Genomic DNA, 144,179 nt, shown 5'->3' on the forward strand with positions numbered 1-144,179 from the left:
TACATGAATGTTCTAATTACAATCATTGGTAAGGGTAACTCCTAAGTGTTTATGCTGGTTAGTGATTTGGATGGGGTAAATTTTGTCAAATGTGAAAGACGGAAAAATGGAAGTTGTCTATTTGAGATAAGTTGATTATTTTCTAATTAGTTCACTCAGTCATTTCGGATTTAATAAATAAATAAATAAATAAATAAGTCCAGGTATTAAGTTAGCTTCCCTTGACCTGTCTCTATTCTATAGATGTTAGTGTCCTTAAAAATGGCTATATTCAGTATCTTTCCAACCTTTTTGTATAGACTAGATGCAACAAAAATGGGACTGATTTATGTCCATAAGCTATATTTTCATTTATTTTGAGGTGTCAAATCTCTGGAGATATTCAATATGATCTGTACCTTTATCGGCATTTGGTTTTACCACGGCTTTATATTCGAATCTATAAGTCCGTGAAAATGTCATTGGTTTTATTCTTACCAATCTAGTTCGGTTCATCAGCTTGGACTTACTTGTGTGTATTAAAATTCAACTGCGCATGCTTCGTAACGAGCAATGTTTGACTTCCTGTTGACATTCGATACAAAATTCCTCATCGAAATAAGTTATAAGCGTAAGTATTGCATCGAACTGATCAATTTTCCTGGTAAAATATAGGTCTTTACTGTTCAATCAATTCGTTACTTAAGGTTGCAGAAATCAAGTGGCCTGAGAGCGAGTGAATCAACAAAAATCTGTAGGCAAACCTCAAGAGCTAACGTGAATGTACTTGCTCTGTTGTGTGGGAAATTGAAATTACCGCGGTTGATCATGATGATATTTTGTTTTATAGGCCTAACCGTTTTTGAACAATATGTTGTTATCCCATTATGTTTGAGATTAAACTGCATAATTCGCAAATGATTATTTGCATTTTTCAAACATATGTTTACTGTTAATATCACTATTAGTCGATTGCGATCGGCTGCTTGAATTGATTAACAGGGATCATTTTGCTAGCCTTGTACAGTATAGCAGGACTACTACAAGTGTACAACACAAGCTTAACTGTAAATCTATATAGATCACATTTACATTTACTTCCTCAAACAATTATATCTATTGGTTAAGTGCGAATGAAACTCTCAGTCAAAATGTATAAGTTTTAAAGTATCAGCCATATAACCTGAGGCCAGAGGGAATAACTAAAATGAACAAATGTATCATTTTATTATTCCTAGTATCATTCTCATGACGAAAACCTTACCTTATGAAGTAATAATATATGTGTTAGGGTATAGATGCACATTGAGACTATTTTTGAAGACTGAGTGCACGTGGATATTAGCTGCGATTACGTACATGTAGCTCTGGACGACGGCCGATAATTTCTGACAGATGGTCGTCGTCAGTGCTACGATTGCCTTCCATTGACGATAGTATTGCAAAACAATGAACCTCGAAAATGCCCTGCCAGAGAGCAGTGTAAGGCAGGGTATGAATATTCATTCTAAGTGGATATGTGAAACCTAATAGTTATTGTGGCAATATATTAATTAACATTTGACACATTGTACCAGAATTGACTTTGTTGATATAAATACATGTATGATATCTTATTGAAACCAGATGGCACTACCAACAATGCCTCGTTATTGGACATCCAGGAAAAACATGTATGAACAAGCAATAATTAAACAACGTAATCATCAAAATGACTTCCATGAACGATGGAGCAAGGACGCTGCTTATTGGAACAAATCAAATTTGACTACAAGCAAACAGAATTCCTGGGAATCAGAGGCATCACTGCGTGGAAGGTAACCTTACGAGAAAAAAACATGTGACCATGCAGTATTGCCAGTATATTATCAATTTCAACTGAAACTAAGTGATTTTATATTAAAGCAAAAAAGTGTACACTTAAGGCAAATGTTTGGTGAGAATTTTTTGGGCTTGCTAAATCATAAATGTTTCTGACTAATTAATTACTTGTTATGATGTCATCGGAATGTTAGTCATACATTTCTTGCCTTGTAATCCTTTAACAATGTTGGAGTTGATTTAGCATCTGACAGATTAAGGGAACTTTGTATTCAATTTAATAGAATATGGTATATTATTTTAATGATCTGAATGTCTAAAATATTAAATTGTAATATTGTATTATTATCTTTCAAAATCAGGCATATTTAATTGTTGATTTCAATATTTATTTCTATTCAATCCTTCACTATCTGAAGTCTGTAAAATTGAAGCCTCAAAGTGTTATATCAGTTCAGGTGGACAATAAGAAAATACATAGACTTTATAAGAAATATATGATATTTCATATCAAAACATTACTAAGTCTGTATGGTACATGTTGATAACTTTTTGTGTAATATCAAATTCTAGCCTAGACAAATACAAAGCAGACAACGAAAGGAACCTAAAGGCTATAAACTTACAACGCCGCCGACTATTACTTGCTGACATGTTGAAACAGGAAAGACATGAATATGAGGTAAGACTGATTTTCTAAATATCAGTGTTGTGACTTTCTTGCGAAGCATATCTTGTTTTGTAAATCATATCTAATCTAATTTTTGACACTTCATAAAGGTAAAGCTTGACCTCGTTTTGATTAACATGCAATCTTTTTTATTTAGCTGTTGCAGTGACACCTGAAGCCCTAAACAATCATTATAGAAATCATATTTATTTGTTGAATGGATGTTTACAGATATTAACTTCATAACCTTTGGGCAAATCATTTTGATTTATATTATCAAAATTAATAGTTTAATAAAACCTGAGTGAATTTGTAGCAGTTCAATTATCATTAGAAGTAGAACAGTAAATAGATTATTAAGGCTTTAACAACTATGACATGAATTCACAGGCAGAATTGAAAGGATATTCCAAGGCTAACTACACAAGACTGGAAGATATGAGAGATAGAGCAGATACCCTACGCAGCGCCAGAGAAGAGAAACGGAAAGGGGTAAGAAATGACGAATAGCAAGATGTGAATGGAACAGATGCGTGTCCACATTGATCAATTACTTGTCTATGATGAAGACACTTTGAATGATTGGCTAACTTGATAAGGATAGAAAAACTGGGCCAGTTCATCTGACCCTGTGCATGTCCTGTTATAAGTTACTGGTGATCATCTGTCCCCCCTGTCCTGTTATAAGTTACTGGTGATCATCCGACCCTGTCCTGTTATAAGTTACTGGTGATCATCTGTTCTGTTATAAGTTACTGGTGATCATCCGACCCTGTCCTGTTATAAGTTACTGGTGATCATCTGACCCTGTCCTGTTATAAGTTACTGGTGATCATCTGACCCTGTCCTGTTATAAGTCACTGGTGATCATCTGACCCTGTCCTGTTATAAGTTACTGGTGATCATCCGACCCTGTCCTGTTATAAGTTACTGGTGATCATCTGTTCTGTTATAAGTTACTGGTGATCATCCGACCCTGTCCTGTTATAAGTTACTGGTGATCATCTGACCCTGTCCTGTTATAAGTTACTGGTGATCATCTGACCCTGTCCTGTTATAAGTCACTGGTGATCATCTGACCCTGTCCTGTTATAAGTCACTGGTGATCATCCGACTCTGTCCTGTTATAAGTTACTGGTCATCATCTGACCCTGTCCTGCTATAAGTCACTTGTTGTTATCCGGGAACTATCTTGAGATGTAAAATCAAATAACATATTATCTTTAATCAAACTCTCCAGTTACAAATTTGCATCATTTCTTACAGTTGGCAGAAGAGAAACTGTATGAACACTGGAGACAGAACAACCCTGACCTTAGACGGGTAAGATTGACATTCTAGATAATATATTATATCAGGATAGATAGCATTCATTAGAAAAAAGATCCTTACATTTATCTGACAAGAAATAGCTACCTAATAAGTAATAGGTAGTCATGAAGCAACTAATATGAACTTTCATTCCACTGTCGGACCATGAGTTTTGTGATCTTTGTTCAGGTGGAGCAGGACTTGGTGAAGGAGAAAGTGGTTGGTACCTGGGCAGGGCAAGTTGATGAAACTAAAGCTGTGAGTATAATATTTTATTATAGAGAACATTTCAAAACGTAACAATAATGAAGAAAATTTCCCAAGGGAAGAGTACAAGGTTTTCATACAGATTCCCTAGTAACAGCACAGTGCCCTAATACAGATCCCTTGTAACAGCACAGTGCCCTAATACAGATCCCATGTAACAGCACAGTGCCCTAATACAGATCCCTTGTAACAGCACAGTGCCCTAATACAGATCCCATGTAACAGCACAGTGCCCTAATACAGATCCCTTGTAACAGCACAGTGCCCTAATACAGATCCCTTGTAACAGCACAGTGCCCTAATACAGATCCCTTGTAACAGCACAGTGCCCTAATACAGATCCCATGTAACAGCACAGTGCCCTAATACAGATCCCTTGTAACAGCACAGTGCCCTAATACAGATCCCATGTAACAGCACAGGGCCTTCATACAGATCCCGCGTGACAGCACATGGCCCTCATACAGATCCCTATTAACAGGACAGGGCCCTCATACAGATCCCTTGTGACAGCACAGGGCCCTCATACAGATCCCTTGTAACAGCACAGGGCACTCATACAGATCCCTTGTAACAGCACTGGGTCTTCATACAGATCTCTTGTAACAGCACTGGGCCTTCATACAGATCCCTTGTAACAGCACAGGGCCTTCATTCAGATCCCTTGTAACAGCACAGGGTACTCATACAGATCCCTTGTAACAGCACTGGGTCTTCATACAGATCTCTTGTAACAGCACTGGGCCTTCATACAGATCCCTTGTAACAGCACAGGGCCTTCATTCAGATCCCTTGTAACAGCACAGGGTACTCATACAGATCCCACGTGACAGCACAGTGCCCTAATACAGATCCCTTGTAACAGCACAGTGCCCTAATACAGATCCCATGTAACAGCACAGTGCCCTAATACAGATCCCTTGTAACAGCACAGTGCCCTAATACAGATCCCATGTAACAGCACAGGGCCTTCATACAGATCCCGCGTGACAGCACATGGCCCTCATACAGATCCCTATTAACAGGACAGGGCCCTCATACAGATCCCTTGTGACAGCACAGGGCCCTCATACAGATCCCTTGTAACAGCACAGGGCACTCATACAGATCCCTTGTAACAGCACTGGGTCTTCATACAGATCTCTTGTAACAGCACTGGGCCTTCATACAGATCCCCTGTAACAGCACAGGGCCTTCATTCAGATCCCTTGTAACAGCACAGGGTACTCATACAGATCCCTTGTAACAGCACTGGGTCTTCATACAGATCTCTTGTAACAGCACTGGGCCTTCATACAGATCCCTTGTAACAGCACAGGGCCTTCATTCAGATCCCTTGTAACAGCACAGGGTACTCATACAGATCCCACGTGACAGCACAGGTCCCTCATACAGATCCCTTCTAACAGTACTGGGCCCCTTCATACTGATCCCAAATAACAGCACAGGGCCCTCATACAGATCCCTTCTAACAGCACAGGGCACTCAATACAGATCCATTGTAACAGCACAGGGTACTCATACAGATCCCGCGTGACAGCACAGGGTACTCATACAGATCCCTTGTAACAGCACATGGCCCTAATACAGATCCCTTGTAACAGCACTGGGCCCCTTCATACTGATCCCAAATAACAGCACAGGGCACTCAATACAGATCCCGCGTGACAGCACAGGGCCCTCATACAGATCCCTTGTGACAGCACAGGGTACTTATACAGATCCCTTGTGACAGCACATGGCCCTAATACAGATCCCTTGTGACAGCACAGGGTACTTATACAGATCCCTTGTAACAGCACATGGCCCAATACAGATCCCATGTGACAGCACAGGGCCCTCATACAGATCCCATGTAACAGCACAGGGTACTTATACAGATCCCTATTAACAGGACAGGGCCCTCATACAGATCCCCCCCCCCCCCCCCCCCCCCAAGTAACAGCACAGAGCCTGCATACATATCCCTTGTAATAGCATAGGTTCCTCATACAAATTCCCAAGTAGCAACACAGGGTCCTAATACAGATCCCTTGTAATAGCACAGGGCCCTCATACGGATCTTGAGTAAGAGAACAGGGCTTTCATACAGATATTTCATAACAGCAGCAGTTCTCATAATGATTCTCAAAATCTGCATTAATATCTTAAAGAAATATTTAAAGGCCAAAATAACTGGGTTCTCAGGCCCTCCCTTGTCTGCTTTGAAGTAAAAAAAATAACCCCTAATCTTATATATTTTTAGACGTTAAATAAAAATAATCTTCATTATTCTTCCGGTAGAAGAATGCAAGGTAAAAGCATCACATCACCAACAAACCTTTCTCCGTGTAATATCCATTATATTTGACCATAAAATTAGAGCCTATGTTCATTAATGTGAAACAAAGACAAAAAACCATCATGATGACAAATCATTGTTAACAACATCTTGAAGCGGTTTGTATGGAAATGGATAATGATTGGTTTGAAAAAAAAAAAAAAAAAAAAACAAAAAAAAAAAAAAAAAAAAACATGCCCTCATCTCTTTTTCCAATTCACCAATCAAATGATAAAAAAATAACTCCCTCCATGAAGTTATCAATTCTATTTAGCCTAAAACTGTTTTTTAGTGCTTAATACTAGGTGAACTCTCACACATGTCTTCTTCCCCTTGCTACAGTAACAAGAAGAATTTCCCTGCAATGAATTCAATTGGTAGTTGGTAATGTTCAGGAAAATTATCTCATTTTCCAACAGAAAATTTCCTCTTTAAAATTCTTACTTCATTTGGTAAAGACAATATTTACCTTCAAGATTTAATGTACTCATACTGTAGTAACATGTATAATTATAAGTATATACATAATTATAGTATATACATAATTATGTATATTGTTATATCATACAATAATGTAATTTTTAATTCTCTTGCAGTCTATGAGCTGCTATTTGCTCTTACTTTGTGCCAGATATCTTCCTAGGCCATGGATAGGGTTGAACAATTCTGCCAGCTCCTTAGTCTAACTTCCCTTTTCACCATTGTTTACCAAACATTATTCGGAATGATATTACAAAATATGTAAATATATCTCTTGATTTTTCTTTCACAGAGAAAAGAACAGGAGAAGAAGGAAATAGAACGGATAGAGTTGGAAATGGAAGAAGAAAGATTGGCAGGCATAGATTCAGATAGGAGAAAGGAAGAAGAAAAATTGGACGAAGAAAAACGTTTAAAAAAAATACTCAGAGAACAGATGGAAGAATTAAAAAATAGAGAATTTGAGGTAGGACATATGATATTTTTAAAGTGCCCATGGGTCCTAACAATAACCTGCAATTTAGTATCGTATATTACATGTACTTATTATAATTTTCCTGCAAAACAAAGAAATTAAAAAAAAGAAATTCAACTGTAGCAGCTGGGATTTTGCACAAAAAAGAAGAACGACCAGTATGTATTTGGGGATCTATATGTTTGACGATTCCTGGGTATAGAGATGGGTTATATATTTTTGAAAATTTAGCCTATTGATCTCTTTGAAGTCTTCAGACAATAAGGTACTTAACCCTTTCAACCCTAAGAAACTTTAGTGGACTCTGCCATTCTTTCATAAGTTTAAGTCCTATATGGTCAGTAGGGGTGAAAGGGTTAAGTGTATTAGTGGTCATACTTCATATCTGTGACATTTTATTAAAAACAATATTTAATAGATGATTTTTAACTTTACTTACCTGTATATTTTTAAATTCTTATAACAGTAATAAGTAAATCAATTAAAGATAGATATTAAGAACATTCTGAAGAAAAAATTAAACAATATTCATAAGATTATCTAAGGTTGTACCATAAATTTTACAAAACAGGATTTCTTGCAAGGTGATCATTTTGTTAAAAGCATGTCAAAATTAATTATCCTTGCTATATAGACTAATAATTATTTGGTTTTCAGGCTGAAAGATTAAAGAATCAGGAAGAGGAATTACAACAGGAGCAGTGGCGACTAGGGAGGATTGATGAAGAGAGAAAGAGGGTAGAAATGGCTCGTCAGCAGCGGGAGCATGGGTATGTCATCTTGTTGGTATTGCACTTAAAAAATTATAATCACTTTAAAATAAGAATTCAGTTACCAATACAGTTTAAGTCAAACCACCAATCTAAAACTATTTCACACATCTGTTTTGTCCTGGGAATCATCAGTGATGTGAGGGAACAAAATGTAGGTACAAGGAAATTCAAAAATCGCAAAAATACCCCAACTATCAAAACTAATTCAGCCAGATTTTCCACCTAACCCCCTGTGGAAATGACCAGGTTGTGCAGTTATTTTGCAAAAACATGAAATATATTTTAAGTTTAAACTTGACATGCAGAAGTATAATGGCAAACCCAAGGGTCTAAATTCCACAAACAGAGATTATAAATTCTGGCTGAAAAAGTGTTTGTTTTTTTTGTGTTCTTGTTTGCATTTGTTCTAAAATAAACATTTATGATTAACAAAAAACAATTATTTATTTCAGGCGGGTGCTGCTACGACAACATAAAACTCAAATGATGCGTCGATCAAAACAAATTCAAGCGGAATTGGTATGTTCTACATGTGAAAATTAGATTTACACTTAGTCTAATTGAATAATGTTACCAATATGGTTTAATAGTTTGAGCTATTAAGATAGCTATCTGGTTGGTTAAAAATATTGCAATATTTATGCTGTTGTAAACCAAGATGCCAACATATCACATTGTTGACTGTAAATCAAACTTATAGCAAAACAAACATATATTTAACAGTTATATTGAACTATGACAGACATTATCACATGAGTAGGTTTATTACCAGACATAGACTTACACTATTGTTGGATAAATACTTTTGCTACTGAGCTACGATACAATGAAATTAGTATAAAATTTTCACTCCATATAAAGATTTAATCAGCTAAACCTTGGGATTTGCTTAGGTTCAAACTATTGCCAAACCTGCTGGAAGCATCCAAACACCAAAAAATATCAAATTTAACGATAAAATCACTTTTTTGAAAATTGTCCTTTTATTTGAAATTTTTTATATTTTTCTTTTTACTTAAGCATTGATGTCATTTTTTTTTAGTTTCATCGGGGTATGAAACTAAAAACAAATTGACATCCACGCTTGTAATTAATTTTTGAAAATGATTTACTAATTTAAAACATGTTTTATGTACAATTTTACTGGTTTTAAATGAGATTCTTTTTCTCAAATCAATACGCAACGTCAATTGTCGTATTGTGACGTCACATTTTTCGCTCCATTCTCGGAATTTCTTTCATAGAAGAATGAAAAGAATTTTTCGACCAATCACATTTGAGTATTTACCATGAAAACAAAGAAAAATTAATCATATGTATTTTGAAGTGAATAACAGATGAGAGAGGATACACATTCAGATAAATGATTCTAGTATTTTACAGTTGTCATGTAATTCTCCATTTGTAGGAACTTGATAAAAAGATCCTTGATTCACTGATAGAACAGGAACATGAGTTGGACCATATACAGACGGCAAGACGTGAGAAAGCCAAGGCAGATGCTGAATGGATGAAACAGGTTTATTGTTTACTGCTCACAAACGTCTATATAGAAAAACAAGAGATGATACTTTTAGTTTCTAATGGTTTAATGTTGTATTTGTAACATATTGAAATAAAACCTTATACTGAAAGAAACACTTCTTTTAATATGAAATTGTATACTTGTGTTCTTGCAACAATCATATTTTAAGTGCTTTTCACACTGCAAGTATTTTGCTGAATTATGATTGAGTAATTAAGTGTCTGTATATTGTTCCCTTCAGCACGTAGAGTGGATGAACCAATTTATCATTGCCTCAGCTTTGTTTGAATTTGATTATAGGTTTAAATTCTTGTGCACCAGAAGTACATTAATTTTGCAGTAGCTTTGGTTTTATTAAATATACTAACTTATCTGATGTATACACTAATACCCTGAGTCTGTGTACATATTAACACTGTACTGTTACATGTGTAGGTCATTGAAGACCAGATCAGACTAGAGAAAACCAGAGAAGCAGAGCTGGAGATGTTATACCAGTAAGTACGTCTAATGCAGCCTCCATCTTGTTAATAATTTATTCTTTCCCTGTCATTATAATACTCTAAACTAAACTTGGTCAATTTAAAAAAAAAAAAAATTTGTACAGACATGTTACTCTTTTTGTCTTGACATCATCAAACAAATTACCATATTTATTTTCAGAGATGAGGCTGCACGAATGTGGCAGAAACGGGATGCAGAATGGGAACGTGAGAAGAAAGCAAGAGAACGTCTTATGCAGGAGGTAAATCATTATAGCCAGTGACTTTATAACAATTCTGAAGCCAAAGCGATAGTGTGCTTCTTAAAGTATGACCCCCCCCCCCCCCCCCCCCCCTTAAAATTGTAAGAGGTACAGTAAACCTCCGATTAATTCGAAAACGCGGATAGTTCAAACACATTTTTTTCTAGAAAAACAATAATTTTTTAGCTAGTAATAGTTCGAACTCTGGCTGTTTATAACTGACACCATTTCGGATAGTTTGAACTTGTCAAATGAAGAACGTAAAGTAAGATATTTTCGGCAAACTCCATTGAAAGCTCGCGATGACTCGGTCCCGATGACCGGCCCAGAAAAAAATGCCAAGATTTAAATTTGATCAGCAAGTACGTTTATGTTATTAGATTGTATGCGTGATCATTAGAATGCGTCTGTGATTTAATATATGCCACATATTTTAGCGTTAATTCAGTTTTTTTACATTGCAAAATACACCACGCACGAGACAGCTGATTGCAAATTTAGGCCCTGACAATGTATAATTAACATGCAATATTTGTATTCGCGCTGTATGGCAAACTAAGAAATCGTCCATGCATTTTCACATATAACTAGTGTTAACTTTGCATTATGATTATTTAATTGTGACTGGACATCTCTTAAGTATTGCCAATCAAGGTATTACCTGAAAACCTGCGACCTCATGCTAGGTAAACAGGCCACGCGAGGTGTCGCTTGCGGTAAAGTTGAAAAGATCGGCTTCCCGATCATGCTGAGTGACGTGAAAAGTATTCATATCCAGTCAAAACAATCCACAGGTGTCCCAATTAGTGATGGATAATTTTGCAGGTATCAACTATGTTTGGTAGATAATACGACTGGGCATATTTAAAAGCAGACATGTTGATGTTCTGACTTTATTTTACCAACATGAAATATCGCCTATTTTTACAGTAGTGCTTTCGTAAACACAACAGGTTATGTAGACTGCTTTTGATGTATTAAAGAGACCATTTATTACAATAATATAGCGATAGTTTCTGATTCAGATAAAAAAATATAACCATGCAAAGATTATACTGTACAAATGTTTAACTTTTGTGTCACAAATGAAACGTATACTGTACTGTTTTGGGACCTACTGTAGCTACGCATTAACCGAGGGGCTTCGCGCAATAACCATCATAATTATCGCGAAATGAAGAACGTTTAACGATCAATTAACATTGAATTAAATAAAATACTATCATTTTACTTACTTATAAATGTGCCATTGTTCAGGCCGCCATTGTTACGTATCAGATTTACGATGGATGTGTTTGTGTCTATTGATTTTACTCTGCCGAGATTTTCGCAGATATTGACTCGAATAGTTCGAACTCGCACTTATTTTCTGAAGTATAATTTCGAATAATTTGAACAGATTCATCAATATTTATTTAATTTTGTTCGAACTAATCGGAGGTTTACCGTATATATAGCTTTACCCTGTCCATCACACAAATTCTGTTAAGAAGTTCTGCAGAGTTGGCTGTTCACTCATTAGAAACAATATTTTAATGAAAACAATTATTAATTGCTGTAGTCTAACTGGAAATTTGAATTGAATTTTCACAACTTTTGACAGACTGGTTAATGTTTGCGTTTCTCTCCATTTCTGTTATTGGGAGATAATGCATATATTTATATTTGTAAATTCATTTTGTACATCATAATGTCTCCACTTCAAATGACCTCAAGGTCAAAGGTCAATTGGGTGCAAAACATTTCAATGCCTAATATTTAAATGAAGAAGGGAAGACATGTTTTTGTTTCTAGTTTACTATTCAGGCATTCAATACACAAATGCAGTCTGGATATAATTATTGAGCCAGTTATTTAAGAAATAATTAACGATGATTCGTGTATTGTTGCAGGATATACGAGGACGAGGATATTTTGCAATTAAATTAATAACGAAGGCCGCAGGCCTGAGTTATTAATTAAAAATGCAAAATATCCGAGTCCGAGTTGTATATCCTGCAACAATACACGAGTCAAAGTTGATTATTTCTATTCTACCATGTACTGTTTAGTTCTGAGATCGACCTCTTTCTAATAGAAAAACAGCAAAGAAACCCAGAGAAAACCTTGTAATTTATTTCTTGAGTATTGCATTATTTGTTGATGAAATATACCGGCAATACAGTACTACGATCAATAGCATCTATCATATGGCATTGATTTTGAAAATTAAAAAAAAAAAGAATAAAAAAAAAGAAAAAGAAAAAAAGAAAAAGAAAAAAAGAGGGGGGCCTCCGTAGGATTCGAACTCGCGTCGTGATAAAAATGTATTGAAAGACTAACCCATTAGCCCACTCAGCTATAGTAATCTTTTATGAAACGGGTGAATTTTAGAAATATAATATTGTAACAGCCGTGACTCACGAGGATGTATTATTGGCACGAGCGTGTATTATTGGAAAATAATACATGGTTTTAAACCAATCAAAACTGGCGTTGCATAGCAAACATGGTAGAATATATAATAAGACAACCCTAGCCTGTAAGTACAATAGAACCATCCTACCTGTAGTGTGGGCACGATTGTTTATCCAGGAATGTTATGTACTATACTACCAGTACTAGTGTACCCCTGGTGCAGATGTTATTACTGGTTATGTACTAATGTGCGAGTAGTTTCTTATTAGTCCCCTGCCGTTTGAAAAACGGGGGGACTATAGGTTTACCCTCCGTCCGTCTGTCTGTCTGTCTGTCTGTCCGTCCGTCTGTCTGTCACGCAATAGTTGTCCGGACAACTCCTTCTAAAGTACTACATGTAGTTGTGCATCCCACATTTGTTTTTTCGAAAAACCAATTTTCAAAATGGCCGCCGGCTTCTCATTGGTTAAGGCTGGTCCGGACAACTCCTCCGAAAGTTCTACTCCGATTTTAACGAAACTTGGTATACATGATCAGTATAACATGTAGTTGTGCATCCACCATTTTTTTTTTCAAAAAACTAATTTTCAAAATGGCCGCCGACTTCTCATTGGTTGAGACTTGTCCGAACAACTCTTCCTAAAGTACTTCTCCGATTTTAATGAAACTTGGTATACATGATCAGTATAACATGTAGTTGTGCATCCCACATTTGTTTTTTCGAAAAACCAATTTTCAAAATGGCCGCCGGCTTCTCATTGGTTGAGGCTTGTCCGGACAACTCCTCCTAAAGCACTACTCTGATTTTAACGAAACTTGGTATACATGATCAGTATAACATGTAGTTGTGCATCCACCATTGTTTTTTTCGAAAAACTAATTTTCAAAATGGCCGCCGACTTCTCATTGGTTGAGACTTGTCCGAACAACTCTTCCTAAAGTACTTCTCCGATTTTAATGAAACTTGGTATACATGATCAGTATAACATGTAGTTGTGCATTCACCATTTTTTTTTCGAAAAACCAATTTTCAAAATGGCCGCCGACTTCTCATTGGTTGAGACTTGTCCGGACAATCCTAAAGTACTACTCCGATTTTAACGAAACTTGGTATACGTGATCAGTATAACACGTAGTTTAAAAAATGGGAAATAAATAGTTGCACCCCTGGGTCAGGCAGGGGACTTTGTATTGCAGTTGCAATACTATCCATCCTTGTTATATCTATATACACTGTATAATACAGAATTCACTGTACCTGTTTTAGGTGTTGGATGATCGACAGCAGCAGATTGTGACGCGAATCGAGGAGAATCGGGAGCAGCAAGAATTATCTCTAAAGCACAGAGAACAGTTACTACGCGAGATGGAAGTAGCCAACCAGATGACACACAGAGATAAGCAAAAAGCTGAAGCTGAGAAGGAAGCAATTAAAATGGATCTACAAGAACAGGTGAGTTATTGAATATACCTTACAATTAGTTTATCATAAAGTACCATGATTGTACTTGCTTATCTACAGTTTTGTATGATGAGGTAATTTAACTTAACAGCATTAAGACAATGCCCTAATTTATGTACTTCTTACTGTAATACCATTGTACAGATAAGTTTAGTATACTGTATATACATCATACTTGATAATTGATTATAATATCTTAATTGGTAGCATTGATTTCTCCTGACTATTTAAGTGAATGCAAAAAAATCATTGACATCTTTTTTTGTTGTGCCTTAGCCCCCATCTCACACATCCAATAAATCATTAGTTTGTAAATCTAATTTATAACCTTCTGTGTCTTTTGACAGATGTTTTCACGGAAGGAGCGTGAGGAGATGGCACGGAAACGAGAAGAGGAGGAAGCCCTTCGTGACCATGAAGAGAATGAAGAATACACAGAATTTCTGCGACAGGAGACCGAGCGGATGAGAATCAGAGGACCAACACCTAGGGTAGGACAATTGTAACAGGCTTTTTTTATCTGTTGTGCTTGTACAAGATGTGTTATGTACCTTGTACCCTACTTTGACAACCAAATACTTGTTGATGTTGAGGTTATGAGTTTACTTCTATGTAAACACTACAACTTCTATCCAGATTCTGGTTGCCCGTTTATTTATTTATCTATTTTTTTGTATTTCATTTCCGATATCTTCTATTATCATGACAGTCTGATATATTTTACTGTGTCAAAATCACAAAATAGTGACGGCAGGTTACACAATATTTTTACTAAATCACAAATCTGTTTCTTTGCAGCAACACGGAAGAAGACAGGCATGGACCTAACCACTGTGATAAATCAAGAATAGGAAACAATATAGGAACTCAGTTTTCCATGATGTTTGGAATGCTATACAGTAAAATAGATTTAGAACAAGCCTGGATACAGCAGCTTTGCTCCCTTAAATACAGCATCGCTGTAAACCTGTTTTACTGTTTGATCTCTGGCAGCACTACTCATTGTGAAGCAAATCTTGTTGAACAAGTTGAAGAACCAGTTTCTCTTTGATGAAATGATCTGACAACATTTTCTGGTATTACATGGGAGGCCATATACATTTGACTATCATTTGTATGGGTAGATCACAAGATTTTATCTACTTTCATTCATTCATCTATTGGCAAATATGGAGGTTTATTTTCAGGCGTGTTTACAGTCTACTTACACCACTGAATATTGTGTGTGTATGTTGGTGTTGTAATTTGGGATTGGCTGTCCATTATGGATTGCTTATTATCCAACACTGTCTAGAACATGATCATAACGAACGAAGAAGCTGTATCAATATTTTGTATGTTTTTATGTGATACACAATGTACATGAATTTGAATTTTAAATTCTGTCTTAGTCAGATTGTTTGACAGTTACTTGATGAAAAATGTTTGATTGAATTATTAGTGATATTTTTTTGGAAAATTGTTTACATATCAAATAATACTTGCATACATCAATAATAAATGTACTATATATATGTAACTATAGGAATTCAGTGCATAAAAAAAGTATTTCTGTTCATTTGACGGTTACAGTTTTAGTTCTTAAAGATCAAGTACAGATTGTATACCTTCAATGCTGCAACCTGTTGATCAGGTTTTCTCTCATAAGAAGTATTTCTTTATAGATTATGATTGTCCCTTTATCTATAGAAAAGTACTCTGCATTGATTATAAATACCAGACTTGTAGTATTAAATGGACATCTCCATTCTTTATTGTTAGGCTGAACAATTGGCATGTATGTCAAATACATACAATGTATATATCTGTTTCTTTGTACTTGGCGACTAATGCCATTGAAGCATGTGCCAAGGCCAATAACTCTTTTGGGTACACTACACAATTGACTATTATTAGGACAACAATGACCATCATGTCATTTCTCAGATACCATAAATTGCTCAAAACTATTTCTGTATACAATCTGTTCATTCTGTCACTATGCAAAAGTCACTCTTAAGATATAGCTAGTTTAGTGCTAGGTTGTGGCAATGTGTACCAGTAGGTTTAGAATCATGCTGATTTTTGGTTCATTAGAGATTCTGTCTGGTGTCTTTCATGATAGAAAGATATTATTTTATATTGATAAATAATATGCATATTTATTGTACATAGAAGCTAAAAGATATTATAAATAAAAGTAAATATACAAATGTCTTTTATTGTTCTGAATTCATGTTGACAAGGTCTGATACAGGTTTCAAATCTGTGGACATGTTTGTTTATGTTGACAAACCGGTTTGTCGGTTTTTAAAAAAATGTAATATTTCAGGCCTATATAACGGACCTGCAGATTCTTATGCAGGCCTTGGAAAGTCTTTGTCATAGCTTGTCCGAAAACAACAAATTATCATCAGGTCCGTCCTTATTTCATAAACAAGCAACTCTGGTCCAACCGTTTGGACCACGATAAATGAAAATGGCCCTGTTAACTAAAGTATGCAACCAAGTTTGTACTGTACATATAACACAATGTTTAACTTGGACAAACAGGTGCTGGTACCTTGCCTGTAATACCAGGTAATCATGTCTTTGCATACTAATGTATTTCATTGGTGTTTTAGTGCAGGGCATTGTGCTCTATTATTTTTTCTAGAACTACACTTGTACCCTACAAAACTTTGCCACATTTCATCAGTAATGACCGTGAGATTGGTATGATCATCTTAAGTCCAATAGGCTTTGAAGTCTTGATAATTCTACAGTAAGTCATTAGTTATTGTCATTATATGAACCTAACCAGGTACATGAATGTTGGTCTGCATGTCATGAGGGTGTTAAGTAGGCTCATTAATTACCATGCATTATCGCCTCCATACACACTATATATATATTTTTTTTGCTGATTGGCCATTAAGAATGTAATAACCAATTCGCTACACTGTATAGCTGGTAATTGATTTTACTATATTCGTGGCCATTGATGCAAAAAATTAATACCCAGCGAGTATTTATTTATGCAAATTTATAGAAGTTTTTACAGCAGAATATTTAGAGGACTGGTTGTGTAAAATTAAATACCTGCAAACTGATCCTATTGAGACAGCCACAATATGTTGGCCCCATAAAAATTTAACAACTAAACAATAACATTTGAGTGGTCGAGTTAAATTCTACTTAATAAAGGTCTCCTGATATATCTGGGTAGTACACTACCATAGTCTGGTCATGTGATTTAATGTCTTTAGGTTGTACAAACAACAAGAACACAAACACAATAAAATATAGCAGAATTTATTTGGCAGACCATTCTAACACCACTCCACCTGCCAAAATTCCATTTCATTATTTGTTACAAAAGTCACAAAGACACTTTCGCATGTCTAAAATACAGTAGTAGTTATAAATAGTAATCCCGCCACCGGGTGACGGTGGATTGTACCATCCTAGTATACTCAAGTACACAGTGTACTGTACCACGTAACAATCTCTCCATTTCCACAGCTCCTGAAAAGGCAAATCAACAAGAATCAACAAAAACATTTTGGTCACACAGACACAAGACACTAAATATCTGTACATCACACAGAGACAGCTAATGGTCTGTTTGCAGCACTAGAACATCGTGTCGAGGTCTATAGTGAGTAGTGATATATAGGTTCCTGTGTAGCATGGACAATCACAAGATACCAACAAGTAAACGACAGCAACAATATGCATGTTAAGTCGACAGAAACATTGAAAAAAAAAAGTCAAAACATTTCTTGGACCAGACAATGAAATAATTTATGGATTTTGTTTTCAACAACGATAACCAACATACTTTGCATCAACAGGTCTGTCATCAACCATATGCAAACTCTTTCTTTTTTCTTTTTTTAAAAATTGTTTTACAGGTAAAGAGAAAATCACCTGCTGATGAGAAATCAACCAGAATGACTACATACACGTATTCTGAACAAGCTTTATGCAGGATTATTACACCAAATGTTACAGTAGTTCTTAAAACCAGAGATTAAAAAAAAAAAAGAATAAAAAAAAGGAAAAAAAATGTAAGCTAAATATACATTCCTTGTATGATTGAATCTTTCTCCAATGGATGTAAACGACAAAAGTTAGAAATATTATTGGTTTTTCATACCGATATTTCGAAGTAACATATTACTTATCAAGGTGCAATGAGACACACCCTAATGATTATCAGTATAAATCTACAGCAAACTTGGATAGCTGCAACAGGGCAAGCTTCATACAGCAATATAGGAACCACAATACCATCAGGATGTCACCACCCAAAGGGAGATAATCTGACATAACGTCAGTTACAATACATACAGTACATTTAAGTACAATCCCCCTTCGTAATAAGTTATTAATGGGATATCCATTTCAATCCTGTGTAAGCTTGAATAAGAAATTATCTACACATTTCAATTTTTCACTGACAATATTTCCATACCTTAACACATCACATATTGTAGATGGCAACTTCAGCCAACTTTTTTAAAGAATGTACACAATTCATTATAACTTATTTTTTTTTTTAGATAACTCCATCTAGTAGGATTTTTCTACATTAACATAGCACTTTTTAAACCCAAGATTTACCTCGCGTATAAAAATATGTAGGTACCTTTTGCAATAAGTGTTTATTACAAGGACGCTTTAATTAACCACCCGTCAACATGCCAACACTTCACATCAGTAATGACTCTGATAAACCCAGAAAATGAGCCTCATAATGCTAGTACATCAGATTTCATTGTGTTGATTTTTGGTCAAAATAAATGAAATAATCCAAAGTTACCATGTCCATATTAACCAGAAAACCTGTGTATTTGACTCTTTTACTTCACTCCTTATTTTCCTATATAAAGTTACCTTAATGTCAAGATAAATTTCATCATACAAATGAATGTATAATCGTTTACCTACTTTTATATAGCAACTTCCAACGTAATTATCTCATATACATAAGAAACTAAAATTCATTTTGTAAATATTTGGTCAATGAGATTTAATTGACATTGACTTCAGTGGAAGATTTCTAAAATAATTTAACAACCATCATTTTAAACAAAATGATCAACATGCTTGTGACTATAAATATATATAATTCAAATAAAAATTTTAAATAAAGCAAAGAAATTTTGACATAAATACAAGTATATAGCTACATGACACGTACATGCCTAAATCTTTCAGCTGTATCATGTCCTACATTACAGAAAGTTTCTAAAATGAAAGTGACATATAAATTTCAAGACATATATGTTTAGACTGTTCTAAAGGCAAGTCAGAATGTAGTGTTTTTTTCTTAAGATAAAAGAAAAAAAAGACCATATTTGATAGGCCTTCTCGTACCTGGAGCCATCCAGATACAAACCTTAAATATTTTCTATTGGACACATTTATAATGTACCATAATATTTGTTTCCTCTTCGACATTTTTAAAGACATACATAATGTATAACGTATTTTTGTAACAGCTATAATTGGAAAGTTAATTTGGAAATTTTGAATGATTCTTGTCATGGTGGTCTACACCTCACATTCTTAACTTCTTAACAAAATATCCGGATCACAAGAAAGCTGTCTGCAACAAACTTGAGCTCTCAACACCAAAATCTCCATTCTAGGCTCCAAACTAAGTGTACTTATTTCACTTCAGCCAATTTGATTCAGTGTTAAATGAATAGGTTAGCTGGGACTATATTTGAGAGCAATGTACTCATTATATACTTGTACCCTCAATGTCACTGTTCTACTTTTGAAAAATAAATTTATTTATCCCTACTTCAATGGAATTGAATTTAATTCACAAATAATGATGCAAGTATTTGCTGCTGATTCAATCTAAATATTTTTCAATTTTTAAACACCCTTGGCCCTTTCTAAATTTAAAATATATAGACAATACTAACTTCGCATTAGCGTTAAAATAGTAGAGACTGTTATATATGTTCCTCAAAATTCCCTTTGGCAGAATATGACAAGAATATTAAAATCTGCTAAAAGAGCTCTTCTTATAATAAGTGACCAACATCCCTGGAGAACGAGAGTTACAGCCTAATCGTCTCAGCCAAATAGACACAGACAAATACTAATTATAAATGGGAGTGTGTAGAGCCTTAATTAGAGAAATAAAGGGTTATTCCAATCTCTTGACAGAATCACCAATCCGCGACAGAATCATTAGAGACTAGACTAGAAAAGTATTTCAATCGCAGACAGAATCACTGGAGCCTAGCCTAGAAAATTATCCCAGTCTTTGACAGAATTACTGGAGCTTAGTCTAGAAAATCAACCCTGTCCCTGACAGAATCAATGGAACCTAGCCTAGAAATTTAACCCAATACCAAATAGAATCAATGGAACCTAGTCTAGAAATTTAACCCAATCCCAAACAGAATCACTGGAGCCTAGTCTAGAGAAATGGTGGAAATTAACTTCAAATTACTATTCTATTCCTGACAGAATCGCACAGATAAATAAAATTTCTTCTGATACCATCCCCAGTCCTTCATAAATACACTTGTTTAATAAAGAACATGTCCATTGTCCAGATTCCTCGTCACATTTTACACATTTTCTGAACCATATTGTCAAGGTTCTCTTTCCAAGACTGTTGACCATCTCCACCCTGCTGCTGAAACTTATTGTTGAATTTCTTCCGTAAGTCTTCTCGCAGTTCTTGCCGTTTTTCTAATATTTTCTTCTTATTGGCTTTAAAGTGCTTTATTTCTTCCTCCGTTATAAAATCATCATCGTCTGAAGAACAAGGCGCCTGTAATGTACAAACAGCAAAATACAAAATATTGACGAATGGATTTTTAAAAATGAATTTCATAATTAATCAGCGATGAAAATAGAAAACCGGAACAAAGATTGAATTTACCATTGTTTGAAATTATGAATTTTGCTATTTTCTTAAGAGCCAAAAAGACTAATTAATCAGCCAATTGGCTGAATATTTTCACTTCCTACTTTTAGGATGTAAAAGACACTGAGGGCCGTATCAATGCAGTTTTGTATGGTATGACTTAACGTCCCAGTTACTGACCTCTAACATATCAAGGAGACTCAGTGTCATGTTTTGTTGGAGAGGACTGGAGTTGGCACTGCTACAACTTTCGGATGTCTGGAGAATATCACACTAGCAAAGAAAAAATGAAAATATAAAGGAAATCCAAACTTTAAAGAATTTGAAATTAAAATCAAAGTTTAACATACCAGCTTACAAATTTTGCATCAAAGTTGTATGTTCTGCTATGTATTAAACAAAAATAATCTGCATCTGAAATGAACTTAAGTATGAGCTAAATCAATATTAACTTATTTACAACATTTAAAAAAATTCTATGGTATATAGAATGTTTGTTTTGCTTACTTTGTGTTTACTTCGGTGACTGTTTTGCTTGTTGGGGGAGACCTGAGACAAACAGTTGCTACACGTATCTAACCCATCAGTGGAGGAACTACACACACTATCACCACCTGAAACACATAATAGAATACACATACCAATTAATGTCTCTGTAGGCATTAATTATACATACTAGTTAATATCTCTGTAGGCATTGATCATACATACTAGTTAATATCTCTGTAGGCATTGATCATACATACTAGTTAATATCTCTGTAGGCATTAATCATACATACTAGTTAATATCTCTGTAGGCATTAATTATACATACTAGTTAATGTCTCTGTAGGCATTAATTATACATACTAGTTAATATCTCTGTAGGCATTAATTATACATACTAGTTAATATCTCTGTAGGCATTAATTAAATACGCATACTAGTTAATGTCTCTGTAGGCATTAATTAAATACGCATACTAGTTAATATCTCTGTAGGCATTAATTAAATACGCATACTAGTTAATGTCTCTGTAGGCATTAATTATACATACTAGTTAATATCTCTGTAGGCATTAATTATACATACTAGTTAATATCTCTGTAGGCATTGATTATACATACTAGTTAATATCTCTGTAGGCATTAATTATACATACTAGTTAATATCTCTGTAGGCATTAATTATACATACTAGTTAATGTCTCTGTAGGCATTAATTATACATACTAGTTAATATCTCTGTAGGCATTAATTATACATACTAGATAATGTCTCTGTAGGCATTAATTATACATACTAGTTAATGTCTCTGTAGGCATTAATTATACATACTAGTTAATATCTCTGTAGGCATTAATTATACATACTAGTTAATGTCTCTGTAGGCATTAATTATACATACTAGTTAATATCTCTGTAGGCATTAATTATACATACTAGTTAATATCTCTGTAGGCATTAATTATACATACTAGTTAATATCTCTGTAGGCATTAATTATACATACTATATATAGCTAGTTAATATCTCTGTAGGCATTGATCATACATACTAGTTAATATCTCTGTAGGCATTGATTATACATACTAGTTAATATCTCTGTAGGCATTAAGTGTACATACTAGTTAATATCTCTGTGGGCATTAATTATACATACTAGTTAATATCTCTGTAGGCATTAATTATACATACTAGTAAATGTATCTGTAGGCATTGATTATACATACTAGTTAATATCTCTGTAGGCATTAATTATACATACTAGTTAATATCTCTGTAGGCATTAATTATACATACTAGTTAATATCTCTGTGGGCATTAATCATAAATACCAATTAATGCATCTGTAGGCATTAATCATCAATTCCAATTAATGCATCTGTAGGCATTAATCATCAATACCAATTAATGTATCTGTATGCATTGATTATACATACAAATTAACAAATTATCTGTAGGCATTACTTATACATACCAATTAATGGACAGTCATTATAATACACATATATGTATGGTTATAATTTATGCTGCACAAAGTTTTAAAACACTCTCAAAACAAGCTTACTCAGAGTATTACTGAAGTAATACATGCCCCCTACTTCAGGAATATTTATTTAGAAGATAGGATTAGGCATAACACACATTGTGAATCGTTTTTATCTCGATGTGTATCAAGCAATGCCTGTGTAAAGCATTTGTTATTTGTTTGGTAAATGGTCCTACTTACGACATGTAGACAAACTAATTATAAGAAACACATGCCAAAAGGGTCAGAATTGCTCACTTTCCTATTTACGCCCATCCTTTGCCCGAGAATTCGAAGGAGAAGGGATCGGGTTCAGACTCTCACCCTTCATTTACGTAACACCGAGCCATCTTTAATTAACAATGCTAAATTTTGTCACCCGCATTTACATGACATTGAGCCATCTTCAATTAACAATGCCCAAGTTTTGTCACCTTCCATTTATATAACATTGAGCCATCGTCAATTAATAATGCCAAATTCAGTCACCCTCCATTTATAAATCATTGAGCCATCTTCAATTTACAATGCCAAATTTTGTCAAAAACAAAACCCTTTATCTGTGAAAAGGAAGAAGGATATTAAAGATTAACTGCAGTGTAGTATTTCCCTCCCAAATTGGTCCCTGTTCCTCTGACCCCGAGCTTTAAGGCAAGTACATATAAAGTATTGAGTTTGCCTTACCCATAAATGCCCCTGACCTAAATGATTTCATTAAAATCCATTCAGCTATTCTATTAAAAAATGTTTATGGGCAGGCAACCTGACAATAATTGCTGTACCATGGGAAAGACTCATTTATCTTCTGGATTACTGAGTGGGGGCCCACGTAATACCTCGACCTCCTTATAAAGAAAATAAATCCATCAAGATATTCATGATAAGATATCTCTAACACAAGATTTTAACTTCGAAAATCATGAAGTGCAACCTTTACATTGTAACGTTTTACTTTGACTGATGACTTCTAAAATCTAATCTAGTGTAGAACTTGACAGTGTTATGTAGTTGTGTTGTATGAATATCCCGTACACAGGCTTTGCACTGAGGCACAAAGGATTAATATGTAACCCTCTTTACTATGTTCAAGGAATGAAAAATTAACCTACCATCTTGACTGCTACAGACACCATCAGAACAAAGGATATCTGAGCTGCTAGAGCTGGGAGCACTACAGTTCTCGCATCCCTCCACATCAGAAGAGTACCCAAAATCACTGTTCTGACTCTCGCTTCGTAACGGTCGATCTAAGTTCTGACCACCACGGCAGCTTTCTCTTGATGTTAATGTTGTGTTGGAGTTCTGGTCAACAAAGATGCTACACTTCTCTGCACAAGGTCCATGACCTGTTGTCCGTGGCTTCAGAGTAGCTGCTTTGTCACACTGAAAAATTTTGTATTGTTACATGTACATTAAGTGCATAATAGAATTCCAATAGATTAGGACAAAGACGAAAAGACACAACCACTATACCTGTCCTAGAAAACGATACAAACAAGACAATTTGGCGATTTAGAATACCCCACTGGATGTGAAATTATATGCCAAGAACGTACCCTAAGTATGAACTTGCAGTGACTTGTAGTGTAGGAGATTCTTTGTTGCAGGTCAAAATATAGGTGTGAGTGACCTATTTTGATACACAACACATCGCCTTACACAGGTGAACCCATGCTCCAAGTATGAATTGCCAGTAACAGAGCCTAGAAAAAATAGCTGAAGGACGACAGAACGATAAAATGCAAAATTATAGTCTTCTCCAACCCCTGGTTACCCAGGAGGGACTAAACTTGTGACACAGTTAAAAAAAAAGAAAAGGGACAATTCTGATTCTGTTCAATTTTTGGTATAAATTGCTCATCACAGGGTTTTATAATTAGCCTTTCATGTGTAGCAAATTTGCTACAACATGAGGCCATGATTGCAGTTGATCAATAACCATTTGGCTATCTACCATTTCATCAATGTAGCAAATTTGCAACATCGAAAAGCTCTGATAGAAGCTGATCAGTTACTATATGGGCTGGCTTCTATCAATTTGTTGCACAATGCAATTATATACGAGTCCAGGTGTAGTTGGAATTACCACAATACTCCTACAGAAAATGATCTTTCCTAGCATGTCTAATTTTCAGAGTCACTGGACCATAAATTCTGGATGATAATCCATAAATGAAGGGTGTGTTGGGTTGTCCACTAATTAAGTGATTTAACTTATAACAAGTTTGATTCAAGGTATCTCACATTTTTTTAGCAAAGACCTATACATGAATCTTTAAAGTGAAATGTTGATGACACCACAGTTGCGGAAACAAAGTAAGACCATACTCTTGCTTGCTATCCTGACTTTTTGACAAAGGCTAGACAAAAATCAGATTGTGAAGACATCCTTTTTGCAATATAATTTCCTAGATATCATTTGTTAACGTATTTGTCCATTCTCTATAAACATTGATACTACACTGCTATATGGCAGTGACCACCAATGTATTGTATTGTATGTTATAAATACTGATGAGCTGTAAAGCTCAACGTCAATAAATAAATTGAATTGTGCCATTGAGTTTCATAAAACATGACCTGACTGTAAACTATTTCAAAAGAGACCTACCTCACAATGAGTTTCCTCCTCTGGATCCTCTGCACAGTTCTCTTTCTCCAAGACTAGTTGGTTTGACTTGGCCTTCTTCTTTTTCCTCTTCTGTCGTTTTTGCTCCCGTTTTTGTTCTTTGGCCCTCTCTTCCTCCAAAATCTCCTCACACATAAGTTCCAGATTGGAAATTCCTTGTTTTCTTTCTAATGCCATCTGTAAATGTTATCAAATGTGTCTGTCCATCCTCGTTTGTCAACTAATACATATATATGTATACACAGCTTATAAATAATTTCATATTATTTTCCTTGCCAAATCAACAACATGTAACCATATTTCAGGAGTGTGAAAGAATCTTTAATTTCAAGCAATTAAACGTAGTTTCATATTTTTGGTTTTAAATCAATGTTTGTAATATATACCTGGGAATACACCTGTTAAATGTCAATTAAGACCTCCTAATGTCAATAAAGGCCTATGTAAGGTGTGAAAAATGACTTTAACAAGTCACCTTAAGCTCTAAAATTAAAATCCAAGATTGTTATCAGTTATCTTGGTTTGGGATCTGCTACCGAGTCTCAAAATGTAATGGGCACAACATATACAAGGGTACTTGTGAAATTTCAGAAATGTTCTTCAAACTTTGAGATATAGTGTAAAAAATACTTGTTTGGTGGTCCATGGATAAAGCTATACAGTTGTTTAATTTCTCAGTGCTAATATAAATATCATATATAGCTAATACTGATCCAGCTGAGGCCATCTTGCAGGGACCAATTTTGCAGGCATCATATTTTGCACAATAGATAAACAAATCTACATTTACAGAGGTTATAGTTGACAAAACATTTGTTTTCGTACTATATTTGGTGACTGCAAATATAACCAAAATTAATCCCATGTATTTATAACCAAGTATATAGAGTAGTCCACCATCTGATGAGGATGAGAAAGAGGGTGTCTTACCTCAAAGCTTTTCTTCAAGGCATCAACTCCGAGGTAGAACAGGATCTGCCATGTTTGTTCCTCCGCCTTCAACTTTTGCCAAATACGATGAAGACGATCATAAACATGGATTCCCAAACATGTCAGCACTTCTTCCTGTGCAATGTCCAAAGTTTTGGCATGGCGGTCTCTTCTGCTCCTGAAAGGAAAATAAAACTGTCTGTACTTTCACAATGCCACAATTTTTCTATGTCCACAATTAAATCAAAACCTTTTCAAGCAATCAAAGTAAACTTGATATCTACAGTACAGGGTAATTGAAACTGATCCCATGGAGAGACCTATTTCGGTATATTCATTTACAGACAGATATTTTTTGTAAGAGACCTGAGCACTTTTATACCATGTACTTATCATTACTCTCCTGCTATTTTTGGCCCTGCCCTGTCTGTACTAGAACACTCACCCTCCTGCTAGTTCTGGCCCTGCCCTGTCTGTACTAGAACACCCACACCCTCCTGCTAGTTCTGGCCCTGCCCTGTCTGTACTAGAACACCCACACCCTCCTGTTAGTTCTGGCCCCAAACTGTCTGTACTAGAACACTCACCCTCCTGTTAGTTCTGGCCCCAAACTGTCTGTACTAGAACACACACCTTCCTGTTAGCTCTAGCCCTAAATTGTCTGCCCTAGAGCACTTACCCTCCTGCTAGTTCTGGCTCCGCCCTGCCGATGAGGTGGGCTATAAAGTCAGTATCACACAACATATGGATATGCCTTTCATGTGGACAACAGCGGAGACCCTCATACAGTGCAGCACAGTAGCCCACCTCCTTTGTACAGTCTATATCCTCCACCAGGATATTATATGCACGTTGGACTTTGGACTTGCATTCAGAACAAAACCTAGAGGAACGACATATCAAACAAAAATATTAAAGCCAATGAATACATAAATCCTAGGGAGTAAAGTATCCTATTATATAAAGGTTGAATCTGTTATAATGAATAGGGAATTAAATAATCATGCAGTATACAAGGAATTAAACTGATATTTAAATTGATGAAGATAGCACTTTGTTTATATATAGACACTGCTTCATTGGTCTTGACAGTAGACCCTTGAGAGTATATGTTTTTGACTTCCCAAAATGAGGTTTTGAGTGGAGGGACATGTCTATACGACATGTGCCTTGACCCTTAAAATTTCTAAGAAATAGTGATTTGACTTCTGAAATCGCTAAAAATCAAGGGTTAACTGGATGCCCTGTTTGAGTTTTGATTAGTTTTGTTTTCACGATTTTCTCTTGTTGTTTTTGAGGAACCGATACTCAACTGTAGAATATTTATTTATAACTGTAGAATATGTATTTACCTGTGTTTTCTGAGGTAAGCTTCGAGGGTATCCGATAGGCTGTCTGCATCAATTAAAACTACCTCCTCTCGACACTCCTGGGCTAACAAGTCCCAGATTTCTATCCAACTCCTGGAAATTTGATAGACAGGGTCAATTTTGTCCTTAGAAAATGATGTAGATAACAGTTTTGAATTTATCTATTTTTTCTCATAAGATCATTCTTTGTTTAGAAAGAGAAAAAATAAAATAAACATGTGAATTTCTGAATAATGAGATTGTCATAATAGATACATCTCAAGTAAATTAATGGTATTTTTTTTTGTAAATCTATGCTTTTAACCCATTTCGGCACATATAAAACTAACATTCCAACCCATTACCTAACAGTTAATTCAAATTAATTCTCTGAGACATCATCTCTGATAAAAAAAACCCAATATTTCAAGAAATTATCTCTAATAATATATTAAAAGTCACTGCTAATCAGTGTAGTATATAATCATATTAAGCCTACCCTGTTGTACGAGGCTTGTGTGTGTCTAAAGAATGTAAGTTGCAACGCTTGTTCTTCTTGCTTTTTGGAATTGACTCCATGATGGAACTTAGTTTTGCTCTGAAAATGAAAAGTGAAAAAGATTGATTAATTCTACAATAATTCTACAAAGTTATATAATTAGAAACTGTAAAATCTTGAAATTAGTAATTTCTTAATGACTTGAAATCTCTATACATGTGCTTGACCTGAAATTAACTTCCTCCCCAACACCAATTAAGTTATCACCACATTTAAGGTATTATTTACTACATGTTTGCGGACATGTACAAGCAGTGATCATCTTCCTGATTTGAGAAAAGTATAATATATTAGGTATTTTAAGTTTGAACTTTTGTACTGTTTGAATATAACATGTCTGTGTACAATAACTGTAATAAACATATTTTCAAAAATGATTACGCAATGTAGCTACTATTTGTCACAGGATTAATACATTGCTAATAATGTTGATAACACATGTTACAGCTGCTGTTCACAGGTTTAACAGTCATGACCAGAAAAACAAGATGTTTATCACATCTATGTCGTCAATAAGACATTCAGTCTCCATGAAATGTTAAATATTAAATACAATGTTAAAATATGTATACACGATAGTTCACTACATTATACCTATCAAAGGATGTTAAAACTGGAGTTTTACTTGAAACCTACCTAATAAAATAATTAAAATCAATACAAAGTAATTGTTGTGAACTTTAAATACAGATTATTGGGCAGTCTGACTGAGGTTTGAGCCTCAGGAAAGTATGGTAAACTTCCTTTCAACCAAATTATAAACTGCATGACATGTTTTTGGTATATATAATGCAATCGTCAACATATATATTATTCAACAGGTGTGTATAGGGGTGTTACATCTCCAACAAAATCATACTTATGTTTGGTTGAAAAAAGATTAATATAAGCTATTGTGAAAAATAACATTGGTCACATGTAAATATTTTGTATCTATATGTGTCACCACCCCAATCAAATTTAAAAGTTTGAGCTCTTTTTCTTTCTTCTTAAATAAATAATTACTTGCATATATGCATGATCCCAAAGAAATTCTATCATAACCTGGCTCTTCATTTTGTACATGTAAATAAGTTGGATCTTCATGTAATGATTGGTTAATAATATATAGGACAGCGTTATTATTTGTTTTCATTTGTTAGAATTTAAATTAGATGTATACATTACAGTACTTTACTGTGCATTCTATTTCATGTGCTTTTGTGAGAACTGTATCTGGTCAGGTGTTATAGAATCTTGAAGCTGCTTTCTCTGCTGGACTTATTGGATTTATGGAGCTATAACACTTTCGATTTTAAGTGTCAACCTAAATATTTTGATAGAAAAATAATAATAATAGGAAAGCACCACCTACCTATGTATGTTAAATAATGCATACAAAGCACGGGGATCAAACAGGTTATCACGATTAATGGACAGCTCAGCCCGCTGTGTAACGATCAGAGGTTCTAGGGCAGGATGCTGCGAGTCTACCAACTGATGAAACATTCTTTCCACACTGAAACAGATTAAAAAATTTACAGGTACTTCTAATCTTAATGTAATCAATTAAAATACTGCTTTTTATTTTACATTATAATACATCTGATACATAATTATATAAATATACCGTAATCACTGTATATTATGATACAAAATATAAAACACATAGTGTATATAGACGTTTGTTGTATGTTCACTTTCGTTGGTTACATATTGGTGCTATATATGGAACCATAAATATACATACATACAATGAATATATTGTTGAATGAATTTAAAAGCACCAAAACCATTAAAGAAAGTACAAACAAACATTTCATGTTTGATAAACAGTATACATATATTTGCAAAGCATTTTTTTCCCTAGCAATCGATATCAATGAATGTTCTGTCCACATATATATAACCACAGTAAGTACAAAAAATTGGTATCTGCCTGAATTTTTTTCTTTAACATATAGATACATACCTCCGTCTACAACCAACACAAGGCACAAGATGAGTTAGCAAATTCATGATATTTTTGCTAGACACCATCATCTCGACAGCAATCTCGTCTTTAGACAGGGCACTGAACCGCTGGACAAACAGCTCCAATTCCTTCTGTTTGATGCCGCGGGCACTCTCACAGTCCACACACGTGTCATTGAACTGAATCACCATCTAACAGAAAGAGACTTTCAGCTATAATCTAACATATTTAAATCATCAAATATATATGCAAATCATAGGGCGAGCTGTATTTCTATGGTTCTTTAAACTTCTTAAACAACTTTCTGGTTATGAATAAATGATAAAATCCAAACATTGTCAATTTGACTAACAATAAAAAACATATATTAAGTCATAAAAAGGTGTCTGTTAATCTAATTGCACAAAAAAGTCTGAGATACATACTGGTAATATTATCATATATAATTTATAAACATATGGAATGAATCGTATATACTATTTTCCAAAGAACAAATGTTTTTTATGCTACATATATGCATCACAATGGATGTAAAGTTTTAATCATTATCTGGTATATATTATTTGCTCTAGCTAGGTGATAGGACCCCTTTTCTATCGTGCGAGGAAACAAAGGGGGGAAAAAAGAACAATTTTCTCAGACCGAAAAAAAAAGCAACCTTACTTATACATTACAACGGAACCAAAACCTGTGCCTGGTGAATACATGTATAGCTATATTTAGTCTAGAAATCAATACTGCAGTTTCAGCTTGAGTATGTAAGGTTTATATTTGGATGCCGAAGAGCTACAAGTTTCAAGGTATATGATCACCTTAATTATACCACAAAAGTGATTTAGTGTTTACACTTATATATATATATGTGGATAATTTACTGTACACAGTACTAGTGAATAAAATATTCCATAAACATATACCGGTATAATGGCCTTTGATCTATATTTTGATACTAAATGACATAGATCACTAGATCTACGTATACTCAAAATATTAATGTCACCAATTCAGTTTTATTAACATGATTGATATTTAAAATCTAAATGATACTTTTAAATGTACTCAAGTTATAAATGACATTGGGACCCAATGTCAAAAGATATTCTATACAAATAAATGATTTTCTTTTCAATATTCATTTGTTTTAGCTCATGTCATAGTCCAACATTTACATTTGCTCCGCATGTGCATTTCTCCATTGACACAATGCTAATTATAAGAGGCAGTTGCCACCATATGCCTATATCACCCAGTGCCTCAATGACAATGTAAATAGTAAAATACAAGTATTGAACAGTGGTTTTAATGTTGTTATTGTCGATATGGCAGCAAGAAAAGATGGATGGTGGGAAAATGGCATGGGAACCCGTTACATTTGCCCACCATACATCTTGCTTCCATATTGACAATAACAACATTAAAACCGCTGTTCATTGCTTAAATGTGCCTGTATAATTATATATTAATTACTCTTGCATAATTATGACATTTCATTTAGAGGATTTTCATTTAATTCAATGATTTTCATTTGTTCACAGTTGGCATGCATGGTGGGCTAGTAGTAGAATGTACATATATATATCTGAATGAAGGATTGCCAGTTTGAGTGCCAACAAGGACGCTATATGTTGTACCTTTGAACAAGAGACTTTCTATTTACTTATATAAGCTGTTAGTGCTAAATGGCAGCTCCTTCTATCCGCTCCTTAGGGTGTTGAGAAAGGCATTGCCTGATTGCTAATTATACTAAAAAAGGCCCAATATATACATTGAACCCTTGATAATCCGATTATCCGAACACCTTTGTTCCCAGCCCATACCGTCCGGATTACGAGTTTTCCAGACTGCAGAGTTTCGTCGACCATGGTCTAAAAAATTGTCATGTAAGAGTTATCTCCCTCGACTATATACAATGTGGGATGTTTAAATGACATACTTCCATTTCATAAACACGTCTAATTGTCAGTCTTTTAAAAAAATAAATATAATTATGTTTCTAATATGATTCTTGTTTTGTTTTATTTTTTAGAAACTAAAAAATAAATAATGTTTTTTAAAGAACATGTAACTGAACCCCCCCCCTTAGTTTTCAAAACTTGTGTTAATGATGTTAATTGCCGATCATAAATTTATTACATGTATTTGAGATTGATTAATTATCGTATCACGTCATACTGTATGTTAATTAGTGCATGAATTCTTGCTAACCACTTAAAGTTGCCATATGTAAAATAACTATGACTATGGCAGCAGTTGCTATGACTACGCACAGTGTAAAGCGATAGTCGGTACAGCTGTAGACACGGGTGACATGCCCCGATATTTTCCCCTCCACGCGGTAAAAAAAATCGGGAAATTTACTAATAAAAAGTATGTTCTGTTCCCAAAATGGAGTTCCGGAATCAGAATCCGAATTCCCGGACTGATGAGTACAAATAACGTTACGGACATCCGTTCCCGTGCATTTCCGTCCAGACTACAAGTTTTCTGGATTATTGCGGTTCCACTGTATATGTAATGGCGATTTGAATCAGAATTTGAACAAACCAGTAGTGTTCATGGATGGTATATCGTTGCTTAAATATATTTTGATGCAATAAAGCTGAAGGCTGAAGCAATTAATGTCTGACAGTTTGATAAAAGATTTGACTGACCGTGGGTACCCTTAAATTTGTTTATATATAAGAAAACCTAAAAAATATTGAACCATGCCAGGTAGTAGATGTATACATCTGGATATGTTCATATATATCATACACAAGGACATGTAAATATTTTTAAACTTAGATATTTCACATTATTTTTTGTCCGATTTCTTTTTCATAAAGGTCCAGAGCATATATATAAAAATTATGATGAGTCCCTATAGCTATATACTAGGAGATTTATTGAGCATTGGAAGTTTAAGATGTAATTATGTATACCCTTTTTTCCACATTTAGTAAATACCAATACTTTTGTAGGTAATATAGAAAAACAAGAAGTGACTTCAATCCCAGTGAAAATGCTTTTAGTTTTAGTGTACAGGATTTGAAATGACTAATTACTATATATAGCTAGCATACAGCTTTTAGATACTGGTCAGAATTCCAGTTTACCATAATTAGGTAATGATCATCCAGGACCTGTTTGACCTATATCATTTTGTCAGACATTCAAATATATATATATATACATTTAGTGATAAAGGACTAGTTAAGCCCCAGGATGCAAACCCTGAATATTTTCATTGCTGTTTCTTTTGCTTCAAATCCAATTTCATGAATAAAGGGTGGTAATTTTGAATCTCCGCTAGAGGGCCAGAACTGACGACTATATCCGCCAAGGGTTCGTGGAGTGTAACGTAATCAGAAGCCTTGGCTAGCGAAGATGAGGAGATTGAGAGAGACTGTGTTAAAGCGCGCTATTGACCCTGGCCATGGGTTGTGGTCTTTTGGAGTAAAGACTGTCAGAAAATGAAGTAAGAATAGTAGTAAAAAGTATTGATTCCAGCTGACAGAAAGGTTCTTTATAATCATCTCTTGAATTTAAATTTGGGCATTCACTATACCTAGAGACAATGAGAGGTTGCTAGTTCAAGCTTAACCTAATTAGCCCACAGGCCAAGGCTAGGGTCATGTGAAAAAATTGTCGTAACTGATGTTACTCCATCCTGTTAAAAACAGACATTGGAAACTGAAGATCGGACGATATGGTATGTCTAGGTACAAATAGTTCAATCACAAACATTGGGACATACATGTCAGCAGTTTGCATTCGTTTGCATTAGGTAATGGCTATACCTAGCTAGCTATAACGTTAACAAGTACATGATCTCATGAAAAAATAATTTTAAATATCCTATCATCTAAACACCACCACTTTTTTGTAAAATTCCTTCTGAACGGAATACCTTTAGGGATAATTTGTTTTAATAATGTGCATATAAAAGAAGCATATATCTACAAGTAATAGATATACCAGTAATTATATAAGAATCCCAACAGCCATGTATGGATTTAAGTAAAAATGATACAGCACGGACGGGTCCTAAATCATTAGCGATGGACAATATTTGATACCGTTATGTACTTCCATTAACAAAAACCAAATAAAATTGTAATGGTTACTAAATCATATGTGATCAGTATTTTGACAGTTGGGGAAGGTCACCAGTATTGTCAATTTTTGACCTCGTGAACTTATGACCCAGAGCATAATGTATATTAGCTGCATTACAAGTGATCGTTGTCTGTCATAACATCTTATCTTTTATCACACAGGAGAAAACATAAGAAATATATATTTCTGTTGATACCTTTAAGTCATCATCCACAGTAATGGGAAGTTGTCGACGAAGGAACTGATAGTCATCCGTTTTGCAAACAGCTACCAGCCGCGCCATAGCGAGTTTTTGATAATGTCCTTTGATTTATACGAATGTTGGGTCTTCAAACTAGCATTGGGCACTACAATGGTGCACACAGATAATCAGTTTACCGACTTTGAGTAATTTTTCCACCGATAACATTGGATCGGCAACCTGAAGTATGTAGAGCAACTTACAACATAGCCACAGCCCTACGACTTCCGTTTCAATAAAATATAGTTCACCGGTTATAATCATAATACAATGACTATGTTGCTTTTTTATATGAAACCCGATCAAATGTATAATCTCAATTCATTAATAAGGATACAAATGTTAATTTATTTCAATTGCTCTTTATTACGAACATAAAGTATTGAGGCGTGTATTAATATCTCGCGGAGGGACTATTTTTATTTTCCAACCTCGTTCCAAGGTCACTGCAGTGTCGATAAACACGCACGATACACGCTGTTCAGGCTACACAACGCATGGGAACGAGACATCAATAAAAGATATAGGCGGGGAAATTCAAATGTCGGATTGTACGAAAACTTTTTAATATAACTAGAATCTATTACAAAACCAACACATATCTTTGTTCTCCAAAATTTGGAAATACATAGCACCTCATATCTTCCTGTGGTATTCCTTTGCTCTAGGATTTCTTCTATAAATATTATAAGACTGCTTGATATCTAATAAATAAAAAAAATAAAAAACAAAAAAACAAAAAAACTCACCAACAAAGGCTAACCTTTACTATACACATAATGGCTTGTATAAGGTTTACCACCTCAATTTACATAAGATTATAGAGTAGACGAAAAAGACCCGACGATTGATATAATGTAATACATGTACATTACCTCCTACATGTAGCGTACATTAAACTTCGGTTTTATTAAGCGTTAAGGATTGATTACGGTAAATGTTGATTCTATTGAAGATTTTATATCATATAGGCACCTAATATAAAGTGAACTTTACACGTGTAGAAGGAGAGAGATGAAACAGATTGAGGCTGACGAGAAAACAATGAATGCTGATACAGTCAATAGTGAGGTTATATTAATTAATCAATACAGATGGTCTGTTGCGTGACAAATTTTGTATACGCCATTGTTACGGAAAGGACGTAAGTAATTTGTATAACGTTTGTCTAATCCATTTGCTTTTATCTGTAATAAAATTCATTTAAACTGAACATAAAATTGTTTCTTTGTTGTTAAGTCCAAGAACCAGCACTTATGTTAAAGAAACCAAGCTATTGAGGGGAGATAACTCTTACAAAGATATAACGAGCTTGAATACGTTTTAAAGTAACTTGAATACAAATATAAACAGACAAAAACCTCTATTTATAGTACCAACAAATGAAATCGACCACTTATTAACTGTATCTTTTGTTAAATTTGATAGAATTTCAATTATCCACAAAGATATGCTACGCGTAGTACAGCTAAAGGTCGATAGCACTATCCCCGATGTTTCAAAAGTGATAACTTCATGTAAAATCTAGTATATGTATCAATTATTTTACCTGATAAAGAAGAAAAGGAAACCGAATTGGCACACAGCAAGTTGGAGTCTGCAGTAGGCGACTGTTTACGTAATAGTTTCAAACCAAAGAAGATAAGGAGCTGGATTTATAATTCGTACGATGCTACATGTTACAATGAGTATAAGTACAAAAACGCCTAGCTAAAAATAAATAGATAAATAAATAAATAAAATAAATTTTTATTAAAAAAAAGAAGAATTTTCTGGCCATATAACATGACAGAATGCAATTAATGGCTCCATTTCAAAGATTTTTAAGATAGATTTACCTAGAGTTATCAGCTTTATTTAAAGGGAAAATCAAATAATCCGACATGGGGTTGTAATTTATTTCAGAAATCTTTGTGCTTTTTCAAATTTGTATATTTTCTTTTTTTTGCTGCGGTTTAGAGATCAAAACATACTGAGATTTGGAAACTTACTGATCTCAGAAGGATGACCACGACGAATATTTGTATATCCCAAATCAGAAATACCGATAGAATAAAGACTATTTTATGTAGGGCAGTTTAAAGTGATAATAATGAAATGTAGTAAGTATTAGTTATGACTTAGGAGCAAGATGACATGACATCGCCAAAATAATTTGAAGAAATTCGCAGAAGGACGGATCCAAGAGGTAAAATTCTCATGGACGAAGTAAATGCCGAAACCATTTGTCGTCTTGTTTTCCTACCACAGTAAGTAGATCCGTCGCCAAAGGTCGGGTGTCTAAATGGCCTAAGAAAAAATACAATAGCTTGTATGTGCGATTGGTAGCCTCTGCAGTTCTACGTTTACAAATAGTCATTTAATCCAAACATGTACACAGGCAAGAATAAATACGGCGCCCTTTTTGTACCAAAAAGAAAAGAAGTTTGGTTTTTGGGGAAAATGTTTCGATATCATTTCTTCTTATTTTTTGGAGAAAACTAAATATGAAAATGCTAATAATGATATGTAAGATATCATATTTGCAAAGGAAGAAGTTAAAGTTATGAATACATTAGGAACAGGAGATAAAAATGTGATAGATTTGGAGTTAAGAACAAGATCTTTTTACATTAAGAGACATTTTCTGAAAGATCAAAAATACAACTTCGTATTGCAGCCCATTCGTAATTTCGTGCCAAAACATCTTTAAACAGTATCAAATATTTAAATTGCCCAAAAATAGTAATTAGAAGTTTTCGTGCAAAGTAATATTATAATTGATTGACAATATTGCTATGTAATTTTTGAAAGAAAAACGAACATAGGTGGATAATATGTTTTGCATTGAAATATTGTAAAGTGAACTGAAATAAAATGTTTATATATTTTATCAGGTTTTAGGTTTTATAAGTACACTGGGACTGACATCAACACTAGTAACCAACTAAAGTGAAATTTCCCCTTTCAAAATGGCCAACATGTTCCCTGATAGCTACAAATAGTTCCGATTCTTCCTGACACAGGAGCTTCTCTGGATTTGGTTTGGTTGATTTAGTTTAACGTCCTATTAACAGCTAAGGTCATTTAAGGACGACCTCCCGTGCGTGCGACATGCATGAGTGGGGTGCGTATGTGTTGGGAAGCTGCGGTATGTTCGTGTTAAGTCTCCTTGTGATAGGCCGGAACTTTTGCCGATTTAAAGTGCTACCTCACTGAAGCATACTGCCGAAGACACCCAGCAGCACACCCCACCCGGTAACATTATACTGACAACGGGCAAACCAGTCGTCCCACTCCAAATATGCTGAGCGCTAAGCAGGAGTAGCAACTACCATTTTTAAGGACTCTGGTATGTCTCGGCTAGGGGACAGAACCCAAAGCCTTCCTCACAGGGGCGAACGCTCAACTAAAGGCCAAAAGTGAGGCAGTGTCAAGGGAGACGTTAGGAAGAAGAAAGTTGTTAAGAAAGAAGAGAAAAGAAAAGATCCCAAATTTAGTCGCCTCTTACGATTTCTTACGCCCTAACTGCAGGGCAGAGATTGTGATCAAGACTCTTTGGAATATGTTGAACACTGTTTCCACGATATGCCCGCCTTTTACCTAGAATAACAGCAGTGCATCATGGGATTGAGTGTAAGTACCTGTGTCAACAGAGGATGAACAATGTGAAATGATATCTAGAAACTATATTCTTGTCCAGGCTTTACAATCTGCATCATGAAGAGAGGAGGAAAATATAGAGAAGGGTAAAGGAAGACTCATTGACAGCATATGTGATATCTCCAAAAGATTATGGATGATTTCTTTTGGTCTGGAAGAGACCAACCAACCAATTGTTTTCCCATAGACTTTAGTGTTAACGTTTTGGATTATTTCATTCAAATTCTTGAATTGAATATGACGATTATGGTTTATAACAAAAGTTTAGGGTCTGATATAACACCTAATCAAAAAGAAAAGTTGGGTCCTTCAGCTCAAATTTTCTCCAGGGTAGCCATTTTGAAAATAGGTGAATTTCGCAGTAAAAATTCTCAAAAATCGTAAATGTTTACCTGTTTATTATTACGTGAACTTTTGGGAAAAAAAACAATCGGACTTACGAAATTTATATCAACATTTCTTATTGATAGTTACCTATCAGGCTACATATCTATTTTCTCACTTCATAACATACTGGCCAATCAGTAGCTGCCAGACATTTTATCCTTGGCTCAACGTTCTATACACAGGGGCTGTTTCAAAAATATATTTTTTCGATTGGTTGGTTGTTCCCTGGAAGGTAGGTGTGAAGTCAACATCTCTGTTTCATCAAGTCAATATTTCTTTTTCATCAGTGCGAATTTGAACGTTAGGATGACGATCTCTTTCTCTACGAGATACGCGAGGACCAAGGACACCACATTTTGTGATGAGAGATGAGTTGGTGTTTTGGGTGCTCGGTCAAAATGGTCGAGTTTTGATTGATTGGCGTAGGAAGACTGGTCATACAAATATTCTCTATGAGTAATAATGGGATGTTCCGCCGTATCACCATCAACACCAACATTTCAGGCTGCGACTTTCGTTTTTGAAACACTTCGCACACATGCCAATTTCTTGATCATCAATTAAGTTGACTATTCACTACCTGCTTTTAAAACACCAAGCAACCAATTGTGCTGTTCCTGGTTTATATGTCTCTCCTAAAGGCAACGTAACAACCCGCATCTCTCATTGTGAGAACGATACTGTATTTACTTGCAGAAAATGCAAAAAGTAATGTCAAAATAACAATATGCTTGGCGTATACAAGATCTACATTTGTATTTAGTTACTATAGGTCATGTAGTATATCGTGGTTAACGTCCTAAATATGATTAACAGCGATGGTCAATTCAGGACGTAGCTTATACTTGTATGCTTATTAGGGGTTGTTATAAAGTAGGGAAGACACATGTGTACATTAAGTTAAAATGTCATTTGTTCACAAAAAAATACCCCCCCCCCCCCCCCCCCCCACCCCGCACCCCCCTCAAAAAAAAAAATGCTTAAAAATATATATTAACGGCGTGCGGTATACTTACTGTTTTAAGTACTTTGAAATTTAGGTTATGGTTCAAACATTTCTTTAGTTAAAATGTTCAATGTACAGTAATTGTTTTGTGACCACCTCAGTTCTTAGTTAAGTAATTTAGTTACGTAATTATTTAATTAGGCAAAGGCATGATCGATTAATTTGGCTTAAACATACAGCCAACGGAAAAAAAAAACTTTAATGGTAAAAGCAATGTACCAGTGAGTAGTCTCTAAGCGTAAAGAAACCTGTAGGCCAAACCATATGGGAAATCAAATGCTGGAAACCCCACCTTTTAGAGCTATGTTCACCTCAAACAGCACAAGGGATTTTATGAAGGTTTTCATTGTTTCAGATAGTTTAATAGTATCTTGATAACGCTCAAAGGTTTGACGTAATAAAACAGCTGACAGGTGACCACGTTATCTACGTATACATCACATAAATATAATGCGTCAGTATTCCTAGTTACTTCTCGCCAAGTCTCGTCGGGGACGGGATCCGATTCTTTACACAGTTTGAATTCAAGCATCACCACAACCATCAGTGGAAGTATTTCATAGCTTGAATAACAAATAGACCAGAGAACAGAAACTAAACTTTTCGTACGATTTCACATTAGAACGAGGATAGCTGAAACGACCGTGTTCTATATGTGGTATGTATTTGTGGAAGGAAGGATATTGTTGAATACCATCTCACAAAATTAATGGCACATACTAAACTTCACTTCTGAGGCAGTTACGGGAAAATATTAAACTTAAGCGCCACGGAAAGCTCACTAAGGGATTTAAAAAAAAAAATCCGATGGCATTGTGAATATTATATTTGTTTTGAAAATAAAGTTTTAATATTTGTGATTATATCACCATTTGCTATCTATATCAGTTCATAGAATTTGATCATTCATGCTGTACAGCAGTCCATCTGTTCGTTGATCAGAAGGATAGACATCTTATAAATGCGTGTCACATCGTGATGCTCACTTAGTAAAGGGAGGTATTTAAGTGTTTTGGTGTGATCAATACGTTTTATAAAATAAAGCAATATTATATATTAAGTATTAACAGATTGAAACAAAACAACAATTTAATACACCATAATCACTTTTATTATGCTATTACAATACAATAATTTTGCATATATAATTATGAAGAAATTCACAAACTACACATGTATTAGATATTAAAAACATGATTATGACCTAATTTTTTAAATTTTGGATTCTTTCAATCTTTTTAATGTATTGGTGCTTTGGTCAATGAGTTTGGTTTTGCAGCATACACTACCCATAGACGTATATAAACTAATTATCTGTTTTCCATCAGATTTAAACAACTTTTAAAACAGTATTGCCAGCTATATATGGAAAGTGCATATATATGTACATAGACTTTTGATCAATGCCAGGCAACTGAGTGGCATGTAGTTTATAAAATATGCTCTTAATAATAAAATGATAGTTGTGATTGCATTATGTGTGTCGGGTATGAATGTAATTGTAATCCAGGTATACAAATGAGTTATCTCCCTTCGATTGTTTTATTTCATAATTTTCATTTCAGAATTCTACACGTGGCATATGTTTGAGGAAGGAATACTGTTATTGAATACCATCATAAGTATTAGTCATTCATAAATAATAGAATATCAGAAGAAAAGCCATCAGTATGTTCAATGGTGGTCAAAGTGGTCATTCAAACGTTTTCAAACGTTTTCCATGCCTTATTGATATTCTTCTGAAAAGAAAAAAAATGTAAGAACAGTTGAATTATCAACATATATCAGTGTCGGTGGATTATACTTCGGAATTTGTCATGTGGCATGCGTTTATAGTAATATACATATAAATACCTGCAAATTAAAGTTGAGCCAGAATATTATATGATAATGTATGCACCTGTTATACTTATTGAAGATGCTCTGTGTTTCTCTATATCGAGGACAGAATTCAAAAATACAAAAAAATAACTTTCTAAACGAGATACTTTGAAAGTCGTGAAAATTTTCTTCTTGATGTGTCTGAAGATAAAACAGTTTCTTTTGTATTAATTGATGTCAAAAATAATGTATAATTATAGTCCTGCATGGAAAAGCTATCCCATAGTTATGTTCGCATGACTTCAGCAATGGCCTGAAATTTATCAGTAAAAGGACGATTAATGACCAAGCTGACAAGTCGACTTAAAAGATTGAAATTTTCCAAAATAAACTATTACTGATTACATGAATCTCTATTAGGACTGATTGTGCCGAGTATAATTTGATATGGAGTTAGAGTGTAGATACACCCTGTTATTGAGTTAATGTGTGAAGACACCCAGGTAATGAGTTAATGTGAAAACACCCAGTTATATTGAATAAATGTGAAAACACCCAGTTATATTGAATTAATGTTTGAATATATTCCCAGTTATTAAGTTAAGATGTGAAGACACCCAGATATTGATTTTATGTGTGAAGATATCCAGTTATTGAGTTATTGTGTAAAGATAGCCAGTTATTGAGTTAATGTGTAAAGATAGCCAGTTATTGAGTTATTGTGTGAAGATACCCAGTTATTGAGTTATTGTGTGAAGATACCCAGTTATTGAGTTAATGTGTAAAGACACCCAGGTATTGAATTAATGTGTGAAGACACCCAGGTATTGAATTAATGTGAAAACACCCAATTATATTGAATTAATGTTTGAATATATTCCCAGTTATTAAGTTAAGATGTGAAGACACCCAGATATTAACTTCATGTGTAAAGATATCCAGTTATTGAGTTATTGTGTAAAGATAGCCAGTTATTGAGTTAATGTGTAAAGATAGCCAGTTATTGAGTTATTGTGTAAAGATAGCCAGTTATTGAGTTAATGTGTAAAGATAGCCAGTTATTGAGTTAATGTGTAAAGATACCCAGTTATTGAGTTATTGTGTAAAGATAGCCAGTTATTGAGTTAATGTGTAAAGATAGCAGTTATTGAGTTATTGTGTAAAGATAGCCAGTTATTGAGTTAATGTGTAAAGATAGCCAGTTATTGAGTTAATGTGTAAAGATAGCCAGTTATTGAGTTAATGTGTAAAGATAGCCAGTTATTGAGTTAATGTGTAAAGATAGCCAGTTATTGAGTTAATGTGTAAAGATAGCCAGTTATTGAGTTAATGTGTAAAGATAGCAAGTTATTGAGTTATTGTGTAAAGATAGCCAGTTATTTATTGAGTTATTGTGTAAAGATAAGCCAGTCCGACTTGTATATCCTGCAACAATACACGATTCAAAGTTGATTATTTCTATTCTACCATGTACTGTTTAGTTCTGAGATCGACCTCTTTCTAATAGAAAAACAGCAAAGAAACCCCGAGAAAACCTTGAAATGTATTTCTTGAGTATTGCATTATTTGCTGATGAAATATACAGGTAATACAGTACTACGATCAAGAGCATCTTTCATATGGCATTGATTTTGAAAATTAAAAAGAAAAAAAAAAGAATAAAAAAAAAGAAAAAAAGGGTGGCCGCCGAAGGATTCGAACTCGCGTCGTGATAAAATTCTTTGAAAGACTAGCCATTAGCCCAATCGGCTATAGTAACCCTTTATAAAACGGGTGGATATTAGATATATAAAATTGTAACAGCCGTGACTCACGACCGTGTATTATTGGCACGAGCGTGGGTTATTGCAAAATAATACATGGTTTTAAACCAATCAAAACTGGCGTTGCATAGCAAACATGGTAGAATATGTAATTATACCCAGGTATTGAGTTCATGTACATACACACTCTGTTATGGAGATATGTTGACGAATACATTCAGTCTCTTTCATCACGTGACCAATGAGAGAATAAGGCATAATATCACAACGTTAATTCTAACTCAAAACTGACCAAAACAAGGGCATAACGAAGCCGTAATTCTGAATAGATTTGATTAAACAAGTGGAAAATCAACAGGGAATACGGACATAACAACGAAACTATAGTTCTACTGTAACTCAAAATTGAATAAACGAATAAAAAAATCAATATATAGAAAAAGATTTGCATGGAGATTATTCAAAACAAGGAGAAAAAAGACCAGTCATACACATCTGTCAACTCCGGGTTAAGTCACATTTTAAAAATGTAATAGGACAGTTACACTGGAACCATTAGACATATCAACAAGTACCAAAAACGCCTGACTTCAAATCAGATAAGGAAATTGAATAGATATATTATTTTACATCAACTGCAGAGGACTTGGAGGCCAAGAAAACAAATCAAATCACATTGCCGATAATGGCAAAATACATATTGATTCGGTTCGTATAATGTTTTTCGTGGGTTTTCGACTATCCTCGGCCAAAATGTACTCCCGCTAACAATGTGTGTTGTTGTTTCCTTATTCTCATTATGTAACATGATAATACTCACGATTTGTTGAAACAAGATGGTGTAGATGATATTTTTAGTTTGATTGAGCGATAATTTGCTTACAATCTAAAGCAATATTCATGAGTTGACTTCAGGAATAACGTAGTAAATAAAGCATGTATTCATTAAAAAAAGACAAAATAAAAAAACAAAAAACAAAAAAACCGCTTTGCGTAGCGTATATTAGTTGATTCTTTTCGTAAAACTGATGATAGTTAAATTTGCTACACTAAAATCATTTTGCGGGCAAATGACAGTCAAAGTTGACAAAGTGCTCTACAATTTGGTATCTAAGCACATCTATAATACTATTATACTTTATTCTGTGTAATATATATATATATATATATTTACATATCCGATATATGCATAACTACAAATTAAAGATATTCTTCCGAAGTATATTCATGTATTATGTATTAAGCTATTCCGGGAATGCTGAATCCATCCTATTTAGAACCTCTTTTCGGCCACAATTTTGTATCTATTGGCTGTGTAACCGATAACGCCGGAAGATTCTGGCGAGTAGTCCGCGACGACACCTGGTGGCAGTTTAATGCTAAGCTGGTGCATTAAAATCGAAAATATGAGCAGGAGTTCAGGTACAGCGACAGACTCTCCGATACAAGCTCTCCTTCCGGCGGAAAACGGAAGCCAGCTCTCTGGTTTCCTCGCCAACGTGCCGTCAGAATTCAAAAACCGCTCGGGGTCAAACTTCGATGGCTCTTTCCAGTGACGAGGGTCATTATGTAATGCCCAGTGGTTTATAAAAATCATAGTACCTTCTGGTATGGTGTATCCACCTGTAATATGTTAAGCAGATAGATGTAAATGCACCTTCGTTTTATATACAATAAGATCTCGTCTTGTGTTGCAGTTACATTGAAAAACCAAAAGTAATTTATTGACTTTATTGCAGCTCTTTGACTATCCATCTTCATTTAATATGTTTGTTTGTTACAGTATGTACAGTAAATTGTAACAAACCTATACTAGAGTATTCAGTTTTCCTGCCTGCTATACTAATACCTACCAACACTGGAGTCTACCATGGCCGTATGTGGCATTCCCAGCGGTACTACGGATGCAATCCTCATCACTTCGTAAAGCGTTGCCTCGGTGTAGGGAAGGTATGGCCGATCGTCTACCTCAGGAAGGCGGTCCCGTCCTGAAAAATAAGATATAACGGAGCAGGTAAGCATCAGTGATGCCAATAATAAGGGTAAAAAGAGCTGGTAACTAGAGGGCGACTGAAGAATTAATAATAGGTCGAAATAAAGACAGGGAGTTGTAATAGCACTTTGTCATTAATAAAGCATCTATATTTTATGAATAACATTTAATGAACATTAAAAATGAACAATCAATATCGCTGATTAAAACACAAAAGGCAGTACGTTGTAGGTGTATATCACTACATATTACATAGCGAAACTACGAAACAAATGTATTTCTTTTAAAGTTTTACGCAATCCCATTTCTCTGTATTGAAGCAATTAATTATCTAATACAGTAAATGCTTATACAATTTAACATTTTCAATATTGATTCTGCAGGCCTGGCGCATCTAATCAGTATTTCAAAATGCGAACAATCTACATTGTAATTGTTAATGACTTTGGTTTCGCAACCTGTTAGAGTCTCCATACCTACCAACTACTCTGTCTAGTTCCTCCTGTACTTTCCTCTGCACGTGCTGGTTATCGGCCATGTATAGGATTACCCACTGAATTGTGAATCTGGAGGTATCAAGCCCCCCTGTCATAGTGAAACATCAAAGGTAAATATTATCATACTATATGATCAATCACGAACAAATTAACAAACATTAATCATGTGACTAGCTATTTGGAAATATTTTTTCCTTATTATATTAGAAACTGATAACGTCAAATCCAGAACCATGACCGACCACACCAGAAGAATTCCAATGATAACTGTTAACTGGTTTACAAAGGAAGTGTTCCATTTTCTGTTTGACTACACTACTTACATGGTCAATAGTCATCTTATTACAGTTGTTGCAATCTAGATAGCAAAAATAGTACCGGAAAATAAATTACCCAAGAATATATCAGAAATTGTCTGTCTGATGTGAACATTTGTAAGCTGACTCAAGACTTCGGGATCGTCTTCCTTCTCGGCCTCTTTCCTCGCCAGTATAAGACAATCAGTAAAGTCCCGGATATTACCTACAATCGACACCAAATCATTGTTAAAACCTGTAGAAGTGAAAGAGATTTCAGAACCAGCTCCTTGATATGACACATGTACCTGAGATACGGAGATGGAATGATTTCTGGCGCGTCAGCTGACTGTCAAAATTTATCAGTTTTATAGTAAATATATTATAATGGGTTGCTTGCGTTGACTTAACTTGAAATCAAACATAGTTTGTCTAATGTTTGATGGCGTAAAAATATAAATACATAATACGAAATAATGTACGTATATTAATGTTGTGCAATGTACATATATATTAGATTTTGTCATAACCAGTTGAAGTTAACAATAACCTTCATCGAAGTCCCGTTTGTGTGCTTCTAGTTCTTCGTTTACAAACTGAAGAAGCTGTCCAAATAACCACACAACTTTCTTGTATCGTTGAGTAGGCCAAACTTTCGCCAAAATGGGGTACAGGTCTTCCATTAGTCCCATTCCAAATTCTGCAGTGTACTGGTTGTCTATGTCTGCGTAATGCTTGAACTTCGGGTCATCAAATTTGTATCTAGGTATAAAGGTATATTTATATAATAGTTAATTGACGAAGTCTCCTCATTTTTAGTGAAGCGATTAAGTTGATAACTTAGTAATTCAACTAGTTATCCTGGTGCTACGTTATCCTCTGCTATACTAAGAAAGCGCTGATATCTGCTATTAATTCCTTTCTTTAAATCATCATTTAGACCATTGTAGACAACACGACAAAAGCAGAATTTACCTAGATTATTTCAGGTTATATAATATATCATCATCCCATAAAACACAAAACTGTTTGAAATTAAGGATTAATTTTCATCTTACATTTTTTGATAGCAAACACCGCACAGCATGTTAAACAGCACAAGGTCTACAAACGCATGCGGAACGAATGGTTTCCCGTTTGTTTCCTCGACCAACTTTAGAAATTGTCCCATAGAGTCCTGTACTGCCGCCTGGAGTCGAGGTCCCTTAAGGTAGTTTCTGTAAAGAATTATTTTCAAATTATGAATATTTATCCGTTACCGATACACTCTGGTAATGGCTATTTTATGAATGCATCGTCGTCTAAGAAGTCAGCGTTACTTGAACAGTTTATTCTATGCTAAATGAATAATCATTTTAAGTTTTCGTGAATTTCGCCCTAAAACAAATTGCTGTACATGCAGTACCAAGGGACAAAACTCGTAGTGGTGACTTGATTTCAGTTTGCGACACAGCATCCAAAGAACAACAATGTACTCAAAGCCATGCGTTTACGTTTTTCATATTTATTATTAGTATTATTATTCCATTCTTATTCCATTCCATCAACTCTAAATATGTCATAACAGTCAATAAATCTTAATAAATACTAACCAAAACAACAGCAAACAAACGGAATTAGTGGTACACTCCCAAGTTCAATGATATAAAAGTGGCCATAGGCATTCATATCCTGCGGTACTTCTACGACAGCTTTCAATTCAAAATTGTGTATACATGTTGACAGTCAAAATTTGAGACATGGTATCAGGGGAGGGTTATGCTTTGATAGAAATTATCTTTAATAGGTTATTGGTCATTAAAATCCAATAAGATTTGTTTAATGGAAAATGTTTCATTGCATGCGATGCAATGAAACTGGTCTTCGCGCTGCAATAAGTAATAATTGTATATCCCACCCGGGTTTACAGTAAGGATACCATTTCCCAATAGTTGCTTTGATCTATTGTAATTTGTTGTTTACATATGGACTACACTCTTTTTGTGACATAAATTAGTTATTAATGGTTTTAAATTAGTAGAATGAAGTTTAGAATTAGTGGCTAGAAGCGATAATGAGGCGTTTACAAAGCGTTTTTCCTTTGCATTACCAGGTATCCCAGTATGTCCAGGAACGAAGCAGAATATATGACAACTTGACACAAGATTATATAGTAATACAATGTATCAGCATTTCCCCTACAGTGATACTGTCCAGATTCCTTTTGCTAAGACAGAGAATCAGAATAAATACTTGCTCTTTCTACATTGTTAGATTTAAATCATTACAGACATACATAAAAACGTTTTAAAATTATTATATCAATCAATCAATCAATCAATCAATCAATCAATTCTTTTATTCCTCAATTAAATGAGATTTACAAAATAAATAAAGTATTTTAAATCTTTACAATCGTTGGTTTTCTACATTTTAGTTGATTGTCTATTATTAGTTAAATGTAGGAAGAGTTCATTTCATAGGATACTTTCATTTTTTTTTTTTTTTTTGACATTTGGTTAAAGCATTTGTATGCTCTTTCCAAAAAGTCTGCAGCGTCTTTCAAAAACAGTAGATACATTTCTTCGGATTCAAAGATGGTTTTGAAGGCATGACAGTTTGTACCGAATAGTATTCTCAGAAAATATTCATGAGATAGGTTATCAAGGTAAATACAAACTTCGGGTCCGTATGACGCAAGAACTTTTTCCATGAATCTCAATCTAAGGTGTTTCGTAGTATGACACTTTGACACAAAATGCAATATAGGATCAATATATAGATCCTCACAATTTTCACATTTCGATTCAATCCATGTTGGCGTAAAAGTTAGCATTTTGGCTGCGTAACGTATTGTCTGCGTACATGGCATATTCTATAATATGTATGGTGAACGGTATGTACAATGTACATCTTGAAAACGAATGAAATCTCCGTCGACGCATAATCTTTCTCTTAACAATTTATCTTCGATGTAATTAATTGAGCGATTTACTAGTCGTTTCCACACATTTTTGGGGGGGAAATGCGTAGATTTTACGTAGTCCAGGAGATGATCCTGTAGATCATATTCAGCCAATGTTTTAACAATATCAGGTATAAATCCAGTTTGGGAAGTTGGTTCGTCCAGGTGCTGATAAAGCCGTGACAAGAATATTTGCTTCGGTAATTTATTCGACGGAAGGGCAATTAATGTATGTAGGAACAGAAGTTTCTTTTTGTCTATCTCTGCCGCGATTCTGTAGAGTCCAAGCATTGGTTCCGCTATGTCTGATCGCGTACGTTTCCTAAAACACTGTGCTCTTTTCGCAATTTCGTGCTGAAAGACATTGAGCCGTTGAATATCTTTTTGCAAAGGGTTACTCCAGAATTGTGAACCATATAACACACTAGGGAGGATGACTTTCTTATATAAATTGGCGGTTACCGTAGGCTTCGTGGATTTACAGTCCTGTCCAAACCTTGTCATAAGATTGAATGATTTTCTTCCCTTTTCACATCCGTTCGATATTGCTGCTTCGACCTTGAGATCGTTGGTTATCAGCATTCCAACATGCTTATATGAATTTTGTATCGTTAGTTTTGTTGCGTTTAAGGTCCATTCGAAATTTGTGATATTTCGTGTTTTTCCAAATATAAGAATAGCACTTTTACTCGCGTTATATTGGAACTTCCATTCTTTCGCATAGTTTTCACATACATTTAAAAGATTTTGCAAGGAAGCTGGATTTGTAGCTAGTAAGGCGAGATCATCAGCCAGTGCTGGGTTTCCACATTTAATTTCACATATTTTCGCTCCCGAATTTGTTGCTTCTAATTCCGTTAATAAGTCATTAATATATATGAGGTACAAAAATGTTGACGTCACTCCTCCTTGTCGGATTCCGGAGCGTACCGGAAACCACCGAGATCGAGTTCCATGAGTCATTACTGCACTTGATATGTCTGTGTATGCGTTGCGGATAATTTCAAATGTATGTCCTCTGATTCCAAAATCATGAACTTTTTCCAAAAGACCCGCATGCCATACCGTATCGAACGCTTTCCGGGTGTCAAGGAATGCGGCAAAGACATTGCTGTGCTTTTCTATGTTATACTTTATACATTCCCTGAGGTTAAATGCGACTGTTTCACAGCTTAACTTTTTCTGAAACCCTTGTTGTTGAATGCACAGGTTATTTTGTGTAAGTAGTAACCGTTCTTGAAGTCGATTATGTAGTAGCTTTTCCATACCCTTATATAAGGCTGGCAGCAGCGAAATCGGTCTGTAGTTGTCAGGATTCTGTTTGGACTTGTTTCCTCCTTTAAATATAAGAATAATGATCCCGCGTTTCCAGGTTTTAGGAATTAAATGATTTTCTTGTATTGCATTGAAAAGTCGAAGCGAATATATCACTAAATCTCGTCCTCCATATCTCAAATGTTCGTTACACACGTTGTCGACGCCCGGTGCTTTATTTAGTTTTGTATCCTTAATTGCATCTCTAAGTTCACTGAAGGTGAATGGCGCGTTAAGCATATTGTATGCTTCTTTATCCAGATTGTTAGGAGAAGATGAAAGACTGATTTTGGTCCCATGATCGTAGATACCTTCAAAATAATTCGCGAACGCTTCGACTATTGTCTTTGGTGTATTATGAGATTTGTTGTTCCAATTGATGTCTTGACATCGGTCTGTTCGTGGGCATTTTCTTTGTCGAATTACTTTCCAGAATAGCCTCAGGTCACACTCCGCTGTGTTTTCTAGTTCTGTCTCGCACTCTTGTCTGTATTGTTCATAAGCTGAATCGTATGTGGATCTAAAGAGACGTTTTGCTTCTTTGTATAATTTATAAGAATGGTTATGAAAACCTCGTGGTCGACCTTCCTTAATCCATTGTCTTCTTTCCTTCAGTGCATGTTTGTGTGCTTGTCTGACATCTTGTGACCAATACGGCTTGAGATGTGGGATCCGATTTAGAGGTGGTATAGTAAAGTTGGCGGACATGATTAGTGACATAGCGAGTATTTCCGTGTATGCGTCAATATCATATTGGGTAACTAACGGCATATCTTCTAGGACTTTGAGTCGTTCACAAACTTGGAGTTGATACGCTATGAGATTGTCAACAGTAGCTCTTTTCCACGCGCGAGAGTCGTCTGGTAGCAACGGTTCAATAGAATCGGCGTGTTTAATAGGAATTGATAAGACACACATAACAGGCAAATGATCAGATGCAATTTCGGTTTCCGCAGTGGAGAATATCTCTGCCCGTTGTAGGAATGGTGATAGACATTCATCAATCATTATATAATCTAGCATGGATTGTATAGGGGTGAACGTATATCCATATCCAGTACATTTATTAGTAAGGTTGACAGGGGTCAGAGCCAAGTCCTTTACCAAAGTTTTCATTTGATTGGATTTATACTTTGAAACATAATGTTCGGGTATTTCGTTTATACGCGCATTTAAATCTCCCGCTATAATAACTTTTCCTGTCGTGGAATAAAATTCACACGTGTCCCGTAATTGTTGCAATATCGAATCGTAGAAAACCAAATCACTGTTACTTGGCATATATACGCCCACTATAGTGAGGGTATCAATTTCATCATGATTGTATATTTGGATGACGACGATGCGATCGTTGCATGCGTTATCTAGAATCTTTACACTGTGATATAATGTGTGTTTAACCAGGATAGCAACCTTCTGTTTATCTGATGTTGCAAAATCGTATATTGGCCTCGGGGCAACGTAATAATTTTCATGAAAGTCATCAAGTAGCTTTATTTTGTCGTTATCAATATTAACTTCCGTGAGGATTACGATATCACTGGATGTTAGGTTCAAGAGTTTATTTACATACAGACCAGATGTTCCAATACCTCTTACATTCCATGTAGTGATAGACACATTCATTATAAGTACAGTTAGTAAGATGAACTTACACACATTGCTAATGTTACAGTTGTTGTCGTTATACATCTTTTGTTTTATTGGAGTCAATAGATGTGTTCACTTTCTGTATCCCACCAGTCTCTCACCTCATTATCGCGGTCATTAGGGTATTCATTCCCGTGATTGTAAGAACGTTTGTGAGAAACGTCCTCCCAGTTATCAGTATAGCTTCCGACAGGCCGTCTTTGCCAAAGTTATTATAATTCTCGCCTCTTTCGTATCCTCGATGCTCATAACCGCGGTTATAAGAGCGTTGTTGATATCCGTCATCAAAACAACGATTATAATTGTCCGTTGTTTCAGAGTCATCATAACGCGAGCCGCAGTGGTACGTTTCCTTCTGGTTAACGTTGTTTCGCGAGTCAAATCTTCGACGCGACTCTCGTCAATACCTACCTGAGGGCAGACCCGGCTATTTTACGATGGAGTTTTAGAGTTGGAGTATACTGTGCCATCAGTATGTCCTTACCGCCTTCAGACAGTTGCATTCCTATATGAACGGTAAATGAACTACATTCCTTTATTGATTAACGACACCAGAAATACATTCATGGATCTATAAACGGCAATTACATAATTCTTTACGAATAACTAGCACGAGAAATCTCCTTTTCCTGGTGTCTTTCTTCTTTTAAAATCATTACTTTAATAATAAAATAAAATAAAAAAAACAGCATACAAAAATAAATGAGCATTGTAATGTTTTGTCATATGCCAAGAAAACGTAATAACTATACCATTCCGACTGATATGTTTACCTGTTATCATAAGCCACAAATACTTTTCACTGAATGATAACCTCACTAACGAAACACCCCATTAATAATGTCCATTCGTATGTAATATAATAGGAATCGACTGATTGCGAGACATACCTGAGGGAACTGGAGGTCTCCCGGCGAAGTCTGCACGCCTTTTAACCAAAGCCTCCATCACAGTCTCAATGGTGTTAAGGATAACGGTTTTTGTAGGACCTGGTAGTATAAAACACATTTCAAACAAGGACTGATAGATCAGGCAAGTCTCTTTCAGTTTTGCAGCGCACACTATTGACATACTTGTTAAGTGGCAAAGGTATAGTCAACCTCCTGATCGGTTTCTTGCTTACCTTTATGATTTTTAAGAGTGCTACTTGGATTGTTATTATCATCAATTTTAAAAAGTAAGCATCTGATTGCTGTAAAACAATTCATTTTCTCATTACCCAAATATTACATGAAAAATATCACTCCTGTAGCTGTTATATACGCATTTGTTTTTTTTGAAGACTTTTGACAGGGTACACCTCGAAAGTAATTTGAAATTGGAATTGGGTTTCAGGTTGTATCTAATATACAGTATCAATTTTTCGGCATAGCCATTTAATTTTCTTTTGGCCCCGGATATGACGCGACAGGTGGCGTTACTGGTCATGATGAATTATGTGACTGGTCAATGTAGCGGTAAATGCAAAATGCAGATAAGCAGTTAAAAACGAAACAAAGATAAGATTGTATGCGGTAAATGCAAAATGCAGATGTACGGTTAAAAACGAAACAAAGATAAGATTGAATGCAAGATGAATAAATAGATTATCTTTTTAATTGACACATTATTAAAATCATATTCCTGATTCAAATGCAGTCTTATTATTAACAAAAATGATTCAAACTGATAAAATTTTGTTATTCGTGCTAAAACGCTTTAGTTCGTTAATTTATTTCACCATCAGTTTTACATTATGATCACCAGCATTAAAACTATGCAGTTTATCTTTTATAAAGATATTTCTTGTTTAAAACTGATCTTTCAGCCTCAATCCTCGTTCACAAGTCAAAAAACAATAAGCAATAATAACCTTCTATATTTAACATACAACATTTTAATAAGTGTGAATTTTCCTTTATTTCTAATTGAGACGCCTGTATTTTATATTCCCATTGCTTAGAGGGTGTCACATAAACAAATTAGCCTAGTAACCGTTGGCAAGAATTCATTTTTTCCGAAGTATAATGATAGCGAGCACCAAGTACTCACAAAAACCGATATTAATTCACCTTTATAATTACAATTTTATAGAATAATATTTTCACACCTAGATGCGACATTTCGAGTCTAAGACAAACAAATACAGGAAAAACCCCTTCAGACATAGTATCCTATTTTCTATTAAACGTTAGGACGTGGTGTGTATTACATTTCGTTCTTATTGTTTTCCTTTCTATGTCATTGTTCTGCTTATGTAGATCTAGTCAGCAATTAGGTTGTTTGTTTACGAATTAGATACTAGTATCAACAATCAATTAAATACGACACGGAATAAAGTTACTTAAAATTAAACAATTTTAGTTTTGTTTATGTGTCGATGTTGAATTGTAAATTAGATTACAAAATTGAACCTTACTTACCAAATTGTACAGTGACTACTGGTCCGTACCTATCGGAGAGTCGTGCACAAGCCTCGTGTATTTTCGGGTCAAGCAAAACTGCAACAAAAATAACACAATGGTGCAGTATGATAGAAATACTTTAAACACTATTCAGTGATTGATTAAATTCTATGATCTCAGCCCAAAATATTCGTCTAATTCTACATAGTTTGATACAAAACATACCACAGGTTTATCAATTTGACCATATAATATATATATATATATGGGTCAAAGAAGTAATATAAACAGTATAATCCAGATAACACTGGATCCTCACATAAATGTATGGAGGATACGAATTACTTGTAATGATTATATGGGGCAAAGAAGTAATTCAAATAGTGTGGACAATGAGGCTTGTTAAATTTTCGAGGCAATCCGCCCCTTTATCAAAACACAAAAAATACAAATACAATCACATAATAATATATATAGGAAGTACTGGAAATACAATAAAATACTATAAGAATAATGTTTTAGTAACTGGAGAAACAACAATGAACCCTTCGGCAAACGTGGGCCGAAGGCGTATACTAGCGTGATTGTATCATGTTCAACCTATATATATATATATATATATCAAATTGAAAGTGCATTGGTAAGATAGAAAAAAGACGAAATCAACAGTAATTCGATATCGCTAACGTTTACATTTTTAACTAGATAACGTAACATTATCACATCATCGACAATAACAGCAGGGGAGATTATAACGCTACTGCCGGTGTAACGTTGAAAATGGACCCCCGTGGAAAATGGAACCCGGGTCCATTTTCAACGTTGAAAATGGAACCGGGATGCCGTGGAAAACGGAACCAAATATTAAATTTTCTTTACATACCCGTTGAAAATGGACCTCGTTGAATATAGAACCACATAAAAGTATTGGATCTCGGTACTAGTTTATATTGTCATGGACGTTGCGATAAGATATGCTTACATGCTACAATGTATAAACGATATTGAAGGGCAATGGTAAAATAAAATGGCCCGTGACCTTAGGTGACCTTTGATATCACATTAGGCTGTTATGAGAAGTGCATATAAAATGTATATAATTATTATGTACATTGATTAACACTTTAACTCGTGACATCTGGTGACCCAGATAATGACCATTAGCATTACTTTAAATAAGATGTCCCTATACATGTATACCATTTATCGACATTGATTGATAATTTGACCCGTGACCTTAATTGAACCTGATAATGACCTTTCGTATAACTTTACACTGTTTTAAAATATGCATATAAAATGTATACGACATTGATCGACATTAGTTAGCAATTTTACCTGTGACCTTTGGTGACCCATATAATGACCTTTGGTAAAACTTATCACTGTTCTTAGATATTCATATGGCACGTACACGATATTGATCGTCATTGATAAACAATTTAACCTTTGACCTTTGGTGACCCAGATAATGACCTTTCGTATAACTTATCACCGTTATAAGATATGCATATGAAATGTATACGACATTGGTCCACATTAATTAAGAATTTGACCTGTGACCTTTGGTGACCCATATAATGACCTTTGGTATATATTCAAACTAAATTATGATATGCATAGTGAATGTATACGATATTGATCGACATTGATTAACAATTTGATCTTTGACCTCTTGTGACCCATATAATGACCTTTGCTATAACTCATCGCTGTTATAAGATATTCATTTAACATGTACACGATATTGATCGCCATTGGTACACAATTGAACCTTTGACCTTTGGTGACCCAGATAATGACCTTTCGTATAACACATCACCGTTATAAATTATGCATATGAAATGTATACGACATTGGTCCACATAAATTAATAATTTGACCTGTGACCTTTGGTGACCCATATAATGACCTTTGGTATATATTCAAACTGAAATATAATATGTATATGGGATGTATACGATATTGATCGACATTGATTAATAATTTGACCTTTGACCCTTGGTGACCCATAAAATGATCTTTGAAATAACTTAACGCTGTTACAAGATATTCATGTAACATGAACACGATTTTGATCGACATTGATTAACAATTTGACCTGTGACCTCTTGTGACCCATATAATGACCTTTGCTATAACTCATTACTGTTATAAGATATTCATTTAACATGTTCACGATATTGATCGACATTGGTACACAATTCAACCTTTGACCTTTGGTGAGCCATATAATGACCTTTGGTATATATTCAATCTGTAATAGGTTATATATATGAAATGTATATGATATTGATCAACATTGAAACACAATTTGACCTTTGGTATAACTTATCACTGCTATATATTATTCACATAGCATGAACACGATATAGATCGACATTGATAAACATTTTGACCTATGATCTTTGGTGACCCATATAATGACCTTTTGTGTAACTTTCAACTATATACGCATATGGCATGTTCACGACGTTGGTCCATATTTTTGAAAAAAATCTGACTTGTGACCTTTGGTGTCAATTTTAATGACCTTTGGTATAAACTTCAAACTGTTATTTGATATGCATACTCTTACGTATACGATGTTAATCGACATTGACCTTTGAAGTTTGGTGACACATATAATGACATATTGTATAAATATTAACTGTCATAAGCTACATAAAACATGTATACGATATTGATCGACATAGATTTGTCCAATTATGTTTTTGGTAATTTATTAATTAACCAAGATCCACTATAACGTTTGAATATGGAACTGGTGTCACTTTGAAAATCTAATAACCGGGGTAATTTTCAGAAAATGATATGGAAATGGGTCAGTATATCGTGGGTTCCATTTTCAACGTTGAATATGGACCCGGGGTCATTTTCAGTACATAATATTGAAGTTGGTCAGTATGTCGTGGGGTCCATTTAAAACGTTGAATATGGAACCGGGGTCATTTTCAGTGAATAATATGGAAGTTGGTCAGTATGTCGTGGGGTCCATTTTCAACGTTGAATATGGAACCGGGGTAATTTTAAACTTATGATATGGAAATGGGTCAGTATATTGTGGGGTCCATTTTCAACGTTGAATATGGAACCGGGGTCATTTTCAGTAAATAATATGGAAATGGGTCAGTATATTGTGGGGTTCATTTTCAACGTTGAATATGGAACTTCGTCATTAAAAAAAAAAATATTGAAATGGGTCAGTATGTCGTGGGGTCCATATTCAACGTTGAATATGTAACCGGGGTCATTTTCAGTAAATAATATGGAAATTGGTCAGTATGTCGTGGGGTCCATTTTCAACGTTGAATATGTAACCGGGGTCATTTTCAGTAAATAATATGGAAATTGGTCAGTATGTCGTGGGGTCCATTTTCAACGTTGAATATGTAACCGGGGTCATTTTCAGTAAATAATATGGAAAATGGTCAGTATGTTGTGGGGTCCATTTTCAACGTTGAATATGGAACCGGGGTCATTTTCAGTAAATAATATGGAAATGAGTCAGTATATTGTGGGGTCCATTTTCAACGTTGAATATGGAACCGGGGTCATTTTCAGTAAATAATATGGAAATGGGTCAGTATATTGTGGGGTTCATTTTCAACGTTGAATATGGAACTTCGTCATTTGAAAAAAAATATATTGAAATGGGTCAGTATGTCGTGGGGTCCATTTTCAACGTTGAATATGTAACCGGGGTCATTTTCAGTAAATATTATGGAAATTGGTCAGTATGTCGTGGGGTCCATTTTCAACGTTGAATATGGAACCGGGGTCATTTTCAGTAAATAATATGGAAATGAGTCAGTATATTGTGGGGTCCATTTTCAACGTTGAATATGGAACCGGGGTCATTTTCAGCAAATGATATGGAAATGGGTTAGTATGTCGCTGGGTCCATTTTCAACGTTGAATATGGAACCAGGGTTACTTTTTAAAAATAATATGGAAAGGGGTCAGTATGTTGTGGGGTCCATTTTAGGACCACATATCACTCTAGACCACTTTGTGGGGGTATGGGGTATATCTATCAGAGCTCCTGCACAGTTTATTTCTATTACTTTTGACACCATGTCTCGCATGCTTTGTAGTAACCAATGACATCAGGTCTCAAATTGTGCATAATTACTGATAACCGTCGCCATATCTTCATAGATGACAATGCCAGTTCTTGAGCATTGTTGTTTCCTGATAATTATGCTACACAGTATTCGATGTTGATATGTCCCATGTTATACAATGTATATATATAATTACCTATGACATCATTTTCCATACTTAATGAATGTAACGATGACTTCATATCGTATTAACCAGATATGTATACAATGTATACTGTAGTTATCAATGACGCCACTGCTGACGCATTGTCTCATATTCTAAATCTATGATATTGCCCATTGTGTATTTCTTATGGTTTTTGGTGCTTGGACTAAAAAAAGAAGAGAAATGGTTATTTCTTATTGAGCAATAATGACAGTTTAAATGTATTTGATGCAAAAGTTTATGAAAGCTTCCGTTGCAAAGTGTATCTATAATGCACATTCATATACAGTAAACCCCCACTTACTCGAATTCGTGTGGACCTGATCGAGGTTCGGGGATACATAGTATTCGAGTAATTCGAGGTATATTTAATACGTATGAACTCTGTCGGGACGAAAGGAAATGTTCGACGAATGAGGGTATTCGAGTAAACCGGGTTCGAGTAAGTGGGGTTTTACTGTATTCAATCATTATCATATTGTTCTTGACGGCATATGGATTATCAACTTCGCTAGCCAAGGGTGTTCAATACGATACTCTCCTTTTCAGTGAAAAGGAGAGTATCGTATTGAACACCCTTGGCTAGCGAAGTTGATGGATTATCAGTCCCCACACTATTGGAACAGAGGGAGTAATTTAAAGTTCACACCTTCTAAGAGTCTTTTACCATTTACATGTACTCCGTTTGAATTAAAAGATTTTAAAGTTAACATTATTTTTTTCTGATTAGAAAAGACTTAATATAGAAAAATATAGAGTGATGTCAATGATGTGATTAAATACAATGTTTACTTTTATATAACCTGATGATAGTCTTTCTTTCTTATTTTTGTTTTGTTTTATATGCAATGTTGATTCACACCTAAACGTTTAAACCTTAATACTATCGATAGTATGTTTCAATATTTCCATTGTATTAAATGTTTTTAGCTCACCTGCCCGAAGAGAAATTGAACCACGACATACTGACCCATTTCCATATCATTTTTTTTAAATGACCCCAGTTCCATATTTAACGTTGAAAATGGACCCCAAAACATGCTGACCCATTTCCACATCATTTGCTGAAAATGACACCGGTTCCATGTTCAACGTTGAAAATGGACCTCATAACATACTGACCCATTTGCTTATTTTTTTTTTTTTTTTAAATGACCCCGGTTCCATATTCAACGTTGAAAATGGACACGACAACATACTGACCCATTTGCATATCATTTGCTGACCCCCCCCCCCCCCAAAAAAAACAACAAAACAAAACAAAACAACGAACAAACAAAAAAACGAACGCTTAATAGGAGAAATTGTTTATTCATGTCGATGAATATAATATACATGATTATCTTATTATTGTTTGAATTTATACGAAAGGTCATTATATGGGTCAACCAAGGTCAAAGGTAAATATCGATCAATATCGTATTACAGTTTGAAGATAAACCAAAGGCTATTATATAGGTTACCAAAGGTCACAGGTCACATCGTCAATCAATGTCGATCAATATCTTGTACATGTTACATATATGCATTTATCATATGACTACCGTTATATAAGGTGTCATAAACCCATCACATAAATTTTCTTTATGACACTAGTGTAATAACACCTTTCGCTACGCTGATTGGCTGGTTCCGTGAGAACTGTATTCATACGCGTGGGAACGACCTACTTCTTTTTACTACGACTCGTAAAAATGGCGACTAGTGCTTGTAAACTTTGAAAAAAAATCAACTGAACGACAAATTGGTCTATTAACATAACATATTGTACAATCAAAGATAAAATCCAAGATGTAAACATCCTAAGTTTTTTAATTATATTTATACTATAAGATGTTAAATTAGGCCTGGCAAACATCTATTTTATGACCCCTAGTAACATATTTCAACTCCGATAGAAAATTGCGGTTGCGTTGTCCGATGAGACATATCTAGTCTAGATTCTTTTCAAATAAACAAATAATAACATTATTTAATAAAATCCTCATGAAAAACGGCAATGTAGTTTGTTACAACTTGCCTTCAACGGTTACTCAGAATAACATGCTGACACTGTCGTCGACAAACACGTGTAATGTCAAAACAAACAACACTGCCAACAAATCGGCATCCAAAGTCGCTTTTCACGGCAGTCTGAACACGATGTTCAGTGGGAATATTCACGGTGGAACATTTCACATCTCCATAAACTCCCGCGAGGACGAGGATAAACACAAAGCAGTGAAAAGGCGCCGTACAATGGTTCTGTACGACAGCGACAGCGAATAGACATTTGTACAACGAAGCCTCCATTATCGCGCCAAGTGACGTCACGGCTTCGTCACATCAAAAACAGTCGCTCATGAACTTTCAAACTAAAATATTTTCCTCATTGTTTCAAACACCAAGGACAATTTATCTATTATAGATTAAATGAAAAAATGCTGAAATTTTGTTTTGAGACGTGTATTTAATAAAATGAATCCTTTTCAAGAGTCAGTTGTGTTAGAACTATTTCTTCTCTCGTCGGTATAATTGACCTACTTCGAAGGTTCGGGTGATTTGGTTGAGATGTGACGATTCAAGGCAAAAGAGAAAATCAGTTTTTGATGGGGAACGATGAAAGAAAACGTCATATGATAAAAAGAATCTGTCATTCGTTTCCCTTCATGTTAGATTTATGATACTCGTTTAGAATTTTTTTATTTTTGCTCGCCAGAGGCTCGCAAAAATAAAAAATTCAAAACTCGTATCATAAATCTAATATGAAGGGAAACTCATGACAGATCCTCTATATCTTATATGTCATAATTTATAGCAAAGGTCATTATACCGGTCACCAAAGGTCACATGTCAAATTGTTAATCAATGTTGATCAATATTGTATACATTTTGTATGCATATCCTATTACAGTTTGAAGATATACCAAAGGTTATTATATGGGTCACCAAAGGTCAAAGGTCAAATTATCAACCAATGTCGATCAATATCGTTTACATGTCATATGCATATCTGATAACAGTGATAAGTTATACCAAAGGTCATTATATGGGACACCAAAGGTCATAGGTGAAATGTTGATCAATATTTTGTACATTTTATATGCATATCCTATTACAGTTTGAAGATATACCAAAGGTCATTATATGGGTCACCAAAGGTCAAAGGTCAAGTTATCAACCAATGTCGATCGATATCGTTTACATGTCATATGCAAATCTGATAACAGTGATAAGTTATACCAAAGGTCATTATATGGGTCACCAAAGGTCACAGGTCAAATTGCCAAACTGTCGATCAATATCGTGTACGTGTTAGATGGATAATTTATCATAGTGATAAGTTATGCCAAAGGTCAAAGGTCAAATGTTTTACGAATATTGATCAATATTGTATACATTTTATATGCATATTATACAACAGTTTGAAGATATACCAAAGGTCATTATATGGGTCACCAAAGATCGAATTGTTAATCAATATCGATCAAAATTGTATGCTTGTTTAATTGTATACAGACTTGTATCTTATAACATTGCTATTATTCAGAGAAATATGTACATGTGGCTCACTTTTCAACGGGTTCCGTTTTCAACAGGCTACACGTGGAAAAGAGAGACCTGATGGGGTCCATTTTCAACAGGAGGGTCAGTTTTCCACGGCATCCCGGTTCCATTTTCAACGTTGAAAATGGAACCGGGTTCCATTTTCCACGGGGGTCCATTTTCAACGTTACACCGGCACATGCGTCTCCTACAGGTTAGTATAAATAGAAAAAAACTAGACCTTACTACATACTACTATATCATATATAGTAGGAGTAGGGCTAATATTTCCCTTTTTAATTAATACTAACCAGAAGCAGACGTTGTGCTGCTGATAAGGTACTACATCACTAAACACGTTGTAATAATCTAGTGGTCATTCAGTAATATATATACAAACGTTTATAGTGGCCGATTATCGGGAGAGCCCATGGACCTGGTGGGAGCTGGCGTTTGGTTAAGATCCAACGAGCTAGAAGTACAACAAGGCAGACGCCAAGGAGAGAAGTACGAGTGACGCTTTTGGTGATATAATTCTCCATGTCACTCAATCCAGCTGGTAGAATGGATCTCAGGAAATCCATTGTTCTGTTTATCACATGCACAGGTTCTGCGATAGACAACGTATAGCAACTGAAAATGACAGGTTGTTTGAATGGATATAATTGAAACATACATGTCCACCTGCATAACGATTCATTCACGTAGGCTTGTTTCATTTTATATATATGAAAAATATAATAAGTTGAAACCATTTTTCCTGTTTGTCGAGAAATCGGTGCCTTGATACTTAAAATAGATAGAATTTGACCGCGGGGTAATTTAGTTATATAAAGTGATCCAAAGCAATTATTTCCCAGGAGAAAGTACTTGATAAAGCGTAATCAACTAAACTGAACTCATGATATTTTTTGTCTATTTTAATAAAGAAACCTGTCTTTTCCCATCTAAGCCCGAAAAGCTATATCAAGCAAGTAAGCACCTTTGTAGCAAGCGATTTACCACGTTAGAGTGTATCCGGTCCTACAGAGCACATGCTATTGTACATTTTGTTTATTTCTTGTAATGGTGACCTCGACATTTGATATCCAAGCCTGAAAAAATACCCCAAGCAACACGCCCTTAAAGAAACTACTGCCTAATCAAAATATTGTACACAAACTAATTATTTCTGTACAGTCGCAGCTTATTAGTGATCTTGAATTTTGGCCCGGGTCTGAAAAGTTAGCATTTTCTTGGAGATATGTGTACCGATGAACCTAAAAATCTGGGGTGTCTGCTACGTGGATTGCCACGACGGGGTGTTGTAATATCTCATTTTATTATTTACCTTTAAATTCATAAGTTAATAGACTGGTTCAGCCTATCACGTGTTTTTTATTCTGTCTAATGTCACGACATTTAGGTAGGTACAAACTATTCTGGTCGGATGTCTACGATGGCCGATAGCGGCCGTACATATAATACACCTAGTTATACATAAATATGTACTAAATGATACGTTTCATTATGTACATCTAAAACTTTCAAAAAGAAAATATGTACAGAATGAAAAATGTACAGAATGAAAAATGTACAGAATGAAAAATGTACAAATAATACTTTCAAAAAGAAAATATGTACAGAATGAAAAATGTATATAATGAAAAATGTACAAAAGTTGATGTAAAATGGAAGCGAGGATCAATGAGAATCTGAGAATTTAGTGAGGATCGATAAAGATCCATTAGGATCCTAGTGAGAATCTGAGGATTTTATGAGGATCTAGAAATCCTCACCTTAAAGCTTTGTAGTCTACCTATGTATTTCACCAGTTCTGTATTTAAATGACCTGATGCTGATAGAAATAAGTATCACGTTTAGTACGCTATAAATAAGACACCTATCAAAAAATGAAATATTATGGCTCAAGCTCAAATAGATTCCGTTACAAGTAAAGAGATTTTACACAAGTCTCTGCGAATGAAATTGTCTGTCGATTGGATATTACAGAACAAGTCACCATAAAGAAAGTTAAAAGTAAACTACGTCTGTCAATCAGAGAAGGTAAGTAGACTGTGTCTATATCTGGAGACTTGTTAAAAAAACTTTTACTCCTAAACATCCCTCGATGCTTCAAGTTGTCAGCCGTTTGAACACTTTTAAAGAATGGCCACGTCATATACGACAGACTCCATATGACCTTGCACGTGACGGGTTTTTAACAATGGAATTAGTGCCCAAGTTCAGTGTTTTATGTGTGGAGTGATCCTTAAACATGGGACTATTTGGGTATCATTGAAATGGAAAACAAAACAAAAATGGCCGAAAGACTATCTTTTTGTTGATTTAACGAGAGGTCTAGATTTTTATAATTAAGATAGACGCTACACTCCCACACAATGTGAACACTACAACCTTGAAAGAGGAAAGCTACAGTAGTCTTTCAAAAGAGGTGGACATCTCTTTAAAATTTTGGAAAACTTTGGACAGAAGACAACTCAATCTACAAAGGTTATTCGAATTCAACGAACACATTGGTGCTGAAGTATATTCATAGTGGATACGGAGATAAAGAAAGAAAAAAGCCAACAGAAGTATTTTATCGAACGTATTGAAGAAAAAGCTTATTGGAGAATATTTAAAAAATTGTTGCGCCTTTCTTATGCGTATATCATTAAAGCAAAGATAAGTGAGGTTTTCGTATGTCCAGAGTGTAAAGATGGTCAAGGTAATCAGCTAGGATATGCTTGTGTGATGTACATTTTAATGAAGCTTTGGGCTTTGTTAACCAGTTGGAAGTCGAAAAAACCTGGTGTGAATTTGCCATACAATCGTGCATTCCATCTGGGTTGTTACATTATTTAATGCAAGATAAACATATTCGAGATGAAACCTATGTAAACAAATCTATTGTGAATAAAATTAAATAGAATATGTGAAAAGAAATGGTGATATCAAAACACTGTTTATCTGTTTATTTAATCGCATCACTCTTCTTGCACATGGACATTGCTACATTTCATTCAATGCAGCAACAAATGACAAGCTGTGTTGATCGGTTGATAACGTTTTTTCATTGAAATTGTATGCTTCGTCAAATCCCATATCAACTTACTTCCAGTGGATTTTCAACTGTTATGATTGTAGGACAACACTCAGTTGATCAACCAGCGCTTAAATCGTGTTATCTAAGATTGCCGACCATGCTCCGGAGCATTCCATACATTCTTTCAGGATTGTTTTATGTATATAATCAATTCTGTACATATTTTCTTTTTGAAAGTATTATTTGTACATAATTCATTCTGTACATTTTTCATTCTGTACATATTTTCTTTTTGAAAGTATTATTTGTACATAATTCATTCTGTACATTTTTCATTCTGTACATATTTTCTTTTTGAAAGTTTTAAATGTACCTAATGAAACTTGTAATTTAGTACATATTTATGCATAACTAGGTGTATTATATGTACGGCCGCTATCGGCCATCGTAGATGTCAGTGTATGGGACATACCACCTTAAAAAGCTTGCATTCAAACTATGAAGTCTCAGAGACAAGGTAGGTAGGTCAAATGTGTATGTCATGATGACCTACTTTTGGTACAAAACACACCATACAATAAAAAGGTACCTATAGGGTAGAAACATTATACACATGCGTTAAATAGCATACTTGTGTAATTCATGTATCAAGTATACGCATACAACAACGGAAGATACACGGTATATGTTGATATATGCTACAGCTAACAGGTATCATTAAACTCCAACTTAAAGCTATCAACCGTAACAGTCAGACATCCAAAAAAAAAAAAAACCCGAAAAAACAACAACGGAGATGAAAAAAACATCAATACTTTCAAATGCTCCGTGTAAAATTGATATAAAAACATTAAATAAAGAAAAAATAAATAGAGAAAGTACTGCCTAATGTATTAGTTCAATTAGTTCAACAAAAATCAAAATATTATACACAAACTAAGTATTTCTGTTCAATAGCAGTGATCTTGAATTTTGACCCGGTCAGAAAAGTAAGCATTTTCTTTATGACAGTTTTGAAACTACAAAAGATATTGTGCAGAAACAAAATAACCTATCTCATAATACGGGACCATGGTGCACGTTATGTGCTCTCTTTGTGTCTGGCTTATAATGCATCAGTTATCCCGGCTAATGATGACCTACTTTTGGTACAAAACACACCACCTTACCTAGGTAAAAAGTGGTACAAAACACACCACACACCACCTTACCTAGGTAAAAAGTGGTACAAAACACACCACCTTACCTAGGTAAAAAGTGGTACAAAACACACCATCTTACCTAGGTAAATAGTGGTACAAAACACACCATCTTACCTAGGTAAAAAGTGGTACAAAACACACCACCCTACCTAGGTAAAAAGTGGTACAAAACACACCACCTTACCTAGGTAAAAGGTGGTACAAAACACACCATCTTACATAGGTAAAAAGTGGTACAAAATACACCACCTTACCTAGGTAAAAAGTGGTACAAAATACACCACCTTACCTAGGTAAAAAGTATGTCCCAAATAAAAAGCTATGATATGGGACGATGAGACGCTAGAGTTCATAAGAACGGACACAACACAATCGGTTCCCGATGGGGACAGATAAATCAGTAAGGGGATTAATTTCCCGATTTTATTTTCTATAAAGAAGTTTAGGCTGTCAGAAATACTAAAAATTGGCGTTTTTAGAGGTGCAGGCTGATGTAGACTATGTGAAAGTTGTACCTTGAGATTTCGTTTTCAACACTTTGATTCCAAGCACTGCATTTTCTTACTTTGATTTGTCAATTTTTTTTCATTTTTAATTTACCAAATTTTTTTAGCAGTATCAGTTCTCCTTTTTCAGTTACAGTCGCCGAATTGATTTGAAAAATCTATGTAGACGAATAAAGGACCTGTATATATTTCATGACCTGACCAAATTATTTTCACATGCCAGGTTCAAGGTTATTAGGATAAATTGTACTATTTTTTAAATAACAAGAGTTATATTGAGAATCATTGATTGCCTGGTTTGAATAAGCAGGATTTAGCCACAACTGTTACAGATAGACACCCAAAAAGGAACATAGTTTTTTTTTCAAATAGCATACTTGTGTAAAATAGCATACTTGTGTAAAATAGCATACTTGTGTAAAATAGCATACTTGTGTAAAATAGCATACTTCTGTGAAATAGCATACTTGTGTAAAATAGCATACTTGTGTAAAATAGCATACTTGTGTAAAATAGCATACTTCTGTGAAATAGCATACTTCTGTGAAATAGCATACTTGTGCAAAATAGCATACTTCTGTAAAATAGCATACTTGTGTAAAATAGCAAAATAACATACTTGTGTAAAATAGCATACTTGTGTAAAATAGCATACTTGTGTAAAATAGCATACTTCTGTAAAATATCATACTTTTGTAAAATAGCATACTTCTGTAAAATAGCATACTTGTGTAATACATTTATCATGATGAGAATGTCCTGTTGAAATTTTTTTGTCAATCTAAAAAAGTGTATTAGTATAGGACTACGCATACAACAACGGGATTTACACGGTATATCTTTATATATAGATATACATCTTGGCTACAGGTAACATGTACAATTAAACTGCAACTTAAAACTGACAAACGTAACAGTCAAACACCCAAAAAGAAACCCCAATTTTAAAAAATATTGAACATTGGACATATTACGATACAGATATATTTTAGCATGAGAAAAATACTCAGTATAATTATAAGTCTTCTTAAGAATAAAAGCGAGTTTAGGAGTAGCTCTTGATGATCAATGCGTGGAAATTAAAGCATTGCCCTCTTTCAGTTTCTCAGTTTATATTATCCTTAGATGAAATATTTCATATTAATAAAAGTGACATAAAAAACAACAAATCAACAACAACGAAGATGAAAAACATAAATACTATCAAATGTTCCGTGTCTAATTATTATATACAACTTTAAATAAAACCTTGATCACTGATATGAATACTGATATGATGTTTACATACCTATTAGTTCACGCGGCCCCGTTCTGTTCCTCGCGTAGACCGTCAGGAAAACGAATTCTGGTTTGTCGTTTTATATATATGCTGTCTCGGACTATGAGTCATTCTTCAACTGATATCGTCACCTCACAACTGCACGTATGGAAGGTAGGACCGAGCGAAACCAAGTAAGGTGATACGATTATATCATTTTTTAGGTCATTCAAAAATGTAATGTCTTTAAGAGATAGAATACTAATGAGAGCCCAATCCTTTTATTCTTTATAGCAATTAACGAATTATTAGAGGAAAATTCATCAATATTATATATACCAAGTTTTTCATTAAATATGAATGCATATATTCCTTCCCTACTTCGTTTCATTGAAACAATCCCAAAGCTTTACAGAACTGCCTGGCATACGGTCATAACATACAGTAAAACTCTTTTGTCTCGAACTGTTAAAACTCGAAGACCCTGCATACCCCGAATACTCGGGATATCTGGCCATTGTTTCATGGTCCAACTAAATTCGAGATAACATAGTAAGATTGTATGTTGTTGACACAATGAAACAGATCATTCGTTAAAAATAAATAAAAAACCCCGATTGATTCGGTTTGGTTTGATACTGGTATCTTAACATCAGCTATGGTAATGATTTCATTGAATACATGTTTAGAAATATGCTTTATAGGAGGAAATACATTTTACAGCCGTACTTTATTTAATACAATAATTGGCTGACATGTGCTGTACTTGATATCAACCAATTTAGTTTTCAATGTCTGTTTAACCTTTTTATTTAATATTTCAAATGCCACGTCGATTTTATAACACTGGGTTAATAATGCCGAACAACTTGAGATTATAATGGGACGATATCATGTTATTGCACCAAAGAACCGTTTTATTTGCTTCGGACGAGAGTAAATCATCAACGTTCCTCGAGTTATGCAAAGTGACTACAAGGTATCATTACCAACGGAATAGTCCTCTACAAACTCACAAACTCAGTTGCAGATTGCAGGCGATATTAATCGCATATCATTATTTATCAAAATGCATCAGGTAGTACTTACATGAACCGATTATGGAATGAAACGCTATGAATGTTTGTTCGTGTGTGTGTTTGCACGCGTGCGTGCGCGTATGTGAGTGTGTGTCTGTGTGAGTGAGGGTGTGTGTGTGTGTGTGGGGGTGTGTGTGTGTGTGTGTGTGTGTGTGTGTGTGAGTGTGTGTGGGTGGGTGTGTGTGTGTGTGTGAGTGAGGAAGTGTGTGTGTGTGTGTGTGTGTGTGCGTATGTGTATGGATGGGATTAAAAGTACAAGAATAAGCCCAGGGATACAGGAGGGTAACCGAGGCGTATCAACATCAAACACATCTGATTTTATTATTATGTCGTCTGTTATGCTTTTCGTTGTTTTTATTGGCTTGCATCTTGGAGACCTTTGATGTAAAATTTTCCATCAGTAAGTCGACATATGTCACGGAAACAGTGATAATGGGCTACTAGTCTTGGAGTATTGAGCTAACTTGGACATGTAAACACTGCAAGAAGGGAAAACAGGGATGCTACTGACTAAAACAGAAAATTAACAATTGCAAATTAAATGCATCAAGCTTATGATACAGCTTAGTTTGAAAGCTTCTGTAGTGGCTACGTTGTAGGTAAAGATCGATGTAAGTGGCTGATATTTGATAGTCTGTAGTTGTAGCCATGACCGAGCTAGACACTGCAAATGTGGTGTTCAATGACACTTAGACTATGGTACAATATATGTCTCAAAATTGTATATATTTTAATCTTAATTTAAAAATCCGAGGGCAGCTTGACATTCGAATATTGTATATTATTTAACCCCGTTTAATCACTTTTCAGCTGAATTACTTTTGTTAAACCACATCTTTTTCACAACAAAATGTATCGTGTCAATATCTCCGTAGATTTCCCGCAACATTTATTCCACGATTGTTTTTGTGTTGGTTGTAAAATAGAATAAATACATAGCCTTAGTGTTCCCAGTACTACTATTCTACTCAATTCTAATTCAACAGAAAACCGAAAAAAAAACGTATTTGTCTTTGTTTAAATTATTTTCCCGATTCTCGATTACAGCAACATATAAAGGCTTTATAATTCAAACTTTAGTGTATTGCTTTTCTTTGTTTAATTTAATATTGTCACCATTGCATTACATTTGATTTATTTCAATTTTTATAATAAAAATCTATGATATGGTGTTTGTAGTTGTTTTTAGAAGTGTCAGCTGTGGGAAGATCCCTCAGTACTAGCATAGACATCCTCGTTATACAGATAAAATAGAGTGACATTAGCAACCGGAGATTTAGAGGACATATCTCAACACTTGTTTATTCATTCACTATCAAATCGTTATCCCTTAGGTAAATATGTTAAGGGATTAACAACAGTAGAACGCAAAACTGCATTTCAAACATGAATACCCAATTTAAAAAACAGGAGAACGAGTCATATTGTTTGCCCGACATAACGACTAGCAACGGACAATTTTAACCAAGTACTGGGTCAACATGTATTTCATAACACGATGCATTTGTTATCGAGAGGTAGGGGAAGTTCGTTCGAGCTCGACCTAGTAACCCCTCGCTCTCTATGCGTGAATGCTCCCACTAAGATACATGGATATCTCGCTAGCCTGAACAAGTTAAGTAACCTTATTTTCTGTTGTTTTCCTTAGTATGACGATGTTGGCAAAATTGGCCGATAGCGAAAATATTTATTGAAAGAAAGGCACAGTTATATAAACAGAATGAATATTATAAACAGAATGAATATTATAAACAGAATGAATATTATTAGACGTGTAAGCATGATAAATTGTTGGAAACTTAAACAGCAAAATGTTTGGTAAGTTTTCCTTTAGGAACCTCCTATTCTCTGTCACCAACAAGCGTTCTAACAAGCCCCATTTATATAAACTATGATTGTCCTTCCCCAAGGATGTTTCAGACCAAGTTATGCCGTAATCAATTCAGACAGTAAGGACCATACTCGTTTAAATACAAAATCGTAGTTAAGTTCCCCCCTTTGGGTCAATGACCCTGGGTCCCCAAGGGTCAAATAGCCTCATATCAATAAACTATTCGTGTCCTCCACAAATGATGTTTCAGGCCATATTTGGTAAGAACTCACACTCTTCTTTGCCAGTTCGGTAACGCGATGATTGGCATCTTGTTTAATATAAAACCCGAATGCAAAAATATACGAAACATTTTATGGTAATTTATAAAAAGGTATTCCCATGGTAAATTCACATTAAAATTAATTCGGTATATGTACAGGAAAAAAACAACTGATTAAAGAGTCTCACAAGATAAGATTTATTGTAATAGAAAGACATTATTCACATACATTGGTATTGTTGATCTCATCAGAAAATTAAAGTAATGCTTAATGTAGACGAAAACAAATACTGTAACCATTATCTTTCACCACATAATTTCCTTAGTATTCGTATAGGAGAAAAAACTTTTCTTTCAAACATTATAACATACTGATTTGATGTTATTAATTTCAAAGACTCTGTATTCATAAAAATATCTGCCTTAGCGTTTGATAGTGACTATTCTAGAGTGTGTACGTAGTTTATATCAAAATGTGAAATGGAAACAAAAATATCATTTTGAAATATCTTATTTTTATCTGTGCTTTTTACTGAATCTGGGACGTGATTTATGAAAACTTAAGAGTTTTTCTGGTCCATTTTAAATTAAAAAGAAAAGTATTAATTTTTTATTGTGACATACCGCTTATAAAACTATTGATATCTCACAGTTTGATTGACGTTATATTTTATCGATGCTCTTGAAATAGCCGATTGTATTCACTGTTACTACCAGAGTTCTGATATTGAGAACATTGACATTCCATTATTTGACCTTCTGAGTACAATATTTAGTTATTCGTTCAATTGTACCCGCCGTTTCTTATTAGAAATTGGATAACTGTTTCGTACCTCTCTTATTTTAGAATGGGTTATTTTTAAACAAAAACTATAAAGGACTGGGATAAGGAGTGCACAACCTCTCTTATATACACAGGATCATTTCTGCATCACGTTTATAACATTTAGCTCCCTTGAATGATTTAAGAGTGTAACAGTAACGACTTGGTGGCTAAATTTTGTTAAAACATCCTCTGAACATTCATGATAGTTCTCATTTCTCGACCATTATTTTGCTCGATTAAAACAAAACTGTACTTGAACATGCAGAAGGTAAGTTATATCAACGGAGGTTGAATTGAGATAACAGCATAGCAATCATTATTAATTTTTACCAGTGGAATATCGAAAATTATTCATTCTACGAAAGTGGTATTTTTCACTAATTAAAAATATTATCTTTTCTGATTTGACTAATAATAACACTGCTCACAAACGACAATGGCAGAAGTTTCCAGCTGTCCCGGTAGATTTTCTATAAAATGTAATCAACAGAATATCCAACATTATCTTCAGTAATACTAAATATATTTCACTCGTGCGGTAAATATATTTGGTATTACTGAAGACTTCATTACCACCGGAAACGTCCAGGTATGTTTCATATATATGTGTCCGTAATGACTATATTTATTATCATCTATTCAAAAACTCCCCAACTAAATGCTAACAAGATGTTAGCAAACTGAAGAATAGAGCACATATCGATGAGATGTTTGTTTATTAAACGACATGTAAAGATTGAAATGAACAAGTTAAAGATATAATGATCGGGTAAATTTGCTTTGTTTTGCATAGTTTAACGTCATACAAACATCTATGATAACTTAAGAACGGCCTACCTTGTTTGAGAGATGTGGACATGTGGTGAGTGTGCTTGTGTTTTGAAATGGTAATGGTAAATGGTAAGGTTGAAATGAACAAGTTAAGATATAATGATCGGGTAAATTTGCTTTGTTTTGCATAGTTTAACGTTAAACAAACATCTATGATAACTTAAGAACGGCCTACCTTGTTTGAGAGATGTGGACGTGTGGTGAGTGTGCTTGTGTTTTGGGAGGCTGTGGTGTATTCGTGTTTGTGTCCTTTTTGTAGCGCAGAACTGATGCCGACTTTATTGTGCTACCTCACAGAATCATATGCCGAAGTCACCCACCAGTAGGGCCACTCATCCGGTCGTCACATCTTGCTGACAATTGTCGACCCATAAATGTCAGTCACAGAGTGGCTGAACTTTAAGCAGGAGAAGCAACTGCTACGTTTTTGACTATGGTATATGCCTCGGCCGGAGGAGTGGACCCAAATCCTTCCTCACAAGGGCAAGCGCTCAACTAAAGTGAGTGTCAATGGAAACACTATAAAATATCCAATTCCAAGTGCACACTTTAGTCGAGGCTATTGTATTATTATGGCTTCCTTCTGGATTTCCGCTTTTCTGCCCCAGCAGCATTGAGGAGCTGTCCTGTTAAACTATAATGATCATGCAGTTGTATTTATTACTATGTTCATACTTGAAGGCGCTTTTAACCTTTTTGACCCTTGTACACACCTATATCATCAACAAGACATTTTGATTTAATAATACTCATTGAATTAGAAACAAGATGTAACTGCTTTTTACAATAGTCAACACTCAATGACCAATTGGGTGGTCGTCTGGACGTGAAAATGAAACATGTGGATCAATTGGTATGCATTGTGTGAGTTAACCACCAACATATCAAGGTTTTGAGAAGGATTCTAGAAAAGACACAAAACATATTAGCACATTTCAATACAAATCAAAGTAAAACACTCCTGCTTAAGGACCACATATTGAAAATAGTTTGTCCACGCAACCAACACTAGCTAATCCTGCTTGTGTCAGCATGACACAGTGTCCCTGGTCTGGATTAGGGCTGTTAGGAGCCCAGAGGATGTTATCTATTTCTTCCGTTCCAGCATCATGCATCCATCTCAGAGACTTGTAACGTCCGGAGACGTAGAATTTGTAGTTGTTTTCTGAAGTGATATGATTCGTATCAATAAAAAAGTATACATGTTTGAACTGACTAAGATAAAAAAAAAAAAAAGGGAAAAGATATGAAATACATGCACATATATGGTTGAAGGTAACAAACGTAGCAATGGAGAGCAATATGTAGATAAACAGGTGAACAGCTTTGGAATACTTAAGAATTTTACATGTATTAACCGTTTTAATTTTTGTAGATTTGTTATATTATTGCAAACGTTATATCATTTGGGCTTCAGGCCAATAAATGACAGTCATGAATGTATGACATATTACATGTAGTGATCCACTGTGAATGGTTGATATAATGCTATGCTGAACAGATGTAAAACAAGATGTCATTAGGGATTTATGCATATGAATAAAATATACACATTGTCACTAGAGCGCAAACTGTTACGCTTCATTATCTGCAACGTTTTAATGATTCTTTTAATTGCGGACATGAAACTCTATCAGAAATTAATTTCTGATTGCAAAGCAATTTATATCACCCCCTCATTGAGTGTCAGTTAAGTTTATTCTGACATACAAACCATACTACTTACTAAGTATGAGGTTTCCAGCGATGCTTTGTTGCACACTTGCCATTTTCGCTTCTGAATCGATCCTTAACAAGAATGTGTTTTGTGCTCTACATGTAGTTGTTGCACTGACCTGGTCCTTTTTTACCTCGATGACGGTGTACAGGAAAGTTCCTTCTTCTCCTTGTCCTTCCATAAAATTGTAGACTTTGAAAATATCTAAAACACCAGAGAATGCCAAATATAATTATTAAACCGCCAAACTTACTGAAAATAGACATGAAAATAAAAAAAAAAAAAAAAATGGTTTGAATAAAGACCATTGAAAGATGAAGTCAATGTTTCCAAAAAAGGTTGGCGTCCTCTGTTACTTCGACAACTGAAATATACAAACTTCACAAATCTATATCCGACATGTTACTTTCGTCCTAAATTATTTTCAGCATTCAAATAATATTTGCTTTGTAAATGCCAAGTTAACACCATTTAAAAATAAGGATCCAACGTATTTTGAGTTACTGGTTCCTCAAATCTTATTCAGAATAATATTCTAGAATGAACGTATATATAACTGGAGACGGCATCTCAATATTCCTAACCCTCTAAATTTGGTTTTAATAGTCAATACTGACAGCTTTAGATGGCATAATGACATTATAATTTAAATATTCTAAAGCAGTCACAGGTTCAAACAGAGTATGCGATACTATTTTTCCAAATACACGTGGTCCCAGTGAATTAAATCGACACTCGCAGATCATGACACGTCATTAACTTTAATCAAAATCATTCAAGAAGTAGAATATGTAGCATGTGCTTTTGGTATACGACAATCGTCACAAAAAGATAATCTGACCTTGGTTCGCGAAAACCACAGCATTAGAAGATGACAGCTTTTTAGGGTTGACGATCCACGCATTGTAACCTCTACACCAACTGGCCCCCTTATCATTCTCATAAGAGAATGCCATGCATGTGACGTGATCGCGACACATTAAAGCACAATCCTTCAAAGTAGCTACCATTGGCTTAATTACTGTATGGGAGTCGATCATTTCTTCAGATGGAACTGTGGATTTCCTGGCAAACTTGCTGCGACCATCTCTTTTTTTGAAAGCTTTAGGCAAAACATATCATGAAAATGAACTGATATGGTCTTTGACTTGGCTTCAGTAGGAATTAAACCAACAAAAGAATGTTCCTCTTATTGATATATATATATATACATACAATGACAATACCTTTCCTGGATGACTGAAATGTTTCACGATAATGATCTATACATGTGGATATTTCAGCTGAAATGTTAAGTTTATTATTGATTATTATGCTTAAATTATCAAATATATTTCAAAATTTGACACAAAAGTTTTTTCCTCATTTAAAATCAGTAACGTTTAAGACTGACTGTAATCAGTCTGGTTTACCATAAAACATGTAAACAAATAAACTTATATACATATAATTTTCAAGGTCACACTGACAGTCTTTTGGAATGAAGGCATGTGATTCTAACTGATCTTTACACGAAATGAACTGATTTGCGCCCAATCTTACTCCCTTAAGCGTGTAAAGAAAAAAGTATGTATGTATAAACAAAAAATGCATGCAGGCAGAGTCTTTTAAATATTATCAAATGAAAAATCATATACATTAAACAAAAAGCCGCTTCTTTAAGAAAAGGGATGACTTGCATTTTGCACCTCAGTCCAAGCAACCATATTATTTTTTATATAAAAAGATGGACATAATCTGCAATATCAGCAATATCAGATAAACAAAGTATTTGAATCTTACCGTTAACTTCTCGCTCCTGATATCCGCCGACGTCAAATCTCATGATAGGATATACAGACCAGGACACAGGCTTAATGCGCAGGGAAAGAGCTTTAACATTAGGTAAAACGACAGACGTCACCGGTGTGTTCGAGTCAGAATTGCCAATGAAAATCTATAAAATGAAGATGTGAGCTGTATTTAGTGTACCAATTTCTTTTATTTCGATGATGCTATACAGTTTCACAACGCAGCGTTCATATTATTTTTTAGCAATTTACTTTATTACGGTTTCGATATTATGTCAGTATTCCCTGTTGTTATTTGATAAATTGTTGTTTGGAATTCGTGGTGTATATGACAAGTTCTAAGCGTAGAGACTTTTGTATTAACCGATTTCAAAATTAAAACATCCTTAGTCTATAAGAAAACGTCTTTCCATTCAAATCGACATCACACATTGATTTCATAGTAAATTCAATTACTGTTTTTAGATTTTATTTCTTTAATTTATTTTTTTAAATTTTTAATTTTATTCAAAAATATTTTGGGTATTGACAGGCACGTTTGATGACATCGGTGATTAATAAGTAGCTATATGCTCTCTTGATAGACTTTATCAAGATATTTCATGAGAGGATAAGACAATGAAATATCTAAATGTGTCTGGTTTTATCTAAATACCCAATAAATATGGTCATCACATGCGTATCGTATTGCACAAAACGCATTATAATGTGTTAGCTTACAAATACCTTATTAGGTAAATCGACTATATTTTGATTTATGTTTTTGTTTCTTTGTTAAATGAATAAATTGCGCGTTTCCAATGAATTTGGCGTTTTGGGTTTCATAGGTCTTATCATACGTATGAAGAGATGCTTATTTTTGTTTCGTTCTTGGTTTTTGGGAGGCTGAGATATATTCGTGTTTGTCTCCTTTGAAGTGACAACTCACTGAAGCATACTGCCAAAGTCACCAAGCAGGACACCTCACCAGTTACATAACAAGGGTTTTTTGGATCCGTCCGTGGATGATAACTGATTGATAACTGCTCACAGAACGTTAAACAAACAAAACCTAAAGCGATCGTGGTAGGGCTTATGGACAGTATGTGTGGCGTCTCGAAATGGGATAATTGACAAACATTCAATGGCTGTTGCTTGCTAATAAATTTATAAAATTATATGTACAGAATGATGTCACGAATTGAGAGTCAGTTATCGCTTCATATATAACAATTCAATCTAGATAGTTTTTATTGAGATTTTGCCATCCAAATGTAAATATATCGCTACATAAATGATTGTTCATGATTATTGGCAATATATCTTATATTGGTAGTACATGAGAAGGTATTAAATTGTAAATAAAAAGAAAATGTTTAATCTATACTCTGTATCTTTACCTGTGGTGAGCCATCATTTGAAGTCACATTGATCCATATGACACCATCTTTGCTGTACTGTAGGTAGAAGGTTTTGACCCATCTGTCAGCATTTTCATACCACCCTTGTATAGTTATTGATTCAACTATTGTCATGCGCGAGAACGTAACCTGAAAAAAAAATCGTTCAGAGAAAGAAATGTCGTCATTAGTTAAAGCTTGACAACTTTTAAACTAATTCAATATATCTTAACGAAAGTTAAATGAGTCGAGTGAAGGGATTGATATTGTGATAGAACCGTTTGTCTTGGTTCTTGTAATAATTTCGTGTTGTTGTTATTCTATTGCAATCGTGCCCTGGTCATGACTTTTAAATAGTTAGAGATGTCTTGATGAATGATTCACTCACAGACAATGTGCAGTGTACTGTAATCGGGTCACTGAAACCATCATTTTCATGTCAAAGGTCAAAGAAAAAATGTCCGGGGTCGATATCCTACACTATAGTTGTACTTGATACTGGCACTTCATTCTAGAAACTAGATACCTAGATAAAACAGCGTTTCATACGTCAAAACTACTTCACATGATTTTTCCTTAAATCTATATTTTACGATCCCGATTGTATTTTCAATATGACACTAATACATACGTTAAGGACTTCTTTTTCGCTAATCGAGAATAAAAGATATCCCGAACAGAAGACGCATATATAGAAGTCATTCTTTTACTTTTATCATTGCAACTCAGGTTGGGAGAATAACTGTACGACTGAATTTGGGATCTTATCATTTCTTTCCTTTTTAACCAACGTTGTTCTTCCTTATGTCTCTACGTGACACTACCTCATTTTTGTCTTTTAGTCGAGCGCTTGCTCCTGTTAGGAAGGTTTTGGGGTTTGTTACCTGGCCGAAACATACAAGAGCATATAAAAAGACAGTTGCTACTCCAATTAGATTTCAGCATTTCTGGACTGGAACGAATGGTTCAATTATGGTCAGTATGTGTCGTCGGCAGTACGATATCATTATAAAGTCGGCATCAGTTCCGGGCTAAGATAAACACGAACATACATCAGCCTCCCAAAATGCTCATCACAAGTATTCATTTCGCACACAGAGAATTTCTTCCTAAAATGATCATGGCTGTTGAGAGGACGATGAACAATACAAAATCAAAGCTCTTTTAGAATGCGCTAACGGTTGGCTTTAGAAGCAATGTCTAGATGAAGGATACTATTGGAGAATATGTCCTCCGCATTTAGCAACTGAGAGTAAGCACCTGTCAAGTTTATTTGTGTTTGGTGTGCATTTCCGACAATTTCCGCATTTGAAGATAACTCTGGCATACGACGTAACAGCATTTCATTGGTGTCAATACACTTGGGACAAAGCTCAAAATTCAAAACATTCAATCTTTCCTTAGCCTTGCATGTTAATGGCAAGTTATACACTCAACTATTCCCCTTACGAGTTCGACGATAGTTGCGTTTTTGTTTGTTTTATGATTGAAAGTGTATTAACTTACATAGTTAGCTTAGTCTATCTTCTGATTGAAATTACATTGCAATCCAGATACATATCATTTCCCAAACCTACTTATAATTTGATGATAGGAATATGATTGAAGGGATTCACATATCATAAATTAAAATTAATATTGCAACCAAATTTCTAGAGACACTACTCAATGTTTCAGAGCCTAGAATAAGGTGTTGTTATAAGCTTTGACCAATCGGAGTCGTCGTTGACTTTTAAACTGACACATGACTGGTCAACACCGATTACCATCAAACAATTATGTCCTACTCTGCATATGTAACAGTTCAAAACTCATAGAGTTGGTTTATTGATGTAGTATGTATGATTCTCCAGAGTCTGCCAATCAGTGATTCTGCGGTGATTAGCTTTGGGGGACTCCTGTTGACCGTTGAACTGACACTAACTGGTAAACACATCTCATTGCCCAGTTATTAGAGCCCAATCTGCATATATTATTAAAGTTATTATTATTAATGCATTTTAACGGCATGAAATTGTCATTAAACGAAGCAACACCAGACAAATGAAATGTGTAAAAATGTGTTGATATACTCATGTATATAGTTATATATTGGTGATGTGGATATAGTAAGTAATATTTCAGATATTTCTTAATGATTTATATATGAAAAGTTTCGAATAGACGTTTAAGTTATTATAGATATATAAGACATTATTTTTCGTAACGTGTCGATCAATACACCCAATAAGATGTGTTTAACGGTGAATGATGCATACCATACAATTAGGCTATGTTATGTGACATAAAAATCAGACCAAGACGTATTGTATAACAAACGTTGATTTCTGTAACCAAATTTACATCGCTGATTGACCTTGCTGGGAATGATGCATACCATACAATTAGGCTATGTTATGTGACATAAAAATCAGACCAAGACGTATTGTATAACAAACGTTGATTTCTGTAACCAAATTTACATCGCTGATTGACCTTGCTGGGATGAAACATGCCAGACAATGCATCGTATGGACCCCAAAAATGTTTCATCGTGTATTTTACAGCGGAAAGAAATACAATCAAATTTAAAAACTGATGAAAAGGCTATTGTCACGTTAAAAATGCATTTAAACATTTGAACATACTAAACAAGGCAATGTTAAACTATAGACGACTAAAGTGTAATACACAAACATTCAAACACCCTCTCAAAACTCTTATACGTACATCGAGTGATAAAATCATTCACCAATGCCTACATAGATGTAAAAAGATCAAAGAAGTCGAGGTTAATATCACCTGTATGTATGTCTTTCCTTTTAAGTCAGATGCAGCAGGTGCCCATCCTCCTTTTCTCTTCGGTGTTGAGGTGCTGTCGCCAGGATAATAGAGTCTCGCATTTCTTGGTTCAAAAGTTTCGGAATAGATACTGGACGCTGTCAGGGCGCTATCATTGACACCATGTGTACCGGACACCAAGTAATCCGAATATAGAGGGATGCCTGTATTGAAATAATGGTAGCTAATAATTAGCACATGTTCAGAGAAACCTTAAGAATTCTGCTGCTGTTGATGTTTATGTGGTGTGTATTGTGTGTGTGTGTGTTTGTTTGGTGGTAGTGGTGGTGGTGGGGGTGGTGGTGGTGTTGGTGGGTGTATTACAAAAATACACACAAAAGCCCTCGATTCCAGATGCTTTAGACTTTTTAGCTAAAAACTGAGCAGACACTTCAGAATTAACATAGATGATGGTCACTGATGCGCTTCGACTATGGTCCCACAGGTTCATTAAATGCCCTCCTAAAAATGGCATCGTCGTTCGCTACCAATCTTATGGAAGAAATCTCCAGTGGACCTTCTAAGAAAAACGGCAAAGTAGCTCGAAGTTTCCCTGAATTTAAAACATCATCGGAGAAATACCCCTTTAGATAAGGTATGCTTTGGTGAAGCGCTATTGGTGTATGTTTCTAAGCACATTTCGGGGTCTTTGTTCTTGTTTCTTGCAGTTGAAAAGTACACATATCTGTGTGGTGTTTAAAAGGACAGGACATTAGAAGTTAGAAGAAGTACTTTGTTGGTAGCGGTTCTACGTAAAATAAAATAACAAAGGAGACGTCACTGGGAAAAGGTATGGATACAGAGAGGGACATTTATGGAGAATATGATGATTTGATAAATGGATTTAAGGGGAGTGTATGATTAAAAGTGATAATGCGAAATCCTGCCAATCAGCGAAAAGGGAAGTATACACTTCAACCCTCGCCGCACAACCGCGAGATCAGGAATGTGTCAAAGTAAGTTCATCTAAAGGTCGCGGAACATTCCATGAAGATTCTAAATTTCCCGAAGGAGATGCCCCGATGTAACTGATATTTTGCGGAAGCTTCGAAAAGCATCCCCGAACAAATCTGGGAAAATGTGGAAGCTTTGAAATTTTTCGCAGTTCTCCCGATGCATCCTGATGGGTCCACCGAGATTAATCTTCAGCAGTATGTTTCAGTAATCTGTCAATCCAACTTGATATTTTCTTACTTGATTCGGGGATGTTTTCCCAATGGAAACTCATGAGCCTTTCGTAGATTTTTGTCGATGTCTGTCGGATGTGTTTTAATAATAAGGCAGGGAAAGCATCACCGGAACTTCCAGATCCCAAGATATTCTCAAAGCATCGGTGAAGTATCTCCGAAGTATCATGGGGAATGTCGTGGTTGAAAAATACATTTTTTCTATCGCAACGATTAACAGAATTTCGTCCTTGCGCGTACTATATTGTTTTAAATCAGATATGATTTCTATTATCTTTATCTTATTCCACCATGAGATTATCTTGATCTCTTAAAAAACCCGCTGTTAAATCATTTTCGTGTCCTTTGGAAATCTCTTCTACGTAATACCAAAAGCATAACAAGCACTCATTCTGTTCTTGAAACTCGGTCCCAAACTTGCATTAACACAGAGATATGCATCCTTCAACTACCACAGAGAGAATGATTCTGAACCTGAAATTCTGTATATATTAACCCATCAATTACTCTTTACTCTTTTCCGAGTCGCCTGAGCTGTTCTGTACTCATTGATGCATCCCATAATCTACAGGGATATTTATTCATTCCAAAGATGTTGTTTCAAATTCAAGGAAGCTTCGGGGCACGTTCACCGACGAAGCATTCCCGAACATTCTTCAATGATATCTGGGGCATTCTCCGAATCATAGCCAAACATCAAACGAATTCCATCGGGAATACATATGCCATATTACGCATGGCAGATGATTTTCCTAGAGGACTTAACCATAACAAAGGGAAAGCTGTCTCCCTTATTGAAGTGTCCTGTCAAAGGATACCAGCAGGGCACCATATCTGGCAACGAGCTAACTTGCCTTCCTAGTCCTAAAATGCTGATATGCAGGAAAAACAACTTGCATCACGTATATCTCTCGACCGATAGATCCAACGTCTCACATGCCTGGGCGCTCATGTAAAGATCACAATTGGGATAGTGTCAAAGGGGACGTTAGTAATTAAATTGTACATTTAGTCGTATGCAGATGTAGACATTATATAAAAGCATTTATAGGAGACTACTGAATGGTACTTCTGACGAACAGTCACTTATTCTAAAGGTGATTAGCTTAATAAAGTTTTAGTGAAAATCTCATTTCTCCTTTATTTCAAAATCTATGTGTGTATATTCCTTGAAATAGGCAGGTAGGAAGAGACAAACCAGTGTCGTAGTTTTATCAAAAATTATTTTATCAGGATTTTAAAATTGTTGTTCAACCGTAATTAGCCAAATAACATTTTGAACAACTGTGATTATTAAGATGTTTATCGAACGCCATTCTTATGATATAAAAATCATATTTATACATGTAAACTTATTAACTCAAAACTCAACTTCTGAATCAAAATCAACAAGGGATACTACCGACATCGTAACTAAAGGATAATTCAAACTCAAAATCCATTAAACAATGGAAAATATAAACAAGAAAGAGAGATAAGCATGGAAACTAATGAATAATGACGAAGTGGATACATATAGATGCTCCAAAAGGGAAAACCTTTTCTGCCTCATCGACAGCACCCGCCAAACGAATCTAGGTCAAATCTGGGTTAAGTCACAATCCCAACTGAGAGTTAGGGTGGTGACAGCGGCATCACTAGGCATAGCAAGACGCATCAAAGATGTCTGACTTCATATCATCTGGTAATCCAGACCATTCCCATCGCGATATTCCTAAAATATGTGTCATAATAGCTGACTTAGTAAAAGAGTTATACAGTACAACACAGCAGTGTAATTTACCAGGATAAATCACAGAGGGTGTTAACAACGGTTCAGCCAAATGCGTCACAGACGGTGTATTCCAAGACGTCATACTATCATTAGACATAGGTACCACTGCTGTTTGATTATTATGTACAAAATAATCGATAATAGTTACGTTTTAAATAAAATATTTACCTGATATAATATTTTGAATACAGCAGACAATCACCAAAATATCCAACATCGTGAGGTTTTTGTTATACGTCCACCAAAGTCGCAGGCTTGATTTCTATGCCAGACTAATTTCCACTTTCCCGGTTATTCTGTAGATACTAAGCATCCGGCATTCTATATTGGTTGATAACTAGTTTTTACATGTAAATAATGCATACCGTTCTCCGCGTGGAACATTCCCAGCTGTATTGTTGGATAAACAAATATATTGTTTTACGGTGATAATTAGTTTTTGTTTCACTGATTAAAACAACCTGATAAGTAGGACTGGGATATTAGGTTTTTAGTTTAAAAACAAGTATGATTGGAGTAACATATCCCTCGGGGTGATGTTCCCGGTTGTTGACCCCTCGGCAGAGTTTCGAGTTAGACAACCGAGCATATCATCCCACGGGCTGAGGATTTCTCTATCACATCCTCAATTTAGGGGTAGATTCTATTAATCACACAGATCGATTACTGTGATCATGATGATGGAACAACATAATAGACTCAAAGTTACGTATTATGGCGGACTTAGCTTAATACAACTTCGTTTCCTTCGCATAACTAGAATACGACATGACTACCAGTGAGACTCCTCAGTGTTCATATGCGATACTATTTACTGAATAATTTTGATATCTAACAGAATCTTATTCATCGCTTTAAATACTAACGTTATTTGCTTGATTTAAACTGGGACTTTATTTTATTCTACATGTGTATGTTAAAATAAAGAGTGTTACTATTTCTGAAGCATAATGAAGGTACATAATTATGCTCTGAGCATATTTCTTTTGATATGCTGCCTCTAAAACCTATTGATATATTTCACCAAAAGGGAATAATAACATTAATAAAAGAAAATTGTGATAAAGCCCTTACGCAAACATTTAATACATGTTATAATATTCACGTCTTTTTACAATATGCAATTGTTATGCAGGTACTGACTGAACACTCATTTACGTTTTGATGATAGCTGCGTAATAAGGTAGTTATATGTATTGTAAAAATCCATTCTTCTACGCTACAGAATATCCCGAGCACGAATTATTATCTAATTAGTCGAAAGCAGGCCAGAGAATGAGCGCCATGAAAAAATAAAATAACAACATGCATTTTGTAAGGCTCCTTATTCCCGATGTTTTTAGATATTTTGGGTAAAAACTGAGCGGTCTCATCAGATATAACACTCAATATGTATCGCGGAAGGTCTGGTGAATGATCGCTGATGCTTTCACGTACAATTGATGGCTCCCTTTATTCGTGACCACTCAAGCGTATCTTATCGAGAGCGCCCTGTCCCCTATCAAACACATAAGTAGTGTCTGTATTTTATCCTAAAACGGCCGCCCATGTATGTGTGACGTGATCGCGGCACATTAAAGCACAATCCTTCAAGGCAGCTACCGACAGTTGCGTAATAACTGTGTGAGACTCGATCATTTCTTCAGATGAAGCTGTGGACTTCCTGGCAAACTTGCTGTGACCATCCTCTTTTTTGAAAGCTTTAGGTAAAACATATCACGAGAGTGAACAAATTTGGTCTTTGGCCTGGCTTCAGTGGGAATAAAATTAACAAAAAGAATGTTCCTCTTACTGATATATTTATATTTATAATGACATTACATTTCCTGGATACCTAAAATGATTCACGATAATGATCTATACATGGATACCTCAGCTGGAGAAATGTCTAGTTTATATTGATAATAATGTTTGAATTATCTCATAATTGACACAAACGTCTTTCCTCAGCTAAAATAAGAAACGTTTAAGACTGACTGTAATCAGTCTGGTTTACCATAAAACCGGTAAACAAGTAAACTTATATGCATCTTATTTGCAACGGCACGCTGATAGTCTTTTATAATGGAGGAATGTGATTCTAACTGATCTTTACACGAAATTAACTGATTTTGTGCCCAATCTAATTCCCTTAAGCGTGGAAAGAAAAAAGTATGGATATTTTTAAATAATATCAAATAAAACATTAATACGCTTCTTTATGAAAATTGGTGACTTGCATTTTACCCCTCAGTCCAAAAACCCATATTACTTTGATATAAAAGATGAAAGTAATCTGCAATATCAGATAAACAAAGTATTTGAATCTTACTGTTAACTCCTCGCTCCTGATATCCACCGACGTCAAATCTAATGATAGGATATTTAGACCAGGTCACCGGCTTAATGCGCAGGGAAAGAGCTTTAACACTAGGTGAAACGGCAGACGTCACCGGTGTGGTCGGGTTAGAAATGCCAATAAATTTCTACAAAAGGAAGACTTGAGTTATATCTAGCGTACCAATTGAAAAGGACAAAATGAATGTCAAATTAAATCATACATATTTATTATTTACTTATATCTGTTTTTTTAATGTTTCAAAAATAGTTTGCTGGCTGATAGACATTCCGATGAATCCGATGAATAATAGGTGTATACATGCTGTCTGGACCGAATTTCTTAGGATATGTCACAAGGGACAACGGAATGTCTAAATATCGAATGGTTTGGTTCGGTATTGTCTAACGTCCTCTCAACAGCTATGGTCATAACATGTTGATATATTGGTTTACAAACCTCTGTCAGTACAATCGACCATAACCACCCTATTGAGACAGCTCAATACTTATATTTAGGTTTTTGTTTCTCTGTTAAATACGTCCAATTAATGTTATGATAAAAAGACGTGCCTTTCCATCATTTGACATTTTGGGTTCCACAACTAAAACAGCTTGTTATCGCGTGCAAATTGGTAAATAATTTTAATAAAATAAATATGCCAATTTTCATTATCCTTTATTTGTCAATAGAGTCATGTTATTGATTTGTTTGTAAGTTTTACGACCTATCTTCTTTAGTATACAACAGTGCCATTGATTGACATATTAGCATAACAAATTTGAATTTCCATTTACTGCGTAGACATCTGATGACAGTTAGCAGTTGCTACGACAGCTCTATTTCTAAAAACTGCCAGGAACGCGATTCAATGGGTCAGGATATCGAGGTAAACTTGGCCAACGGGATATAAATTGCAAGTACATGTCGTTTCCTTGGAGATATAGTTGCGGTCTGACTACACGACCGAAGATATTATTATTTTTTTTATTCTTTGTTGCTTGTTTTTGTAATGTGTAAGGTCCTATCAACTGCTAAGATGATTCACGGAAGGCCTCTCCTAAGTGTTTGAGGCTGCAATATGTTCGTGTTTGCCTGCTTTTAATAGCACGGAACTGATTCCAACATTATAGTAATACCTCATTGAAGACAACCACAGGACATCTCACCCGGTCACATGCTACTAGCAACAGAGTTGTTGGATCCGTCCTTAAATTATCATAGCTGATTTTACATTAAATATTAAAAAAAAAAAAAAAAAAATTGTGGTAGGACAGTATGCATGGCGTCTCGAAATTGTGATCATTCACAAATATTGAGAGCATAATGCGTATAATAGATTTATACAATCGTATGCATGGAATGATGTCACGTTTTGGGTGTCAGTTTTTGTTTCAAAGATCTCAAATCCATTCGGTTAGTTTATATCGTGGCATAAAAATATAAATATATCACTACACGAATGCTTATTGGAGATTATTTACTATATTACCTTATTGATACATTGGACGCCATAAAATTGTTAATAAAATGTATAACTTTTAAGTTTTACTTTATATATTTACCTTTGGTGAACCATCATCTAATGTTTCAGTTGCCCATGTGATACCATCTTTGCTGTACTGTAGGTTGAAGGTTTTGACGTATCTCTTAGCATCTGAATACTTTCCTTGTAAAGTTATTGATTGAACCATTGTCACGTGCGAGAACGTTACCTGAAAAAAGTTTTCGCCGGCTCATTAGTGAAAAAAATAAGAAAAAAAATGTGAAAACAAGTCTTATTAAAACAGATAGAATGATGGGGAAACATGTACCAACAAACGGATAGAGATAAAGAAGAAAATCAAACATATATTCATGAAATAAACATCATATGTAATTGTTTTTCATGGCATGTATCTAAATGGCAAATGCTGGTGATTTCATGCGCTCCTAGTGAAAACCAGGACTTACATCGAAAGGCATATCAATCAGAATCGTTCATATGTAACGTCATATCGCACAGGAATGCAGGTTGTATTCTTTAGATTAGTCATTCGTACACCATCATCTAACTGAAGCTTCACTTGTACCATGCATATTTTTGGTTTGATATCGACCAATGAAAATTGTCGATATAACATTCATCTAGAGGAGACAAAAATTTTATTACATTTTTACCAGTGAAATATCAAAAATTATTCATTCTATAAAAGTGATATTTTTCATTATCACTAGTGAAAAATATCATATTTATCACTAGTGAAAAATATCACTTTGCTGATTTGACCAATCAAATTAATGATTAGAAAATACCAAAATAATTGACCAATCAGAAAGCCCGACATATATCTCAGCACCTGGACAGGGGGAACTACATTTTTTGTTTACAAATTTTCACTGTATGCCTAGTTAGCATACGGGGTTGGTTTTTCGTTGATAAAAAATGTAATAAACAGAATATCTAACAGTGTCTTCAGTAATACCAAATATATTTCACTCGTGTGGCTAATATTTAGATATTTTTCACTCGTGCTGCGCACTCGTGAAAAATATCAAAGTATTAGCCCCACTCGTGAAATATATTTGGTATTACTGAAAACACTGTTAGATCTCCTCTATATATCAAGGCAGTTATGCTTTCAGCTGTATGATGCAGTTTAATTAATTCTTGGCTCTGGTGATATCTTGCGTTTCTTGTGTACAATCATTATGTTTGCCAAAGATAATCCTTAACCATTGATTACGTCGAAAAAACAATTGAGACAGATTGCATTTACAGTTCAACGAGTATCAAATGAAGTCATGCATATAATAAAAGGCCTGGGGCCTGTATTGCTCACCTAAATAAATATATCAGCATTTACTTTTATTAGCCCTAAAGTTTTTAACGTTGTGTCCGTCCTTCCACAAATAACCTTGTCCGAGGCCCATTTCCTACACAACTGAGAATGGAAATCCATACTTCGGGCATGTGATCACCTAGGTGAGGAGGTATGACATGTGTCTAAATTTGGTCACTCTGGCCTACAGTTTGACCTTTGACTTCCATCAAAGAAAAATGTCTGGGGTCTATCAACCGTTACTATAGGTGTACTTGATACTGCACTTAAAACTTGTGGCATGGGTTCGCCTAGGTCAGGCGATGTGTCATGTTTGAAAAATACTTCACAAGATTTTCTCTAAAATATCTTTTTACGGCCACTCTTTATTGCCATAGGGAGCTTAATCCATTATTTCTATTCCCACAGAAGAAAGGGGTTTAAATAAATGCTTTATTTCACTTATTGTGTCCTTCCTCTCATTTCCCTTAGGAACAAGGACCCTTCAGACCAGATGATGATATAATCCTTTCATTTCCACGGAAGTAATATGTCAGGGGCTAGACTATTTATATGATATTGGTGCTCCTTCACCTGATGATGCTTCATTCAAATTTAGTTCGAATCCTTGCATTCCTACATCCTATATTCTCCATTTGGATCCCGCCCCTCTATCCAAGAGTTCATCAAACCCACCGTGTATAATTGACAAAATCCTTTGTTTATACAGAAGATGGATTTAAAAAAAAAGAGATTTTCCACTATTAGGACCCGCCAATCAGATCCCAACTCACCATTTATGCAAACACTGTTCTCTTTCAACAAGATGCGTCTCACAAAGCGGTTGTTCTTACATAAAACTATTTTCCATATTCGGCGTTGTCTCAGGCGCTTAGGAGGCCATATTTAACGTTCAGATCAAATTGGTTTCACATCACCCACGGATGCTTCAGACCAAATTTGTATAGAATCTACTAGTCATATCGAACTAGTAGCGGAATTAAGGGAAAAGTCACGGACGACAGACAGGCGGACGGACAAACGTCTTGCATGGTATAAGATGGCCAGTTTTCTGGCCAATTCAGCTTATCCATTCCTCGCGGTAGCTATGAAATATAGTGTTTTCACTATCACACGAATACATACGTTAATGACTTCTATTCTTTTAATCGAGAATGACAGATTTCCTAGAAAGGAGTTAAAATCGTTTCATTACTTTCATAAAAGAAAACATTGCAAATCAGGAAGGAGGACGAAATGTGCATGCTGTCCCAATTGCATGATCCAAAGAGACGACGAAATGATAGATCTAGTATTTTTTGTCTTTTCTAACTAACGTTATTCTTCCCTTTGTCCCCATAACACTGACTATTTTTTATCTTTTAGTTGGGCGTTGGTTCCTGTAAGGAAGACTATAGGTTCTGTGACCTGGCCGACACATATCAGAGTCTATAAAAATGGCTGTTATTTCTTATTAACATTTAGGGGATTGGAACAACTGCTTCAATCGTTGGCAGTATGTGATCAAATGTGTGATTCCGTTGTGAATCTTCTGGAGTTAGATAAGACAAACACAAGCATCCCATAGCCTCATAAAGTACTCACTCAACCCCCGCATGCAGCCGGTTTGCTCAATTCTTCGATTAACTGATTTTGGCACGGTTGACACCATAGCCATAGCTGTTGATAGGAAAAGAAACAAAACAAAAACAGGCCAACGATTCCCGACCGTGTTCGACTATTGTTGCAATATTGTATTTCATGATGTGTTTGAAACTTATACATTTAGATTAGTTCATCTTCTAATTGAAATTACATTGTAATCAATGTATACACTTTTCCCTAAATCTTGTATCAAATTGATGATGAGAATATGAATATAGGGATTTACATATCATAAAATAAGATTAATATTGCAAAATAATCTCACTAGGCATTAGTCAATGTTTCAGAGCCGGGAACAACGCGATCTTACTGTATTAAGCTTTGACCACTCGGACTCTTCGTTGACATTCGAACTGAAACGTAATTCGTCAAAACTGATAGATATTCAATAAATAGGTAACTACTCTGCATATGTAACATTTGAAGACGTCTAGAGACAGTATATATAGTATATGGTGCTGTATGTATCTTTGATTCACACCTGTTGACCGTTGATCTGACACGTGACTGGTCAACACTCTCACTGTCCAGTAATTACAATCCTCTAATACATATACAATTATTGTTTTTACCATTTTAGACGCCCGAAAAAGTGATAAGGGCAAATACATAATGAGTAAAAATAAGTGCTAAACGAAAAAGCATCAACCAAACGAAATGTATAAATATATGTTGGTACAAATGTATATTCATGTATACAGTTATATAATGCTATAATGCTGAATATGGCTATAGTAAGTCGTAACCAGATAGCTATAAATGTAATATATGTTAACAGTTTCGAGTAGACGTTTCATACATAGAAATTATCTCTCGTAACGTATAGCTCAATACACCCAATAAGATGTGTTAAACGATAAAGGATGCATAGTACACAATTAAGCTTCATTGAGTAAGAATGTATTATATATAAAAACATATGGAGGTAGTATATTTATACAGTATGTACTATCCACTGTACACTGATTACTTGTGCTTTATATTCCAATTATGTAAAAATGCTGCCAATGTATAATACGTATGTGAGGCTACTCCGACATACACGTATTTGTTACGTGACATAAAAATCAGACCGTAACGTATTGCATAACTAACATTAATTTCTGTGATCAATACGCAATGAACAGGCTATCGTCCCTTGTTTTAAAATACATTTGAACAGCATAAGTCATGCATAACCTAAATCAATGTTAAACCGAAAACGACAAAAATTCAATCACCATCTCAAAAGTACACATCCTACACGTACATCTTGTGATAGAATCAATCAACAATATAGATATAGATCGATGTAAAGATATCAAAAGAAATCTAGCGTATTCTTACCTGTAGGTATCCCTCCTTTAATTTAAAGTCGGATCTATTAGGTCCCCAGCCGCCATATCTCTCCGGTGTTGCGGAAGCATCGCCAGAGTAATAGAGCCTCGCATTTCTTGGATGAAGAGATTCAGAATAGTAACTGGACGCTGTCAGTGCGCTATCGTTGACGCCGTGTATACCGGACACCAGGTAATCCGAATATAGAAGGATACTTATATTGAAATGATGGGCGCACGTTGAGAGTGATCTAATGGATTATACTGCTGTTGGTGATGGTGTGTATGGCCTCGGGGATGGATATATTCTGGAAATCTGCCGGGGACCTTCTTAAATATTTTGCAAAAATGATCAGAGCTTCCCCAAATTATAAACATCATTTGAGATATACTCCCATAGATAAGGAGAGTATTGTTGGTATGTTATTGGGTATATTTACATTCACATTTTGGGTTCACCGTCCTTCTCTCATGCAAATGAAGAGCAGATATCTCGGTGTGGAGTTTAAAATGACCGGACTCCCACTTAATGCATGGTTATAATATCTGAGGTCGCAAACAGCAGAAGGTAGAATAAGTACTTTATTGGTAGAAACCATGGACACAGAGGAGGACTTTTATTGAGAATATGGGAATTTGATGCATGTATTAGAGAGAGATTAAATGGGAGTTTATATAGAGAGAGCGCGAATGCAAATTTTCGCCAATCACCGAAGAATATACTTTTCATCCATCGCCGCAAATATTTGGGGATGCGACCCCGAGATCAGGACAGTGTCATCGAAAGGTCGCTGAAAATTACCCAAAGATTAGCATCGAAAAGCATTCCTGTTTGAAACAAAACAAAAATGTGGAAAGGCTCCACAAGAGTCCCGATTCATCAGGAGATAAATTATCAACAGTATGCTTCAGTAATCGGTCAATCCCACTGGGTATGTTTTGGTTTCGGGGATGTATTCCAAATGGAAAATAATGAACATTTGATTGATTATTGTCGAAAACTTCAGGATTGGTTTAAGGAATCAGACAGGGGAGACATCACCGGAACATGAGGAAAAGCGTGGTTGAAAAATACATTGTTTCTATCCCACTGATTGGCTGAATTTTATCATTGCGCGTACTTGCAAAGAGGCATCAAACACGTCTTTCGTCATATCATCTGATAATCCAGACCACTCTGTCTCATAAACAGAGAGTAATTTAACAGATTACCGATTCACTCACAGTTTTGGTATTTCAAGACGTCATAATATTATTAAACACAGGTATCAAATAAAGCATAATTTGACATTTAAAATTACTGCTATTTGATTATTTTGCACGAAACGAACAAATTATTGTTACGTTTTAAACATTTACCTGATGCAATATTTTGAATACAGCAGACAATCACCAACATTTCCAGCATCCTGATATCTTTGTTATCATGCGTCCGCTAAAGTCTTAGGCTTGGTGTTTATGTCAAACTAATCAGAACTTTCCCGGCTACTAAGCACTCAGTATACTACATAAATTCTTAAGTAGTTTTTATATGTAAATAATAAAAAACGTTCTCCGTGTGATACATTCCCGTGTATTGTAATCATTCAGGCGAGGATGCCAAGGGAAATATTGTTTAGAGAAATAATGAATTGTTTTACGGCGGTAAAAAAAAACAAACCCAAAAAACAAAAAACTATGAACAAAACAACCTTATTACTAGGACTTATTCTTATTGTTTTTTAATTTTAATAAAAGTATGATGGTAGTAAAATATTCATCTCCTTCAGCCATCCAACCACAGGATGATCTTAATCATCTTATCCTTGGTCGAGCTTCAGGTTCAGACAATCGTTTCTCGGATGGGGTATCTTTCTATCACACCCTTAAGGTTTATCACACATAGCGATAACTGTGACCATGATGTTAGAGCAATTTTATTGACTCAAAGTTAAGCGTTATCATGGACTAAGCTTAATAAACTAAGCATTAAGTGTTCCCATGAAGATAGGTACCAAATAATTATGATGTCTAGCTTGGAAAAGGGCAGACCAATACTGCCGTTTTTCGTTTGATAAAAACCGATATTTTGATTATTTATACATGTGCATATATAATGTCGAAATAGAGACTGTTTATATTTCTAAAATAAAACGGTTCATAGGTTATGAGTTTCGTACGGTATGCCGTTCTAGGAGATTTATAGATATTTGTTAAAAAAGGGGCAAAGATTAAAGATAAAAGATACCTGGATTTAAGATATATGGTTAAGACGTCAAGAGATTTAGGAAACAGACTGGAGAACCCCCCCCCCCCCCCCCAAATAAAAATTAAAAAAAAAAAAATTAAAAATTAAATGAGACAATATGCAGAGACAACGCTTAGCGTGTTGTGCCTGCAGGTAGTGTGAAAGAATTGTATCTGCTGACCCCATTATATGATTCGCCAGGGGGACAAAATTTGGGCTTTTTCTTTTTTATTTTACCATACAGCTTCCTTCTTCCTAATTTCTTAACACTCACCTCCTCACTTTTAGCCATTAGTTGAGCGTTCTCCCTTTTGAGGTAATATTTCGGTTATGTTCCGTGGCCTAGCAATACCAGAATCTTCAAAAATATAGCTCTTAAGATTGTGCCAAAGAAAAATCTGGTCAATTATACGGGTGATTACTATTTTGTTTAACGCTAAACAGTTGATGTTATATGTAGACGACCTCCCCTTTGCGTCAGCTACTTCGAAATGCATGTGTGTGGTGTGTGTTTTGGGGGAGGAGACAGTATGTCCGTGTTTGCAGAACTGATGTCAAATTTACATCACTACCTCCCTGAAGTGTACTCGTGCACATAAAGTCCCATTATACAGAGCTCTTGTTCAGAAAGAAATATTAAGTCTGACAAGGCCTTTTGTCTGCAGGGCGAGAACTTTTCTCTCTTTTTTTTAACCAGCTTGGTATACGCAATACTTTTGCATGCTATAAAACGTACCAACTTAATCCAAAAACGTCGTAAACATTTTGTATCAAAAGATTATTTTTAAATGAGACTAGATGCAAACTTATAATCATACCTTGTATCGACGTAAAAGAAAAAAACAAAAAAACAATTATGATCAATTGCCGTTAAAAGATATTGTACTCACATACATCTACAGAAATGAGAACACTCAGCCCGAAATTCAAACCCATTTTGATGAGCATTCGAATGTACAAAAATAATTATCATTGCGATTTTGATTGTCTAAATAAGAATACTTCCGCATATTTCATTCTGATATCAGCATTTGCCTATTTCACATTCACGAAGCATCATTTCATGATTATAAAGCCTACAGATTTCTGATATATATATATATATATAACATAGGAGATTTCTGGACAATATGCGACCACTGAAAAACAAAGGACAAAAGAGCTTTTGCAAAATTAGTCGAATAAAACTACCGCACAGGTAAACAGAAATTCACTTTACAATGATTAAGTCTAAAAAGATTCGCAGAGATCGGTTAAAAATGTAAAAGACGGACGTAACATAAAATTTCAATCAATTCATCTTTTTTTATTCAAATTATATACATTCGATGTTGGTATTATTGATTGTCAATACCAAAGGGATACAGATGTTAATAAAGATATGGGAGTAAATCGGATGACAGATTTCAAAAATATATGTATAATTAATAAACAAGTGACAAAAGGCTCGCTATGGAGCCTTATCACCAACAATTTAATAGCGCTTTGTAAGGCTAAGCATTGAAATTCAATACAGAAAAACAAAGATGTAAATAAAGATATCAAAATGGCAAGTTCTTTGAGATGGCAAGATAATCAAAAGCAACATACATGTTTAATTGATAAGCAAGTGGCACAAGTTGCTCAGTGAGGCCAAGCTATCTCAAAATTAATGCTTTGTTCTTCCTTTCATTTCAGGTACAACATGACATTACAAATTAATCATTGATTACTTCGACAGATAAGTTTCGTATGAAATTCCAACCATTCTACTTACTGAGTATGAGGTTTCCAGCGATGATGTTTTGCAGACTTGTAAAGTACGATTCAGAGTCGATCATTAACAGGTTTTAATGTTTTGTGCTGTAAATGTAGCGGATGCACTGACCTGGTTCTTCAAACATCGATAAATTTGCACATTAAAGTCCTTCCCTTTTCTTCCGTATAGTCGTAGAGATTCAACAATACCTGGATATTGTTGATTAAATGCTTAAAAATAGTGATATACATAAACTTGAAGTTTTAGAAATGTATATTCGATGTTGTACTTTCCATTGTTTTTTTTTTATAGTTGCATATTTGCTTGGTTCACTAAAAGTTTTAGTTTCAGCATTTTTCACATTGCAAGTTTATTCATGACTCGTTCACTTTTTAATTATCATTTAAGTTACTCTAGACGGCATTTTAAATAACCTATTGATATGAATGTTTTTTTTTAACAATTGGCATTTTCGACTCTGAGGGGCTAGGGGAAAACTGAGGCTGGTACATTGGCTAAACAAGTCATCACTGTTCTCATGCAGAAAATGCTCTTCGTGTACATTTTGTATCTAAGGGATTAATGTGTGCAGTAGACTAGACTAGATTACCTGCCGTAGTTTTTCTTCTCTCTGCTAGGCTTCGTTTCGAAAATAAAGCGTAATCATGAACGTAACCTAGCGGAGAGAAATTGTACTAATGCAGGCAATCCAGTCTAGACAGTAGAGTAAACCATTAATGAATGAAATTGTCTACTGGGATATAAAAGCATCACACACTCTTCATAGAATAAAGGGTCTAAAAGCGCTATAACGATATTATAGTTTTACTACCTGAGACTTTAAATTCTCATTAAAAATGAGAGTAAATATAGCTATAATCTAAGAAATAGGTATTTGGTTATATATTCATCGTGAGTATTTGTTTGATTGCAATTATATGCATGATATCACAGATTGATGCATGAATAAGTTCTCCTTGGTCCCTAGTTCTGCAGGAAGAGGCAAAATTGGTTCACATTCCTCACCCGCTTCGCAATACCTGGTGACCAATGTATTTCAATTAATCAAAAGAATGCATGTTAACGTTTTTTTATTTGACTACTGGTGACCTTGAATATATGTCAATGTCATTTCTTTTTGAACACTTTGTCGGGTATCAGCATGGGAACATATATCAGTCAATCATCCTGATAATAGGTATGCATGTAAATAAGTAAGTCATTTAAACAAATTTGATCCCTGTGACCTTAGGGTAAGTGCTAGATCTTGGACGATTCCATCTTACATCAAATACAGAAAAAATATTAACTAACGGTACAGTTATTTAGTAACATTCGAATTAACAGTTCAATAGTGACTCAAACTAACAGTTCTGAGATTTCATAATACAACGGCGATTCAGAAGGCTATTTACTGAATTTGGCCAATTTACGGGAAATGTTGATTAATGCACACATTATTGATTTTGTCATGTTTTAATTACAATATATAAAACATATCTCTTTATCAGTTCATAGTTTTTACAAATGACATTTCAAACACCCTTCTGTGCTGACACAATGTTTACAGTTGTTTGCGTGGTGTGACAGGAGCAAATTAACCTTACAGTAGGCTAGGTAATGTTTCTCGTTACTTATTTTTTTACTATAAATGCACGTGCATTTCGCCGAAGTGATCACTCTGGAATAAACACACCAAGTTGGCTGCCGAGGCGCCTCTGCTGTTAGCACGTGTAGGCATCTGGACATAAGGCCTTGTAGCTGCAGTATAATGAGTAGTTTATAGGGATTATTTAGCTCTGAGAATGACAGGTGGATGTTAATATTATAAATTCAGCTCTGATCGCAGGTACCAAATTTGTTATTTTCTGTTCTAGACATGTGATTTATTATTGGCTGTTGAAATATACTATTTGTTGTTCGTTAATAAAATTATATTGGTTGGAATACTGGAGTTTTAGTCATATTTTCAGGGTACAGTCAGTCGACACGGAACCTCAGATCTGTGAAAGTGGACGTTATTTAAAATCCGTATCATTACAGTGGTAACATTCACTAGAATATGGAAAGATAGGAAACGGATTTAGGTCCATATCGGGTATGCAAAAACCAAGTAACTGCCCATCACGCTTTGCTGTTCTGTAAATTAAAAGAACTTCGGAATTCATAGTTGTCTATGGGTCAAACTGAAAAAAACTGTACGAGAACTAACGTGGGCTCGCTTCGGTAAACCGCACATTCACTGTTGAGTCCCAGTTTCATCAACGTTAAGGGAATTCCTTTACAATATATATAATTCATGTATAATGGTTATTATAAATGCTCTTGTTAGTCAGGCGAAACGATTAAGAAAGGTTTTGGAAATCTATGTCAGTATTTGCTCTAATTAAAAAAACAACTACAGAAATCTCCATTGTCATTGAAATTACTTGGACCTAAAATGGCGGCCTTGTTACCATACTGTTTTATACAAGTTGTCGTTCTCATTGTCGGTGTTAACACATTCAAACATTGCCTGGTAGAGTAACATTAGTAGATCCCATATCTTGACTTTTTTAATTGTTAGACTATCAAGGAGGTCACGTGACTACTGTCGATGGGCAGCAACCGAAATCAATACATGCCGCATTTAGTTACAGTCAACAAAATTGATCATCGATATTATACGGTTTAACATACATGTTTACCTCCAAAACTAAATAGTTAATACATGTATGAGATGTTATATGTCAACAAGACGTCGTTATTTGCAGATTGTACCAAATGAATGGTGACGTTTTAATGGATGTTCATTAAATCAACCAATCGATTAATCAATCAATCAATCAATCAATCAATCAATCAATCAATCAAAACATCAAGCAATCAAGCAATCAAGCAAGCAAACAAACAGTCAATAATGATAGTCTTGTTTATGCCGGAAATAATCATATACTAACAACATTTAGCTATTATATTCACTATCTTTGGTTGATAATTTCATGATTTGTGGTTTATATATTAAGTTAAATTATGAATGCCTTGAATGTGTCAACAATGACAGCGAAAACTTTTTTTGAATAAAACGCCGAAGACAATACGTTTGATTAGTAGATTACTCTACATGTCTACGTGATCGTATTTTTATATACAGATTTCTACAAGGCGCTAGAATGAACAAGTGTATGATGTCCTTCCGTCGATTAATGAAATAAGTATTTATATAATATAATATATAGAGGTTACAACTATTGTCAGAGGACAAAATTGTCATCATAACTTCGGTCAAATGTGGCTTTTTTTTTTTTTAAGTTTCTTCGGTATTTTCACGTATTGACGTCGTGTCAAAGATATTGGTATGTCTCCGACCATGTTATATCAGAAGAAATGTGTAACATGTACAAAATTAATATATTTGAAATTTGTAATATTTGTAAAGTAAACAAAAAATGCAGGGCTATTGCTGACGCGATGAATCATGAGTTTCAGTCCTATATACGATTGAAAAAGTCAGTCTGCTTTACTTGCAGTATTATTTAGTAAATATGTATTTTAACACAGAGCTGCCTCGCTGATTGTTTATAATTTGAAAAATAAGTATTTCATTCCCGTGAAGGAAACACAATTCTTGATATGCTTTAACTTTTAATTTCCATTTATCCGCGAGAGATCGTAATTGGGAGGCTTTAAAAACAAGAGGAAGTGTCAAGATCCTCTGCTTCATCGACGACACATGGCACACAGAATCAAGTCAAATTTGAATTTAGCCACATTCTCAAAAGGAATTAGAAGTTGAATGGTGAAAACTGAGTGGTCATCGTTAATACATTATGTGATTATTTAATATTTTTGATACAATAACCGATATGTCCGTGGTAAAGTACAAGTCAGGCTAGTGTACTGAAACGGAGAAATAAAACGCAACGACTTCAAAATTCGCCAAAAATAAAATAACTAAATAAAGGAACGCTCGACTTTTGCTTAAACAACACTGACAAATTACCAAACCTTATTAAATTTGGTGAAGTACCAAGCATAATTATATTTTGTGAAGTGCCAAACATTGTTACATTTGGTGAAGTACTAAACATTGTTACATTTGGTGAAGTACTTAACATTGTTACATTTGGTGAAGTACCAAACAGTATTACATTTTTGTGGAGTACCAAACAATATTACATTTTTTTTTGTGAATTACCAAACATTATCACATTTTTTTGTGAAGTACCAAATTTATGTTTTGATTTCTTTTTGTATCTTTTAGATATGATTGTGTTTGAATTAAAGAAATTGTGTTTATAAATAGATATCAAGTAATTTCATAAAAAAGTGAATATACCTGTAATATATATGCGTAAATTAATAATTAATAAAGGAATCCTAATTATGACCTCACCCACTCTTAATTTTATGATGTGGGATGTAGAGGGATAAGTCTCCTTTGGTATTGTGTATTTGGTTATTTTCAGTTTATTTGACATTAATTTATCACTATTAATCGAAGGGAAAGAACTCCCCCATACTTCTCAAAATGAATATGTGACGTGAAATGTTTTATGGATACGATTCATGTCACTTCAGGAAACAACTACAACTTATACGTCTCCGGACGTTACAAGTCTCCGAAATAGATGTATGATGGCGGAACAGAAGAAATATGTTTGCTATGATAGTACCTGATTCACGTTGCATCAATTAAAAGAATATACACAATACAATTTCTTGTAAATTGATTCTATTCTCAGAAGAGTGTCTGTTTCCATAAATAAATGATCCATCCAATAAGATAAGGTAAGAGTCCCCATCTCTGTCACTGAATCATAATGTTTAAGTGGTATCTTTAAGGACTGTAGATTCCCGCGGGGTCTTTAGCTACTTGAGCTCCTGGAATCAAACATAAACAAATAAATGAATAAAAAATCAATAAGCAGAAAATTAAAAAAAGAAAAAAAAGTTTTTGTTTTTTACGGAGCTCTTTGATTGACATGCCATACATTTATTTTATTTCGTTATTTCGATTTTAACGAAATAATATACTGTTTTATCGAACTCTTTTTCGTTTTATCGAAATAATAATAATATTACATACATATATACATGTTCTTCGTTCTGTGACACGAAGATCAAGCAATCACAATGCATACAGAAAACAGAGATAAGACATTAATGTAAAAAAAATAACATATCAGAACAAATATTTGAGAAGAACAAACTATCAGGTTCTCGTTTTATTAATATTTTAAAATGAAGTATTTATTGAGCTTAACTTGCAACTACTTAACTTCTACTTCGGTAGGTTGCATTTCTTATGCTGCACTGTGAAAACGTAACAAGCAAATGAATTGGGTAAAGAAACAATTAGACCACCAATGGTATGAAAGAAGAATTCCTCATATGTCGAATGAAAGGAAACTTCTAACAAAAAAGACTGATATTTCAATAGGTCTAAAAACGAAATATTAAAAGGAAATAAAACAAGTTTGTTTCGGGTCAGTCAAGGGGTTCTGTAATTTTTCAACCAATCGGTCAGATATTCACATTTTACACCTGTAATTTTTTGTTGTAGATCAAAATAATTCATTTGGGCAAACTTGGTAGTTCTTTATCTCAGCACGCCACAAGTCAAGTATCTAGTCTCTAGGATTAATTAAAATATTGAGCACATTTTACCCTTGTGATCTTCAAAGAAGATCAATGTCATTGATAAGATAAAGGGCAACTAAGATTATTCAAATGCATGACCTTGGCGAACAGAGGTGAAATATACTAAAACCATCAAACGACATATTGAGTCAATTACATGCCGAGAAGAATCTTTCTGAAAGGTCACATTGGTCAAATGACTTAAATTAAAAAAAAAATCCTTTGGGTAACTGAAATGTCTATAACAGTTATATATGACTTTAAGGGTATTTGGTAAAATCACACGTGAATTAAACTGCCCAATATCAAATTACATTGTATTCTGTTCTCAGGCTTACATATGTCAGATCCATTGGGCCTCTTGTTTTCTTTATAGCTGAAAATATCGCTTTCAAAAAAAAAAAAAAAAAAAAAAAAAAAGTTACTATTGAAAAAAGTATACAGACTCTGAAAAGCAACATTTCCATGTCCAATGCTGGCGATGTCTTGGAGATCTCTGTGAACGGAGGAGGCAGTTTCATGCAATCTTCTGTTATAATTAGTTTCACTAGTGTAGTTTTCCGTTGTTGAATTACTATTTTTTCTCTTGATTCTGAAATAATGGAAAGTTAGAACATCCTATCAAAAGTATTTCACTGTTTAAAATGTTTATTGTCAAAATTCATCATTTTAACGGCGAGGTAATAACGATGGTCGATCATATTCAATTTTCAACGATCCTTATCACATTTCACTCTCATATAAAAGAGATATTTAATTGATTGAATTTTTTTCAGGAATGTGATATTTCTTCGCACAATTATTCATTTTTGTGCAAATTACCTCTTCTTCCTATGTGGCCTTCATTTTTTGTCACGTTTTGGAGGCGGTTTTAGGAATTGTTTTGTATGATTAACTATAGATATTGCTCATATCTCTTTCCTATATTTTAAAGAATATGTATTACGCGTATTATAGTATGTGTAATAGCTATATGTAATACGAGTGTATTAGTATATGTAATAGACGTACTTTTATAGTACAGTATATGTAATAAATATACAATAGTATATTTTATAAGTATAATATTGTAGATACACTTTTATAGTTTATATAATAATCATATTATCGTATATGTAATAAGGTTTATTGTAGTATATGCAATAAGTATATTATAGAATATGCAGTAAGAATATTTTAGTATATGTAATAAGACTATATGAAATCCTTTACATTCATGGTTACAACTAAAGTGTCCTTTTTTACCTGATGAAATATTTGAACTGAAATACGTTAATTTAAATAATGTGATAAAGTTTTTCTTCATATTGATGAAACATAAGCCATGTTAACTATTCCACATGTTCGTTTTGAAAGGCAATCCACACAATTAGTTAGGACGTCTTCATCAAACATTAACAAGTGTCCCAAACTAGTTACATTGCTAAAAGTAAGACTTTTATATATCATTTGAGCCTTATATAATTGTATAGTATAATAAAACAACTTATGTTATAGAGCGAGTTCGATCAGAAAATATAGTGACAATAGTCTATCTAGAAAAGGAGATCACATCGGCGACGTGTAATGCGCATGCGTACAGAAAATACATCTAAAGGTGCGAAGGTATAGTCGACTACAGTTCAACCAACGTCTCAACTTTGATCCGACTACGGCGACTAGACTAGATTTGCGCATGCGTCACCATTTGACGGTAGTTATTGGTCCTTGTTTACCCACAAATGTAATCACAAAAGATGGAACAGCCTAACTAATGCTAAAAGTTGACGATCGAACTTGCTCAAAGTTGAAATTACATGTATCTATGAATATATTTGGCTTACATTTATAAACATGTCTAACGCTTATATTTTATATTTGAGTCACCATTTATATTCGCGTCAAGAAATTGACATTCATAATACCTTTTATATTTGAATTACATTTCAAATTCAAATAATCAGACCATTACAATTTTCTGGTGTTTGATTTTAGGACTTTTCAAGCAGTTAAAAGTATGTTTTATTTCCGCTAGCTATCTCACTCACCTCTTAAGTGTAACGTATAGACCGATACTCAGTACGATAGATATCACCAGCAGTATTGTAAGAAAGGAGACACCGACTTTGTATCCAACGTTATTGATGTCCTGCTTCTCTGTTTATAAAGATATTATGATACAAATAAAAAATCCCATACATTAACTAAACATGTTCAGAGGAATATTTCAGAACATAGAATCAAGTTGCAAAAAATCCTGACATTGATAACCAATCTTGCCAAATGGTTTTGTAAGCATGTCAATTTTTATATACAAAATGATTTTATAATCGATTCTTTGCATAAATTTTCATTGCAAAACAGGAAAATATAGCAGGCACTGCGTATTTTCATCGCGTTATGCATTTTAATGTAGGATTGGAAAATATTTTCTTGTTTCACGTCACTGACATTTAAGCAGGTTATTTATATTCCGTGATTTACAATATGATCATTTAAATGTGAATACAATGATCAAGGTTTAATTCCGATCATTTTAACTCAATGTCAAAAAGTGAGTTCATCATGATACGTTTACATTCATCTTGTATTCTAATCAGTTCATAGTCTCAGTAACCGAAACGATTTTTTTTTTATAAAATTATAAAGCTCCCAAAAGGATCAATTCTCATTCATTTTGATGCCACATCAACGCTATTAACTGAAGCTATTGCCATCCTCGTAATGTTAAAGATTATCTTTAATTCTTAAAATTTGAAATGCTTCCATAAATCGTTGCATCACGAAGAAATGATAACATGCCTCACATTAATAGTCACTTAGATCTAATCAGCGATCATTGTGAAAACGCTAGTATATTTCTTTCATTGGTTAATGTCAATTATATATATTTCCATACCTTTGATATTCAAATGCTTTTTATGACAAGCCTTGATGCAAGCTACAAACTTAAAATGACCCTTTTTGAGCAGTTAGATTAAATCAATTTACATCTTTCTTTACTCAAACATATATTTACTGGGATATTTAAGAAGTCTGTGTTCCTATTAAATTTGTCGCTATTTTCTCTATGTTCCGATTGTCTGTGTTCATAGTGTCCGTGCTCCTATTGTCTGTGTTCATATTGTCTGTGTTCATATTATCTATATACCTATTGTCCGTGCTCCTATTGTCTGTGTTCATATTGTCTATATACCTATTGTCTGTGCTCCTATTGTCTGTGTTCATATTGTCTATATACCTATTGTCTCTGCTCCTATTGTCTGTGTTCATATTGCCTATATACCTATTGTCTGTGTTTCCGATTGTCTATTCACATTGTCTATGATCATATTGGCTGTGCTACAATTTTCTTTGTTACTATTTCCCGTGCTCCTGTTGTCTGTGTTCATATTGCCCGTGTTCCTATTGTCTGTGTTCCTATTGTCTGTGTTCATATTGTCTGTGTTCATATTGTCTGTGTTCATATTGCCCGTGTTCATATTGTCTGTGTTCATATTGTCTGTGTTCATATTGTCTATATACCTATTGTCTGTGCTCTTGTTGTCTGTGTTCATATTGTCCGTGCTCCTATTTTCTGTGCCCCTTTTTTATATACCTATTTTATATGTTTCTATTGCCTGTGTTTCTATTTTCCGTGTTCCTATTGTCTGTGCCACTGCTCTCTATTAACCTATTTGTTATGTTCCTATCGTCTCTCTTCCTGCTCCGACCAACACATAAACCATTTGTTATTAGATTAATAATACATATACATTTAGTACCTTGGCCATTATTAGTTTCTACCGGTCCATAAAGACAGCATTTTGTCAGATTTGTACATACACCAGTTACCTGGTCACATTCGGAAGAAGAACAAAAACTACACTCTGAAACAGAAATAAACATGACTTTGAAGAGGAAATATGCTACAAGTATGTTAGGATTATCAATCGTTTGAAATATAACTCATTAAACGTTCATTTCGTCAGTGTAAATCCATATAAGCATTGAAAGGAACTAACGTTTGAATTAGATATTTACTCATAATGATAGCAACTTCAATGCATGTTGAGTCAACCTGGTCTTGGATTTTGGTATACTTTTATTCCGATAGATAATTCTAATCAGGAGACATTAACAAACTATAATATAACATACAAAATAGTTCGTAGTCAAACAACTCAGCGTTCAGCTAATTTCGTTACTTCTTCTGCAAGTAACTCTGATCATGCTGAACCAGTAAAATTGACTTTTCGATTTCAAAATGTTTTAAATAAATTTAGACTTTAATAATTCAAGTAAGAAACATTTTCAAATAAAAAAGCCTTCATTTCTAGATCCCGATGCTGACATTGCGATGCTGATTTGATTGTTCTCCGTTAATGCCTTATACTCTTATCGGGTAATTTATAAAGAAACGGCATTGTGTGGTAGCTTTAAGTTTTATAAACATTACATTGGAAGTTTAAGATATTTGTGTACTGACCTAATTAGACTCTATTTATGTATCTATAACTTCTAATACCCCAATAATCATGATACCTTGATCACACCTAGTTCCTATCCATCCATCCAAACAGCCTTTTGACTGATTTCTACAGACACCAGTTACATGATCACAGCCAGAGGATCTACAATGGCATTTGGAGGTACATGACTCGCCAAAAGTTCCGTTACTGCACGCTGTAACAAATGTAACAAAAGAAATCACTGTTATAATAACCTATAGAATGCAAAACAAAGACAGCTTAGAAGAAACTATTCTAGAAACAATATACTAATATCCGTCATGAAAAGTCGGTAGTTTCTTTCATCTATGAACCTTTTGGCACAAAGTTAAATTTTTGTTTTAACACTTGAAATATATTTTTTGCCTAAATTAATTTCTTTAAAAAAAGTTTTTTCTTGCAATTTCACTTCAGCTTGTGTTTAGTGCATTTTGACATAATTTGATTCCAAAAACGTTTATCACGACGAGACTTTTAGCACACAACTTGGCACTACTGCCAAACACTAATACTATGAACGTACATTTTTTGTTTGGAATATGACCATTCTAGGATACAATATAAAGGTACTATATCAACAGGTTAAAAGATTGTACAAAAGACACTCAGTGTTAACCACTTTCCTTCCATAACCAATAGAAAGTTAAATAAAGTAGACCCAACATGAAATAAACTGCGCCATGCAATGTTGTCGTCCTTCAAGGAACTCCGTCAGTGATCTTAAGGTAGGCGTCCCAAACGCGAAACAACCCGAAAAAAATGGATATGTATAAATAATTCATACTAAAATAAATTTCGTAATTTATAAGATTGAATTAAATTAAAAGGAAATTTACCTGTTTACCTATTTTCTGAACTGTGTCACTATTCAAATGAATTAAAACGTGATAGAAAGGTTACGACAAACTTTGGGAAGGGAAAGTCCACCAGCAGTGTGCTTGCATGCACTGTTAAGCTTGAGGAGCTAATCGAGGCACTTCGGAAGCCATTAAGCGCCTCCCAATTTGCAATTATTTTGTATTATCTTGCAAACGTAAGCTTTGATACTGCATAAACCATTTATGTGACATAAATTAAACTCGTTATTACTACGAATACTGAAAATATTGAAGCGAATCGACATTCGTCATATATACATTAGCACTAGTAATATCGCATTAGTACAAAAATCTCTTACATTTTTAAATATAAGATGATATATTATTTCATACATTAAAGTAATACACCAAATGGTGCTAAGACATATTTCTTTACCCTGTGAACAAGAGGCCCCCCTCCATCCGGGTAAGCAACCTTTACTCTTGCATACTCCATTGGCACTGTTACATCCGGGATCTTTACAATGACACTTACTGCTGCAGGAACGGCCGAACTTCTCTTCGTCGCATTCTATAGATATAGAAAAATATTTGATAACAGTTTCTGTGTTTAAAACCTTTATACATATTGATAATTATTAAGTGTTATATAATATAATCATAACTAATAGATAAAATATGATCGCCGGTGTGATGGGACTACAAAGTGAAACGATTAGAGATTTCGAACTAAGATATAACCCTGTTACTGTACAGGCCTACTGTTACATTAAGTAGACATGCATAACCTGTATGTTTGTCTTTGTAAAAAAAAAACAACAACATAGACATAAACAATCACCGGACAATTATAGGGCGTTTTATTAAAGCCACAAATAAATGCTTTTTAACAAAATTTCAAACACCAAAACAACGAAATGGTTCCGTCCTCCGTCTACGTCAGCACAAAGGCATGGAATTTTGTCTACTTTAGGTGAGTTTAAACGTATCCTAGTTGGGGAAAAAACCTCAAATAAAGAAATTGAAAAAAAAAAAAAAAAAAAAGACAAGACAAAACTGAAGAAATGGATGGCTGAGAAACATTTTACCAGAAATTTGGTAGTGTTATGAGAGTAAAAGACTCTTTCATTATTTGTGTATGTAGAAAGAATTCTCGGGATCACAAAATGACAAACACATATATAAAAGCGTCTTATAATATTCGGCAAAAATTCATAGCACCATACTTGTAATCGTTGTTGAATCGATAATTATTGTAAAATTGATAACGTTCAATCTTTCTTCCTGTAAAATCAATCTCTTTGAAGATTATTGATACCAATACAAATTTTAATGTTTTTTTTTGTCAAATCCCAACTGTTTTATGGATTTACGTGCTAAAAAATACGTATAATGTTAAAATATATATGGAATAAGGTGTACGTTTTGTTTATTGTGAGGTGGAGTTTCATTGTCTGCCCACGTCAAAATTACCTTATACAAGCAGATTGTATGTTACAAAAACAATAAACAAATTTAGAAGTTTTCATAACGGTATATTTTATATATAGATATATCCGATTTGCTACAGTGTATATAAGAACAGAATGCTGGTCGTTTGCCTTTTGCTTATTTGCACTTTTTGACACTTTAGGCTGATGAGTTTTAGGTCAGGACAATGAAAGTGGCCCCTGTATATATATATATGCTAGTAAGACCACGTTTCATTACAATTATTCGTCTTCAGTGGCTAGCATAGATAAAATCAAATTATCACAATGCTATATCGCCTCTCGGTTCTAAGTATACCATTTTAACAACATTTGACAAGCTATGAATTGACATGGATATTACCAAAAATAAAGGTAAATTTTGACCTAGGATACCAGAGGATAACTGTGTTGTTGTTTGTAAGCGATATCCGCTACGTAAATTGATGCAGAATCTTTAAAGGAATGACAATGACACAACGTTTAATATACTGCTGAGTTATCAGCTGATCCTTCTGTTTACGTTGGAGGTGAAGACCGATGTTACCGGCCAATATTAAACTGAAATCATCACGACGATCACACTTTGTTAAACAATCCAGATTGTTGCGTTTGTAAGGACAATTTCGTGGTGAGCGGCAGAGTCTATAGCGACATTGATGTTAAGGTCTTAAATCAAATAGACATAGCAAATAATGACCTCGATGAATTACCCCACATAGTCAATATGTATCTAATATGCTGTTAATACCGTTAACGAAACCAAATTTGTTAATTTGTCGATACATTCCCTACTCATGAGTTACATTGTAGAAATTGGGCTTTATTAATGGGAGTTTTGGTACTGAAAGCAACTATATACAAATGTACCTTGATCACATCTTATTCCTGTCCATCCAGCCGAACAGCCTGATGACTGATATTTACAGACACCAGTTACGGGATCACAACCAAAGGAGTATCTACAGTGACACCTTGAGGAGCAGGTCTGGCCAAATGTCCCAGAAGAGCAAGCTGTTATGGAAATATTAACTATAACAAAAACACTAGTGAAATAATTTTGACAGATGTGCTATTTTTAGAACAATATTGATATTCAATACAACGTAATGATATTGATTTAATATCATAAGAATGTTCGTATTACATATCTGGCATCTTTCTAAAAAAGTTAAAAACACAATGTATTTATTTGTCACAAAAGTATGTATCACTTAAATATGGTTCTCATTGTCACAATCACCTATTTCAAAAGATTCTTGTCCTCGATGAAGCATTATTTATTGCACCGATCTTTTAATTTTATATATTAGAAATTTAATTAGATTATGTTCATATAAGCGAATTCAAATACATGTATTTATTACATCTTTCCATGTTAATATATTGTTCTTTTTGATATCATGTCAATTATTGTTTAAGTTAATTTTGTACGTATCATAAAGTATCAAATTATGTCTCCAAGCGCGCTAACGTTTACCTAGTGAACAAGATATCCCCCTCCATCCAGGTAAACAACCTCCACTGTCACACACTCCAGTGTTACTATCACATCCGGGTATCTTACAGTGACAAGTACTTCGACAAGAATAGCCGAATTGGCCTTCGTCACAAGCTACGGAGAAGAAACAGTAGCAGAACTTACATTTTAACTGTTTTTCAGATGTGAAAAAAATGATATATATCCGAGGTCTACGTAGATAATTAAAATAAAAAAATGTGATACATGCCTAAGTAAGTGAATTTATCTTTGGCAACATGTTGCAATGTCACAAATTTAAGATTCTTTGATGTAAATGACATCGTTTAATATCATCACCAGGAATTCAAGGTATTATTGATGTATATACATGCATAGTACATGTTATATACCAGCGTCAATATCTCCTATTTTCATCTAAGGGTGTCCTTCCATTTATCTGTCACCCAGTTTGATTTTACATTGGCAATTAATACAACCTTATAAGCGTGTAATTGTCAAATGAGAACAAATCCACCTTGATCGATCTCCTGTTGAAATTCAACATTGATTGTTCAGGGTCACAGGTAATGTAGATGCCAATGAAGTAATTTTATGAAAGGTTGGGTTTCTAAATGACAATACGATAGCGTGTATGTGTTATTGGTATCCTCTGCAGCCCCAAGTTTACAAATAGTCATTAAATCCAAACATGTCAACATGCAAGAATTTAGCGCCCTGCTTGTGCAAAAAATGAAATAAATAAATAGATGAATTAAAACAAATTAAAATAAAATATGCTTATAAATTACATACTTGCCTACAAAATTCTGTCATCAATTTTAACCAACCATGCCATATAAAAGTTCCAGCTAGCTAAAAATCTATCAAACATACTAAAAAGGATAAATTAGCATTTTGGTTCAAATCTATCTACTTTTTACGGTCTGTTTGGCAGAAGCGGTACGTCTTATAGGAGAGGGAGCATTGTTAATTATGACTGTTAGCTGTTACATACTGGAATTTGTATCAATCTGGTAACAGCTTTATGGTTTACGGATGAGCTGTACATTTTGGCAGCAGTTGTATATGATACATACAATGAGATAGTTTTACATGTTTGACAACAGTTGTACATGCTATGATGAGCATAGTTTACGGAGAGAGTTGTACATGTTTGATAACAGCTGTATATTATATTGGGAGCATGGTTTACGGAGGAAGTAGTATATGTTGGCAGCAGCTGTATATGATACTCGGAGCATGGTACATGGTATGAGAGTGATGATAATTATGGATCTTTTATTGAGACTATTACAATTAGTCTTTTACAAATTGAAACAAAATCCATTCTTTTTATTCGGAATTGATCATTGTGCTTTTATCGTATTTACATTTAAGTCCGCTAGGAATGTTCAGTCTCTATACTCTTACAGAAAATGGATCGTGCGACAGTAAAAGAAGTCCGATAAATAACGAAAACGGCTTCTAAATCTATTGAACTGACAATATAAGAGATGGGATAAATCATCGATAGATTTTAGTGCTGATGCGACATATTTGTATTCGACTTAACAACTTTCACCTGGTGCGTATAGAAATAATAACGATAATAACAACAATGTTGTGTTATCAAAGCAACATAGTCGACCCAAAGCAAATAATTAACGTGCTATTCTTTGTAATTATTTTACAGGACAAACGGTTGACCCTCATCACCAATGTCATAAAGAATATTTCAATGGATCATCTTCATAACCACCATTGTTAAAAGCCGGGATATTCGATGTTTTAAGCAGACTGTTTGATATTTTCAAACATTAATAACCAGATAATCGAACAATGAGTATGTTTTAATATTGTCATACTTACTTGTGAACAGTGCAGTAGATATTTGAAGTAATATCACCTGGATTTTCAATAGTTTCATGGTTGTCGATCATTTGTAATAAAATGTAACATGTCGGTGTCTAAAAATAGAACAGATGTGTCTTGAAACATTAAAGGATCAAATTGTTATGTAGGTAGTCTCTACATTCATGTTCTTATAAAAATGGAGTTATATTTGGAACAAAATCATGTTGCCCTGCATATACGTGTGATTTAGGACAGGTTCGATTGTATTTGCATAGAGTTTTGGGGTTTGTTTAATCAGAAATATCAGACAGGATCTGCTGTAGAGCAATGCTTTGTGGTTGTCTTTATCTCCTGATTTATGAACGTTCCAAAGTGAAATGTAATGCGTTTTACTGAGACAATTTATAGTCTGAGTGTAATAACTATGATACTGTCAGGTAAAATTTACATTTGTGTTGTCAAAATATATTCAGATAGGCCTTGGTTTGACGGCCGGCTCACAGAGACATGTATGTTATCAAACGCCGGGGCATATATCTTAAATATAACGTATACATATAATGACCGACGGTCGTTTATTTGTGCCAGGTCCCTGTAGATTAGTGTTTCCATGACTGAGATCATGTTTTTAGATATTTTAACGTTTGTAGATTTTTTGAAATATAAACTAACTGACTTGAACAAATACGGTATGTGGTAAAATATTATATTATGCATATAGTAAATGGCATACATATGTTTTACGTGTAAAATTATCATTAGTTATCATGACTGCATTTTCAGAATAAAATATGAGATGTTTATTAAAAATTAGGTATATTGCAGAATTATTTTATCATAATCTGAATTTCTATCGTGTCGTTACATAACCAAATATATAAAACATTTAAATTTTATTTCGGGGCATCAAGTGCATTCGCCTTTCATCAAAAACGTATTGTATTCCGCAGAACGAATGTGGTATGAAATAAAGCCATCTGGCTTCACACTCGGCTTTCTCCGAAAATTTACAAGTAACAATCAGATATATAAATGAAAGATAACATTATGTTCTTAATTAAAATGAATAAATACATATACAATCTCAATCGCTTAGTTAGCTCTTAAATGATAATTAAGTATCATGTGTTAGGCGTACAAACATAAGACTTGTCGTCATTAAAATGGATTTTGATAGTTTTATATTAAATTGTAATTATCATCAATGAAATACAATAATATCATGCACCATACTCTTACCTTAAATCAGCTATAATGGATCTCGCCGACTTGCATACCTAACGATCACAACGAGCAAAATGTATGCATCTCACCTTACACAGAGATAACAATATTTGTATTTCTTTCCTGTGGTGGTTAACTCTTCACCTGCCAATCCTTTCGTTTAAATCAAATACATACTTACTCAAACAAATTGATTGATTTTACAGGCCAAATGCAGTATTTATTGCAGGGAAACAGCAAACATTTACAGGTCATCACAGTCATTTGTTAAAACTATACATCTTCAATGTGACATATTTTTGTTGTGTCATTTTCCTTTTTGACTCTAAAATGGTATAAATAAAGTTTATTCGGCCGTATATGACAGCCAACGTAATCAATACAAACAACAACAGAGAATATCGACATAATAACGAAACCGTAAATCTACTTTCACCGACAACACAATGAAGGCTTTATTTAACCCTACTCTAATTGATATTCAATCCGGCTCTATGTGATGATTGTATATGTCCGTGATCATTGTCGCGACAAGCTTGATGTTTAAGACATAGTCATCCACCGGCGCCCACAGAACCAGAGAGAAATTTGTCGGAAAACAACGACCTTTTGTTGTGAAATTCAATTCCTACATATGTAAAAGCCACACGTGATTTAAAACAAACTAAAGGGATTTGATACGTTTATAGATGAGCAATACCCTAAGGAAGTGCAAGTAGAACAATATAAGTTATAGTATTTGTGTAAGAACGCGCGTGAAGGTAAACGTGCTGTTATCGTGAAAAATAAGCTCTTTGTCACAGGGATCTACTACTCAGGACATGTAAACAGGCACAAAACAACAAGCATTTTCACAGAACGGAGAAAAGTGAAGAAAATAGGAACGCAAAGAGAACCTACGGTGTTATATGTTGATAATAATGAACAAGTTCAGCAGATAAGAGATGACAACAGTAATTGATGAACTAGATAAACACATTGCTATTCCGGAAATCCAAAAATCTAATCAATTACTTATTGAATGTAGTATATACCTGAATTCTGTGTTAATAAAACAAAATATTATGTTGTATTCAGGCATTTTACCTGAGGCTTGGCCAAAGACTATTATTATACCAGTTCACAAGAAAGGGGACCGTAGTTACTCTACAACCTGTAGAAGTACCTGTCTCCTTAGCGAGATGGCCAAATTGTTTGCACCACTTTTAAATAATTGTCTGAAAAAGACCTTATTGAATATGGAGCGAAATATTATCAATTCGGGGGAGCTAGGCCTTATTCTTATGATGTATACAGATGACTTATTTCTACTGGCTGAGTGTCAGTGATTACAAAACATGTTCTACAACCTACGGAACTTCTCTTAACGTGGATCTAACCATAAACGTAGAAAATGTAAAAATAGTTGTTTTCAGAAACAAATTGCAAATTACATACAGCTGAAAAGTGGTTCTATGGCATTTACTCTGATCGAGATGGTCCTTTGTTGACATACATTTGCAGACTGCAGACAAAAAGATGTTTGGGAGTTGTTATTAGATTCATGTTTGTCATTTTCAGAGCAAGTGCGGTATGCAGCATTTGCATTGTTTTTTAAAATGTAAATCTATGCGATTGTATTGTGTTGAATTTAAAAATGTATTTGATATATAGTTGAGCAGTTTACTATGTTATGCATCTGAAACTGAAAGCCTTGAATTTTGTAAAAATATATAACACGTAAAGAACTAGCATGCAATGTTTAGATTAATTTAAAATTGATTCGTTTTCCTGTTGTACATACAGACTCAGCGGGGTATTTTCTGATTCGTAAAACCCCGACCGGTTTTAAAATCCTAATTGACACTTGGTATTCTATAATATTTCATAGAAGTGCAAAAATATGGAAGCTGATATTCATTACTAAGACATATCATACATACATTCATACTTTTGTTGACTTCCGGAGACGTCATGTTTTCTACAATGTGTTTTGCAGCATTTTTACAATATTTTCTTCCGCACTATGGAGTTCATACCTCTTGGCTGTTTCACAATCAGCTTCAAGAGGGACTACCGTCACAGTGGCAGTGATCAACCTATTTGTGATACTTTCTTAATAGATATAATTATATAGGTTGTTCGATATTTGTCGTATATATGATACGGCGAGATAAAAACAAGGATGGGCTTGTTTTGTTTTCTAGAGTTTTATTAGGGTATTATTGAGGATACATTTACAAGTTATGTTAACAATGAATCAATGAAAACCGAATATATATATGTAAATATCCCCCTTGCGCCCCCCTCTCCAAAAAAAGCATCAAAACACAAAGCAGAGCAAACAAGCGCAAAACAGCAACAAACAATCTCATTTTGATAAATATCTAGAGAGCAATATCTAAAAATATTCCTTTTCTAAAGCTTATTGCAGCTTTCATCTATGAAGTATATTGATTCTAGCTCTTTATGGCAAATAAGGAATCAACAATTAGTTTGAATGACTTCATACACTAAGTACACCATCTTAACATCAAAGGAAATAATTCTTACGAACTTATTGTATGCTTCTTTTAAATAACACATCGCGACCAATGCATACGTGGTTTACCATAACATATAAGACCACCAGACGCTGACGTGAGAATGAAATACTCCTGGAGCCAGGTGAAGCAGAGTACATGGCCGGGTTGTGTGGTTAACTGTTACATTGTTTGATGAGAGGAGAAACACACTTTGCTATCAAATACCTAACCTTAAATCATAATAGTTTAAAAAGAATCAATACATGTAATTGATTTAAGTCAAAGATGTTGTCTGAGGAATTTGTTTTCTCAAAAGATACGTGGAATGCTTCAGGATAAAATGATTACAACCAAACATGTAGAATAGGTAGCTCCATCTTTAGATCCTATTGTTGTTGTTTCTTTGATTTCTTGCAAATTCGCCAAAATGTATATCAACCTGGGCGCCTAAAATGATAAACAATCATTACATCAAATAAGCCAGTATTCACCCATTACGTACTATTTAGGTTCGAAGTAACAGGTCGTATATCGAAGCGAGGTATTATTTTTTTCATTCATATAAATCAAATCAATAGCCCTTATACATGCTATCGATATCAAAGCAAAAGCTGTGTAGGTCTTCTTCGGGGGGTCCTAAAATGCTTTTCTGAGAAGCACTATAATTCTTTCCTCTCGTATTTGGTTTTTTTGTTCAACTGTAACTCAAATTGATTAATTCTGTGCATTACCAGTTATGTTTCACCAGTTTTTAGGCTAAACGTAACGCAGTTATTTGAAGCCTATTGTCATCGCTTCTGGTGTCTATGTACACTTATATTGCCATAAACTTACAATTCTAGCATTCTAACTGGTCCAACATGTTTCAAGATCTTACTAACACCGAATTATGGCAAAACAGTGTCGACATATAAAATGAAACTTTGCTTGGTTACATATTTTATTAAAATGATAATTTAGATTTAATTTTCAGTTTGCAAAGCACATCATTATACTTACCATGAAACGCAATATTGCCTCGTCCAATGTGTGCGATATCCCGTAGCCCTCCCTGTCTGGGCAAAGCGATAGCAAATAACCCTCTGTTACCATTAGTTCTTCGAGTGGCGTTTTCTGTTGTTGAATGGTTATTTTGTTTCTTCATTCTAAGAAAAGGAAACACAAAACAGCCCGATGATAAATAACTTCTTTTCTTTATATGATAATTAAAGATTTATGTAGAAGATTGGTGATACGTTCAATTTGATTGAATGATGCACGAAGTAGAAATGATCCATTGGGTAAAACAAAGAAAAGACAACTTTCAGGAAGAACAGTTAAAAAAAACTCAAAACATGTCATTAAACCGGTAAATTCATTTTTTTTCAGTCAATGTCAAATGCCTCCCTTGCAGAACACCCCAAATACATTGATCATGGGTTTGTTGTGAAGGGGACGGACCAAACATATTAACACGTGATTTGTTATTTCATAAACACATGCATACAATATCCCGATCAGCAAAACATTCACACATCAAGGAGTAGGTGGTCATTTAAACCGATTATTGCCCTAAAACACTTTACTCTATAACATCCAATTTTAACCAATTTGTATGTCCGAAATCATTTGGACTATGGCAATAAGATCCTTGTGCTAACAAAATACTTATCTGACGTGGCTTCATTTTAAGACATATTTTGAGAAATATTCTGATAATACCAGATAGTGAAATAAAAACAAAGAGAAAGTTATACATTTACGGCGGCACAACTACATAAACAATTGATAACCCGTTTTTATTTTAGAAATATCCCAGAATAAGGATTTTGAAATCTGACAGTAACAGCGATTCTAGTTGATATTTTGCAGAAACTGGGGTTTGAAAACACCTGACAACCATGATATTGAAACCAACTTGTTCTTAATCATTTTGAAAATAACAATTTAGTTATTGAAATCTAATTTTCGAATATCAACAGGTGATGTTTTACAAATGGTCATATCACCGTTTTTTATTTGGATATAATAACAAACACAAGTGTATTCAAATAAGGTCACAATCCCGCCGCAGCCTACTGATTATATTGTAGAACAGGTCACATGACTCGTGAGGGTTGGATATGGTACATATAAATAAAAGTTCCGAAATACGCGACCTGTCCGTGTCTATCAAGCACTCGTTGAATTAATCCATTTATTAACACAAAATTTGTATTTATATTAAACCCACCTCTTAAATTTGACGTAAACGCCTATAATCAAAAAGACAGCTAGCGCCAGCAGCACAGCAAGTAACGAGATGGCGACTTTATATCCAGCAGTACTGCTTTTATTCTCCTCTGTTTCAAATAGAATGTACTTTTTAGCACAATAGTTTGGCTATAATTCAAAATAAAACGATATCGGGAACAGACTTTCCTCATATTACCTTCAGTTTGTCGCCGTATACTTGTTGAAATTACACGGTTTTGATATTTGCTCTTTAACGCAAAACAAAATAAAACAGATTCCCTATTCTGAATGATGAATTACCGCATCGACATTGATTGCCATAAAACAAATGTAGATAAATTAAAATCAATACAGTTATAATGCTTCCGGCTTGAAAACCATTTAGACTTAATAACTGCTAAAATATGTACATTAACAGTATACATTTTTTTCGGTACTCAAATTCGCTATTCAAATAAACCTTATCATAGCTTTGTAAAAGGACTTGCGACAGACTCGGATCATACCTTTTCGTAAAACAAAGAAATCTGTTCATTTATAAGGCTCACTGTACCCAACTGTATGTTGAACGTAGAAAACGAGGAAAAGCACGCACTCTTCTTCCACCCTGAAGAACAATCGGTGTCTTTCTTCTCTGTATTTAATTTAAGGGAGACTGAAATATCAACTTAGATCTGCCCTCATTGAAACATGTGGGGGTCTTAAAACTTTCAGTTTCTTTTACTCGCACCTCCGTCTTTCTTATTGATTATCCTCATATGACCCCGGCAAGGGACGTTAAACTCTTAAATCAAACTAAACACGATACTTTACTTTTCTCTATTCCAATCTTTTTCTCCCCTCCCAGTTGAAAATTGTAACTCTGAATATGTACAGCAAATACCTTGATCACATCTAACTCCTCTCCACCCATCAAGACACCCACTTGATTTATCTGTACAGACACCAGTGACCGGATCACAACCCGAGGATCTACAGTGACATCTAGATGTACAGGACTGACCAAAGGTTCTAGAAGGACACGCTAGAAAAATCAAATGAGTAAATATGAGTAAGATATTAATATTGATGTACATTTTGTTTTCAGGATGAAACTGAAATCAATGTTAGCTGATTTTGAATACAATACTGATAACTAAATACTAAACTAATACCTACAACATTTATTGTGTTAACTCATGACAGACTAATGTTGAAAATGTTCAACAATGTTAAAATCATTCATGTGCGCGTGTTGTTATGCTTTCAGTAGGTCCCGCGACCCCAGTGTAATGGCGGATATACATATACATACATCATAATATTACAATCCTTCCTACTAAACAAAATTTTAAATAAACATTTTCCAGATATAGCAATTGTTGACTTATACGTCAGTAAAACCCAAGAATGAAACTACTAATGAAACTACGCATGTCTATAAAGAGGTATGTATATCAAAATAAAGATTATTGCATTTGTTTTCAAAACAATGCCAGATTCACATTTATAGTATTTGTTTTTTTTAACATGCGAGGTTTTGCTAAGGGGATTGTAAATGAGACACACAAGGTTTTAGGGGAGCCTGAAGTTGGTTCCGAGTTCCGAGTTCCGTTTAAGAAAAAATAATGTATTAAAACTACATCATACAGATGTTTCGTCCTTCTAGGACTCGCCAGTGATGCAAAGTCCAAAGCGATAAAGGCGGAGATAAGGTCAAAATGTATAAGAAAAATATGAATAATATGGATGCGGGATGAATAAGACCCATGATTTCAGAAAAAGATTTAATTTTAAACATTGGATTTCAAAAGAACATTGAGTACTTGTGTATACACTGTATTCTAAACAGATTGACTATTTATATGAATGAAAACGTGACAAACATTTACAATAAATTTCGGGGACAAAACTACCTATCAGAAGTCCCGTCCTTTTACCTGTCAGGTGGGTCTATTGATTCGGATTCATTTAAGGATTGAATCTTGATTTGGTCGATTTCATGGGGTCATGAATTGAGTTGCTCTTGAGACGAATTTAATGAACTGCGAAGCAGTTCATGTTGAATTTGTCTCAAGAGCAACTCAATTCATGATCCCATGAAATCGACCAAATCAAGATTCAATCCTTATATTTCAATTGTTTTTTTTTTCGAATAAAAAAGTCGGTCTAGATATTAATGTCTGGAAGCTTGTGCAAGTCCAATTGCGGAAAAGCCCGAGGAGTTCCGGATTGTGCATGTCTAGTCGGTCGAGTAAAATAGTCCGCAATATTAGGATTAAAAACAGCATTAATTTGTCAAAATAGAAGTATTTAGCATATCTGGTCTTTCATAAAATACAAGAATGCATTATAAATTTGATAATTTTAATAATTATTCCATGTTTATAACAACAATGTAGAAAAAGTGAAATCGTTTCGCGGAAGGATTTTAACCATGTATTCATACGCACTGATCAGTGTTAATCTGGTCAAATTCATGAGCAAATGAAACAGATTAAGTTTGGTAGTTTCATTGAGTCCAACTTGAGTAGAAATTGAAATATTTGTGTATAGCGTAACATTATTCAACTATATTTATAAGCTGTTAATCGTGAAAAGAAAAAAATATCAGCATTATTTACCAACGGAACAGGATGTCCCCATCCATCCAGGTAAACAGTCTCCACTGTAACATTCTCCTGTTAAACTGTTACATCCGGGCTCCTTACAGTGGCATCTACTGCCACATGAATAGCCAAAGTGGCCTTCGGTACACACCAATGAACCTGGAGAATAATAGTACACATAGGTACGGTATCTAAAAATGTTAGTGTGATATATATATTCGAATTGACTTTGCCGAAGAAAATATTCAATATCGGCTATGAAAAACTTACCTAATGTTACCTATGAAAATACTCGCGTGCATTTTTGTTGGATAAATATGTTTTAATGAAGTTATGTATTCAAGCGATTTAGCGTAACTCTCTGTCTAGATCTATGATCAAGTTTTCTAAACGCACATTGTGCGAGATCGACCACAACAACAATAACAACAACATGAAAGTACAGAGGTGTGGAAAATGTAATTCGAGCGAAAAATCGATGCAACGAAGATAAAATATGAACAACAATAGTGTTACACGTTGTGACCTACCAAGTGTTGAATTCACTTGTAGATACCAACCAACCAATTGTTTTCCCATAGACTTTAGTGTTAACGTTTTGGAGTATTTCATTCAAATTCTTGAATTCAATATGACAATTATGGTTTATAACAAAAGTTAAGGGTCTGATATAACACCTAATCAAAAAATAAAGTTGGGTCCTTCAGCTCAAATTTTCTCCAGGGTAGCCATTTTGAAAATAGGTGAATTTCGCAGTAAAAATTCTCAAAAAACTTAAATGTTTACCTGTTTATTATTATTACGTGAACTTTTGGGAAAAAAATCAATCGGACTTACGAAATTTATATCAACATTTCTTATTGATAGTTACCTATCAGGCTATATATCTATTTTATCACTCATAACATACTGGCCAATCAGTGTCTGCCAGACATTTTATCCTTGCCTAACTTTCTATACACAGGGGCTGTTTCAAAAAAAATATTTTTTCAATTGGTTGGTTGTTCCCTATATATTCTGTTGAGTGCTATGTTAGAGAGGATGACGGAGTCCGAAGTAGTTATATCTTCAGGTTTATTTTCGGGTATAGGACTGATCAGTATAGTCCTAGGATTCCGACAAATAGTACAAAATATCCAGCCTTATATAGTCCTAAGTATACAGTTATGATTGATAGATATATGGTAACACAGACGACGTCTGTCATATAGCCTGAGACAATATTACATAACCATGTATGACACGTACCGTTAACATCAGATCACCACGTCAACAGGTAAACAGAGTTGGCGACAAAGTGCAAATATGTGTAGTATGAATGTACAGACCTAGGAATATTTCGGATATTTTAAGATAATTTATTATATTTCACACGGAATTTCGTGACAAAGGTGGTAATAGGTCCAGGTATTTCGGAAACATTCCGATAATTGCAAAATTCTCACAACAGAAATCTGAGTTGAGACAACATAATAACTCCTCATATAAACTTCATGTCGCACAATGAAAAAAATTCTCTCTTATGATATCACGATGTTCAACTGATAATGTTTCCTTTTCAGGGCAGCTCTCTTTGCATTAAATTTGTTAAAGTTATCAAAATATCGAAATATTTCACAGAAATTGTTACAACAAAAATCCATGAATATATCCGTAAATATCGAATTAGCAGGGACTGGTTAGCTCCACCGGTGTGGAAAGCACGGATGTTGCTATCTAGAAATGGAAATATCCCATAGATTTGAGGTTTCCTGACGAAATAAAAACAAAACGACTTTTGTGTCTGATCTGATCAGGTCTTCAGTATCATCATTTCGCATGAGCACAGTCTGAGAGAGTCAACGTCGTTTGTTCGTAGTCATGCTTATAATCTAATGGTCTTGACACCAAGAGCGCTCTTAATTTAGCTACTGGAGTACACTGATCACTGACATCTCAAATCAAGTGTCTGGGTCACTGCTCCGATCACTGTTCAGTCTGCTCTTTCTCTCGAGGTGGTGCACGTGGAGCAAACCACAATTCAAAATGGCGGATGATAGTAACAGACGAACAATATTCTAGTTAAATTTGCTGTGGTAGCTCGATTTTTATGAGAATTGTATTTTCTTGAAAGACACTTTGTCGTAATAGGAATTAAACAAAATTAATGAAATTTTTCTGAATTATATTTTTCCTTCGTTGAATCTAGTAAGAAAAACGGCTGAAATGCGTAACGTCATTACGTTACTCTCCATGGTAAAATATCGGCAGATTTTTACCAGTCTCAAAGAAGGATTTTTTTATCATTATCGGAATCAAGATAAAAAGTTTAGAAAATTCAGTTTCGACAAAGCAAGTGCTGTTCAAAAATACGAATTATCTTAAGATAGAGTGAGTAAAAAAAATAAACAGCGAATTTTCGTCAAACAAAACTAAGGTCACAGACTTGTCTAGCATTTAAATATAAAATAACCACAGCGTAAAAAGTAATAAAGGCGTTAAAATAATCAGAGAGTCACATTGCATCACCAATAGCTGGAATGAAGATGGTCACAAGCTCTGTTTCGTCTTTCCTCCTATCTCGTTGTTCATCTAAAATTCCATCAACAACGAGATAGGAGACCACCGGTTTCGTGTCAGCCATGTTACTTCCGGTTCTTAATTGTGTAACCTACTTGATTTGTTTTTGATCCGAGTAGGATCAGAGTGGTGAACTGAGCAGTAAATCAAGTACGCCCCAAGATAACAAAGTTTTTTTTTCACTCAGATATGAAATAACCTCAATTCGAGCCTTTCCATTCAGTCTGGTTGCATACGCGCCAGTATAATTCACAACTGTGAATTGTAACGGCGTTCCAGTTTCTGGAATTTTTCAGAAAGCAAATCCAATGTACCACTCTCATGATTTACATATAATTATACATGAAATCAATCTTGTATTTACTTCGGTAGAAGGGACTTCACGAGATGTTTCTGATTGTTCAAAAATAACGTCATTATCTCGAAAGGATATAATTCAAGGTACGAGGACTGATTGATATGTTGTGAGCCTCGTATTGAAGGAGGTACTCAATGATGTTCTCTTTAAGTCCTTCTATTCTCTTACTATAAAGGGCCGTGTACCCAAGGACTGGTCTCGTTTGGTTAGTTTATATCGACGATGTAGCAGCACTCTCAATTAAACAAGACAAGTGAAAAATCGGTGAAAGAGCAGTGATCCACAATTTACATAAAAAAGGTTGATCATCTAAGGATATCCATAATAATATGGCAGCAACACTAGGAAAGATGCCTCTTCATATGCTACAGTGAAAAGGTGAGTGGCGAAATTTAAGCGCGGCCGATAGAGCCTTGAGAATGGCCCCGTCCTGGAACGCCTGTCCGTGTCGCAACCCCAGAAATGGTCAATAAATTTCATGATATTGTTATGTCTGACAGATGAGTCACAGAAATATATATAGCCAGTAGAGTTGGCACTTAACAGGAAATAGTACATTCCATTCTGACCAAGGATCTCGCAACGAGAAAGCTTTCCGCCCGATGGGTACCGAGACTTCTGAGAGTTGACCAGAAGCACACCAGGCGCCCATTATCGCATGTTAATCTTAACCTTTTTTTTTAGGAAGATCCTGCCAATTGTATTCAACGATTTGTCACTATGGATGAACATGGATCAATCATTTTAGCCTAGAGGTCAAACAACAATCGAAACAATGGAAGCACCCTGGCTCTCCCCTGCCAAAGAAGGCCAAGACTGTTCCAACAACTGGGAAGGTTATGACATCGGTTTTCTGCGATGCAGATGGTATTCTGCTGACATATTTTCTGCAAAAGGGACAAGCAAGCAATGGCACATACTATGATTCACTTCTGAGGCTGTTACTGAAAATTATTAAACTTAAGCGCCACAGAAAGGTCACTAAATGGGTGTTATTCCATCGGGACTATACTCCTGTTCACAAGTCTCTAATTGCCATGATTGGCATTCGCGATTGCGTCTTAAATTGAGCATCCGCCTTATTCATCTAATCTCGCTCCATCAGACTTTCATCTATTTACAAAACTGAAAATAGCTATTTCAGGCACACACTTTCAGTGAGACGATAATGTCATACATGCAGTGGATGACTTAATGAACAATCAAGAAAAGGAATTATATAAAGGTGTCATTGAAGCCCTTAAACACGCTGGCAAACGTGTCTTGCAAAATTCAAATCCTTTAATATGAGGCTCAAAACATATCAATCAGCCCTCGTATTCTCAGGCATTATATGTCGTCAAGAAAAATTTGTCATGAGATATATTTTTCCCACAGAGGCCAGATCTTCAAAACATAGTGTGCAATGAGGAACTTATTGTTTATTCAAAATTTGCAACAGAACATGATAATGTTGTATTGGAATTATTTTCTTTTTAAATACCATTCCTTGGTTTGGTTTGGTTTATTTTGTTTAACGTCCTATTAACAGCTAAGACCATTTAAGGACGGCCTCCCATGCGTGCGATATGCATGCGTGTGGCGAGTGCGTATGTGTGTTTTGGGAGGCTGCGGCATGTTCGTGTTAAGTCTCCTTGTGAGAGGCCGGAACTTTTGCCGATTTATAGTGCTATCTCACTGAAGCATACTGCCGAAGACACACAGCAGCACACCCCACCCGGTCACATTATACTGACAACGGGCGAACCAGTCGTCCCACTCCTAATATGCTGAGCGCTAAGCAGGAGCAGCAACTACCATTTTTAAAGACTCTGGTATGTCTCGGCTAGGGGACATAACCTAAAGCCTTCCTCAAAGCGGCGAACGCTCAACTAAAGGCCAAAAGTGAGGCATTGACAAGGGAGACATTAGGAAGAAGAAAGTTGTTCAGAAAGAAGAGAAAAGATAAGATCCCAAATTTAGTCGCCTCTTACGATCATGCAATGGGGGCAGCAGGTACAATTTTTACGCCCTACCTGCAGGGCAACCATTCCTTCTATCAAAACATTACAGGAAAGCGACTGAAAACAGCTCAGCTACAGAAATATCCCACTTCATACTTCTCATCATTGCACATCATATTGTGATAATGTTGACTTTCTGACCGTCACTTTGCCGAATTAAACTTTTAACTATAATACAAATAAAGGATAAAATGTGTTAGGTAACATATAGCCTTAACTCAAATATAATATTTTACATTAAATGCATTGTTGTACGGTTATTGCAGTTGTGTTATCAAGTGTATCCTGACTATATACTGTGAAGAATATTCATGTCAGAAAAATGAGAAAATATTTAAATAAATAACAAATATTTTATTACTGCTATATTATGTTTTGACTGCTTATTTTGTTATGTCATCCGAAATATTTCCAACAGGAAACATAAAGTATTACTTAACATCAGCATGCTATTCACTGTAACTATACTACGGTTACTCCTTTTTATATTAAGATGATTTCCATCGTTACTTTCAAAGAAGTAGAAGTATTATATTTCTACTTGCGATGTTACCTACTTTCACATTCCACGCCGACATCCTCACTGTGACTGCAATTAGATACACCCCAACCGCTAAAAGTACACTGTATTGTTCCTAGTACCAATATATTCACAGTAGGGTAAGTAGAACTACACTGTAAATCATCCACAAATATATGTCCTGATCCTCTTCCGAAATATGCACTTGTAAATGGGTTTCCATCTCTGGAATACGAATGGCAGACAAAGAATTAGAAATACATGGTCATATTCCATTCAAATGTACTAAGGGAGCTTTCATGTATGTCAACATAATTTGTTGCTTGATAGAACTAGATGTATATAACTTGATATATTTGTATAGGTACTTATGTTATGGAAACCTTTTTTTTCGAAACATAAATAACATTATTAACATTGCAACACAAACCTGTAGCCTAGTGCCCTACAAACAGCTCTGGCTTCATCATCACGAAATCCGTCGTCACAAATCGTTCCCCATTGTCCGTTATGGTAAATCTCTACACGGCCTTGATTAGGCCTACTTCCATTCACTAAACGCACAAATTCGCCTACAAAATGCAATGAAATTTAATAACTATACATATGTCAAAATTCAGGATAAATTTCCACCATGATACTGTCAATTAAAAGATATTAATTTCCATGGCCGGTGTCATTGATGAAGTATAAAACGCTTACCCTTCGAATCACCTGGTCATATCCCCTTTCATTTTTTATAGTATCTCAATGCAAATATATATCTTATATTCGTGTTTTACCCCCGTTTTAACGTCATTTAGTCATAATTACTGTTTCGTAAATTTGTCAGTACTATATTCTGTTTTGTATACACTGCACATTCCATACACATTATAGCCATCGCGGAAAATAACATTTTGTCACAAAACATTAATCATCTATTTTTTTTTATAAGATTTTAAAATTTTATTCCATGGACAACATACAATGCTTTCGGTTTACCATTGGATGTGACATTTGTGGTTATATAGTTTTCTACACGAAATCAATTCTGTAAAGGTCATTATAAGATACCTTTTTTACCTCATTAAAGGTGTCTGAAAGACTGTAAAATCGGGGATTTTCTTTCGCGGCTTCTATTATGGGACATTGAAATAAATAGATCTCACTAATCTGTCTTTCTGTTCTTTGTTGACGTTCTTTATGTGTCTCTTTGACACCCGTTCTCATTTGACCCTGGCTGTTGCAAAGACGTAAAACAAAACAAAGAGTAATTGTTATCGTATCGATTATATGTAAATAAGACGAGCTACTCATGTTCTACCTACCTGTAGATAACACAGTTGATATGTGAAGCAGTACAATCTGAATTTTCAATAGCTCCATGTTCCTCGGGCATTTGGTTATCACCCGTCTTGTTGTCTAATAAAGCAGGAGTTAACATGTTAAGAAGACATGTGAGACTTAGATAATTATATCTAGGCATCGAATTGAACAGAAGCTATAGTTCTCGTTTTAAAGCCCATCTTAAGCAAAGTAATACTACTAAGATCGAAAGAAATAGTGCTAACAGAGAGATATTCTGAAAATGTTTAATCGTGGAATTCGGTTACCGAATTCTCTGTCTTTATGTATGGTTGGCATGATCCGGCCATTAAATCAAATTTACAGTTTAAAAAAAAAAAAAGAAAAAAAAGAAAAAGAGAAATAGCGATGTTTTGGAAATCTCACTTGTGGCTCGACAGAAATGACCCCGTTTCGATGACCACGTTTCAGTGTCTTAGATATGTGACGTCACACGTTCAACGCGGACGACTAAGCCTATGCAATTTTACTTATGAAAAGCGAGATGTCCCGTCATATTTGCCGCATCTCATGTGATTAAACAATGTTTTCATCTTCTTTTTATTGTGATAAATGCATAGATATTTATAAACGACAAGTTTATTCACCCGCAGACGTTTATTTTAAGTGATATGGAAGGAACTAATATCTAGAGAATAATGTGCATGCCGGTAATGTGTCTGTTTTCGTGTTTCCATTAAACTTGTCCGTGTTAAGAAACAATTGGTAAAATTTATGGAAAGCGGAAAAGACCCACGAAATGTTCTTATCGTATTGAAAGCACTGTTTGAGGGCGGCTCATGTCGTTCCGGATTCACTCAGTCAAACATCCTATACTACTCGTTTACTCCTTTGTTGGGATAAACTTGAACTAAACTACGACTTTCCTTTTTCTAGGACATTTATTATCTAATATTATGAGAGACCTATGAAGTACGAAAAGTAAGATTTATTTCAGCAACCAACCGTCTCTTACTCGCGGGTAAGAATGATCGTATTAGTCAACAGAAACATTTATAAAGAGTAATGTTATACATATGCTATACATGTATGTTTCGTTGTTTTCGTTTAAGAAAAATTGCACACTGGAAACTAGATTCATACAGATAACGATATGATACTTATGTCAAGATACTATGCAAGCTATAAATTCACTCGTGTGTTATCAAATCCTGTGTTTACTGATTATCTTGATTATTCCAGACCTAATGGTGTACCCCTGTTGGGGTTCCCTGTTGGGGCTCTCTGTACAGGGGTGTCGTTAAACATGAAAAGAAAGGTACTCGGCCAACCTGTCATGTTTTGTTGACTAGTATTCGTGTCTATCTACAGGTGTCTCAGTTAGCGATATGTAACTGTACGGGTCTCAAATAGACCTGCACAGGTGTAGATATCGTCCGTTCTCACATATACAGCAAGCTATATCATGGCAAAAAATGTCCGCGGTATGTAAACTCTCAGATAATGTAATTTCTGTATTATTACATACTTATTCATTGATTGTATTCTGATGAGACAAGAAAACTATTGTATCTGCTTAAAGAACATACATGTAAGTAAAGGAAATGTGACCTTCAGTCGTAAAATACGCTTTTCTTAAAATTAGTTTATTGGGTATAAAACAAACATACCCTCGTCACCCTTAAACTTACACACACACACCAACATCCTCTCACAACCTCACGCATCAACACACATACACACCCACACTCACCAACTGGTGAGCTGCATTAAGTGATTGTTATATAAATTACCTGATTTATTGAAGTTGCACAGATAAAGAACATTTGCATAGATATAATTAATTGTCACTATACCATTGCCAGGTAAAATGTACAGCTGTATATTCGAAACGTATATATAATTCACTTGGTATTATCACCGTTTGACCACAGTACCTTTTGAGATATCGATTGAATCTTTGTATATTTTGAGTCTGACATATATTGATTTCGAAATTGTTATAAAAAATACCTTTACACATGGAAATGACCAGGGGCCAGTTTCTCCAGAATTTCCTAACTTAAGGGCAGTTCTATAGACAAGCATTACATAATCTAAAGAAGGTTCTTTTACTTAAGATATTTTTACTTAACCTTATATAATACTTTCCAACGGAAATTTTTAAGTTGTTTCCCTTAGGTTAATGAATATTGATAAAACTGGGACCGAAATGCTGGTGTGTCCGATTTTCTTAATAAGGTATTAGGGATGTATTGTGATAGATAAATATATCATGGCTTAGAAAATTAAAAAATCCATTAAAAGTACCCCTACAATCTGTCGTTCTCAAGGAAAGTAATGACTGTATTCAGAGCCCTGATAGTAGATATTCATACACGTTATAATCTCTGATTACAGATTAAACCTTGTATTTGTTCTTTCTCGTTAGCTTTTAGAAGAAGATATTTCTGATCCTTCATATTACGGGAATTGTCGATGAAGCAGAAGACGCTTTCTCTTCCGGAACATCTCGTTTGATTCCCTGTGTACTTTTTGAGGAGTCTCCATCTCAATCTATCTATTAGCTTCAAGATAAAAGGATTTACATTGCGTCATTAATGTAAACTAGATAATGGGGTTTCAAAATGTTTGGCTTTCATCGAATCTATGAGACTTTTATTTTCTCAACTGGAAGGGAAGTTTTCAATTGCCCAACTATCCGGAGACGTGTATTAATATCACGCTCTAACATAAATTTAACGGCCAGTAATAGTAGAAAGCTTGTTCCTAGTAATACAAAAATTATGTAGGCATGCACCATATACATATCTGACATTAATGAAAGGTGGGTATAAACTACGACCGTTCTCTTTGATCAGAATTGAATGTAACTGTTAAACACTATTGATTAGCATACCTGCGTTGGCATGTTTTATCGCAACTCATGAGTCATGGTTGTTGTGTTTTTGTTTTGTTGCCACTTCATTTCCACGATTTGAGGTTTAGATGAAAAACAATTACTGGTATTCAGTTCTGTCAAAATTATTTTCATCGACAACTAAAATCATATACCGAAACATATGTTCAAACAAGTGTTTCATTTCGATATAAATTAGATATTGTTAAAAATTCCAACGAACATTGATGTTACCACCATTTTTTGTGCTTTTAGATTGTTTTTAATTCTACAACATCTCAATGTAAAATTCCAGTCACATTTTACATCTAACAACACATTTGATCATGTAAACGACTATAAAATTGCTTAAAGTCTTACCTGAATGATCTAAAGCGTAGGCTTGCTCCCTTCCCGGTGGTTAATGTCTGATCATATCCTTACGAGATTCACCCAATAACAAGATAAGATTATTTATATTTCTGTCAGGTGGGATTTACTTTTGCGGTTTTTTTTTTTTAAGTTTTTTTTTCTATAATTTTTATCTTAATTTTGTTCCTTGTTTGTATCGTATTTCTATTACAACAGATATAGATTTTTCCTTAAGTGTAGCTTTTATATTTCACCAATTCTAGCTGTAAAGTCGTATTTACAACTAATTACAGCTAGATAATGTGATAACTTAACCTAAATCACCGGTTCCGATTTTTTTCTACTGAATTCACCATCACGTCTGTGCAGACAAACCATAACTGTGAGACGGTTGAATATAAAGATAGTTTTTGATTAAGAATACAAAATTATGAAATGAAAGTGTTCCCTCATGTTATTGATGAAGTAGATTAATATTGTCGCCCTACGGACACTTCCTTTAGTCTTAGTAAAGAAGGAGAAAAATCTACTCCTGAACTCCCGCTCTTCCTCCCCTTCCCCTTTCCTCCCCTCCCTCTTTCATACCCCCTCCCCTTTCCTCCTCCTTCCTCTTCTCCCCCTCCCTCTTCCTCCCCCTTTTTACATATATATCAATACTGTTTATATCAATTTCATGGCGGCTTCACCTCCGACGAGTTAATCTTTTCTGTTCAAAGTGCAAATAAACTCAAACACGGCGATCGATTCAGCTTTGTCAAGCTTGGGGTATTAACTGCAGGTAAATCACAAACATGTAAAGATTCTTATGGTGCGTTATTGAAGACAAAAATGCTTATCAATATCAATTTGTAATGAATCAGGTTTTCTTTCCCAATGTTAAATTAAGGAAATATTTCGTAATGTTTTATCATTGTTCTAATAAAATCAAAACATCTTTTTAGTCTTGTGTGAGAGACTTCCTTACGCAACTTCTAAAGCTTCTCGTTGAAAGATAGAACTGCTGCATTGTTTATTTTATATATAACATAGATCATTCCTGCATTGTTGTTTTTATACATACCGCAGGCCACTCCTTCATTGTTTATAGATAATACGGGTCATTCCTGAATTGTTTATACATAACACGGGCCATTCCTGCATTGTTTATACATAACACAGGTCATTCCTGAATTGGTTATACATAACACGGGTCATTCCTGCTTTGTTAATACATAACACGGGCCATCCCCGCATTGTTTATACATAACACAGGCCACCCCCGCATTGTTTATACATAACACGGGCCATCCCCGCATTGTTTATACATAACACAGGCCACCCCCTCATTGTTTATACATAACACGGGCCATCCCCGCATTGTTTATACATAACACAGGCCACCCCCGCATTGTTTATACATAACACGGGCCATCCCCGCATTGTTGATACATAACACGGGCCATTACTGCATTGTTTATATATAACACGGGTCATTACTGCATTGTTTATACATACCACGGGCCATTACTGCATTGTTTATACATAACACAGGCCATCCCCGCATTGTTTATACATAACACGGGCCATTACTGCATTGCTTATACATAACACGGGCCATTACTGCATTGGTTATATATAACACGGGCCATCCCCGCATTGTTTATACATAACACGGGCCATCCCCGCATTGTTTATACATAACACGAGCCATTGCTGCATTGTGTAAGATTTAACCCGTTTTGTATCCCATTATGAAAATCATACCAAAGATTCCTCATAACGCAATGATTCATTCATAAAAAATTAAGATAACAGTTCAACGTATGTTGTGTTTGTATTCCAGCTTAGTGAAGAAACGAGAGTGACGTGTCAGAAACCTCATGAAGAGAAAGATCACACCAAGACATTTTAGGTTAATTCATATCCGAAGAGTGAGAACTATGGCGGTCTTTGCTACCTATAATGATAAGCTCTTAAACAAAAGATCACGGAAGATCAAGAAATTTATCATCTTTGTACTAATTCTATTATATGCCCTACTCGTATGTGCGATGGTATAACTCGAAGCATTTGCGACACAATTTACCTCCACATGTTCTAAACTAAAGATTACATATTATCCTATTCAAAATTAGTAAAACCATAAGCAAGGCACTGTTGTTGGGCACGTTTTTTTCATATCAGTGAAGAAACTAAGGATATGGCTGGTACTGAGACGCTGTAGAATTTCCTGGTCTGAACTTCCTCTTCTGAGAGTTTTGAGCAAAGTCTCAAAGAGACCGGCGACAAGCTGGGTGAGGAAGTATCCGGACAAGATGTTTTTTTTTTAAAAGAATAGACGAATCAATATGAGTTCAGGACATGGGAGCTACAAATGATGATACAAAACACACATTTCCTACGAGATCAGCTGCAAAGTGATAGTGGATAAACCAAGATACACTAAATCTTACAATGGACAGAAAACGCAACCGAACGATGCTAGTGTAATGAGTACATGAAGATACATGTATGCATATTTTGATTACGGTGAAAGGAGTTGAGAAAAAAAAAATCTCTCATATCTCGCCATGTTGATAAAGTTTGCCAATATGCGTCAGCTGTGTAATAAACATCCATCTGATATAGCATCTTACGCGCGCAATGCTATCAGTGTTCAAGGGATACAACTCTTACAACATGGTCAAATATTTAAGTCATCGGTGTAAGATTTAAAATGCTGGACTCCACTAAAAATGTATTCAGTTGATCAATATTTCTTATAAGCCGATATGGCAACACGGTAAAAAGGTTAGACAGTTTATTTTTGGGAAAGCATCCCAGTTACAGTAGACTGGCCTATCCTGCATGATTGTCATTTGTCGTAAGAAGTATGTAAGTACACAATCCGACCCACGATAGCATATTGAATGGAAATCATCAATAAATGATTTGAAGTATGATATTAAACACCGTACTGGTATTGTCCTTGTTATTACTATGTATATATACATGTATATATGTATAGAAGAAGAATGAAGTCTTAGGCATTTGGATAAATTTTGATGAGCTATTCTTTACAAATGAGAGCAGGCTTTAAACGTGCATTCAGCAAGATATTTAATAGATATTCTGGCTGGAATCCGTTGTTGTAACTGTCCTGAAACCGTCGTTAATGCATCTGTTGTGAATTTGACTGTACATTGACTTGTACATGTATCTACCTGTACCACGATCAACGATGTCATGATATCAAAAATATATCAAGATAAAGAAAATCACCCTGAAGATAACAGTAAGATTTGACAGCTGGAAAAGATAAAGGCTCAAGATGTTAGTCCATGAGACTTTATCTCTCAGTATCCCGTAATGGAAGGTAGTGAATAACACGAGTTACATTATAGAAATTGTTAATACAAGCGTTGTACTGATGTTATATGGATAGCCTTTATAAATGACATAGTATGCTGGCTTCTAACCTAACAAGTGCATATATGTTAATCGGACTATTTGCATTTTAGAACAAGAATTTAACTTCAATCGCTATTTTTTTAATGATTAACACAGATATGTATTGGTTTATCATTGTTTAGAGCTAGATAAGTAATGTTATCGTTATGGCCTTTATTAGATAAATACAGTTTACTGTTACATCAACTAGGAAGTCATCCCATTGGGATTGTTATTGCTCTCGTATTAAACACGTATTCACAAGGACTTTTTTCACTGAAGGTAGGTGTACGATTTATATTTGAAATTCAATAATTTGGTAAAAATATTGATGGTAATTCAGAATTATTCTGGTGTTTGTAATCGTCGTCGTCATCGTCGCCGTCATCGTCGTCGCTGTCGTCGTCGTCGCCACCGCCACCGCCACCACCACCACCATCATCATCATCATCATCATCATCATCATCACCACCACCACCACCACCACCACCATCATCATCATCATCATCATCATCATCATCATCATCGTTGTTATAAGCGTATTGGTCGATTATAATGTAACTGTTTGTTTATAATGATATCGTATAATGGCACATGAAACACAAGACATGGGAATTATTAGTTGAAGAGACATGTACTGTTAACGTGGTTATTTTCGCGGGGGGTGGGGGTTTGGCGTTGGGTGGGACCAATACATCTTTAGTTTGAGATTACGCCAAAATTGATATCCAAATAATACGTGTTGGGGAAATTTTCGGGATAAAAATAAATGCATAACGCGTAAATACCGTAAATGTTTCCCTCGCGTAAATTTAAACATTTACACTTTTCGCTCCAAAAGACGAGATTTCACTATCCTTAACTCATGTCCTAGACCAAAACAGACGGGATTTATGTTTTTGTCACGTGTTGAATGCGAATGATAGGCATTGAAAGAATAATTGAAATATTGTTTTGAAAATATACAAGATGTAACTTCTCTGTAATATGCACCAATGCATCAATGTACAATTAAATGTACTTACATGCATACTATATTGCCTTGTCGTTTTCCCGAGATAAGAGGGAAGTTAGCTTGAATAGTATTTCCCTATTTTGCACTCTACTTCTCGTACCTCTAATTTATCAAATATTTGTGCTTTCTACTACCCTACTAGATAAAGTCCTTACTATACTTCACAAAAAAAACCCACCAGAAACCAAAAAAAACCCCCAAAACAACCAAAAAACAACAACCAAAAATCTGAGGGATGGTCAAGGAATCAATTGTTACTGGTATGTTAATTTTTAAACCCGGCAACATTACAAGAAACATTAACATCAGCACTGTCTACAAATATTTGGAATATATCGAGTTAGGGTGATCTAGATATTTCCTGAAGGAACCAACATATCCACATTTAGGAGGTTCGACTGTATACAGAACTGGTTCTCTTTTTTCAGATTTCTGATAGTTTTTTCCCATATCATCATCCAGTACAGCTCTGATCAGGATTTTACTAATTGGATGTTGACTGAAGCTTCATTACCATTCAACAATGTTACGGGCATGTAACAGTTTGCTTTTTCTACTCAACAGCATCATATTGTCATCTGGTGAGTTCTTCTCTATTCTTCGGTTTTATAATTTGATTGCAATGTAAAGTTAGTAACTTCGTCATCTTAAGGCAAGGAACAGACTAGCAGAATCACTATTCCTGGCTGAGACTAGTGGATTTGTTACGTAACATAGGTGTCAATAAAATTCATCAACCATTTTGAGATTTACAATGATTTAAACCTGAAGCTAGCTCCTGACATTGAAAACAAGTACATGTTATGCAACTGATAGACGTCACTACTGATTTGTCTTGACCAAATAATTAAGGTTTTGATTGTTTGACGACTAAAGGATATATTTCAGATGTTATGGTACAATAATTATTGAGAAAAAATGGTATACCTGTAAAACAATAACACGTAACTTAGTAAAAAATACAATGACTTCATCAATTTTGAACGGAAATTATGCAATACATTGTATATATCTTTATCAAATACGTTGATTGAAGACCAAATGATCCATTCAAAATAATAACCTCTAAATAAGATGGCGACGGTTGATTTAGAGGTAATGAATAATTAATCTTAGATGTTCAATTTCGATTCGAGAGACAATTCGGCAAAGCGAGACCCTGACCGAAATCCATATGTGAAAAAGACATTATTCCTTGCAACCATAGTGAATGTTATAGTTAATGTTTGATGTAGTCAGCTACTAGTTGATAAAATATGGAGTAATCAAAAGAATGAAAGAGTTATAAGAATTTATCAGAATTATTTATTGAAGTTATAAAAAATGTGAAATGGATAGTCCTTGGCCTGTATCTGTATGTGGAGGGGGCCACAATTTCACTAAATATTTGTAAAATATAATCACCAACTAAAAAATACAATCATTTATTCAAGTTATTATGTTAATGAAAAATTTGAAATTATATATTTATTTTCTTACACCATTTAAATCTCATTTAAGTATGATAATCATATTGGAGTTATCTCCCTTCAATTGAATACATTTTAATATAGATGACTATTTTTGTTTTGTTATGTTTTGTGTATGTACTGTTTATGAATGTCTGTATTTTGTACCACTGTGTTGTTCTTAGGGAGAAGACTTATATAGGCAATGCCTGATGTCTAATCCCTTTGACAATTGTATTTTTGTCAATAAAATTGTTTGAAATTGAAATTGAAAAGTTATAAAAAACAACTTTATACAGAAACTAAAGCTACGGTTTACAGTCAAAAAAGAAAAAAAAACCCTATTAAATAGGTTTGATATATTATTACCTACATCAGCAATTTCAGCATTCGATTAGTCTTCCTGTTAAAACCTTGGCAACAAGACCCGTATATCTAATAATCACTACAGTGTTAACCTTTTGAAATCTAGGCGTTCATATGAGTCATATCTTTGGCCCTAACTTCTACAATAAATACAACTTAATATGCCTTTATTTGTTTCGTCAGCTACTAGCGTCCGTCTACGCGGTACTGATAATACACCATATCGAGGAAGAGTCGAGGTATACCACAATGGTACATGGGGAACAATATGTGACGATTCATGGACAGACGATGACGCATCAGTGATATGTCGGATGCTGAATTTTAGGTAATACGTGATATACCGTCTCATGTAGGTTTTTTTTGAAGAATGTAATATAATAGTTAAAGTTGGTTCGGTTATGATTTACCAGAAATAAGCATAGAGTCAAACGTCAGAGCTTCTTAAAATTACATTAAAAATTTCTCAATTGATGGCACATGTTTCTTAAAGAAAGAAAGAAGTTACTTATGTTGTATGAATGAATGAAGATATAAATAAATTTTAAATCTTCCACAATTACTTTTTCAATAGATAAAGCATTTCCCTGTATTTGTATAACATATTAATAAAACATATTCTTAGCAATAAAATGTAGGATACTTTGTTTTCTTAAGAAAAGGTGATAAAGTTAATCCTTTAATATAACGTTAATTTGATACCCTTGCATATTTTAACTATTTAAAAATATATGGATATATATAACATTATAAACGATACTAACGGTGCACTCTATCATAGTGGGTTCAGATCATGTGTGTTTTCTTTATAAATTCTAGGACTCGATGTTTTCAAGGAAACAACTTACTAGCTGAATGAATTAATTAAGAAATAGTATGCATTACTTTGTTTCCCGTGTCATAGTGATATTTAATGGAATATTTAGGATTGATTTCAGCGAAATCATACATACCAAATCCAAAAAAAAAGTTTTAAGGTTTTACCAAGATAAAAGGCAGTCTTACACATAACATAGTTATACTATCCATACAAAACAGATGATGTCGTAGGTCTCTTAGGAATTATTGTAAATCATGTTCGCTTAACTATTACAATTTCTTATAGGCTGTTTATTTAAAATTGTTATAGAAAAGGAGGTAAAGCGTACAGTAGGGCACATTTCGGGGCAGGAAGTGGTCAGATATGGTTAGATGACGTCAACTGCAAACTCGGCCACACCGTGAATGATATTTCGGACTGCCATCACCAAACCTGGGGAACTAATAACTGCGGACATAGCGAGGATGCAGGAGTTGCATGCACGTTCTTAGGTGTGGACTGCTTCTTATTTTGTTTTGATGTTACCTCTGTTCGTTAAAATTAGATATTTCTCTGTTTTATTGCTTTAATGTTTCATCAGAGGAAGACTTAAATTCTGAAAGCTACGTACTTAGTTCTATAAAACATATCGCAAATATCATTATCTTCATAAAGATATTTTTTAATATTTCTGTTTGTTAGTCTACCTGAAATTTATTTTCATTTAAAACTGAATCTATTTTTATCTTTTTTTATTTCAATATCGATTTAGTAAAAAATAAAGGCACGTGTTGATCTAATATTGTACAGTGTTAGGACAATAATATTATCATTTCCTGATATATTTTAACAAATCTTTCTTTTTTTAGACATACGCCTTGTAAACGGAACACGTGATGATAGCAGCCATATTGATGGACGTATCGAGATTTACCATAATAATACATGGGGCACGATATGTGACGATGGTTGGACAAGATATAATTCTGGGGTTGTATGCCGTCAACTGGGCTACAGGTGAGATACAAAACGTCCGCTTACGCACAGGCGTCTGCATCTGATTAGTATTTGTAGAAAAAAGGCCCTACTCCTACTATATCAACCAGGTGAAACACTTAAGATCCGATGATGCATCGGATGTGGAACGAAAGTAAGTTTTTTTTAGTTATCTTATACTGCTGTATTTTCATACACTGGCCCACGATTAAGTTCATATATACATATAATATTTATATATCATTTCTCATTCGGATCAACATCTTAAATAAGTTTAATAATACGTATGTAAGAGTACACAGCGTTTACACCACATAACATTTGTTTTTTCTATGAAATTTTCTATCGTCAGATCCCAGTTTCATCAACATTCTTTAAATTAAAGACATTCCTTAAAGGGAAAGTAAGTTATTTATCTTAGAGCTGTTTTAAAACGGTCATTCTGATTGGTCGACATAGAGCTGTCGTCCATTTTCGTATTTTTAAATCATTGTCTCATGACAAAAGAATAGCATGCGTTGATAATTAAGGATTCTAAACCACGTTGCATTACTTAAGTATGTGTGCATTTGATATTTTAACAAGATTAAACAGAAATTCAACATGAGTCAAAGCTCATACCCACTTTAGATTTTTTTCAAGTGCTACACATTGTTGATATGACATGAGTAGGGACAAACACTCTTTTCTATCAATGCTAAGTAGATACAGACGAAACACATATGACTTACGTACATTAATGATCCATTTGTGAACTCCATAGAACAGTCATTCAGTTTCCTGAGAAGGTAATGACAATATTGATCTAAAGAGTCTGTCAGGGCGTTCAACATATTTGTGAGGATAAAAATGAAATGTATCCATAGGTTATGATTATCTTAGATGTAAAAAGTAAAAACCACTCAATTACACTACACTACAGTATGGAAAACAAACGCAATGCATAGATTCTAACTGAGATTATATGGAATATGGCAGACAAAGCATTGACAGCAAAACTAAATTAAGTGGAAACTAGGAGCAGAAGCATGAGTCTTACAAAATCCGTAGTCTATTTTGTACAGGAAAGGTGTATATTGATTATATCCTAATCGAGTTAGAAATTGAGATGCTTGCTGTTGGAGCTGATGCCCCTGACTTAGTCTTGTAAACTCCTTATTGACACTTTAGGTTTACCATTCGGAATATGAAAAATACTTTTTGTATCAAAAATACTGTCCTGCAGGTAATGCCTATAAGATGTACCTGCCATCACTACTGCATGACACATTTCAAGCGGCTAATTTGCGATCCAATCTTTCCTCTTCTTTGGAACCATTCCCCAACCTTCTATTGTCTCTCTTGACACTGCTTTTACTTAAGCCAATTAGTTGAGCGTTTGCCCCATCAGCAGAACGACTGGTTCATCCGTTGTCAGTATATTGTGGCTGGGTGAGGTGTTTTGCTGTGTGTCTTCGGCAGTATAGGTAGATAGCAATATAGGTATCGCTATATGGTGTGGACACCAGTTTCGCTCTATCACAAGTAGTCAAACACGAACATAAAAATGCCGCCCCAAACAGACATACACTCATCACACGGATACGACTTTTAAACAGGGGATACCGACCTACAAAACCAAGCCATTGATAATAAGCTTTGTAAGAGTTGAAGACGTGCCATTTATTTCTTCTTCCTTTTTTAACAAATTTTACCGGCGGACGTGTCAATTGATAAAAACTGACTATTGATATCCAGGGACCAATTATACTATAACGGAAGCGCAACTTACGGACCTGGTACTGGACCTATATTTATGGATGATGTGAAGTGTCCTCATTCTGTTATCTCGGAAAGCATATGGAACTGTACCTTTAATGGATGGGGCATTAATAATTGCGGACACAGTGAAGATATTGGAGTTGCATATGCCAAAAATGATAAATCTGTAATCCTTTTTGATATTTTGAGTAAGAATTCAGAATTTGTTTATGCAGTTCAAACATCACTTTCTTATCCCCTTGTTATATATGCGTTTTGGTATCAATTTCACATATAATATAAATGCTGTATAAAGCATAAAGTAACTAATCAGACTACTGTCTATAGACTATATCCTCATGCAATGAGTAGAGCAGCGAATTAGGAAAGTATTACTATGATCTCTGAAGTAATTAATGGTGAAAGTCAGTATCAGCATACTAAACATGGAAGATATATGAACAAAATGGACTGATAAGGTGTTCATCTCCAGATTTATTGTCACAGAGCTTAATGTTCTCATTTTGGACTATACAGATGGAGAGCACTGATAAATTTCCCGTTCACTCACTTACAATAATGTAGCTGTGCTGTTATCACCCATACCGTAGCAAATCATGCCGACTCACATATGTGACATGTGTAGGATGCACTAATAGGTGGGCGGTGTATAATTGTAATGTGATGTGTAATAGTTATGTGTAATGTAACAGTTATATGTGGTGTAATAGTTAGATGTAGTGTAAGTTATGTGTAGTGTAATAGTAAGATGTAGTGTAAGTTACAAGTAGTGTAACAGTCATGTGTAGTGTAATCGTTAGGTGTATTGTAACAGTTTTGTGTAGTGTAATAGTTAGATGTAGTGTAAGTTATGTGTAGTGTAATAGTTAGATGTAGTGTAAGTTGTGTGTAGTGTAATAGTTAGATGTAGTGTAAGTTGTGTGTAGTGTAATAGTTAGATGTAGTGTAAGTTGTGTGTAGTGTAATAGTTAGATGTAGTGTAAGTTATAAGTAGTGTAACAGTCATGTGTTGTGTAATAGTTAGGTGTAGTGTAACAGTTATATGTAGTGTAATAGTTAGGTGTAGTGTTAAAGTTATAAGTAGTGTAACAGTTATATGTAGTGTAATAGTTAGATGTAGTGTATGTTATGTAATAATCATGTGTGGTGTATCAGTTATGTAAAGAATAATAATAACGTTCAATGACCATTTTGTTCCATAAGTAGTGGAGTTCAGCTACCATTTTTCTAAGATGATCCTAACCAGACAAACTGTTGTTATTTTTTGGCTTTGTTTCAAATAAAAAATGGCCACCATAGCCGTTATCTCGTCAACATATTTCAAAGTTCGTTCTCAAGTAACAGCAGTGCGATTCAGCTGAAAAATGGTCCTGAACAGTTATTGTTATTTCTTGGGTTTTCAGAGTCAGATAACCAGCAAGGTTCATTGGTCTCTTGAGGTATAACACATTACAAACTACACCAACACGAACGTTATCTTAAAAAGAATACTAATACAGATATACAATATATCACATAATATAGATATAACGTTTGGAATGCTGTTTTTTTTCTCATAGTGATTCGCTTGACAAATGGCAACGCCGGACACACAGGACGTGTAGAAATCTTACAAAACGGCACATGGGGAACTGTGTGCGATGATTCTTTCAGTGATGAAGAGGCACAGGTGGTTTGTCGCATTTTCGGTCACAAGTAGGTATTACATGTGCTTTCCGTGTAATTTGTCTATTTCACTAATGTACTTTGTCTATTTTACTAATGTTTTTGTCTATTTTACTAATGTTATTTGTCTATTACACTGATGTACTTTGTTTATTTCACTGACGTAAGTTGTCTATTTCATTGATGTAATTTGTCTCTTTCACTGATGTAATTTGTCTATTTCACTAATGTAATTTGTCTCTTTCACTGATGTGATTTGTCTATTTCACTGATGTAATTTGTCTATTTCATATAATGTGATTTGTCTCTTTCACTGATGTAATTAGTCTATTTCACTGATGTAACTTGTCTATTTTACTGATGTAATTTGTCTATTTCACTGATGTGATTTGTCTATTTCACTGATGTGATTTGTCTATTTCTCTAATGTAGTTTGTCTATTTCACTGATGTAATTTGTCTATTTTACTAATGTTATTTGTCTATTTCACTAATGTAATTTTGAATTTTCCACTACCCCGATTCTCCATTTAAGGGCGTGATATTGTTTAAATATGATCTAGATCGACTCTTTGACAAACCAAAATAATTTTGCTTTCCCATAGCATATTGTCTTATTCCTCTTTGTTCTTTTACAATAATATTCGTGTAACCATGTGTTTCGATTTTGAACTAGAATTATGGTTTCAAGAAAGTTTTGTCGTTTCCATTTTTTACATAAAGATATGGAAAAGCTCTTTCAAACGCATACTTCGGACCCGGCACTGGAGCCATATACGTTGATAACTTGGATTGTTCTCCTAGTTATACAAGTTCAATACACGCCCTAGTGATAGGTGACACGCTGTGTTCCTTTAATGGGTGGGGCAGGAATGACTGCAGCCATTCAGAGGATGTCGGCGTATGGTGTTCATCGCACGGTACGTATTTTATTGATACGTTTTCGATGGATGTAAACACAGACGTATGGTTCCCTATACAAGTTTAAGAAGATTACATTTGACAATGTACAGAACGAAATAAGGCATGTGTCGAATCATATAAGAAATGTGCATTAAAACAAGAGCTATAAACAGAACCAAATTGAAACAGATGCCATGAATATTTCACTTGTTCCAATGCAAGATTCAAGTGCCCAGACTTCTCATGTTAACACCGACTTTTTGAAACCTTAATTTAGTTTTATTAGAATGTTTGCTTTTCATTTATAAAGCCCTAATATAAAGAAAACCATAAAATTCATAGTTCATGCATAAGTAAGCGATACGGGATTTCGTTGAAAACTATGACTGCCAGCTTTATCTACATCTTATTTGTAAACGTCATTCAATTTCGATATATATATATAAAAAAAATAATTCAGAACATAATACGTTCAAGCATACAGTAGCTATTTATTTGTATTTCTGATAGAGTTACGTGTGATTGGTGGACATTTGAGCGGACAAGGCCGTGTTGAGATAGATAATTCCGGGTCCTGGGAAACCATTTGTGCTGACGGCTTGGGCAAAGTGGCGACAAACATTGTTTGTGGAACTCTTGGTTATAGGTGAATAGATATCATCACATAATTTTTAATGATTGTAACTATAGTATGTGTTGTGTTTTTAAAAGGAAATTATCAATAATATTGTCGACGTTTGTTATTTTAAGCACCTGAAACGCTTGTAAGTTTTATGCTCCACCAGGGCCAAGTAGTTCAAAAGGTGACAATGTTAATCAAAGTTTAACCAATGTTTTGTTCATTTCTGATCAAATTAATTCTGGTAAAACTAGCTGAAATTAAATGAAACTATAACTCTTGTCAGTCTCCTCCTACCAGCATATTCTAAAGTTTAAAAGTAAAGGAGAAATGATTCTTTCACTAATCAAGTGATTACGCCAATAACAATGATCAAAATAGATAAGGGTCTTGCCATATGCATTTGACGAAATCAAAAGTCTTCAAGACATCGCTTCAAGCATTGTCCTGTGAAATATATCGAGTATAACACGCGCAATGAAGTTGAGTATTTGTCTGTTTGTGTCGCAATTTATGGCAGGAAATTGACAAGCATTTTGGGAAAATTTTTTCTTTCCGTATTGCCGTCATTTTTCTGCATGAATGGAAGTCTTCGGCTTCATATAATACTATTGTGTAGTTATCATAACGAAATATGTTTGTTTCAAATTACGACTTGTCATAGTTTGTCAACAGTTTGTATAACAATCGCGTTCTTTCCTATATAACATTTTTAAAAAAGCATTTCCTATATTCAGCTTCCCTTTGTATGTAATTGTATAATAACCTATTCGTTTTGTAAATGTTACAAGAAAATTGTTTATTTCTATCAATTTATTTTATCTTGTTGAATCCCCCATGTAATTGATAATATTTGACTTACTTCAAGAGCTGGAATCCCATTCCATCCAAAACCAGGAAGTGGGCTTATCTGGCTTGATAATGTAGACTGTTCGTCGTCAAGCTATGACATCGCGACTTGTTCGCATAGTAGCTGTGGGAATCACAACTGTAATCATTATAAGGATGCTGGAGTTTGGTGTGTACGAAACGGTTCGTAAAATGTCTTTATTCCACTAAGAACGCTGATGGTATTTACGCATAATTTGACTG

The 144,179-nt window shown here is 34.6% G+C and overlaps 4 protein-coding genes across 4 annotated transcripts; 1 reads left to right on the forward strand and 3 right to left on the reverse strand.

Moving 5' to 3' along the window:
- Positions 1 to 535: 535 nt before the first annotated feature.
- Positions 536 to 16,421, forward strand: LOC117332775 (trichoplein keratin filament-binding protein-like). Its single transcript, XM_033891807.1, has 15 exons — positions 536 to 610; positions 1,606 to 1,796; positions 2,374 to 2,482; positions 2,861 to 2,962; positions 3,737 to 3,793; positions 3,971 to 4,039; positions 7,141 to 7,314; positions 7,981 to 8,093; positions 8,549 to 8,615; positions 9,505 to 9,615; positions 10,057 to 10,118; positions 10,285 to 10,366; positions 14,031 to 14,216; positions 14,573 to 14,716; positions 15,024 to 16,421. The coding sequence occupies exons 2-15, from the start codon at positions 1,606 to 1,608 to the stop codon at positions 15,051 to 15,053; spliced, it is 1,497 nt and encodes a 498-aa protein (XP_033747698.1). The 5' UTR covers positions 536 to 610; the 3' UTR covers positions 15,054 to 16,421.
- A 1,058-nt stretch (positions 16,422 to 17,479) lies between these two features.
- Positions 17,480 to 35,059, reverse strand: LOC117332523 (gametogenetin-binding protein 2-like). Its single transcript, XM_033891465.1, has 12 exons — positions 34,815 to 35,059; positions 30,518 to 30,711; positions 29,921 to 30,064; positions 28,507 to 28,605; positions 28,011 to 28,121; positions 27,338 to 27,541; positions 26,659 to 26,836; positions 25,711 to 25,905; positions 24,209 to 24,482; positions 21,595 to 21,701; positions 21,268 to 21,360; positions 17,480 to 20,991 (listed from the first exon to the last, which is right to left on the reverse strand). The coding sequence occupies exons 1-12, from the start codon at positions 34,899 to 34,901 to the stop codon at positions 20,779 to 20,781; spliced, it is 1,899 nt and encodes a 632-aa protein (XP_033747356.1). The 5' UTR covers positions 34,902 to 35,059; the 3' UTR covers positions 17,480 to 20,778.
- Positions 35,060 to 44,555: 9,496 nt separating this feature from the next.
- Positions 44,556 to 62,937, reverse strand: LOC117333719 (cytochrome P450 1A1-like). The gene is made up of 10 exons (XM_033893140.1): positions 62,754 to 62,937; positions 54,575 to 54,652; positions 53,063 to 53,161; positions 52,584 to 52,677; positions 47,323 to 47,481; positions 46,815 to 47,026; positions 46,362 to 46,490; positions 45,952 to 46,056; positions 45,332 to 45,466; positions 44,556 to 45,101 (listed from the first exon to the last, which is right to left on the reverse strand). The coding sequence occupies exons 1-10, from the start codon at positions 62,935 to 62,937 to the stop codon at positions 44,752 to 44,754; spliced, it is 1,545 nt and encodes a 514-aa protein (XP_033749031.1). The 3' UTR covers positions 44,556 to 44,751.
- Positions 62,938 to 125,536: 62,599 nt separating this feature from the next.
- Positions 125,537 to 126,971, reverse strand: LOC117332591 (scavenger receptor class A member 5-like). The gene is made up of 3 exons (XM_033891563.1): positions 126,882 to 126,971; positions 126,002 to 126,143; positions 125,537 to 125,796 (listed from the first exon to the last, which is right to left on the reverse strand). Exons 1-3 carry the CDS (start codon positions 126,937 to 126,939, stop codon positions 125,601 to 125,603), a joined length of 396 nt encoding a protein of 131 aa, XP_033747454.1. The 5' UTR covers positions 126,940 to 126,971; the 3' UTR covers positions 125,537 to 125,600.
- Positions 126,972 to 144,179: the final 17,208 nt, after the last annotated feature.

This window comes from Pecten maximus, chromosome 8 (assembly GCF_902652985.1).
Source record: "Pecten maximus chromosome 8, xPecMax1.1, whole genome shotgun sequence".
Taxonomy (NCBI): Eukaryota; Metazoa; Mollusca; class Bivalvia; order Pectinida; family Pectinidae; genus Pecten; species Pecten maximus.

Coding starts and splice junctions, on each gene's coding strand:
- LOC117332775 (XM_033891807.1), top strand. CDS start 1,606: ATGGCACTACCAACAATGCCTCGTTATTGGACATCCAGGAAAAACATG. Junction 9,616..10,056: donor ATGCTGAATGGATGAAACAG/GTTTATTGTTTA, acceptor TTACATGTGTAG/GTCATTGAAGACCAGATCAG. Junction 14,717..15,023: donor TCAGAGGACCAACACCTAGG/GTAGGACAATTG, acceptor GTTTCTTTGCAG/CAACACGGAAGAAGACAGGC.
- LOC117332591 (XM_033891563.1), bottom strand. CDS start 126,939: ATGGAGCTATTGAAAATTCAGATTGTACTGCTTCACATATCAACTGTG. Junction 126,144..126,881: donor ATCAACTGTGTTATCTACAG/GTAGGTAGAACA, acceptor TGCATTTTGTAG/GCGAATTTGTGCGTTTAGTG. Junction 125,797..126,001: donor TGTAGGGCACTAGGCTACAG/GTTTGTGTTGCA, acceptor TTCGTATTCCAG/AGATGGAAACCCATTTACAA.
- LOC117332523 (XM_033891465.1), bottom strand. CDS start 34,901: ATGGCGCGGCTGGTAGCTGTTTGCAAAACGGATGACTATCAGTTCCTT. Junction 28,606..29,920: donor GCATTATTTAACATACATAG/GTAGGTGGTGCT, acceptor TTTCATTTTCAG/AGCAAAACTAAGTTCCATCA. Junction 26,837..27,337: donor GAGCCAGAACTAGCAGGAGG/GTAAGTGCTCTA, acceptor TTTTCCTTTCAG/GAGCAGAAGAGACCGCCATG.
- LOC117333719 (XM_033893140.1), bottom strand. CDS start 62,937: ATGGATTTCCTGAGATCCATTCTACCAGCTGGATTGAGTGACATGGAG. Junction 54,653..62,753: donor GATAATCGGCCACTATAAAC/GTTTGTATATAT, acceptor TTTTTGTTGCAG/TTTTGCTTGACCCGAAAATA. Junction 46,057..46,361: donor AATTTCTGATATATTCTTGG/GTAATTTATTTT, acceptor TCACTATGACAG/GGGGGCTTGATACCTCCAGA.